At 36.9% G+C, this 144,179-nt stretch overlaps 4 long non-coding RNA genes across 6 annotated transcripts in view; all 4 read left to right on the forward strand.

The window, feature by feature from the left end:
- LOC113966321 overlaps positions 1-16,895 on the forward strand; it is a 68,411-nt gene extending 51,516 nt beyond the window's left edge. Inside the window, exons 3-6 of one of the 2 annotated variants that reach the window (XR_003533778.1) lie at positions 7,848-7,930; positions 12,530-14,510; positions 14,625-14,912; positions 16,817-16,895. This is a non-coding gene — a long non-coding RNA (uncharacterized LOC113966321). Of the gene's footprint in view, positions 1-7,847; positions 7,931-12,529; positions 14,913-16,816 lie in introns of both variants that reach the window. The other variant, XR_003533777.1, reaches the window with a different exon arrangement.
- Positions 16,896-21,033: 4,138 nt separating this feature from the next.
- LOC113966322 lies at positions 21,034-26,049 on the forward strand. The gene is made up of 4 exons (XR_003533779.1): positions 21,034-21,208; positions 22,964-23,065; positions 24,894-25,261; positions 25,982-26,049. It is a non-coding gene; the product is annotated as an uncharacterized LOC113966322 (long non-coding RNA).
- A 12,407-nt stretch (positions 26,050-38,456) lies between these two features.
- On the forward strand, positions 38,457-91,559 carry LOC113966324. 2 transcript variants are annotated; one of them, XR_003533781.1, is made up of 4 exons: positions 38,457-38,488; positions 39,409-39,544; positions 62,909-63,049; positions 91,349-91,559. It is a non-coding gene; the product is annotated as an uncharacterized LOC113966324 (long non-coding RNA). The 2 variants fall into 2 exon arrangements; XR_003533782.1 differs by lacking the exon at positions 91,349-91,559 and adding an exon at positions 64,757-64,776.
- An 845-nt stretch (positions 91,560-92,404) lies between these two features.
- LOC113966323 lies at positions 92,405-113,323 on the forward strand. The gene is made up of 5 exons (XR_003533780.1): positions 92,405-92,462; positions 93,817-94,000; positions 109,688-109,785; positions 112,765-112,920; positions 113,007-113,323. It is a non-coding gene; the product is annotated as an uncharacterized LOC113966323 (long non-coding RNA).
- Positions 113,324-144,179: the final 30,856 nt, after the last annotated feature.

A 144,179-nucleotide genomic window follows, 5' to 3' on the forward strand; every position in this document is an offset into this window, starting at 1 on the left:
ATAAAGAGAGACAAACTGATTAATTCTAATCTTGTCCAGTGTGAAAGACTTTATATATAGTCACTATGATCTCTACTCTGACTTTTTAATCCAGGGTCCTGGGAGCTGAATAGCAATTCTGATTGTTCCAGAATTCTTCTGCAAATCCATATTGATACATCTTTTGCAAAGGTTCCCTTAGATCCCCCTCCTGCCAGACTTCTGTAAGTCTCTGACTTGCACAGATATAATCTCTGAGCTATCTGTAGCGGATGCCAGCATTGTATGCGTTTATAATTGTGTAGTAAAAATGTAAGGAATGTGACTACAGACTTTCCTGATAGTGAGGGCATGTTTCCTATTTCACTGAGTTTTGCAGGCAAGGGTTGATCAATGTGGCTTTGTTGGATTTTAGATTTTTTGGTTTTGGTTTTGTTTGGTGTTTGATTTGATTTGCTGTATTTTTTTTAATTTTTTTTTGTTTAATAATGAAGAATTGAATGGCAGTATGGAAGTTAATAATTCTGTGAAGATCCTATAGTTTCCAAAGCTTATAACTTATCTAGGAACATCCAAATTTCCTCTCTTTATATTGACCTAGGACCTACTTGGATCCTTGTAAATGCTGTATCATTTCTATTGATACATGTCAGGGTTCTGTTTTTTGTACATCCATTATCACCTGTTACATAATTATTTAAGAAACTTTACCAGATGGGATGGAAGGAGGAAGAAAAATATGTAATGTGTTCCTAGGGGAAGTAGATTGTGGGTTTCATTTAGTTTCATCTGAATGCTAAAATCTGTGTCTTCATTTGATAGAGATAGTTAAGATATGTTAGCTCAGCTTCCCAGCTGAGTGAAGGGATACTTCTTCTTATACAGTGCAGGAAAACAATTTTGTTCTTTTTCTAGGACAGAGAAGGGAGATATAAACATTAGAAAGCCTGTGAAACAGATGGTGATTTAACTGGTAAAGTTATTACAGATAGGATGGTAGTCATTCAGGCAGAAGATGTGCAAATAATTATAGCTTCTCAGGTGCATATGCATGATACAAGCTGTGTTACAGAGCAGGTCAAGCAATCAGTTTTACATTCATATCCTGAGCCTCAGTCATTTTTGTCAGATCACTCTCCTGTGAGCTGCTTATTCCGTCAGGGCATGGAAATTATTCTCAAATGAAGAATGTTTGTTTGGCAAAAGAAGCAAGAAATTCAAACTGGTTTGACCTGTTTCTACATGACCAATGTAAAATTACTTTTATTCTAGTTGGGATATGGTGGTGACTTATTCTTTGAAATACAAATGCAATTTTTAACTTTAGTAAGGCAACAAAAATATTGCAGATATTTTTATGTGGAAAAGAATATACATAATATTTTTCACTGTTCTTTCATGTTTCTAAGGTGCTTTTCATTAGAAATATCCTAGTTTTCTTTTTAAGCTTTCATTTATAGGTATGGGCCTGCCTATTTTGTCATTCTCTGTAGAATCTATTCATTAGCACAGTGTCATGTAGATGAATCTTAAAGTTCTTTGGATAAAGAAAGAAAAAGAACATTTCCAAATATTGAACCAGGTATGAATTGATGTACCATAATCTCCTTGAAAGTGCAGAAAGCCCGAGACAGGAACTTTGATCTTTTGGACCATTCTTATTATTTCTTTGGAGTGTCAACGCTCAAACTGTGTGATAAAAATGTCAGTGACAATGTTATTCATTTTTGTGTTGATCGCGTTCACAGAAGTATTCATCAACTGAGCCTGTTTCTCAATCCCAGGTCATATATGAAGCACTGAGTTGTTCATCCTTTTTTTTCTGTGCAACTGCCAAAATTTCCTCTTGCTACAATGACATTGATCGTGCATTCTTAAAACTAAATTTACTTATTTACAACAAAATGTTAAGCAGGTGTGTTTATGCATTTGAATATGAAGTTCTACCTCATGTAAAAAGAAAAGAAGGAGATCAGCAGTGCCCTCTGTGATGGAAGAAAAGCAAATCGAATTTAATATCAGGGAATATTTTACTGTCTTGCCAACTCACATACAGTTCAGTGTAATTTGTCAGGAGCTGTGGAAGTACTTCCAATTGGTCTGGTAAAGTACCACAATTATAGAAGACTTTGACAAAAATCGAAGCAGAAACTATCTAGCCAGGTTCAGGGTTAGAACTGACAGGTGAGAGCTTTGTAGTTCCAATCTGTTTTAAAGTAGCTGATGATCTAGAAAACCTGAGCAAGATTTAGGTGGGGGAATATATGTGGGTGCCAGTAACATGAATATACTCCTTCTCAAAGACTCTGATAGTGTTTGGGTAGTGCTTCTAGGTTTGACATACTACAGATATGTGGGAGTAACATAACCAAGAACACCTTGCCTGTGAAATAACTCTGTAATGCTTCAATAGGAGATTGAATGGGTAGACTGTTCAGGAGCTCCAGCAGCCTTGCTTGTGCCCGGGTGCTCCTCTGGCTCCCAGAGGTAAATTGCCTGCAGGGAGTGGAAGAGGAAGATGCTCTGGAGGAGGTCTAGGGCAGTTAGCAAACTGCCTAGGACTGTAATCGCAAAAAAACCAGGTAACTGCAGAGGTGGCCATGATGAACAAAAGTGATAAAGGAAATGTGACTAGACTAGGCTTCCATTTAAATAAGTAGAATTCAGCAGACTAGACATGGAAGTAGAAGTCAGCAGAAACAAAGTGAAAATTACCTGCTTTTTTCCCCAAACACTGCAGAATTTTCATCCTGGACTTTGTAAAAGAACTAGTACATGTTATTGTAGGAGCAATAAAATAAGTAGATTTGGGCATATAGCAAATCTATTATGAATGTTCCAAAAAGAAAAATCTAAACAAAACCTAAGCAAGCCAATAGGAGACATTTTACAGAAAAGAATTGTTTAAGGCTTGAAAGTAGTGCGAAGTGGGATAAATGCTACAGGGGTTTACTAATGGTACATTGTGCCAGGTGGAAAGGATATCTTTGCTAAAATTAATGTATTTCTAGACCAAGGAGGTGTGGTTGACGTCATCTGCCTGTACTGGATATCTGGATATTAATAGTCAAAATTGGAAAACTGGGAATCTGTATAAGTAATATAAGTGATTAGCTAAATGACAGTGCCGAGTGAGAAAGTGCTGAGTTGTGTAGGTGCCACTACTGGAGTTCCCTAAGGATGAGTTTTGTGATCAGTCTTAACTTTTTCCTCAAGTGGCTTACTTGGACACTGAAAGTAAGAGAAAGTTGATGAAATTTGCTGATGAAGAGGAAGAGAGTTGAGTCAATTAGCTGATCGTTAAATAAGGCACTGTTATTATACATCAGTTGGAAAGAGAAATGAAAATCATATGATGCATTTGAATTTGTTTCTGTTCAGCTGTTTTGTACCAAATAATGCACATTTTTAGTTTGTCATGACCTTAGCTGCAGTTAGGCTCAGTGTCATAATAGATCCTTTTCTTTTGCCAGTAAGAACCTGGCAGGTATGCACAGGCATATCTTAACTTAATCTTTACGTGCAAGTGAACCCTGTAGTGCAGTAATATGAGGAAAAAAGGACAGGAAAGTGTTTTGGGAGACTTTACCCTGTGTGCCCGATGGTAGGAAACAAGAATTCTTTTGCAAATAAAGCTGACTACCATTAGATTTGACACAGTGCTGAATGGCTTGCAATGTGAGCTTGCACACAAGCAAGAGCAGAACATTTTTCCTGTAGAATCAATTTGTGAGAACAGATCAGAGAGAAGTAGAGAGAAATGGTACAAAGGGGAGACCGAGAGAAGGGTGATGCAGATAAGGAGAGTGAAGAAACCAGAATATCAAAGAGATGGAAGGGAGAAAAGTATAAAGATGAGCAGGGATAAGGGATGCTCAAAGAGAGGGATGAAAAAAGAGGAGAGGGCATGAGGGAAGACAGGCAGAGGAAGGTTTGCATGAATGCCAGTAGGAGTTGCTGAGAAAAGGCTTGTGTGCACTGCAGTGGCAGAGGAAGGTACAGGATGGATGCACGTACTGGGGGAGGGGGAGAGGCAGTGAATACACTCAGCAGGAGGGGGAGAGAGATAGATTGCAAACATGCATATAGGAGTGGTGGGGAGAAATAGTTGATGTACACAGCAGGGAGAGAGCAAGTGAGAGAGAGACACAGCAGATGCACACAGCAGGGGGGAGAAATGCATAGAGCGGGGAGGGGGAAGCAGCACAGGGAAAGTATCAAGAAGCCTCAACAAAATTTAACAATAAAAGAACAAGAAATAATAAAATTCATGATTTGGACATTTATCATTATTTAACACAGGAAATCAAGGGAATTTGAAGGGAATTTACATTACTAAAAATTTTAAGCACTTCAAATGTTAATAGTGTTTAGTTTGGAATAAGACTATGCTTGACTTAATGAATTCCTCTTTACATTTGTAGTGAAGCAGATGTCTGCTTTCTGTGTCTGACAGGGGACCCAATCCATTGGTTTTTGACGTCAGTAGGATTGGGGCTTTTTCAAGGGCATGCATTTATCTTGTCAATGTGGTCTAACCAACCAGCCTCACTTCTCTGCTCTGGTCTCACACAGGTGAGGAAGGTGGGTGGAGGCATTGTCACCTAAACTTTGTGAAATCTAACAGCTGTCAGATGCTTGTCAATCCTCTTAACCCATGTTTGGGCACCGATCCCTGTTACTCAGTGCAGCACACAGTTGAGGGGAGGTTGCAGTTATGTGCCTCTGTGTGTGGCTTGTAGAGGTATCTGGCACCAGACCAGTGGCACAGACAGGGTTTGACCACCCTGATGATAAGTATAAAGCAACATCAATAACAGAGCAGTCAAATCATAAAATAGGTTAAGAGACATTTTTTGGAGGATTTTTTTTTCTATTATTGTATTAGATGATGTGTATCTTTTCCCAGTTTCTGTGGAAAATATGCAAGATAGCTCCAGCAATTTTTATGAGCACTGGTATGCATATGGAAGGGACACTGCCATTGGAATGATTTCACTATTACATCTACACACGAAGTTGCTTCTCTGTGACTGAGCTGACAATTTAATATACAATCTATAAGGGAAAAAAAATAACATGGGAAAAGGAACTCAAAGGGAGACACTTACATGAGGAACTGAAGGTTGAAGAAACTGTTTCTCAACAAAGCAGGGTTTCCTCAGCAAAAGAGAGGGCTTCCCTGTGGAAGAAACAAGGTGTTGATGGAAAATTTGGCCTGTTTTTGTGAGTGGAATCACAAGAATATACTGAAGATGGGTATCAGTATGGGCTGTTAGGAAAGTCTCTTTCTCCTTCAAGTGGTTTATAGCTCCTAAACCAGTTTATTGCCATTGCTGTATGAAAGGCATAGTGCTGATAGCAGGCTTTTAAGGGAGAGTTACCAGTGTCCAAATTCATAGGACAAGGTGAGTACAGCCAGTGTATCCATGCAGGCCCACATCTTTGATCAGGGAACAGGAGTACGAGGCTTAAGTAACTTCAGTGAAAAGTAGAAGTATAATGGCTGGATTACTCTAAGGTGGAAATGTGATAGAAGACATGCTCAAAAAGCAATAAGTGCTTTTATTCATACCGCTGTTTTCCTCTCGTCTGAATTCTTTCTTCTTCTAAAAGCTCAGAGACAAAAGATTTATTCAAGTTTCATTTAACTTCTGCCATATGTTCTGTGCTTGCTGCTGCCCTCCTACAATGTAAGGAGCTTTATGGAATGCTGTGGTCTCCGGCCAAGTAGACGTGGCAAAAAGGGAGAGTAAGTGGGTGAAATATGTGGGTTTCAAGAGAGAAGATGTCAGAGACTGATATAAAAATGCCAGTACTGTAGATCATACTGAGAAATCAGGAAGTTCTAGAAGGGTCTGTTTGTCTTGTTCAGATTTGGAAGGAGCTCGCTACTGATTTCCTTCTGTGGTAGTGAAGCCTGTTGTGATTTGACAAGCAATGTGGAAAAGCAGGGAGGGAGAAACTCCTGCCAAAAAGACTCATCTTTTTGTATAACTGGAATCAGAAATAAATATGGAGTGGTGGGACTGATATATTCAATTAGATTTTAATGTGTCTGAAAATGTAGTTCAGAGACAAGCTGGCCCTTCTGCTTCTGTGTGCATTGGTACCTGCTCCAAGGGTCTATTAGTGACCTTAGTGTAAGTGTTGTATGCATAAATTGCCTGTAAACATACTTCCCTCAGTCTCCTCCTAGCTCAGCTTTGTGAGTTTGTGCTCCTTTTTCTGAACTGGATGGGTAGAAGAATTTTGCTTAGACACTGCTGGAGTGGGGAAAGGTTTGTCCTGAACTGCTGTCATGACCATCCTCAGAGGCTCTGTTCTCTGGTAGTGCCAAGCCCAGGCTTCTTTTATTCTATGCCCTCATGCTGTTTTGAATACATTAGGGCATTACTGAGTCACTTGAGTGACTAACACAAATGCTGACGAATAAGAGCTCTCTCTTCCACAGATGTGCAACATTTTCAGAGTGCTGCTGTGGCTGAGAAAGAGGGAGGACCTTGCACCACTCCTGGGAGCTCTGTACAAAGCTGTCTGAAGCTGATGGGAAGATGTGTCTTCATGCTGGGCCCAGTATACAAAAAAGACTAAATAATTGTTTTCGAAATGCTAGAAATAACTAGGATATTAATACTGTTTTTTTCCATGTTACTATAGTAAGTTCTGTCTGTCTTTGTAGGTGCTTTAAATTTCTATGTTCAAAAGCAAAAATCCTGCTAGTCCAGATTTTTGGATGGGACTTGGAAAAAATCTCCCTTTGCATTCTGATAATTCTGGTTCATAACCAATGTCATCCTGGGAAAGCAAGGGTTATCTTGGGCAATTCAAGTGTGACAAGACGAGCTGAATCTTATTATCAGAAATGAAAAAATAAAAAAAGAAAGACTAAAATACAGGAAATCAGTAAATGGTGGTAATTTGAAAAACCAGTAGATACAGCTTCAATGGGCCTGTTATAAAAGCAAAAGCTTAGCTGATAGTTTCAGATGGGTGAGAGGTGATAACCCTGTGAAGCAAACATTGCCACTAAATAGAACCAGTGTATGAATGTTGTGGAGATGGGAACTCCATTTGGTTTTGTGTACCACATTTGCTCTATAATTCTCTGATGAAATCTTTGCTTTTCAATAACTTAGTTTAGTTCCTTTAAGATATGCTTATATATCCACAGCACAACAAAGTGTTTTGTGAAATATATTCTACCGCATATGTAAGTAATGCCTCGAAAAACCCTGAATCTTGTTTATGAAGTGACTGCTGTGAGAATTTCATTCTGGAGGGACAAGCTTTAGAAATACCTATAAAATACTAAACCCTTTGTTCTTCATCAGCTGCTCTATTGAAATTAATTTTATAGAATATCAAATTAGGTGCTGTTTGTTTAACTACTTGAACTGTAGGTGTTACATGCCAGATAAAGAAAAGTGTTTTGAATACAAAATAGCTCAGAATTAAGTCATTTTAAAATGAGAATGAATACTGTGAGAAAAGCTCAGTCCCCTTCAGCTCTGATTAGTGACTGCGTGATACTTAAAGGGATAGATTTGAATATTAATATGGTTGATGTGTCCTATCTTAAATCTATTCTAGAAAAATTAGAATTAGGAGTACAGCATAAATCACATCTCATTCTGTCATTTCATAAAATGTTCTGGGCTTTTTTGGGTTTGGAGTTTTTGTTGAGGAATGTGTGTTGTTTCTTTTTAACTTCAGCATTAGCAGTGTTGTGATTTAAATTATGTTTCATATTCAGAATGAAATTAGAGAACCTTATCTGGATGTTGATTGCAGTTTTGCTGATTTTTGTTCAGGACCACGTAGTATGCAGACACTACAGTTTGTTTTTTTCTCCTGTCAACAAGCAGAAGAATAAACATTGAATTCTCGTATGTGGTGAAAGCCTGGAAGGAAGAAACAGGGAGGAAGAGAGCAGAAAGTAAAATGGCAGGTAACGTAAAGAGAGCAGTGAAATGCAGCTGAATTTCTGTGCATTTATGCAGCACAAACCGGGACTTAACACAATGACGTGACAAAAATGTCAATTATGACCATATCACTGCTATGTAACTAAAAGGAAAGGCCTGCTCAGCTCTTGATATATAGCAATATATTGTATGCCAATACCTTGATTTTGGTTACACTATTGAAGCTGAATTTAGGTAATGTCATAATTACAAATATATTACAAAGAAAGAAAAAATAAAAACTTTATACATGCCTTCACACATATCTCATCATCAACATCTCACTTGACAGTTGAAAACAGTTACAACATACCATGCAGTTTTTAGAGTAATTTTTATTACATTATTAGAAGGATTTTTTGATGTATATTTACATCAATTAATGATACAATATACACAAAAAGTATCTTAGTGACCTTATTTTGTAATACTGGTTTGGATGTGGTCCTTTACCCTTTCCCCCCTAATATTAGTATTGATTACAGATTCTGAGAATCTTTTTCTGTTCTATTTTTTTTCTCCACCTAGTCATTGTATTAAATCAGTAAGAACCTTCCTTTCTGATGTCTTTCTGTCTGGGGACTTGGCACATGAGGGCATGAAGACAAAATTCAGAGCATCATCTTTCTTTATTGTTTTTCTTGTGACAAGTCTTTAACAGACTCTAGAGAAAATCAGTATATTTAAAAAAAAAAATAGACCTCTCCCCCCACCCCAAGGATTTTTTTTAGAAGATGGCTACAATGTTGACTTCCTGATATATGCGAAATAGGAAAAAAAACATTTTTACACTTTAAGAAATGCATGTTCTGTCTGTAAGCTGCATTGGATTGGAGTAGGATGGTAGCAATAGATTCTATTTAATATTCCTCAATTAATTACTTACACCATATTAATATATCATATTCGGTTCTGATAAATTCAGCTTTTCTTGTTTCTTAAACGTATTTCCATTTAGGAAATGAGTTAAAAATAAATATGACAGTTATGGATAAGGTAAAAATCTGACATTGGGCACATTTGTGAGAGTATATGACAATGAAGTAGTATGTCTGTTGAGAGAAATTCTTCCTACCCAGTTAACGGATAACTACCTTGTTCCTCTCTTGAAGGATACTCATGAGGATCTGGGGAGAGAAGAAAAGGACTGGTGAAATTCATGGCTTTTGTGATATCTTGTGATAGTCAACTCTTTAAACTAAATTTGTATTGTAAAAGCAAGTGTTTCTTTTCAAGGGGCTAAAAATGCATTACTACATTCAAAAATTACTTTTTATGTGTGTGGTGAGAAGAATTAGCCACTCATGTTTACTCTTCAGGAGTAGGAAACCTATCCTGTCCTGTATTCTGTGTTGTTTTCTGTTTGTCATTAGTCAGAGCAGGTCAGTTTTCTAATCACAGGTTGAAATGTCGTAGAGCATAAGACATGAGGAACGGGAATAAAGAAATGAAAACCATTAGTGTGTCTTTCTAAATCAGTGATAGGAATTGCTTTTGAAATTCTCAGTGCAATATTGTATCAACATTACAAAAATGTTGGAGAAAATACAGAAAAATCTGAGCATGAAAAGCATTTTTAAAAGGCAAAATCAAAAAAGGCTGAAATTTCTTATCTCTAAACAGATGATTTTGGTAGTCATTGTTAGCCTTTTCTATTAATAAAACATTATTCAGTAAAACAGGAAGGTGAGGTGATAAATTCCAAATGTTTTAAAGAGTTCTTCCAGAAGGCTGCTGTGGTATAAGAAATTGAATTAATAAAATGTGGTATAGTAGGACATAGTTAACAGTTCTTCAGCTTCTGAAGAGGGAAGTAGAATTGTAATTTACTCTGGATTTCGAACTATTTATTTGTCCAGTTCTTTACCAAACAGTCTTCAGAAAAACCCAAAGACAATGTAGTGTACCTAGATGACTTTCTATAAAAGGGCAGGCAGAACATACTGGAGCTTTTAAGCACAGAAGAGGTACATATATGGGAAGTGCTGTGGTAGAGGTGGATACAAAGATGATTGCTGCAGAGGGGATAAGTGGGGACTTATGACCTGGTAGGTTTAGACAGGGGGAAAAAAATAAAGGCTTTTTTTTTTTTCCCTCTGAACCACAGAATTTAAACTGCAGAATGCGTCTCTCTGCTTTTTTTGGGAGGTCTGAAGTACAAACTGATTTAAAAAGAGACTGGAAAATCAACAGAGAACTGGATAATGAATAGTTATTGAAGACAATTGTGTGGACACAACCTGTGACTTGTGAGATACTATCCTCATTGATTAATGACGGGTATTTTGTGCATTCCTTGATGGTAACAGCTATGTAGATGCACTAATATTCTGATCTGCTGTTGCATTTTCTAGATTTCCAATTTGTATATGACTATATGTACAGAAATACTTGCTTTAATCTTTTTCCAGAGCCTAAGAAAGATTATGAGATCACTGGCTGTAGTGTATCCCTGTAAAACACTCTCCATAAAGTATGGGTTGCTGTGTGGTTCTTTGTTACCCGTTTTCTATTTGATCAAGGTTCATTGCAACATCAAGACCAAAGGCGATAGCGTTTTGCTAAACTGGGTGGACACAATAATATTAACAGTTGTTCTTGCTCTGAAAAATACTCTAGGATGTTATGAGTAGGAATGTTTTGAAAAGTCAGCATTGCCTATTTTAAGGGGCACTTTTATTAAATTTTCTAGTGGTAATTACATCCCTGTTATGTTCTGCCTGGTTCCTGTTGATTACATTACAGAATGACGATTGAACCTCTGGAAACTTTGTAACGTATATACTGTTGGTGCATGATGTGGTAGAAAAAGCAATATCTTTCTGTATCCCAGTTCAGGACTGAGGAAATAAATGCACTGTGCAGTTTTGAGTAATTACTTGCATTCTGATCGTGAATTTGTGTCTCTGCCATTTATTTAAACATAAACAATTCTCTGGATGTCTCCAACACTTGGCTTTTCTTTTCAAAATTCTTTGGCAGAAGAATGCTTTCTCCCCTCTTTCAAGAGTTTAGTTGTTTGTCAACCTATCCAACCTGTCATTTCCTGAGAGCACAGATGGGAGCAGTCAGAGCAGAAACCTGTTGATGGGAGCTTCCTGCACACTGGGCTACAAATGAAAGAAAGGTCCACTTTATATCCACTGTGTTATATTTTTAACTAATAGGGGTTTTGCCATATTTAAATAAAATTTTTTTAAAATTATTTAAAAATATATTTCTTTAAAAGTAAAATATAAAAATGTTAATCAGGCAACTAATATGTAGATCTAAGTGCAACAGTCTTTTAAAAAATATGTATTTTGTAGCATAAGTATTATCTAGTGTAGAAACAGTAAATAAAAAAATAATTCTTAGCATATAGGTCTGGCCCTTCAGAAAATATACCCAATTGTGAAATGTTGGTGGATTAATACTTTGGAAGAAGCTAAAAGCTTAAGGAGTCACCTACTTAATATGCGTAACAAATAATAACCTGTCTGCTACATACAACTTCTCTTTAGCAACGGAGCCAAAAATTGCGGTTTTGTGCAATTCTATCAGCACAACTTTCAGGCTTATACTCAATTTTCAGCATATTCTTATATTTCGTTGGCTTCTGAACTGAAACATATGCCCATGTGATTTGCTGAAGAGTGGTGGACCCCAGGACACTTGAATGTTTTTGTGTGCTTAGGCCTAATCAAGAAGTGTATCCGGAATGTAGGATGTTTCTCGCAGAGTCAAAAATGTTACTGGTTTGACAGATCTCAAATTCAATATTTTTTTAACATAGCAGTGTGCTTTCACCAGAGTGGTCTGCTTTTACTTGCAGAGTATTGTGCTTGTGTAAGAACTCTCTTAGATGTCTTTCCTTTTAAAAAGAAAAACAAAAAAAATCAAAAAAACCCGCCCCAAAACCCAAAAGAGAAAGAATAACTCTTGCACAACTCTTGACGGAAGAACTGTGCTTTGTTCTGAGGTCAAAAGGAAAACTGAAACAAAAGAAGGGCCAGTTAATAGAATGTAGGATGTTTAGGTAAAATAAAGTAATTTCTTCCATGATGAAGATGATGTCTACTGTCAAGCAAGCACAGTCTGAAGAAGATGTAATAACTTATCTCTACCTGGGTTATTAGGATAAATCTGCAGATGAGGATATGTGTATAATGGAAGCTTCAAAAGCTGCAAATCTGATGTGATTAATGATTCAAAGTACAACACATTAGCTTAGATTTTAATGTTTGTAAAATGAATGAAACAATACATCTACATGCCAAAGCCATATTATCATAAACGTATTTGCCAAACTATAAGACATAAATTGCACTTAAATTTAGTAATCTATGATAGTATGCTTGAATGTATCTTTGTGATTAAATGTGAACAATTGCTTCTTTAAGGTAAAGGTCTGTGTATGTGTGATTAATCAGACTGAAATGACAGGGCGGACAGCTCATGCCATGCCTGGTTATCAGAGTGATTGATTTTAGTCAATGCTGCGGGTGAAAAAATATCTGTTAATAACTACAGCTGCAAAACTCCTGATGTCAGTGATAGCACAAATCACTTCTCACACTCTGTATTATCTGGCTCATTTGCAGATATGGAACATTCCAACGATCCACTGGAACACAAAATTTTAACGTACAGATTTATGCAAGAGGGATGACTGCAAAGTGCATTGCATGAGTAGTGTAAGAAGCTGAAAATTGCTGCTGTTGTAGCTGTCATACGCACGTTATTTTCTTTGGTATGTGTGGAGATTTTGCTGTCAGGCTTTTATCCTCCAGATTGTTTGTGCTGTACCTCTCTTCCTGCTTAAAATAGAAAATCAGTCACTGAACCTGGATGCTATTAAGTAAGTGTTCTTAGAATAGTTCTTAACTAAGTTGGTTGATTTTCACTTTCTGATGAAAGAACATTTGGTTGTTTATTGCAGGCTCTAAATAAACATGTTTTTCCAAAATCAACAGATAAGATTACAAATTACATTCCATCAACAGAATTGTTTACCATAGGTATATTCCTTGCCATATAATATTTATCTTTTTAGTTGTTATGTTTTTTATTTTGAAAGATCTCGAGTTTATCTTCATCTAACATTGTGTCTTAACTACGTTTTGCAGGGGTTAACAGGGAATGTGGATGTTTTATGGACCTCAGAGGAGGAGGGGGGCAACAAATAATCTTATGTGTTTGGTAGGATTGTTATTTTAAATCCAGCCCGTTACCCAGCCTTTTTGCACCAGCTTTTTATCTGACATTCCCTACTGGCCCAAAACAATATATTTCATATACCTCCAAACATAAAAATCTTTTCAGGTTGTTATAGTCCCTTGTCCCCCTGGAATTTACAGATTCATCCTTTTTCAGGAAGCACATACGACTGTGGTCTGAAATGCTGGAGTACTTGATTTCTTGGAAAGATAAAGTTGTCCTTTGCTTTTTCAAGCTTTTCCTCTTTGCTCTGTAGATAAGTTCTTTAACTGCAAAAATATTTTTATGAAAAAAACCAGACTTGTTAATGTGTATGCTATTTCATCACACTGTTGTTTAGTTCTGGCTGGTATTTTGCAGAAGACCAGAGTGTGGTCATAGTGATATCAGTTAGCCTCAACATTTTATTTATGTAAATGATAAGGGAAAAAATGTCCAGTTCAAGAAAGCAGAGATGATTCTTGCTTAGTAGGATATTAAAGCATTACTGTCATTATTATTTGTTCTTATTTCTCCAGAGGATCTGGGTCTTGATTATGATTCCGTTGTGGTAAGTGCCTCTATCAATCACAGAGAGATCAAGTCCTTGCCTGAAGATGTGCATATAAAGATACTCCATACAGCAGCATGCCTTGAAGGAGCTTGATGGTAATTTCACAGATGCCAAATATATTAATGTGAGTTCAGGTAGACTGGCACGTTTCTGAAGTCTCAGGTATTTCAAAATAAAAACTTCTATTTATTTATTTATTTTAATTATTACTGTGATTCTCACAGGAATAACTGTGATGCAGAAACAAAAGACTTGCCTGACTTTTAGATCTGCAAATTTCTGAACTTTGAATAATGTCCTTTTATATGTTGAGTAGGGTTGTGTGGGAATTCTATGTTAGGTGCTTTCATCAAAGAAATGGAAAATTTATAATGAATCCTTGCCACTAGTGCAATTTACTTATTAATTTACTGAGGAATCATCCCTTAATCTGAAAGTCATAAAATTTAAATAAAAAAACTTTTAATATTGAGAATGGACCCAATTGCCCTATAAGCAGCTGATAATTTTGAAAGGCTGTTGGCCACATATACCCATGCACTACCTTCCCTCACTTTCCTTTCATAAAAATAATGAGCATTGCACTAAATTGCAAATATGCTTTTGTCTTTTGCTCAATCAAAAGAGTAAGAGTTGACTTTTAGCCTGCTCTCGTGTGTGATGTTCCTGAGTTCACTGCTTGATTATTTGCAGATATGGCAAACCGAGAAGATACTGCCGGTTGTTTTTATGTACAAGAATCCCAGCCATGAAGGAATCTGAACTAGGAGGAGGAGGCAGGAGTTCCTGGCCACACTCTTTTGTTAACATCAGTAAGCCATTGCCATAGGATTGAGTGAAGATGCACCACCTCAGGAATTTTAGATAAAAGGTCACAGCTTGACACCAAGTACAGGGCATTTATATGCATCCATTCCATTTCACAGGGCATCCACTCTGTCTCCAGGCACAGCTGCAGGACTCTTCATGTATAAATAAATAACTTGCTTTAAGACAGATTATGTTCCTTGGATATCAATCACTGGTAAATACCGTGTTACTACTTACGATGTAAGAATACTAAATGGAAACTCACGAAGATTTCAGATTGCCATTATATTTATAGTCCTGGGGCTTACTGCTGAGAGCTATTGGATGTGTTTGCCTCTGAATACAGGCTGAAAGCTGCACTGGGATACTCATTTCTAGCTTGCCTCTCAGATTTTCAAATCAAGGTTAGTCATACAATCCTACCTCTGAATTACTGTAAATATTGCAAAAAGATTCCAATCTTTGCCAGTTGGAATTAGTAAGGAAACAAAACTCCAGACTCCTCCTTTCCTAATTACATATCTGGAAATGTTTTGGACCAAAGTATTCTGTGTATTGTGTGGTTACAGGGGCTAAATGCACTGAGGGAGAAGGAGTTAAAAAAAAAGTAAAAAAAAACCCTGAAGTGTTGGAGTACCTTCTAGTAGCTGCACAATGAAAGCACAGTTATTTTATTCCCCTTTCTTCTACCCAGCCATCAGCTCTTTTTCTGTCAGCAGTCAGACATTCCCGAATTCCAGCTGCAAATAATACGTCCCTCCATGTGCTGGCATCAAAAAGCAGGGTTGGTTTAACCCTGAATTGTTGCCATCATTCCAAGACAGCGAGTCCAGTTTCTTTGCAGTGTGTTCAAATGCTTCCCTCACCAGCTGCTCTTCTCCACTGGTCAAAACAAAGGTGAGATATTGTTTACAAATTCAGGAACTCTGTTGGAGACTGTCAGTGTTTTGAAAGAAGCCACAGCTGTGCGTTCTTAGATGATTCTCATCTTTTTCAATGAGTGCACTTGCTTTTTAATTCCTTATTAATTTTGGCTTATTTATAACTAATTCCAGACAGGATTCTTTTTTTTTTTTTTAATATTCCATTCTGTTTATCTTACAGGGGAATATATAGTTAGAATATCCATTTCCCCCCTTCCTCCCCCTTATTTAATATAACAACAGATTAGCTTGGGATATTTTTTACTGAACTATGAAGATAAGGAAAAACTCAAAGCTTGCTGAATACTCTTTGGTTTTAATTATTGTTGGTCTTAGGGAATCTATAAAGGGATATTTGTTATCCTTTACCTTTTTGACATAATTGCTCTAATTTTAGGGTTGGATTATTTTAGATCTGTAGCATCCTCACTTAATAACAAAAGAATGATCACGAACAGTATCCCGGAAACAGTATCAGAAGAGCCAAAACCATTTTGACCAAAATGCCAGCTAAGAGGGGGACACAACACTTCGTTATCCTGTTTGTGTCCAGGTGCCCTGAAAAGTAGACCTGCAGAAGTAATCTAGCCCAATCAACCAAGCTGCTAAGAGAATCATTGGAACTTGATGCAGCCATCCTTTTCCTTAATGAGCTTTAACATAGAACAGTAGAATTCATGCTGACCAAAATTCAGACCTGTGTTGAGGGATGATTGTTTTTGACTGGAGTTTAACAAGTATGATTTTTTTCTAAAGTCTTTTTTAACTTCTGTTTTGATTGAGTTACAACCACAAAAAATTAATTTCAGTGTGCCTCTTCATTTGTGTTTTCTGTTGTAATATTCTACTTCATACAACATCACGGTTAGTACACCATGGGCTTCATAACAGTGAGCCTCCTGAATTTTCCAAGAAGATTGCTTCAGTATGAGGGAAAGATTACTATTTTGCTATTAGTTTTTATTACAGAGTAAATAATTTCCAGATAAGAATGATTTAGCTTACCATAGTAATGCACAACATTTTCAAATATAGAAATCAGAAGCTTATTTTTACTACTTCTATCAAACTGTCACATAGGAGAAAGCCATTTATGAATTGAGAAAGGAAGATGGAGACTTTTTAGAGGTGTATCAGCTGATTTTGATACTTTTGAATTATCTCAGCATTTTTTTCAGTGGATTCATATTACAGACAGTATTTCTGACAATCTATTATATGCTTCATTGACCACAAGGTTTGAAATTCTAGTTCATATTGGCACAGTAGTGTTATATTTGTAATGATAAAAGGATAATTTTTTTATTTTAAATAGGTCTCTGTTGTTTAATTTGAGATCTGTAATTTTTTTTGCAGTTCATTACTTCTGCTATTTTTCTGTCTAGGAAAAAATGATTAAAAGAGACAGAGGGATCAAGGTGCTTTAAACTTGTCCATATGAAGAGATGGACTGTCCAAGGAAGGGTAAATGTACTTATATTGTCTATTCATCTTGCTTTAAAAGAATTAATGTTATGGTTTTCTGACTTTATTTTTTTTAGAGAACCAACATTGCTACTCTTGTAAATCTGTTTAAAATGTGCAACCCATGATTCATAATTAGATAGTATGCTTGCTTAATGCTGTTTTCATAAGTAGAGATCTTTTACTTAGGCATAAATAAAATTTCAACAGAATAGTACTATTGCTAAATTATAACCTCCTTATACTAAAAGTAATAATACCTCATATCATTATTTAAGTATGTTGTACTATGCAATTATAAGGAGGAGGAAGCTGAAGAAGAGATTAAGCACTGAGAAAATGCTTCTGTTTTAGCATGTTCTCTATTATTCTTTATTTATTTACATCAAACCACATTCCTGAATCCAAAGCGTTGGTCATGTTGTTTGCCTAATTCTACAGAAATTTATATTTTTTATATGTAAAATAATCCTAATCTCAGTCCTTAAGATCATGTAGAATTTTTTTCATCTGTGTTTTCCTCAAATTGGTGGAAAATATTCTTAGATTTTCCTATGCTGTAATAGCTGTGAGAGTCCACCTTTTATATAGACTGCAATTAAATAGAGGACACAGAGTAGGATTATAGTATGTCAAGAGGACAAAGAAGGGAGTTGCTTACCTGTGGCCAATGAATAGCTTGCGTGAGCTGAACAGTTTTATGTTATATCTAAAGGCAATGCAGAAAAGTAACTGATCCTTAGACTGATAGTAAAGCACTTGTTTCTGAAACTGTCGAGTGACAATTTAAGGGCACAGTGTGATGAGGAATAGGACTAATTTTTTCCCCTTATTTGGGTCTGTGGCTTGTATGTACTTATATTTGCTGTTTTTCCAGGAACCCCTGATAGTGAATCATAGAATCATAGACTATTCAGAGTTTGAAGGGACTCAAGGATCATAAGAGTCCAACTCCTGGCTCCACATGGGGTAACCTCAAAGTTAAACCATATATCTAAGAGTTTTGTCAAACACTTCTTGAACACCATCAGGCTTGGGGCCATGACTTCACTGGGGAGCTTGTTTCAGTGCTTTGTCACTTCTTCAGTAAAGAAATTCCTCCTAATCACAGAGTCATAGAATACCAGGTTGGAAGGGATCTCAAGAATCACCTGGTCCAAACTTTCTTACCAAAAGCACCGTCTAGACAAGATGGCCCAGCACCCTGTCCAGTCACAGTGTCCAATGCTGGGAAATCCACCACTTCCCTGAGGAGGGTATTCCAATGGCTTATTGTTCTCATCATGAAAAATTTTGCTCTTGTGCCCAATCTCCTCAAGAGTAAGTTGTATGCATTACCCCTTGTCTTTTCCACTTGACTGCTTGTAAAAAGTGCTACATTTTTTGTTACATTTTAGCTTTCCTTCACAATGGTTTAAAAAATCTGATTGTTTCTAGAAATGCTAAACTCTTGCATTACAGCACAAACAGATCTTTCGCGTAAGAAAAGATGAAGAGTTTCACCTTCCATGTATTTATGTGCAAATGTGTGTGTATATATATATACATGTATAAGTATTCATATAAAACACAGTTTTATGTATATAATAATACTTATATCATGAATAACTGAAAAATATAATACTTACATCATGAGCTGTGATGATAAAAATGTGCTAAAACCGGAATGGAGATTCCAGAATAACCGGGTAACTTTTTGTCCTTCAAATTCTGGTGGAAAAGCTACTATTTTACCATTTTATTTACTGTTACAAATTCAGTAGAGCTGTTTTTCATTAAAAGAAAGAATAAGGAGGAAATAAAAGTAATTGAAGACAAACCCTTCTCTGTGGGATTTTTTTGACGGGCCTTACGGTTAGATTTCAGCAGGCACGTGCATTTGACATGTTGGTTTGTATTCCAAAGTGTGCTCTCTGTGCTTACAAACCACCACACCATAGTAAGCTATTGAAATAAAAAATTGTTTCTAATACTGTTTAGACATGAGATAATTATCCCACTCTCAGATTTGGCTGAATTTGGTCAACGAGTTAAAAAAGTCACTGTACCTAGAAAAAAAACATGATCTCATTAAGCCTAGTTTCCTCAGAAATCAGACCACAGTGTTAGTATAAGACAATATGGTGCTTTTAAGAAGGAAATGTAGTCATATGTTTAGCATTTAGATCAGTGTTTTCAAAAAGAACTAAGGATTTTTCTTGGGTGAGGATTGATTGCTGGTGGATCTCATCTATAATTTGTCAGTTGTCTTCATTTATTTTGATACTTGTGAATTTGTAACATAGGCAATGACACTTTAAAATAAAATGCTTCTCCTCCTTTTTCTCACTGATTTTGTTTAACTTCAGTTGTGTTGACAGAAAGGAGTTGAAAGGAAGGGAATTTGGACAAATTTATCTCTGTCATAATGGGAGAAGAAAGGCAAGGAAGAGCTTCTAATGTTTTAGCATGCATTAGAATGTTAATAGACAATTATCATAATTCATTGAAAACATTCTGGTTTCTAAGTAGTGTGCCAGTTTTCAAAAACCAAGTATTCCTTGTTGTCTCTTACTTGAAAGATATAAATCAATTTGTCTACTAAATCCAGGAGCTGCCAAAGCACATGTTTTATTTATCATGGTATGTCCATCTATTTGTCTTTTCTTTTATTGAAAATGTGGGTTGATTTGAGATTTAAAATTTTTAATTTTCTACTCTCTCTCTTCACTTGAATGTCCTTTATCTTCATGTGCAGTCAAAGAAGCATGAGTCTAAGCTTCCATGCTGTGCGTATAAATAACTCCTCTAGCAACTGGAAAGAATTAAAACATAGCATTAGCAGCAATAGCTGCATTAGCTGGAATAGTTTACCCAGGATATGTTAACTGATAAACTTGTATCTATTTAAGAAAGATCTAATTGGATATTTTTGTTACATAAACTAAACCATATTATTATAATAAACCATATATAAAATAATGAATAGAACATAATTTTTTATAATGTCATTCAAATGAGATGACTTGAAGGTAATTTCAACATTTTAAGCATTTAGTTTCATGAGATTTCCTAGCAATTCCCCAAACATAATGCCTCAAATGTTTGCCAGTATTAAGAAACATTTAATGTACGATTAGATCAGTCATAAATATTTTATACGGAGAAAATATATTATTTCAGGTACTTCCCAACATCTTTATGCCTGTAATTCTGTGCATCTGCATACAAATAAAAGGGATGCTCTATTAGTATATTGCACTCCTACTGCATCCTTCTGTTTTGGGTGAGTCAGTTTTGAAACAATCTGAAGATTGTTTCAATTTTGCTTCCAAAGTCAGCGAGATAAGTTTTGGGAGGACTTTTTTTCTCTTTAGCTGCTACTGTCATCTCAGCAGCCTTTAAAGTCAAGTTATGGCTGTTCCCAGGCACCTGAAGAGCTGCCCTTGACTGTTTGTAACATGGTTGTGTCTAGCACTGCAAAGGACAGGTTCTACAGCCTCCTTGTTGTTTTTCTAGGCAGCAGCCTGGAGACTGGGTTGACAGATATGGAGACCGGGTTGACAGATATGGAGACCGCTATGACAGATAGGTTTTGGATTCTTTTCTAATGAAAAAACCCAGTGTTAAGATGTCCTAAGTGATGGTGTGGGGTTCTGAGGGGTTGTGGTTTGGAGGTGCTTTTGCTCAGTACTTTAAATCACCTTTTGAACTGTATCACTGTTGATGTATTTGGTGTTCTTCCCAGGGAAGACAAGGTTTGCACCATGGCAGTCCCATATGTGTAAGGCAAATAAGTCTTCCTGAAGGGGAAAGTGGAGAGGAGAAAACTTCATTTCATCTCATATTTTACAGCCTATTATGGCAGAATTGCTACATACATAAATATTTTAATTTTTTGACACATGTTTTAAGGAAAAAAGAAGCAAACTTTCTGAGAAAATGAGACATGGGGTTTTTTTCCCCTTCATCGTCTTTGCCTTTTATAGTCAGGGAACTGCACACCACCTGCATTGTGCCCTCATCTCTCCTGACTACTACTTTCATTTTTTATGATCCAAGCAGCAGTTCCCAAAGTTTCTCTCCCAGGGGCTTATGACATGTATTTGAATTTTGATTCACTTGCAACAGTCCAGACATTCCATGGGTTAGTGACCACATTTGTAAATACACCCCATCTTACAGCACATGGACCTTAACAGAGGAACTACTGATATGAGCCCTGAGCAGGAGCTGGCCTTGGGCAGCCAGCAACACGAGCAGCCTGGTATGGAGCTTCCAAGAGAATGGTCACAGTTTTGCAAAGAAATAGCACACCTCAGAAGAGATGCTTGGTAAGATTGCTCTGCTGTGTGCTTTAGGGCTGTTCTTCACTGTAGAAGTTTAATAAACTTGAAGGAATCGTAGCGTCTGCTCTGTAGCCTGCCTCCTCCATTTATTCTCTTGTTATCTGAGAACAAAACAGTGCTGTGGGTATATTCTGTTGGGATCATATGTTAACTAAATTTTCTTCAATGACTTAAAACAGCAATAATGCTAGTTGTTAAATGGAGAGAAATAGTATTCCACAGAACCATTTAAAACTGTTTAACCAAATGGAATTAACAATAATTTTTTGAAGGTTGTTTTCTAGTTTAGTTCTGACCTCTGTTTTCTGCAGTTTTGTGCATCTATAAATTTTGCCAAGTCTATTTTTGTTGACAGGCAATATTGGTCTTCATTTGAAAGTGTGATTAGTTTCCTATGAGATTTTTTGATATATAGTAAAAGTGTAGTTATAGCTTCAGCTTGAAAAATCCCACCTTGACTGTTTCATTGCCTCTGTGATAACCTTAAATATCTGCGTGATCCACATGCTACCACATGAGTGTTGAAGCAACAGCACTTTTTAAAAAAATTAACAAAATTGTTAAGAAAGATAAGGGACTAAAATAATAAAAAATAAAAATATGTATCTTCTTATGCAGAACATGGGATTCTTATGTTTTTAAAATAGTTCTAGCTCTATACTTTGCAACAACTTCTTTTATGTTTTATTTTCATTGAGCTATGGATTCTCCTTAGTCGTCTATACTAAGACAAGCAGCAGTCCCCAGTCAGTGAATGCATAGGAGGCTATTATTAAGTTTAGGGGTATGAGTGGTGCCTTTGCTTTTTTATTCTCCTTTTTTTTTGGCAAACAGGAATTGGAAAGAGAGAGAGAGAATAGGCTGTCAATATCCTTTCTTGATGTTTAATGAAAAGCCGCTGAAAGTCCCCAGCATGACAGAATTTATTTTCTTCCAGCACCTACAAAAGAAACACAAAGTTGTTTACAATACCACCATTTTACCATTTACTTCCCTTTTTTCTCTACATGATAAACACAGTATTTCTTGTGTAAGAAGACAATTTCTCTTCTTCGTACACCCTGTAAAGTAATAACAGCCGTTAGTTCCACTGGTACCAGTTCCACTGGTACTAATGAGCTTCTACTGATTTCATCTTGTGGTTAATTTTACTTTGGAGCCTTGGAAAGACATAAAGTTTTCACAGGTTTTGTGCCTGAGCTCTTTCCCCATGTTGGCTTCTCTGGTGCATATGTTCATGCCACAGCCTGTCCTTCTTTAGGGATGTGTGCTTGAGGTCTCTCCCTTTCACCGGAAGTCTCTTTTGACAATACCTATGGAAACAGTGTGTTTAACCTCTCCACCCCAAAGTTAAATTTCTGCAAAACTAACAGTCCAGAAACTGATTAATGAGAGTATGCTAAAAGAGCTGATAGTATTGACTGCATTAACCTGTTCAGCTCAGAAATTGGGTTAAAAAAACCAATAAAAATTAAATTTAACCTCTAATGCTTCTTTGCTATGTCGTATAGGAAGTGGGAATCATTCACAGTAAATTATAGTTCTAAGGAAAATGTATACCATTATGATAAATGTGATATAAATAGGTAGATAAGCTGGCTTTCAGTGCTGCCTATTACTAAGTCATTGTCCAGCCCCAGATTGGCTGTACCGTAGTGAGTCACAAATGAGCAAAATTCTGGTGGAATTCAGAAATTGATGGTATAGTGTGTTTTTAAAACACTTATTTCTTTCTTTTAGTAAAACGGTAGAAGCTGAAACTAAAGCAAGAACAGAAGTTTCCTCCTTTTCTCCTTGAAATTCTTTCGGAAAGAACACTTTTGACTCTCTCATTTTATAAAGGTATGATGAGGCAGATGTTGCCTCTCTGGTTGCAGTCACCATCTTAATTAATTAGAAAAACTGGGGAACTATCTGGATTTGAATGTTGTTTGAGCCAGAAGTTGGAGATTAGCCGTCTCATCTGTGATGGTACTTGTCTGTATCTTGGAAGAGCTCATAACTTTTGGTTTAATTTTTCTAATAGAAGTACATTTTTTGTGAAACTGAAGTCAGGAAATGGAAAAGTGAATGTTCTCAGGGTAACACTAGCTCAGATTCTTTACACAAATAGATTTTTTTTCTGGTAGATTTCTAATGCTTATTATATTACCATTTGTTTTGCTCTGCATGGAAGAAATTTCCTTTTTGCAGGGTATACATTGCCTTCTGTACACTGTCAACAGCTAAACAGTACTAATAGCAACGATTAAAGGATCAGATGTACAGCTTGGCTAAGTTCAATTAGTAGAAGTAGGTTTTCATTTCCTGAGTCTTGATTGTGGATTATATTGATCTTAATTTTAACTGTGTATATTTTTTGAAATGTAAATATAAAACAACACATCCAGAAAATGTCATCAAGCGTGAGTGAAATGTGCTAGACTGTGTATCCCTCCAATGCAAAAACAAAAATCAAGGAAATAAGCAGCTAAGTTATTTGATACGCTGTGCTTCACTCAGGTCTGCATCTCAGCCTTATCTTCCTTCCTTCCATCATACAGAGCTCACACATCATTACCCCCCCAAGCAAGTACTTTTGTAATCACCTACAATTATTATTTGTCTGCATACTGAATAGAAATTATAGAACTGAAGTTTATAAATTAAAACTGTCACAGAGTTCAACTACATTCTGTGTAGTTCTGCTCATGAGTTGTGCTGGCTAGTGGAAGCTAGACTACGAGATCACGTAGCAGGGCTTTGAAGATTTGTCCTCAGCATTGAGTGTGCTGCCCTCTGCTGCTTGTTGTAACCTCTTCCCATGGGAAGCATTCCTCATTCGGGCCAGGAACCTCTTTGCAAGACCCGGGCTGATGGAAATGAGGTCAAGCCAGGACCAGTGGGTGAAGATCAGCAAGGCCCAGGTGTACCTAAAGCATAGCATAGGAACAGGCCAAGGGCTGAAGGTTAAATACAGCTCCTGAGCCGAGGGCAGAGGCAGGTTTCTTGCAGCTCTTTTCCCAGCAGCCAATCCAGTGGTGTTACTGGAGCTAACCTTAAGCACAGGTAGCTAAAGCCCAGAGCGGGTTGAAGGAAAGGCTGCAGGATGCCTCTGTGCCTCACTCAGGGCTCTGACATAACCTATCTCTGCAGAGGAGTGTATTGATGTAAATAGAGTTTAATGACTGTCTCTTCCTTCCCTGCTAAGAAATAGTGAGAGAACAGAACCAGGACACATGGAATTGGCACCAGTGGGAAATTCTCCCGAATAGCATTTGACTCTTATTGGTCACTTTTGCAACCTATACAGTGAGATTTCCTATCATCAGAAGAGCAAACATGGGTCTGAACATTGCAGATTTGATGACAATTCTGATCTTAGTGAACAATGTTGTCAGGGGAAAGGGAGGAGGTGATGTCTTGTGTGGAATGCTAGAAAACAGAGGTGAAAGGAAACTGAGCTGGAGAACAGTCAACTTTGAGAATGCTTTAACATTCTCAACTCTTGTAATATACTTATTATAACTCTGGAAATTCTGCATAGATTTCAAAAAATAACCTGCCATCCAGTATTTGGCACTTTTGCTGCTCCCTGAAATTGTAAATTTTCCCTTCCTGTCTTAAGCTTAATGAACTGCAATAAACAGCCTAAATATTTCACCTTTCTTTTGTCATCTGTTTTCTGTAGGAGTTGGGAAACTGTGTTGTTTAACAGAGGAAAAGTGAATGATTGAGAAACCTTGCTTCCTTTGCTTATGGATGTGAATGCCAACAGTAGCTAATCAATGAGGAGGAGACCAGGAGAACTGCATCTGTTGATTTTTGTTAAGCAATGGAAGAAAGAAAAGAGAAAAAAGTGGTTTTCTCCTTTGTTTCCATTGGAAATAGAACAGCAAGTAGACTGTGATGTAACATTATTAATATCAGTCATAGAAGAGAATATATTAAAACAACATAATTCCAGATGTTCAATGAAGATTGGCTAATTGAAGATCCAGTTGCTAAAAAATGTGCCCTCAGGACTCTTTTTGTCACTGTAGTTCATCATGTGGGGTGGTAACTCTTTTTTCTTTTCAATATTAATAAGGTGATCCATTTTATTTCCTAAAAATGAGTTAAAGGTGATGATTTTCTCTTTTTAAAGCAAGAAAGCAGAAAAAAAATATTAGAAAAGGACAAGTCTAGAACTGTTATTTGGGTGTCTTTCAGTCTGTGAGGAGGACCCCTGTGGTGTTATATTCAGAGACATTTTTTCACTGTCTCTAAGTGAATCTTTTCTCGAAGATCTAAATTTCAGTTGTCAAAACTTTCTCCTTTTAGACATAGCAACAGAAGATTTTAAAACCAGGGGAATAACCTTTGGCTTGAATTTAAATGCATATCTCCAGGGATCATAAACTCAAATCAGACTACTTTCTGCCCAACAGATTTTGCAGGTAATATAATATATTTTAGAAATTCTTTTCAGAGCCAGCTTTGCCTGATCCACCACCACACACACGCTGAGTAAGGTGAAAGAAGAAACCTCAGTACTTCAGAAGACCTCAGTACTCCAGACAGAAACTTACAGCATTCCCTTGCACTGATTCTTGTTTTTCACCCTACATCAGTTCTGCATGTCTTTGGCAACTGGTGTTTGTTTTCACCTCTCTTGTAAACTGAGTTACTTATAGCTGTCTGTCTTGGTTTCATGGTAAACAAAACTTTAGCTACAACTTTGCTTCTTTTGCTTTGGGTGGTTTGGTTTAGAATTCTTAAAGTATTTTTCTGTTTCAGAAGAGGAGGTCTCTGAAAACATAGGCAGGTCACCACAAATTGATGCTGCATGACACTTCAGTTGGCTGTGAGTATGCTGAGGAGCTGTAACATTAGGGTTGTATGTGTGTGTATATCTCTGTATAATATAGATCTATGTATAGAGTCCTGGTTATGGCTTGTGTGCGAGTGTGTGCATACACACATGCTCTCTGTGGGGATCTTTCTAATTCATGAAGTGTACAAGAGGCTTCAGGAACTGTGGTTGTTCATAAATATCATTATACATTAAGGAATGCTAACCAAATGTCCTTGTAGGCATTTATTATCATTTTGGTTTCAACTCTGTTGTGCATACATTGTGTTCATCTCAGTATAAGGACTTCTGTAGCATTGGCTGGTGTTAGATATCAGGCACAAGATGGCCTTCCCAGGTGATGTGCTTCTCTTTCTCAGAAAGCTAATGTTCTGAAAGAAGCTTTGCTCAGAGTTCCAGCTGCAGTGCCACAGCAGGCACATAATACCTTCAAGAAATGGAATACTATGGGGAGCACATGTTAAAATGCTTATAAGAAGGATGTGTAAGTGTCACTAACTGAAAGAAATGAATCAGTTCTTTTTACGTATATTGAAAAGGAGCAGGCTAAAACAGCAATTCATCCCATCATGGAGAGCACAACTGTGATGTACTGTTTTACCAGACTAGAGAACTACCCAAGTCTTTGCATGTGTCACACTGTGCAGTATTTTTTTTATTCAGCATACACATTAAAAAGGAAAAAAAAACAAAAAACCCAGAACACTCAAGGTCAGACAGACCAAATAATGACAGGCAATACAAATGCATTTTTATACATAAACAGAAAAGGAGTGGGGAAGGTCTTTCTCATTATGCCAAATAGCAGTCTGGCTATGATTTAATGCATTTGAAATTAAGTCTGTCTCTTCATCTGTACATTTTTACTAGTCTGCAGAACAGACTGGCAGGCAGTGTGAGCAGATGCTTCTGGTTGGATCAGGATAAAATTCTTTGTGCTGGCTTTTTGGTCTGATAAAATCTTTTGAATCTTTGTGCAGGATGACAGCAGCAGTGAGCTTTAGGTGTTTTCCAGAGGAAGCATTGGACCAAATAAGTCTACTGGTGTGTCATTGTAGGGAGTCTGTAAAGGCAGCTTCTGTTTAAACATCTCTGCTTACTGCATAGGTAAAGGACAATTATGGATTCATATGACTTTAATATCTTTCTCCTTCTTTCCATTTCCTCATGGCCCCTTAAAATATGTTTAGAGAATTCTTGTAGTTTTTTTATGCAGTCAGTACAACATCTGGTCCTCTGGGGATCTACAGTATGTGAAATCAACACCTTATTTCATAAGTAATCTGAAAAAGGGAGATTGTGGTTTGGTGTTTTTTTCTTTGGAATTAGAAGAAGTAGTGACCTACTTTCACCTCCTGCTGTCTTATATGTGTGGGTGTTCCTGGACAGTTCTAGTGGTAAGAAATTTATCAATAATCAGACTCATAAAGTCTCAGATCCCTGTTTCTATTCCACAAGGAGGCCCTGACTATAATGACCTTTTCCTGAAAAGTATAGAAAACGTCTTTTGCAACCAACTAGTATGAATTGGCATCTATCATGCTTCAATAGATAACAATAAACAAGTGCCTCCAGAATGACATGAGACACAGTATAAACAAAATATGTTTGGAATTATGGCTGGGTGTCATTGACTTAAAATATAAGAGGTGCAATTCATTATTGTTGATGGGAATAATTCAAAAGCTTAAATTTTTGCTTTAAACCAGAAAATAATTTACAATCCCTGAGAAGTGATTATGCTTACTTAAAAATCAAAATAAATTGAATTTGATGGAAAGGATCAAGGAGTTAAAAAACAAAAACAACAACAACAAAAAAGAGTTTAAAAATGCCCTTCTTGGTAATTCTCTATATGCGTGATTTTTCTTTGTTCCACTTTTTTTTGTTCCTTTTTCTTTTTCTTTGTACTTAGAAGCTTTGTTATCTGGATCTTTAGTTCTTCCTGCTCCTTTCATATCTTAGATGCTCTTTCAGCAAGAGTTTATGGCCTGTGAGCCAACTGCCTTTTTCTTCTTTAATTATGGAAGCTGAAGGCCACTTTGTCTGCCCTGAGTGCTTAATTGAAGGAGGACCATGCATGCTTTTTTGTTCCTGACTAGCCTGCCAAGAGTATGGTGCACTGCATAGAAGGGACAACAGCTTCTTTGGTGATTTCTTTTTAACTAGCATCCTGGAGTAAAGAGAGAGCCAATAAGGAGATTATAGTACTCTGTCCCTTATTTAGGAAGGATTGTGATGGCCTAGTCTAGGTTAAGTATATGTAGAACATTCTTCAGTTTTCCTTTTACATTTGCAGAAGATAGGGAAAGTACTTTTTTTTTAAAGAAGTTCATTTAACATCTCCTGTGTCTGTCTCTCCCATACCAAAAGGGGAAAGAGGTTTTATTCATGAAGAATTTCCCAATTTTCTACTCTTTCATCATTAAGTGATATTTTTCTCATTAATTTATTTTGAAAGCAGTGTGTGTGTGGTCACTGCAAGCTGGTTGTTTGACCTTTTATATACCATCCCTATGAATCAACCAGAATATGACTTTGAACAACAATTACCTCTATTCAAGTTATATTATTTATTTGCCTTTGTTTAGGATATTTGCCCAATTTGATATCTGAGTCATTGTTTTATAAAAAGCATGTCTTTAAATAAAACCATTAAATACAGTGATAAGAGTTCTAAGGAGAGAAATGTATTTGAATTATTCTTACAGTATTTATGCTAAAATGACTCTAGTTCCACCCTAAGATACTTGCTAAATTGTTAATGGGATTGAGCTTGGCTCTGACTTTTCAGAACATGTAGATCTTATGACTGAGTCATGAAGGGTGAACTGTCACATATCAAAGCTTAATTATTGCATTAGTTTATCCTTCAATCGTTCTCCTCTGATCTTCTCATACTAGAAGTCAGATATTTCCTGTTGTGATGCCTTTTATTTTCCCAGGAAAAAACCCAAGGATGCCAAAGGAAGCTGTGGTTGCAGTTTAGTGACAGAATACAAAAAAAAAAGGCGATAATTAAGTTATGTTATGAATATTGGTTATAAATTATGTTGTCTCATGTAAGCACTTGAGGTTTCTGTTGTCTTTTTCTTTCTATTGTATCATTTTTCACAATATTGGAAGCTTGGCCATGTGCAGAGATTTTCTTATCTGAGGATACCAGCTGTTTACTGGAGGTTGAAACTAGTTGTTCCTTTCTCAAGCAATGTCTGTCACAAGGAGACAAAAATGTGTGTATGACTAGATTTGTTTTCATAATGACAAATGTAGTTTAGTTAGGAAACTGATTATAATAATAGAAAATAGGCTTTGAAAAGCAACTTGAAGATGCGATGTAGATCCATTATGATCATTTTAAGGCTACTGAGAATATTTCACTTATGTAGATAATGTTTCAAGTATCTAGCAATAATGTTAATGTGGGAAGCCGATATTAAGAGTAGGATGCATGCTTTGCTGATATGCACCCAAATTATATGCTGACTATTTAATGTATTATTTCCATGGAATGAGTACATAGAATGCAAATGTAATATAAAGCTGAGACATTAATCTTCTTCAGAATACACAAGTATCAGCACAGAAGTGCAGTAATCTCATTAGGCTTTCTTCAAATAATGTTGAGAGAAGATTTTGAATTGTTGCTGGTTTAGAGGCATGATCAACAGTTTGAGAGTCAGCTTCTATCAGATTTGGGCTATGCTTGAACCGTGTTTCAAATCCCAGCCTTGAAATATGACAAAGTCTAGACTAGAAGAAATCTTCCTTGTATCAAGGGAGCACTGTCTTAGTATGACCTAGACAGGGAGTCTACTTTGTGTCATGCTATTCCTTCACTCCTTCAGGTGGTCAATGTTGCTTGCTGTTACTCTGTATTAACTCTGACCAAATTAAGGGAGCAATCTCATTGTAGCTATGAAAGAACTCTCTATCTCCTGAAATCAGCAAACTGCTTGGTGTTTATTTTACAAACTGTATGCATGGTGCCTGGGCAGGCCAGTTACTTCAAATTCCCTCAAGGCTTTGACTATGTTCTCAGTACACTGCTGCCTTTTTTGGTAGTCCTTCCACCAAATGAAGAAATGGAGCAGGTATCATTTAAGCAAAAAAACCCCTCAACACAAACAAACAAACAAACAAACCAAAAAGTATATGAGAAAAGTAAAATTACCTTGGTCTTAGATTATGTTAATTTGCATTTTAGCATGCTGGAATTGTAGACTTTCAAGTTCTCTTGATTCAGCGTGGCCTTTATACATTCACTTATGTGGTTATTTTGCTCTCCTGACAAGTGTAAGAGAGAGGCAAGAGAGGCAGTGACAGCAGCCCTGAGGAGGTGACAAGTATATTTTAGCATGAGGCTTGCTTTCTGTGATTTAGTTTAATCAAAATCAGTAAGGAAATCCCTGTTTCTGCTTGGACATTATTAGCCCATGCAAGACTTTGCCATTTCATCTCTTTGCTTTACCTGACATATTTAATGGATGTGGCCATAAATGAGTCCATATCTTTAGGAGAAGAAAGTGCTGTAGATTATTAGAAGATCCAATTTTCCTTAGAAAAAACCCAGACTCCTCCTTACGTGATCCTAAATCCTAAGTATGTGTGAATACATTGAAAGAAATACCACTTTACTTCAGATGAGAAGACCAACAGAATGTCTTCAGATTCTTTGCAGGTTGAGTCTCTCTCATTTTAAGAAGACCCCAAGACCTTTTCAGGTCTCTACACTTCTTAGGTACTGCAATATCAACTTTCAAGGCAATGTTTGGGATATTTGGATACACAGTCCTGGACATGTAAGACCTGAGATACCTTATCGGTTTTTTTGTTTGTTTGTTTCTAATGCTGTAGTCCTGTTTTGCCCCGCTGAGTATAAGGTTGCTTTGGAAGATTGAGGTGGCTGTAGGTAGAGTTATAGGTGATTGTCCGTGTTTTCTTAAACACTGATTCTTGCAATTCTTTTACACAATGATGCCTCCAAAACACATTGAAGAATTAAGGTAATATTACTATGTTTAGCTTTGCATGCAAGGGGAGATCTGGTTGTACATAAAAGAATTCAGAGTTGTCATACTAACATTTAAATCTTTTCTTTCCTGCACAGCACCACTGTGGGTGTGTTATATAAATTGTGACAATGGAGTGTATTTCAGATCCTTCATCTCAGAGACCATCTGTCATTGAAAGTGACACATTCACCTGCCCATCACTTCTGCAGCAGCATGTGTGCTAGACAGGGTACATCCCCATGAAGTTAACAACAGGAACAGCTCTTCATACAGCTGACTTTGGAAAGACTTAGTAATCAAGTCACTCTTTCAGATGTGAGCAAACACCAACAAATAGATCGTTCTTTCTGTCCAAGAGAACACCAAGTGCTTTCCGCTTTGCTTCAGAAAAGAGCAAACTAGTTCCCTGAGGGATATTTTTCTACTCAGTAGAATCCAGCATCGCCTCCATGGGCACTTCTCTGCTCTCCCTGAACCACAGGTAATCACAGAACTCTAACAATAAAAATTATCCTCAAGTCCTTGAATGGATCTAGACAGGATTCAGCATTTTTATGATTATCAATACTTACATATGTCTCTTCATTTCCCTTCCACCTCTGTATTTCTTTTAACTCTGAGGAAGTGGAAATAAGACAGGCATGCTGCTGACCATTTCTAATATTGTTTGTCTGGAGTGTTTTTTTGTTTTAAGCATATGTTCACATTTCTGTATTTGTTTAACTTTTCCTTATTCCAGTTTAATACAAACTGTGTAAGTTGTTGAAGGAGGAACTTGACAGTGTGGATATGTGCTCACAATTTGCTCAAAGAATTCTAACTATGGGTCAGAGACTTTTCTTTCTAATCAGTGACAATGTACACAACCCTCTGTCTGCTATAAATGTTCTTGTCTGTAAAATGAGGTTTTACTTGCCTCCCTCCCAGGCATGTTGAATCTTAATTATTGTAGGTAATAAATGCTAAGTATTATTTTAAGAGATCAATTGTTTTCTAAAATGATCAAGTTTGGATCTTAATTCACAGCTTTATGTGCTAAAGTTCAGTATTGACTACTTTAGATTTTCACGAAGCCTCTCCTGAATTTAATAAGGGATTTAACAAAATAACTCTTGAAATACTTTGGATTTGTCTTAATAAAAAAATAACTTATACTTGCATAAAACTCATAGAGCTGTGCACATTATCAGAGTTTTCTTGAATGACATAGTCTTTGAAATGCAAATGTTGTACAGGTCTTCCTCTTCCAAAGAATATATGGTTGTTATTTTATTACCATATGTAAAATGTTTTTCAGTAGATATTTTCTTAAATTATTTTCTTCACACTCCAGCATAAAGAAAGAACATCATTTAAAATTACACTCATGTGGCATTCTTTCAACATTTCATAAGTAAGAATAAATTATACAGTTGAAACGGGTTCTATTTTTTTAGGTTGGGAGTGCAAAAAGTAAAATGTTGGAGTTTTGGGGTGCCTGGCTTTGCCCCTCATCATGTTAGATCATATTTAATCCATTTCTCAGCATTCCTTGGAAGATAAGCATTGCATTTCTTTGTTTTTTTGTTTCAAACCTGCTGTAAAGCGATCACATTTTTTTAAAAATCAGAGGTATTACTGGAAAACTCTATCAATAAAATTAAAATATGGAGCATAAAAACAAGGAACAATATGTGTTCTGCAAAGTTAGAGGACTTTAGGAGGATCTTTCTGCAGATACTTTATATACGTATATTGTAAAGTTAGCCATGTTTGCGTGTGTGTGTTTTGAATATGATTTTCCTTTTTCTCTAAATACTGTTCTTGTACTTTTTCTGAAGGCCAGTTCTTGCTATTGTGATATCTAATTAAAATTAACCTTACTTCAGTCGGGGATTCTGAGAAAGTTCCTCCCATGAATTCTTCCAATCTAAAGGTTGTCTAAAGCTCCAAGATGAAAATGTGTTTGAAAGTGTCATTCTGTCATCTGCTATACTATAAGCTTCTTTGGTAGTGTTAGAGATCATCTCTGTAAGACATAGAACAATCTTGGAGTTCATGTCAATGTTCTGGAATTCTCCCAGGAGCTAAGAATCATCAGAAATCTTGTTTTAATGTCTGCTTTCATTGTTAGGAACATTTTTGACCTTGCCTGTGTAAATACACAACCATATATAGAAAACAATAAAATAAAACCCACCACAACAACCTTTATCTTAATCCTTTAAACACTCTTCTCAGGCATGAAAAAGGGCAGAGGACCAAAGAACATGATATGTTTGAATCATATTTCTGGATGCCCTTTTAGAAAATGCTCAGATGTTTTTAAGTCAAGAGTTTAATGTGTGGATACTTGTGCCAAAATTGGTGGTAGTGGTCGTTGTTTTTAATGCATGCATTGTAGTAACTTCAGATAGTTGCGTTCACAGCTGTTGTAGATGCAAGTACAGAAGTAGTCATACATAAGCACACACTCGTAATGTTCAAAGAGACATGTTTTAAAAAGGATTTATCTCTTGGTAGTTAGTTGTTGATTTCCAACAATGAGAAGGTGCCCTTGTACCTTGGTGCAGTTGTTAGGTACAACAGTAATGGAATTAAGGTTAGTTGTCTTCTAGCAAAAATTCACAATGTCTGAAAATAGTCTTTTTAAAATGAAAAATAAAACATGTTTGAGGATTTTCTGTGTAGCACAGTTCTGTCTCTCCATCTATCTGAAGGGGGAAATCTGTGTGCAAATTTTCTACTGAACTGGCATAGGCAGTTAGTTATGTCCTTGATTCTGAGCTGGCACTCTTCTAGATGCATCTGATGCTTATATTCATTAAGGAAGATTTTCAGCAAACAGTTTTATATCCACATATTTTAGCAAGTTGAGATGTCACTGAAAACAAAGCGGTGAAGGACTTCCATATTCTCTGACACTGACCCAAATAAAGTGAGTGTTTAACTCTAGGAGCTTCAGACTAGCTCTAAATGATTAGTCTGACACTTCATGCTGCACCTCCTGTACTTTGGTAATTTATTTTCTTCATAGGAAGCAAATGACTTCTTAGACTTCACTTACTGTACAAGAGAAACAACTTTGTGATCTTAAAGATAATCTAAAAGCATGCTTTATTTTTCTTTCCAAATATATATTTAAAGATCTCAGTGGAGAGCTTTGGTTGTTCTTTATCAAGAAATGATGGATACCTTAAATAGCAAATTCATGATGCTACTGGCTTTGATGCCGGTGGGTAGAAAATACCCTACTGGCTTCTAAAGCTGGTGGGTAAATAGATCAGGAGCTCATTTAGACATGAGAAAATGGAGTGAAGATGCATCAGGGGAAGTTCAGACTGGGCATTAGGAAAAGGTTCTTCACCAAGAAGGTGTTTGATCACGGGAATAGGCTTCCCTGGGAAGTTGTCACAGCACCAAACCTGTCAGAGTTGAAGGAACATCTTGATGAAGCTCTTAGTCATCTGATTTAGTTGTAGGTAGTCCTGTGAGGAGCAGTGAGTTGGAGTCAATGATCCTCATGGGTCCCTTCCAACCTGAGATATTCTGTGATTTAAGACTGCAGAGTTTTTGACTGATTGAACTAGAACTGTACATTTTAAAACATTTTATAGTTCATGTATCATGGTAGGTTGCAGATTTTCTGTCTTCAATTAAACACACTTTGTGTGGAGGATAGTCTTGGAAAATTACAGAAAGTAGCAAATTGTTTTCCCCAGAAGAAAAAATTAAGAAAGTATACATGAGTGAAACAAGGGATGTGTCTTTTATCTTGTAAAGGAGAATATGATCCCTCCCTATGTGTCCAGGAAAAATATTTTGTATTTCTTTTGGGGGGTAGTTTGCACACTGATACATGGAAACTAGTAATTACATCATCTGTTTCTTTGGCCACCTAGTCTGCTCCCCAGCCCCTTGCCACTCTAATCTGGAGGATGAGAAAAAGGGTCTCATTTATGAAGAACAGTTGAGGAAGAATTCCCTTTAGATTTTTTTTCCCTGTGTATTTTAATAAATAAATGTGAGATCTGAAAGTATTGGCATCTATGCCTAAGCTAAAAGACAAATAATGTCTGCATGATGTCTACCTGTGGCATGTGACAGGAGGAAGAATCGTCACACTCTGAGCTTGACTTACTCTTCTTGTTTGATGAAGAGAATGAGTGAATGTCCTGGATGCCCATCAGCTGCATGATGAAGAATCATTTACATTAAAAGAGATTTAACTAAAAGTGTACAGCAACAAATATTTACTTACTTAGGTAGCACATTCCTGCTGTATTTAAGAGTTCTCTCAAAGGAGAATATCCAGAGCTGTGTGCAAAGAACCATGAAATTCTTTTTTTAATGTACACTGTTAGTCAACTCTTCATTTCAAATGCTCTGTTTAGTCCCAGACAGTTTAAAAAAAATACTTAGTTTGTGTCTTACTTCTAAAAAAAATAATTTCATGAGGGTTCCTTGGCTCAGGGAAAGACTGTGGATAAATTCAATAGTTTTATACAATCCCCATAAAGTCAGCTGCCTTGTGAATCTTGCAGGAACCATTTGAACATCTCATATATGTGAAGTTTGAAAATAAAGTACTGTGAGAACATGATTGAGTGTTCTAGGTAGGATGAAACTTGACTTCAATGATTTTTGTTTCGCAAAAGACAGATTTCTCATCCTTACTCCTCCAAAAAGGAAAAAAACCTTTTTATATTTTTTTATTGATGAGTTATTTTTAAGGAACAGCATTTCCCCTTTGTTTTCTTCTAGATGATTCAAGGTTTGTGTTGAGGTATGTGTGCATGCGGGCTTTTAAAATAACTACAGTGTTTAAAGGGAGTGTGAAAAGTCATACTCCTATTGGAAAGTCAGGATTCTAGTCACTAATGTTTAGAATGTGTTATTTTTTCCCAATGCATGAAAAATCTGCACCAAGACAGTATTTCTAATTATAAGTCATATAATGTTGATTACTTGAACACAGTGCCTAATTCACCCATTAGATGACCCTTGAGATGGTTCTGATGGAAAATAAGTATGAAGTGTAGGTTCAGATTCTCTTGGGTTTGCTACAAGTGACAGTTTGGTGGCTGCTTGCCGAGGGGTAACAAGACCTTCGGGAGCTCAGCTAGCCCATCTTCTTGTCCCAGGGCAGCAACAGCTGTCTCTGCATCTTTCCAAAAACTGCTGCATCTGTCTGTATCAATTTTGGCCAGGACCACTTGTGCAGTATGTCAGTAATCCACATAATCTTAGTAACTGTCAGCTTTTTATTTTAAATTCCTATTGGTAATCAATTCACATTTAGTCCTCCACTTACACCATGCTGTAAACTCTTTCTTCCAATAAACTTTATTGAAAGTATTAATATACTTATGCTCACAGTGAGTGCCTGTTTAGTGGATGCAAATGCCTAATGGTGGATTTTAATATCCCAACAGCAAAAGTCAGTTGTATAATTCCCCATATAAATAGATGACAATAAAATAGTTTTCTGTAGATAATCTGTTTGGAAATAAATGATTAATTGCCATAAATACATCCAAAGGTAAGTTGCCTGATTTTTCTCCCATTTTTTCCCCCCTAAATTAAAATATCTGCTAAACTCTACTGTATTCTATAGGTTTTTAAGATATTTGTCCCCATAAGTTTTGCATTAACTTTGCCAATTTTATATGGAAGTAAGGAAACTCATTATTTTTAAGTCACCTGGAAAATTTCCAACTCAAAGAGTTTTTTAATATATTTATCTCTACATGGTAGGAATTCAGTATTTTGAATAAGTGAAACCGTTTCTGACTCACAATATAGAAAATCTCATGAGAGTGAAGCAAATGGCTAGGGTTAAACCACACACCCAGTTCCTATTAAGCTGGTTGAAAAAGGGGTAGGCAAATACTGTGCTTCAATCTAAAGACTACATTTTTAAAGGCATGATAACTGAATAGAGGTGTTTACTTAACTGAGTTCTGTTTTGTTGAGAAGATGATGGTCTCATTTGTTTAGCAAGGGGTTAGACAGAAACTAATCCTTTAGGCTTACTTTGAAAGGTGGTTATCTTTCCAGCAAGAGAAAGCATTGTTTGCTTTGCCAGAAACAGTGTAATTGTTCCTTAAACCATCATGCTCTCTAAATGGATAAACTTCTTAGAAAGAGGAAGAATATAATTGGCATAAGCAATGTCTTTAGAAGATTCCAAAAACTAATAAAAGTGCTTTCATTTATATCTAACAAACATAGGTATTTTGTGTGATGTAGGCTGTATTACAGCTGTTTGTGAAGAGATTATTTGTTGTGTGTGACAACTACTCTAATAGAAGTATCATAAGTTATGGGAAACGGAGCAGTAGTTTGGTTGGCTCAAGTTAATTACATTTATTCAGATGAAATGCTGTTCTACTGTACTCTTCAGGACAAGCAGAGAAAATACTGAAACCTTTTTTAGCCAGTATTTATTTACTTCAATTCTTTTTGACAGTTTGTGTTGCATGTGTGCTTTAGCTACAGTGCTTTTATATCGACAGTTGGTAGCACAAGCCTTTTAAAGCACAAAGGGTAGCAGTACTTCAGCCAATCTGTGATAAAAGGGAAAAAATGAAATCACTATGGAAACTGCAGGAAGAATCTAAAAGCTTTCTTTATAAAGTAAACGTCTGATGTTTGTGACTGCGGGGGCAAAAAATTCATAAATCTGTACGATGCTATCATCTCTGATTTGTTATCGCAGCAAATGCCAAGTCTAAGCAGTCTGACCTTAGCCTTATTAAGTGCTTTCTTTTCAGATACAGTTATTATTTGACAATAGAGAGACTGCAGTGCTGCAAGGGGGGAAAACTAATATATTTAAAATGTGTGTGTGTCTGTGTGTCTGTGTGTGTCTGTGTATGTGTATATATATAACTATCCATCTTTTTTACCCCGTGAAGCTTATAGAGTTGGGAGGGCTGAATGTGGGAACTCAGGGACTACTATTCTGAGCACAATTGAGAAAACTATGTTTCATCCCATTGCATGCACTTGTCTTTGATCTCAAATCGAAAATCTCCGAGCCTCTTCCTCCAATCCAAAAGCAAATAAATACTGAGAGAAAAAACCTCTCTCCTCTCAGCACATAGGGCCTTTACTACTGAAAAATGAAGGTGGGTGTAAGAGCTCTGATGAACCTGTTTGGACAACAGACAGCAAAAAAATACCTGTCTCGGTGGAGGAGTTTAAGAGCACTGCAGAGATCATCAGACAGTGCAGAATATCTTGGCTCACACAGGCCATTCTCTTTATCTCAAAACAATACCAGCCAAGCTCCTCTGTACCTAAAACTGAAGAGCTGCAGGAGCAGGAGGACAGTAACTAATTCAGCTTTTAAATTTGAATCTCCTTGTCTTTACTAAGAAAAAAAAAAGAAAAAAGATAAATACATTAAATCAAAGCAAGATAGGATATCTGGTAAGTATTTTTATTCCATTTGGTTTCTTTAGATGGAAGATTTTTCTTTTAGTCATATGTATCTGCTGTAAACAATATAAGGGCTTGATTGATTGTGAGGTTTTTGTGAAGTTTTTTAATTATGGAAAAATTTCATGCCTATTTTTGCATTTACAACTTTGATAGCTTTTGGATTTCTTTGTTTTGTTGTTGTGCTGTAATTAGTGTGCAAGCTTTGCAAGTTTGATGTTTCAAGATGTTCTAAAGAGCACTGTTGTTCCCAGGCTCTTGGAATATAAATATAACCATTGGTAATATGTATTATTGTATTTTATATATATACACACAATAACAGGTTTTAGTATCTGTTTTAGCGTGACAGTTTTAAAATATACTGATAATGACTGAAGCCAGGCAAGTACTTTCCGACTGTTTCAAGCTCTCTAAACAGTGTGAATATTTTAACTCTTGTTCAATAAGATTATATATGAAAATTTAATCTATGACAGATGACAGCATAAAGTTATTTGTCTATAAATGTAAGAGGCCAGAAGAATTCTTGATTATATTCTGATGTCATAGTACATTGGTGAATGCTACTATAGTGTGTGCTTATACTATTAACAGAAAGATTTCAGGTTAACAGTAGAAAAACACAGACAATACAATTCTGTCTAAAACAGGTCAATCTTTCAGTAATAGATATAAATCTAGAAAAAGATGTATTTTGACTTATTGGCTTCATTGCAGCTTTTTATGCGTACAATGAAAACCAATTATCTGGGGGGGAAATTTGACTTTGTGGAATGGAATTAAATTGCTTTTTAAAGGCTTCCTTAAGCAGCACTACCTGGAGGGAAGTCCAATAACATTTTTAGCTCTGAATTGTAATGACTTTGCTACATTAATAAATCAGGTTGTGTTCTGACTTTTATCAAAAGATTCCAAGGAAGAAAACTATACACAGCAGGTTGAAGCTACAGGGGCAGTCCTGACATGTTTTTCTCCATCAAGCTACTTTACTTCAAAAAGTGGACCTTCAGAAACAGCAATTCCCATGGATCAGTGCTTAAAACGGTAGGTCCAAATCCATCAAAGATGATTAAAACAATTGATAAATATTAATTCCTGCTAAAAAGTGAATTGTCAAACTGGAATATCTGTAATGTAGTCTAGTCATTTAAATCAGTGTTCTTAAGGAAGTAAGGGAAAAAATTCTATTCATGCTCATCACATTTGGGGTGGTGCTGGTGTTGTTTTGTGGGTTTGGGATATGTTTTGTGGGTTTTTTGTTTCTTTTTTTAAAAAGAAAATATTCTATTTATTCTGTTTATCTCTGGTCTTAAGATGGAACTGGGTACAAGATTGATCTAAAAAGTAAACTTTTTCAAAAGAGATGTTTTAATTCACTCTACAATGTGTGTATATGTCCTGTTGCTGCTATTCATGTACTACTAGTTAGCTAGGCAAGGGTTTGGGCTCAATGGAGTGAGGTTTTATAAAGTATGTATTTGGGACTCAGAATCTGAAACTTTACAAAAAGAAAAGCATTTGTTTGAACAGTGTTTTCGTCTGTTGATATTAGCTCTACAGTAATCGGGGAGGAAAAAAAAAGATACTGCCATCTACTCATTTTTCCCAACAGAACACATATCAGAAGTGTAATCTGTAGGAGGAATGTGAACTGGTGATGTTGGTTTCCTATGCTTTTATGCAGAACGTTTGTAATTATCTTGCTGAGTCGTAATCCCTGACATTTGCTTTCACAAAGCATCTAGTGGAGAATGCAATACTCTAATTATGTTTCTGTGAAAGAGTTGAGAGGAAAAAAAGTTGTGCTCTTTAGCACAGTATTTTAAATGAAAGCAATTTCATTAATAATAATATATACAAAATTTTTGGAAAGACTAAGGATACTTCATCAACTGTAATTCCAGGTTGTTTTATATTGCAGTGTACAAATATAGTTGAACATATGTTAATTGTAAGTTCTTTTCTGAACTGTGTGCTGTACTTGCCCACATCCAAAGCAAAACAGTCACTGGCTGCAGTCTAAATATTTTTATATCTTTGTGTTTTCTCTCTTACATTTTCCAGTATTTTCTGAGATGAATGAAAGATAGTTACCACATTTTAAATAAACTATCATGGTTAAAAAAAGTTTAAAAGTCAGTGCTTTATCATATGATGTTTTACAGTAGCTTTTATATTAAGAAAATGAAGATCAAGAATAACAATGAGTTAAATTTGAATTGCAGGTCATGAAGATCACCTCATGTTATGTTCTTTTATATAGGGAACTAGCCATAAACAATGTGAAGTTGTAAAACTGACTTTTGATCTTCGGGGAGCTCACTTTTTATAGATACGTTTGTCCACAAACTGAGGCAAAAGGTTAATTGAGGTTGCATATTTGAATACATTATGTGCATTTCACCTCTATTAGACAGTTAGTTACTGAATATCTGGTATGAATAATTTCTAAATACAAAGGTATTTACTACAGAACCATTAAAATGGAATCTCCAAAGGAAAATGGATATGTGATACTGGTATCCGGCTTTGTTCGCAAAGTGGGGCTGCGTGGGTTAGCTGAAAGAAGTGACTCCAGCAGTCTGTTCTCAAGCAAATTTCTCAGACACAGGATTGTTATACAAGACATACCTGGCTTTCTTTATGCTCTCCTTTTGGGAAATCCATTAAACTATTCATATATCCTATGGTACATGAGATTACTTATCCAATGTTGTGCCCATAATGCCTGCTTCTAATAGATGAGTAGTACAATAAAAAAAAAAATAGGAAAAAAACTCTTGCTTTTCCTTCCCCTTAAGCAGCCCACTTTTCCATTCCCCTCTGTGCTTGTGTGGGTTTTGTTGTTAAAAAAAAAAAAAAAGAGAGAAAAAAGTAGTGCCAATTAGTGCCGATCAGTGTAAACAAACATCACCCTTTACATAAATCCCATAAATATGTACTTTATAGCAAGACATCTGTTACTAGTGATTTGGCTGGGAAGAGTGGCCGTTGTCCCACTCAAAGGTGACCTCCAGAGATTGTGAAAGCCGTTGGGCAGAATACTTGTCTTCAGTCTTGCCTCAAAACCTGAAAAAAAGTTGTTTCCCTCATGGTGTAGCCTGGGGATTGCTTCAATAAAAGCAGAGAGGGTTTCTGAAGAGGAGGAGCAGGTCACACCTTCATAGCAAGTGCCAACTTCTCAAACTTCCCAAGAAGTGCCCAGCACTGACATGGGCTCCTTTCAGAAAGTTTTCCTTCTCATCCTCCCATAAAGTGGTATTTACTAATGCTGTGTTGTTTTTGAATGGTGTGCATATTCGTATAGATACCAAGCTCGCAGCAGATGAGGATGTACCAGGATAACATGGCGCTGGAAGACACGTGGGATCCTTGATTCAAGGAGAAATATCCCAAGGTTATTACATTTGTTATTACACTTAGCAAGGCCTAACCAGAGGTTTAAATCAAATATGACCACAAGCTTGTCACATGGTCCTTGGTGGGGCTTCGGACCAGGCTTTCCATGGGAGCGTTATTGGTGCTCTCCATTTTTCAGCGATATGTGCATGCTGGTAGGGTAGACGTTCTCAAGCAGTAACATGTACTCCACAGTCTTTCGTTATTGCAACTTCATGACCACATTCTCACCTGCAAGGGCTGGCACAGCTTTTTCATGCTGTACACTAGCAGCAGAGGATCTTCCTGGCATATATTTTCCCATCAATTTTTAATTCCATTCAGTGGCAATACTTTGTTACCAGTTTGCTCAAATAGGAGGGAAACTGGTGCACAATGCTTCAGAATTCGTAATAAATTAATATTTTTATCTAAGATAATTATTTTGTAAACATACTTATAATTGAAAGCTTTTTTTTTCCTACCCAACGCCAGGCATTTACATAAACTGATGAGTCCAATGAATATGTCTGTCGTTAAAGACTGATATTACAGTTGATATGAAAGAGATACTCTGGAATTAAACAGCAATGAAGTTTCTGAATGTAAAGTCCTGGTTCTTTAAAACGCCTTTAGTAGTTTAGAGGTATTCTGCCACACAGGGTGTGTTACACTGAGTAACACTGATTTCCTGTTTGTCTGCTTGTTTCCTCGCTGCACTGGAAGAATTTTGAAAGGCACTGGATGCCTGGCACTTTTGTAGGAATGTACTTAAATTCCCATACTTAGAGAAAAGATTGCTTTGAAATGCTCTAAAGTGACAATTGTCAACTTTCAAATTAAATCACATGTAGTTTCTTTAGCATATCAGTTGAAAGTTGCTGATAAAATGATTGTTTATTTGTAATGAGTGAGGAGGCTTCTCTGAGTTGATAGGGTCTGCCACATTAAAATACTGGTTTTGACATAATGTCTGTAATTTGCACTTGTGTTAGCAGTCTCAACTATTTTTTTTTTAACTGTGCTTTTTATAAATCTGATTTTATTGCCATGTGAAAATTTTGCTGGTAATCTTCAACATTTACACCTTAAAATTACCTTAAAACAATACAACTCACACACCTTAAGGCAAGTATAACCATGCATATACATATCCTACTGCAGCCTGCTTGAAATGAAGTCAAGACTGACTTACACAGAAGAAGGGAAAGAAGAAGGGAAAAAAGTATTTTAAAGCTGAAGTCTACACCTGGGCTGAACTTATATAATAGAATATATAATACAGAATGCAGAGTCATTAGCTTTTCATATAATAATGCTAGACTTCCTAAAAGTCAAGCCCAGAGTGTAAATGTCAGGATATTTTGTCTAACAGCTTCATTGACTCTGTCTTTGCAAATAAATACTTAAGCTCTGTGTCATATAAAATTAAGAAAAACCCACAACTTCTTGTGCAAGTAAAATCTCTGTATCAAAATATAAAACTGCTATGAGACGGAAATGAGTATCTCTCCTTCTTATGCCAACTAACCGGCCAACTATGTACTTGCTCCAGCACAGTTTTCTGCTGGAGATGCTACCTTCATTTTCAGTCAATGCTTAAAACTGATGTCTGGTGGAAAAACTGCTGAAGCCTTTGTGCTAAACTTCTCTGTGTCTTAATACCTAGAATATTTGAGCAAAGATATATGTTATCTATTCAAACTGTTTTATTTCCCTATGAATTATGAGAATTCAGAGGAAGGCAGAGCAGGAATTATTTCCCTTTCAGGATTAGAATCCTGTTTTACTGCTGAAGTGTGCTATTGCTGTGTTGTCCAACACCAGACTAGACAAGATTTCAAAATGAAAGTCAATACTCCTAAATTTGCATAGGATTACTGCCTATGTATGTGAAACAATTTTCTTAATAAAACCAGAACAATTTACTGATTTTTTTTCCTTCTCTTTCCCTCCCTCTCCAGGGCAAAAGGAGATCTTTGTAAAAAGTGAAGCGCTAGTAAATAAAGAGTTAAATTGAAGGCAGGCTCACTGGTTTGTTGAGATCTGTCAGAGTCTGAGTGGCTGGCTACATATCTGTCTCAGGAACAATAGCTACCTGTATTCTGCACGGGCTGCTGGGCAGGCACTAGCAGTCTGGAGAAGGTCTGCCTCTGTTAGAGGCTTTTTAGTGGGAATCCCTAATGACAGTCCGACTTCTCATTGGGAGGGGGTAGAGAAATCTTGTCTACTCTGTTGATGAGGGACAGAGCTTTGATCATTTTCATTCAGCCTTGACTTGGCCTGAGGTTTAAGATCCCAGTTGTGAAGTCAGCAGGCTCTCTTTTCTCACACACACACACACACACACACACTCTCACACTCACACAGACCCCTTTGCTGGTCTGTGCAGGCAGATTAGTGTCACGGCTGTAACTGAGGCACAGAGCAATAAACATAGCAGAACCAATCTCCATGGTGGCAAGAGGGGGCACTGGAGGTGACAACAATGGAGAAGGATCTTTCTTCTGACAAGTTTTAGGTAAGAGAGAATATTTATACCCTCCGCCAACTATTTTATAGCCTTCTAAATAAGTTAGAATTTGTTAGATTGCAAATGTGCCTTGTTATAGAAATATTCTAGTTTACTGCTGTATCCAGGGTGTTACTAGCGTTTAACCTGTAATTGCCATGCTTTGTGTTATGAGAACGTTTGCAGAAAGCAAGCAGGCTTTTTTTGTGGAAGTCGTGGCTAGTATAGTTACATTCTTGAAAATATAAGATCTCTAATATTTGCCTTTTTAAAATTAACCATGAAACTTCATTTTGGCTATGTTAAAATTATGCTTAGCTATCATAAATATCCATATCTGATAAAATGTTGTGTAGCTGATAGCACACATGCAATATTAAAACAGTGCTCCCTCAACCCTAATTTGTAATTATTTTTACACCCTTAACTGCACTGGGGTCAGAGAGTTTTAAAAATTAATGAGGTTCCCTGCTGAGTTCACATAGTATAATCTACATGAGTTGTTGCTGTAGAGGGCTGAAATTATTTCTGCATGTTTTTAATTAGGGTAGAATTTTTGTTTCAATATATTTCTTTCAAACACTTTCCTTTAAACATCAGTTTATGCAACCTGCAGTAAGAAGGGAAGGACAATCCATTTTTAATAATGACAAACTGAGTGTGGGAAATACATGACATGCACTGAAAATTTGCTGGTTGTGTTTTCTGATTTCGTATGTTAGATCCGTGTTATATTCCCGTAGCTGTGATCAGCTTCACCTATTTACAAATAACTACTGCTCTAGGGAGAGGAAAACGAACAATACTTAGTGCTTTGTGTGAGATTGGAGTAATAGGTTACTGATGCGTTTGGAACATTAAAAAGAATTGTTGGAGTACTTGAAAAGATATATAAAAGAGAAGAGGAACAGTGTGAAAAGAGGCAGTAAAAATGAAATAATGTACTTTCCCTTTTCCTAGAAATGCCGTACAGATAGTATCATCAGTGCTCCTGGAAAGGAGAATTTACTGAATATCCTCAAATAGAAGGACTGGAAAGGAAAGGGGGAGGGAGTTATTTATGATGAAATTTCCATATTGAAATAATGACAAAGTTTCATACCACAAGATTTAAGGTGTTGTTTATTATTTATTATAATCTACAATGCATTATGTTTCAATGGTGAGCATTTTAAAGCTGAGTATAGTGAAATCAGTGCTAAAGACACGTCTTCCATTTGCAAGACCCACTCTGAGCTTCCTGTGATATATTGTTATGTAAATACGGTGCAGCAAGGGAAAGCAGCACTATGGAGATTCAATTTACTTTGAAAGTTGTTCATTATGGAAGGGATGAATGTTATTTATTGGATGTGAATCAAAGGCTAGAAATGACTTTTTCACTGTGAAGTCTATTGTGATGGGTGCAGCATGATCTAATCTTTTTAATTTTGGCTTTCACACCAGTGGAGATGAAAAGACATCTGAGCTCATTTATTGGTTGCTAAGTCTTACTGAAGGCCTAAGTACCATTCTTGGTTGCTATGGCCAATCTGACCTCAATCTATGCAGTTTTAGGGACTTAAGCAATCCCTTTTTTATTTAGGAGCATGTACCTTGATTTATGTCCAAAATTGTGCCTGAATGTCTTTGTCTACAAGTGATAAATGGTGGTGTACAATTCATCAGTTCTTACAAGTAAACACTGCTGTCCCACTAAAAATATGTTTTGTTCTGAGTTAATGGTATGGAACAAGCCAGTCTCCACAAACAGCTATCTTTTATTGTAGAGAGCCACTGAAACTTGGAGCAAAGTGAAGGAAATTGGCATTCATCTTCTCTGCCATTAGCATTTTATTTGTGCTCTCTGGTGATGAGACTGTGTGTCAATGGACAATGAAATGCTAGCATTGTGTTTCCCTGCTTGAATATATAATTGATCAATTATGAATTTATTTATTCTTAAAGGATATTAAAAAGTCAGGAGTACGATTTCTTATGCTGTTTGCCTGCCACTTTCTTATTGCTACCTCTTAAAGTATTTGCATTCAAATAAACTGTGTCTTGGCTGTAGGAAATTTCAAGTTTCATGGGCAAGTTTCTTGTATTAAAGTAATAGCAGATATATGCTACTTCCAGACATGTACTTGTGTGGTTCTTAATGGTGCTTAGTCTTTCATCTATATTAGAAATCCTTTCAGTAGGAGCTGTCCTAAGTGGTAATTGAGAATATAGAGTGGGTTTTATATATCAGTAGTAATAATTTTGTTACAGTGAAATTGCTGGTAGTCATTCAGGTTGTATATACAATGGGCAAACATGATACAGAATACACAACAGAAGCAAAATATTATGCTAGTTTGTTTCGGTTTTTTAATTTGTGGGGTTTGGGGTTTTTTTAGATAGAGTAATGATAAATAAATAAAACTATGTGGAGCTGGATGTTAATGCAGCTCCTGCAAAATTTGCTACTCTAGCTTTACTGGTCCATAGAGGGAAAAATCAGAACAATTGTTGGTCTCAGTACTTGACAGTATTATAAATGTATTGCTTAAAAAACCCCAAACTTTTGCTTTTTAAAATATAAGGAATGGCTTGATATAATAGAGTTCAGTATAGCTTAGCACATGTGGAGAAAAAAAATTATTCTTCGATTGTATGCATTTTTGAACTAGTGTACTAGAAGTAAAAGTAGCATTTTCTGAAGCCCAATTTCTTTTCTAAGGTTATTTTTAATACCAGGTTATGTTGAGTGTTAATATTTTAATTGAGCCAATTTTTAGTCTTCCTGAGGTGAATGTTTAAAATTTGAATCTACAGTGGTAACAGATTTTCCCAGTATACTGAGTAGATGATAGCTGCTACCAGAATCAATTCTCAAAGAAATAGAATTTATGAAGGTTTCTGGAACTACTGAGCTTCTTTTCAGCGTCAGATTGATAGCAGAATTTGCAGAGGCAGTTCCTTGGGGTTAGTTCACAATAGTGCTAATGCTTCAGGGCTTTGAAGAGTAACAGTTATTAGCAGCTATTGCTAAAAATGGTCTGAGATACTAGTAACAGAACTAACCTGGATTTTCTTTTTGTAAGCATGCTTTTTAATAGTCCACTGTTCAGCTACTGTCTGCTTTGTACAATAAGAATCTCCTAAATCAGTCCTGCACACTTGGAAGAAGATTTATGGGACTACCAAACAAAAAGACTATGTTTTTTTAAATGCTTTTGAATGAGAAATATCTTAGAAAAACTTTTAAAAATACTAATCAGAAGTAATTTTTTGTGACCATGATGTATTTCATGTTTACTGTTTGTTTCTACAAATGTAAGGAAAAAATAGCTAGTTCGTTAATCTTACAAAAAATTTTCATTTGATAGCACAGCAATTAAGCTTTGTTGAAAGGTTTATATCTTTTGTCCTTTGCACATTTGTGTTTAAGTTAACTGGTTTCATCATACATAGGCAGAAATTGCTTTCGGAGTAAGGGTTTGTAGGATCAGGACACACAGTACCTCCTTATTCCTGTTCTTATTACTGTTTGGTCTTCTAAAATGCAAGTATAATATGAAATACTCTCTTCAGAGCTACAGAATTCTTCTTAAAGGAAGAGAATGCAGACATTCTATCTTTTATTTCAGTAGTATCTTTTATTTTCAGTAGTACTTTTATTCAGTAATACAATTATGTAATTTTGCATTAACTGGCAAAAATCTCACCACCACCCTGGTGTAGTACAAAAGAGAGAGAAAAATAAATCATTACTTTTTTTGGGAGTTCCTTCAGCTTATGAAACACGTTTCCTTTACTGGTAGTACAGTTTTAATTTTTGTAGCAGACTTTCCATTTATGAAAAAATGTAAATAAGATCCAGCAAATTGTTGCAAGAAAACAGGAAAATTTATAAGCTTATTTTAATCAGTGGTTATCTGTGAATAAAGTTATTATTCTTTCTTGTCAACAGCCACCTTATTGGCTAATTTATAGTCCAGGTTTTGAAATAAAGGTACAACAGTGGAAAAACCTGTATTTTTGCTCTCTAAAATGCATGATTTTGCATGTAATCTTGCCAAAAACGGGTGCATAATTTGGATATATTCACTGTGAACTCCATTAACTAATAGTCTGTTTTGAAAGAGAGGCAGAAGAATATATCATAATATTGTGTATAAATAAGTGCATAAATCGTGCTGGGTTTCTTTCTCTCTCTCATGTTTTCCATGAGATGTTTGCATATTCTCTCACATGTACCCACAGTGAACAAGCTGTGACATGTAAAATCAATTTCCATGATTTTTTTGCATTTTGGATGAAGCCAAAGCTGTATAAGAATAAATTTCTTGAAGATGCACTTAGTTTTGACTAAGGTGTTTTTTACACCGTACTGGGTGACAGTAGGTCATATACTAGTAAAACAGTGCAGAGGAATTACAACTAAATGTGGGGGTTTTTTTCCTTTGAATTTTCTGGCAGCTTTGGCACAGTTCACATGTTGGGGACACCAAATGAGGTAGCTTCCAGATAAGGTCTGGCTTACCCAGTCTGCTCTTGCCCCTGGCCACAAGTGATGAGCCCAGTATCAGTGGTTTATTGGTGTAAAAGCCCTTGACTCCTATTCCCTTCTCTTGGGACAACTAAGTCACCCACCTGAGCACAGACTGGGGGAAACCCTCTTGCTCTCACACAAGGAAACACCATGTATTTGTCTCTATCACTGTTAATGTTTGTTGTCACGCATGCATTTGTATTTACCTAATTGATCTAAGGCTACTAATGTATTCTTATTCTTAATTTCCTGGCACAATTTACCACACCTCAGTGTCTGACTCTCCACAGGACATTACATTCTTGTCTCTCTCTTGAGATATCTTATTGACTAAAGACTCGTAGAGAACGGAAGCAGTGTCTGGGTGGCTCATGTTATTTTGGTTGCAGAGGAGGACTTTTAAATTTGATGATGAACAGTAATAGCACAAACCCTTTTAACATTTGATGATTAACCCAGGTATCATCAGTGTGCCATTCCTCCTCCCCACTGGACATCTTTCCCATCTTGGCTGTTGTCTGTATTTCTCTCTGCAGACCAAAGATGCTTGAGAACAGAGTAATTTGGATTAAATACAGTCTTCCTGTACACTTAATGAGATAGGGGTCCTATCAAAAAGAGAAAAAAGATGGTTGTGTAATTAAGCATGGTATCATGACTTTCAGTTCTGAATTCAGCACCAGCCTTAATTTTGGTACCTCTCCTATTGTTTGTTTGATAATTTTGTACCCGCTGTCATAACCTTTAAAATTGATTTGTGTGTGTTTATTTATAAAGACTGTGTGTGTGGTCAATTTAAAGTTCATGAGCTTTAAATAGCATTCATTTTTTTGAAATGAAACAGCAACCAGAATAAAACTGTGAGGTTGTCTAAATATTGTTTACCACATTGTTTTGTTTGCTGTAAATCAATAGATTCTACCAGAGCCTGGGTGAGCAAGAGCAGTTCTCTTTGTCTCTCTCTATCAATTTCATCATCTTCAATCATCTTGATGATACTATTGACCAATTATATCTAATATTTTCAGGCTCCAACATCTCGTTCTCTCTGAATAATGCAAGAAAGAAGTAGTTACGCTTTTCTGGAGATCTTTTGGGCCAGTTGGTCAGTAATTTGAGTTTGCTCAAACTGAGGGCTAAGCTGTTCTCCACTAAACTATATACCTCTCTGATGGGAATCACCTGATGAAGGGTCACCTGCTTAGTAGTGGTGATTCTGCCCATGAAGGAGTGAGCAGGAGCCTTTGATTGCAGCAGCTTTGCTGACCTGGGCTAGCAATTCCAGAGAAAGCACCGGTCCTACCTCCTCTTTGTTGTAGAAAGGATTTATAAAGCTTTGCTGATCAACTGAAAAATAATCTTTCTTTTTTTTTCCCTGGTAGGGTTAGTTTTCAGACAGATCAGTCACCTGACCCAGCTGACTGCATGGCTGCTCACACTCTGGTGTCCACACTGTAGAGGCAGCTGTGATGCGGCACGAAGCTGGAGGGGACGTGTCAGCCCTTTGGGTAGGATCTGTCCTGGGGCTCCAGCAGGAGCTAAAGCAGTGTTTGTGAACAAGCAGCTCTGGCACATGAACCCTGTCCCTCTTGCTCCTGCACCTTCTGAAGCAAAAGCCACCTGCCTTAGTAATTTTGAGTGTCAAATAATGTGATTAGGATGCTTTTCTTCTCTGTGTTTGGCATCTTGAAAGCGATCTGATATGGTGTTTCTTGCTCCACAGTGTTAGCGTCATTTCTTGCAAAAAAACCTTTGGATTAGTCTGTTGGTCAATCTGTTTGGCAAAGATTTTATACTCTTAAACCTGAATGGGAATGAAGACTCCCTTGAATTCTAGTTTCAATTCTAGTAACGATGCTGTAAATGTGCAATCCTGTGATTATATCGCAAGTACATTACTAAAATTGCTAGGTTACGTTTTCCAGAGGAGTCTGTTACGTCTGTGGGTTTTTCGCTAGCCAATCAAGGTATTTCCTTTAGCTTCTCCTGCTTTTGTTCAGTTCACTGTTATTAATTACATGGGCTCCAGTCCTCTGCTTTAAAGAGGTAGGAGAAGTTTGCTTTTTCATTTCTTGCTAATAATTCCTCGAGCACTTGTGCAAAATCATCTTTATCTTCAATAACAGCTGTCATCTTCCTCTGGGCCTGTGGCATCAGAAAATGGTGGCAGTGCACTCATTGCTGATGGCATTGACTTGAATGAAGAAATTGATTTTTGTTGTGTTATTCTTAGCTTTCAGCATTAAATTTTTCAATTTTGCTACAGCAACTATACTATATAGGCAGCAACATGATCTCTACAAATAGCTTGTCTGGCTTATTTTCATTACTGTTTAATATTTTCTTACCTTCTTAAAAATTTGACTTCCTGTTATTGTGACAGGGCCTTTGCATCTAAGAATAGAGAACTAATGCCTCCAAGACTTTCACTTGGCCATCAGCTGGAAGCTTTAGATTTGAAAAATGATCTCATTGTTGGAAACTGAACCAGCCTTAATTTTGCTGTTTAACATTTGGTTTATGTCACTGATGACGTATGGCAAACTGAAAGAGAGTGAGTGTGATTAGGGCACTGTAAGATTCTCTGTCAAATAAAAATATGCACTTGGCACGTCTTGGTAGGATTGTTGCATTGACACAGATGGCAATTGTACTGTCCCACACCAGGAACACTGATTTGATAGGACTGCTCTTCTTTCTATGATGAGAAACCAAAGTCACACAACAGTCAGTGAAATGCAACAGACATTAAAACAAATCCATAATAATGAGTATTATTCCTCCATAAATTTTATCTTTGAAAAGTTTTATTGGAAAACAAATTATTTGTTAGTAGATTGCAATGCATGGTTTTAGAAAATTGCTTTCTGGAAGAAGGAACTATTAAGTGGTTTGTACACAGAATTTTGCCAGTGTAAGTATATGTGTACTGATATTGCAGAAATAATGATCTTCATGACAAGTAACTTGTGATTACTGCTATCTGTGTGCAGCAAATTGGTTCAAAACTGTTATTGCACAAAACTGAGATTTTTCCTTTAGTTCATCACCTTTCATGTCCATGAAATTGACTTAAAAACTAAAATTTGTCATTATACATTCTTTATATTTAGAAATTTTTCACAACTCTAGATATAATAAAAGCCAATTGTGCAAATACATTCTTGCACCATGATACACATTTGGATTGTCAGTATGCTTTAGCATTTGATTAAAAACAGTAGATAAGGAGTATCTATTACTTATTCATTGTGCTAATATATTAGCACACATATAGTCGTGTTAACTGTACAACCTCTAGATCTACCCACACCCACCAAAGCTCCAAATCTATTCTGTAATGCATGGTTTGATTTTTTCAGCAAGTGCATATTTCATATAGAGGTTAAGGCTTTAATACACTGGAAAAATAAAACAAAAAATCAGTTCTGTTGCTTCTAGATTGTTAGGAGATCTGGCACACTGTGCAAACATCTCTTGGACAGAAACGGTCTGCAGGGCCTAATAGCTACAAAGAGGAGGAATTGTGTTCATATATTATTGCAGTAGTTCTTAGACATGTGAGGATAGCCTCTTCTTTCTCTGGATTTTCATGGGATACATTTTACCACTTCTTACACAGCTCTAAGTGTTTCCCTAGGCTCCCTTGTTGTTAGCAAGTTTCTAGAAGTCTTTATTGTGTTTTTGTTTTCATAAGCCACTTCTACCTGTTAGTGTGTGCCTGAGAGAAGGGGAGATGTATTTTAAGATCAATTTACTCAAGCTGAATTGAGGTTAGCTGGGCTTGGCAGGGGAAACCATTCTGAGAGACTGTCTGCCTGAACATGCCCTCTCCTTTCGATGAGAGCAATTTCCCATCTTTGGGTTTTAGTAGTCCCCTTGGGCAGTCTTTAGTCAGTGGTAACTTCTTGTGCGTTGGATTACCCAGTTTTGGTCACCTGGTGACTCATAGCTCAAAATGTCACTTTTTTGGTATATTCCAGTTGGGATAATGGTGGTAGAAAAGTTGCAACAGGTGGAAAAAATAATAGCACATTATTCATATGCAGACCATTCAAATAAATCAATAAATCAATAAATACAAAATACTTTTCAGTACCCTCTCTCTCTAAAAGAAGTGATTGACACTAGAAAAAAAAGCAGTTTTGTTCCTAGATAAACTAATTGAAGTAGACGAATACCATGGACAAAAGACTTTCCAAGTGTGTTTTTCCACAGCACAGGTGGTGTTACAATGTGCCTCAGAATATTCAGACTGACTTTTTTTTAAAAAAATCCATTTACTGATGCTGTCCACTACACTTTTCTAGAAGCAGGGAAATAGGAAAAAGAGTTGGAGTAGTCCCCTGCTTAGCAGTCAGCCTGATTTTCCCTGTGCTGCTGATGTAGTCAATATCCCTCCATTTCACTTGTTTTCAAGCCTTTTTGGGGTTTAGTTTATGAAGACTGAGGTGTGTCCTTCTTCCCAGTCCCTGTATGCATCTATCCAAGGGTGATGGAGTAAAGGGAAGCAGCTAGGATATAGATGAACCTTCTCCCTCAGTCTGCGCAACATTGTAGAGGTGGCTTCTCTGTTTTATATATGTCATCTCCATGCAACAGGAGGCCAGCACTGAAGTGGTGCTGCCATTATCCTCCACCAGCTTGCCTGGCCAGGTTTGGGACCAGCCAAATCTGAAGACTTCAGGTTAGTGAGCCAAGTGATGCTGCTGCAAGGTTTCTATGGAGACAGAAGCGGAAGATGAGAGACAACTAGTAAGAACTCAACTGAGCCAGCTTCTGGATAGTGATTTAAAAATACGGATTCTTAAAAATAGCCCTTTACCTTATTTCCCCCCACCTAGTCTTTGTTTCTGAAGAAAGGAATCAGAAAGGCAGTGGCTTTGTAGCAGCAATGAATGAGAGCTCTCACTCACCACTTTCATCTGCTGGCTGTCATGCAAGAGCTGTAAGTAGCAGTTTACTAAAACTGGTTACAGGCTTATAAAGTGTGTAGTAATTGTAACTCTGGACTAGAAGAAAAAGTGAAATGCATTTTAAAGGTGTTCTTTCACTCCTGTTTTCATCCTTTTGAATGCAGTGACTTCAAGAATGGCACAAAGGCACTTTCTAAGCCATGAACTTGCACTAGATATTAACTGTGGCAGAATATATGTGTATTTTACTGCATGAAAAATACTCTTTGCTGTGTTGTACCCATATTGCAAACAAGATCTAGGTCTGTTATTCCTTTTAATCTATTTTGTTTCTCTTCATCCTTCCCAGCATTGTCCCTACACTGACAACTTCTAATGTAGACCCACAGTGTTTCAAGAAAAATTTTATGAAGTTTTTTCCGAGAAGGATCTTAGAAGAAGGTTATTATGTATCAGTGAAAAAGGGAATTCTTTGCCAAGCTTCTGTTTCACTTAAACTGCTTAGATTATTTTTTTTCTCCTCAAAGGGTTTAAGAGGTGGGAAATTATGATTGTATTAATTTCTTACATAAAATTGAAAAGTGATACAATAGGCCAAAGCTGGTGTTATGGCTGAATTTTGTGCTTTCGGTCTAATGCGGGATTGATTGTTGCTGCTGTTATGTTAATATGACGCTTAGATGCTTGTATGAACCTTAAGAATACAGGAACTAGATCAGATTGAGACTCAACTCCTTAATCCACTTTTAAAAGTCTGTTGAGAAATTAAAAAAAAAAAAAAGAAAGGGACAGTCAAGAGAGGTGGAAGCTCCACAACTCAGTATTATATGGCAGTTCCCATCCATGCAGACACTAAACCTGAATGAGAAAGCCAGTCAGTTGATACCCTTGTGCATCTGTATGCCTCTTCTCAGACTGAAACATCCTGTCCTGTCCCTCTGAATGATGTCTTAGGCATCCTAGGAAGCCCAGGACAGAGGTAGTGGGACTCTGCCTTCTCAGTCCTGTCACGTGTGCAGGAATATTCCCATGTGTGCAGGAATATTCCCACTTTTCACATTGTACCCAGAATCTGATTTGCTCCCCAAGGCCGCTTGTGTATCTGATGGGCATGTCTGTGAACATGTCTGTGATTGCATGATGCTGGTGAGAAAACACTCCAGAGAAATTAAGTGGTGGCAAAGATCAGAAATCAGCAGTTTGTGGAAACTGGGAGCTCTGTTGGGTGATCTAGGTAAAGTTCAGTTAGAATAAACTCCTGCACTTTATACCTCAGTTGAGAGGCACTTCCAGAATTTTAAAGAAAAAGTTATTTTGCTGGAAAAGGCCATATACACAAGGACGGCATCTAAACACTGTGCATTTAGTAAACATTTATTCTAAAGTGTCATACAGAAATTCAACCTTTACAAAAAGTTACTAAAACTGAAGCACCACTACAGGATAAACCAAGGAAATTTTAATTCACCTTTAAATGCAAATTGTTAGATGTTGAGTAAGTTTTCATTACACAGACATATCAATTTTTCTCAGTCTTATTTCAGGAGCAGAGAGAGGAAAAGGAGTAGGGAGATGAATAAGAAGTGGCTAAGGCTTATTTTAGTTAATAGTGATTTAAATATAAACAACTATCAGCATCTTAGTATTTTTTCCAGAAAATTCATCTACTATGAATTTTATTTTTCCCTTTTGATATACTCTGCATTCCTCCTGTTGATCATAACAGTTGTGCTTGCAGACTTGAAAATATAACACATGATGATTTGTCCTCCAAGAGGCAAGCTAGATTTGACATGCACTTTTTGAAATACTGTATTTGTCACTGTTGAAAAGCTTCTAAGACTATAAACATCACTAGTTCATAAAAAAACCTATCAACAATAACAACAAAAAAACCTGAAAAAACCAACAACCAAACAATAAAAGCCTGCAAAACACATCAATTGCTATGGCTTACTGTGTTTGTACATGTACGCAGGTGTAAGTTTAGAATACTCGTAAAAGTATTGTGTTGATATGGTGTAGATACCGTAATATGTAAAAGCAATTTTCAGTAGGTTTTTACCACTGTAAAGTAATCACTCTGTTCCTAGAAGCGTGTTGACACTGTGCTGACAAGGACTTGTTATTTTGAGTATCTCTTAGAGATGTCAGGGTAGAAGTAGGGTTTTATTGGTGGCAGTACAGAAAGCAGGTCACTTTCCAGGGATAGTTAATGAAATTTAGTCTTATAAGTGTGGAAGTTCCCCTTGGACTGTGATCTAGGCACTTAAGAACTTCCTAATTTTTATAGCAAATCACAGACTTTCCTAGATTGCCTTTTAAATCTTCCACCAATTGACAGCAGTGGAAATCTTGCCAGAAGGATTGATAAGTGTACCTATCCATTTGTGGAAAATAATTGAGACTGTATGTAAGTATTGGTGTTCTTGGGGTAGCACCTGTCACCACAGCCTGTGAACATAATTTATTGAAATATTATTTTTTCTTCTTGTTAACTAGCCATGCTGGCAGAAGTTAAGCTTAAATATAATATATTTAATGATGTTTAATAATATTTAGACTGGTCCATCTGGCATGAGTAACACTAAGGAAAAAAAAGATAACAGTTTTGATATAATTTGCTTAGATACTCATGCCATAGGTCCTAACACATCTGTGGAAATGGAACAGTGTTACCTTATGATAGTGCTATTGCAAGGCACTTTCAAGGTGTGGGGAGCAACTATTAGCATTTTCTCTTCTTTTGGAAGAGAGAGTTAGGAAGAAATTTTATAGCCTTGGTTCTGCTTCTGTTCAGGGCTTGGGGTTTTTCTAATCCATCCTTATATGTTTTCCTTCTGTTGCTTTATCAATTTCGTTGTTCTTCTGGAATGTTGCACTCATGTGAGATAGTGAAGGGAGGGAGAGAGAGAAAAAGGGGCTTTGAAGTAACTTCAACTAATCCCATTCATCCCTCAAATTATCCCTTCTCCACAGGGCTGTCTGCCCATTGAGTATATGATAGCCATCCATCAGGAATTGCAACTCTGTAGAAGTTGTTTCAGGCTGAGGTCAAATTTGTACAGCTTTTATTAAAGAATTCCTGATAATAAAGGGGGAAAGCAATGTGCTAGAAATCTGTTTAATTTTTATTTTTCCTCTCCATGTGGAATTATCTCCTCAAATGTTTTTTCTTTCTATCTTTTAGCTTTAAATATTCTCAGAAATGTTTAAATTGCATTAACAGAGGGGACCACCTCTTAGCTTAACAAATCTCACTAACTGATGGTGTTTTCTACTATTCAATCTTATTTTTTTCCCTTAATGTCATCACATTATAACTATCATATCTTCCATGTTACATTAGGTGATTTACTGAATCTGGCGAAATACAGACAAATGTGTTCCCTTGGTCATTGGTTCAGTCAGAGAAGTTCAGTTAGCATCAATTCTCTCTAATTGAAAGAAATTATGTCTTATTTTTGGACTTTATCATCCCCCATCAGTTTCCTTTCCCTCCATTTTATTCTTTTTGATAGGGCTCAGGGTAAATGCACTGTGCCTCAGAGGAGGTTTTTTTACCACTTCTGAGCAGGTCCCTGAGCCTCCAGCTTTCTTGGGATTGTATATAAAGTGATGGCTTTGGGCAGGTTTGTTAAGATAAGGGAATCAGCTAGCAGGTCAGAGGGCTTTCCTGCATAGTGATTTTAGTGCTCACAAATATTATGGCTAATTTAAATACAGCCGTAACTAGATATAGATGTCAGCTCAGGAAACACTCATGGAGCAAAATAACGCGTCAGGGTTGATTGCTAGAGCAGCCATAAGCCTCCTTGCTGCTGAGTTCCCAACAGGGTGAACTGGTTGAAATAAGAATTTGGGGGAAAAAGAAGAGTAGTCTCTTTCTCCTACGGTATGATTAGTTCAGAATTGGCTCTCCTTACAGCAGGACATGTGCAGAGAAGGCAACCAGAGAACAGCTAGATAATGTTTCTTATGCTGCCCAGGAAGAACAAGTTTTAAAACCCTTCCTGGCAGCGTGAAGCTGGGTTGTAGAACTCAGTGCCAGAGAAAATTAAGGAGGACAAAGATATAAATAAGTTCAAAATGGAATTAGGGAGATTCATGGAGGGTAGATGTCACGGTGACTATAAAATCTAACTGTCCTGATGTATTCTGCTCATTCAAGTTAAGTTTAAATCTCCAATTTAACCAGAAAGTAGGAGGAATATGTTGTAGAGTTATACTCTTCCTTAACTGTCTGCTCTGAGCCATGGTCAAGGACAGCATTCAGGGTACCTGCACGACTATTCTTGCAGGTTAGGGGCCTTGGATTTTTTTCCTCCTGAAATAGGAGATGCTTATTTCAGTGTATAGTTCTGCATTTTTTAAAGGTTGTACTGAAAATAAATTTTCAAACGATATCATCCAGGCTTTGCTCTGATTTGCGTAAGGAGGCAGTGCACAGGTGGTCATTGGGAACCTGTAGTGATCAGGGAAGTTGGATCTTTTGTAGTGTATTCTACATTTCGTGCAGCTCTAAGTCTTGTGTAGGAATGGAATTACATAATTATCATTGCACTCTGAGCTTACAGAATGGATCCAACTGAGGTTTCACATTCATATTTCTGAAACTCCATGCTGTAGTGTTCTCTATTTCTATTGTGATGGTTTGTGTTCCTTAAAACTATACCATAAGCAGCTTAATTTTGTGCTAAGACAAGCTAGATTTTTACACACATGTAATTTTGTGTCAAACAAGATAGATTTAGTAGATTCTGACTCTCTTTCTCTCCCTGCAAAGGATTTTTTTTCTGTTTTTAATTTCATATACTGGTTAAGATAGAGGACTTTGGTTGAATAAAATCTTTTTAATGTTTGATTTCAGATAAATAGGGAATTAAAAGTACTAGAGATCACTTCTTACACTAATGATTTTTTTCTGTAGCTTCTAGATAGATGGAAATCTTGAAAATTTTTGGAATCAGTTCGTTAAAGCATATTTGAGGCTTTCATTCCAGATTTATGGTAGTATGCTGATTATTTCTGAAAATGTGGCTGGCACGTAGAGAATTGTGCTATTGAGTTCTTCAGTACTAAAAGAAATATCTACAAGTGCATCTTGACCCATTCCCCACTGTTCTTCCATTTTTCTATTCTCTGTTCCTGGAAAAAGTAGAGATAAGACTGGGAGGCTGATGGGAATGGGCTGAGGTGAGTGGGAGAGAGATTAACAGTGCTAAAGGCTGATAACTACTTTAGATTCTTAAAATCCCTACTCGGGCTTTGAAATTTAGTATATGTAGTAAAGAAAAAAATGCTAATGTCATTAGCATTTTTGTGGATAATTCTGTTTTAAGTTGTCCTTTCCCAAGAGTAGTTTAAATATTGGTGTTATCTGTTCCAAGAGAAGAGAAAGCAAAGGTTGGTTTTAGACTGGGGGTTGGGAATCAACTTAAACATGAATCCCTGAAGAGGAGAATCACTTGAGTTCTGTTTAGCTCTACCTTAATTGTGTTGAAATGTTGCAGGAGATAGTTATAGGAAATATCATCCATCATTCAGAAATTTGTGGGAAATGATTTTAGAGTATGAATAGTAAGAGTCACTTGAGTTACTAGTTCACAATTCTGAATTGTGCAAAAAATAGTCCATACATTTTTGGATGAACATTAGTTCTCTCGGTAACTAACTGGATTATATTAAAACATATATATATAATTAATGCTGCATCTATGCAGTATAAGAACATTTTGGTGGAATTATACCACTTAGATATATATATCTCTTAGATACCTTGATCCTGAGCTCCTGGAAAATATTTTCTGGTTATATTAAAGGGTATAGTGATATAGATTTTATCTTTATTGCAAATCTTGTTGGCATGCAAATGCATATGATGCCATGTGCATCCTTTGTCTTCTAGAATTCCAAAAAGCAATGAACACTTATGAAATTTTGCTATTTTAATCCACATTTTATATCTGTTTGCATAGCAAAATTTAAATGATTGAAGCCTACAGATTCATAAGTTGTAAGCTTAAATTTCATATTTGTTTCCTGAAAATATCTCCTTTTCCTGTAAGAAGATCAGAGAGTATGTGCATTGGTCATAAATAACCACAAGTTCCCAAGCACCAGAGATCTTAGTATTTCACAGCTCTTCCCAGCTCGATTTCAACCTAATTTGGCACATAAATTGTAGTTGACCTCAGAGGGAATAATTCAGATGTTTGAACCTCTCAGATGTGTAGCCAAAAGTGAATTGTCTTGTTACATGTATTTTTAAACATCTGCAAGCTGAGCTGAGAAGCAGAATGCAAATTATAGGACCTGAAGATACCTGTGAGGTTCTGAAAATCCCTTTGGGACTGCAGGGAATCCTGGAGCCTATGAACAATTGTATTTTTTCTGGACATGCTGTATTTAGACATTTAGTATTTGCTTTAATTTCTGGTAACTGAAGTACAAATGCTGATAGAAGTAGCTCATCAATAATGCAATAGTAGAAGTACAATCTGAGGTAATAACTTTTGTTGAACCTTTTAATGCATATTCCATGACACTGGAGGAATTGTTTCCACAGTTTGTATTTCTTGTTTATTGGGATAGAAGAATAATTTGTTGTTCATGCATGACAAAAAAATTTTGTGTTGTAGCCAGTTAACACTAGCTGAATTGTTTCAATAGCTTTCTTTTACTCACATAGGTACCAGTACATAGACAAATGATATTTTCGATAAACTGCGGAGGAATTCCGATGCCTCTTAGTCAGGAGTAAGAAAAAGCTAACTGCTCAGCTCAGGATAAATAGGGTTTAGATGGGGAGTTTTGATCACTTTGAAACCCTTGGCTGATATAAAGATGTGGTGATTATTTTTCTTAATTAAATGTTGCATATATCTATATAAATGTCCTATTTTCATTATAGAGTAATTTTTGCTGGAGATATTCCATTTTCTGACCATGTTTTTTTAAAAGCACTGTGTGGAAGCCTGTGTTTCAGCAGGCTACATTCACAAGTTGACCTTTGAAGGAGAATTGCATCCAAGCATTGATTTTTGATATGTTTGTATAGTCTTCAACCATGGGTTTGATTCCAAGATGGGATTATTTGGTCTTTCACCATTATAAAGCCTATAACATGGGCTCTGGTGAGATTTTTTCTATGGAGGTTGTTATCATAAGCACCTGTAATCCAGGATTCTCTTGATTACAAAAGACACTGTGGCTCTTTTTGTAATGGTAAGGGGTTTTGACCAAACTCCTGTATAGTCGTAGGTCCATAACTTACACCCACCCTCTTCTATGAGCCATCCTGAGCAAAACTGCATGTCGGTGGTTGGTGGAAAGACTTGTCTGTGTGCTGATTCATAAGATACTCTCAAATCTTTGAAAAGTTGCAATCTGGTTTCAGAAACATCGCAAGCATTGGTTAAACCAGAAAAGATCTCACGTGATAAGGAAGTGGATGCATGGTATCATGTTTTAGATGACTTTGCATCATGTATTATGACTCAACACCACAAATTCGGTAGGTTCAAACCTTGCCTTAGGCTTTCTTAGTTTGTTTGTAGGGGTCTTGATTGTAAAAGCTGTTGTGTTATGAAACTGAAGGCAACAAGCTACATGGGCTCTCACAAGTTTGTGAATTCATTTGGCAACCCCATAGAGGATCTGCTGCCAGTATGCACTCACAGATGAGACCAAACATGCTGTCATCTTTCCACAGAGATTTCTTTTCTTCTGAAAATCTTGTTATAAAAAATAGACAAATATGTTGGTCCAGGATAATAACTTTTTTTGGCTTTGAGTTTTAGCAGTAAAGTGATGTGGATTTCTTGAAGAAGCAGTAGAAATTGCCACATGTCCTTCCCATGATACTGGGGTTGTGTTTGCCTCCTCATCTTCAGTAACGAGGTGTGCAGGAACTGCTTTTCTGAATAGTCCCCTCCCTGATCTTATTTGACTAGATAATGTCTAATATCCTGACAGTGATAACTGAATGTAGTATCTTTTCCAGACAGTAATGGTGAGGAGCTGTGGTTATGATCTTTTTCCCATCTGTGTCATGGAAATTAGCAGTGATTTTTTTCCATGGGCCTCAGCAAAATGCTTGCCTCGAGCTTTGGAATCTTGAGGGGAGAAAAAGGAAAGGAATAACTGAGCTCCATTCCATAAAGCAAAATATCCAGGAACAAGATCCAGATGGGAATTCAAGTGTATTTCTGAGCACTAGAATCACCATATTTGGGAGAACTGATTTGTTACATTAGCAACAAGGAGTAGATAGTGGCCTTAGCTGGTGTAATTTCAATTGAGGATGATCAACTGTTGTAGTTTTCTGACTATATACATATATACACATACTGACTATATACAGGTTTATGTACAAATACCTGATCCAGAAGAAATATGTTAGAACTGTGCCCTTATAACTCAAGTACCTTTTAATGTATATAGGAATCTTCTCAAATCTGGGTTTGAAAGGTGCTAATGACTCACAGGGATGCACATTGTCTGGGGAAATGAAGCTCCTCTGAGACTGGCAAGTTTGGGATGTTTAGCTGAGAAACAGCTGCCTGAGCAGTGTTCCATGAGAGTGTAAACAAGGAGGGAGATCTGCTACAGCCTGTTGGAAGAAAACAGTAGTGTGATGTGGTTTTCTGGGGTTTTCTTCCCTCGTAATTTTGATACTTTTGATTAACTCTGTTTTTTTGTGATGTCTCATTATGAGGTAAACTGAAGTGCAGAGCCTATTAAAGACCTAGTTTAGATCTAAAATGAAGAGAAACTTAATTTATAATGAGCTCAAAAGAGAACTATGTTTTTGGGGAAAAAATAAAATTTGGGATCTATCAAATCCAGCTTTTGTGTGAGTCTAAGTGTATTTGGCAGGATGGCTGTTCTTGTCAGTTTATTTCTGTCATGTCTTAAGACTGGGCTTGTCACAAAGCAACTCCAACAGTATCATTTCAAACAAGGATGTCATCTATATTGTGGAAAACAACCTTTATGCTTCCTATTTCTCAGGACTTGCTGACAGAGCAGCAAAGTTAGCAGAAATCATCTTTGTCTCACCTTGCACTTTCTGTCCACAGATGTCAGGGTCTTGCTGAGCCATTGTTGACCCCCTGGGCAGCAAGGTTGTGCGGAGCAGGAGGACTGCAGTGAACTCTTCCCGTGTCTCAGGGGAGCCCAGTGCTGAGTGTGGCAAAACCCTTCAGGGGGGCGTAACACAGGTGCGTGAAAAATGTTGGGAATGTGGCTCCATATTGATTTTATATTAATGTTTGACATGTTGAGTGGGGATAATATTCCAGTGGCAATTATTCTCAAGACATGCACCATTATACGAAATAAATGTCAATGCTTGCCGTCTGTAATGCATGCAGCCTTCTGATTCCCGTAGTTAATTTGAAGATTTTGGAATTTTAGGTTGTCTGCTTCTCACTCTTGGCAGAGCACGATTAATTAGTGTGTCTTGAAATAATTATTAAGACAATTACATCAGAGTTTTGGGGTTTTTTCTACTCTTTTTGCTCTTCTTTGGAGTCTTAAAGCAAGAGTAAATCTTCAGGGTCAGCAACAAAGATAAAGGTCTGATCTATCCTGCTTTCTCCGGCTTTCTACTGCATCTTCCTGTATCTCCCAGGATCAGCCTTTCTGATGACTTCTTAGTAAATGTCCCATTTCAGATAGTCAATACTGCAGAGCACAGAGAGAGAATGCTGATGTTAAGCATAAATATAATATGAAATCACACGTCAGTAATTGGTAAAAATAAAATTTTAGTAAAAAATTAGTCAAGTTCTCATAAAATATAAGCCAGGCTTCATAAGCACTTCTGATGTTTTTCTTGACTATGCTATTTTATAGTTTCTAAGCTATCACAATTATGCTCAGGTGCAAACTGAAGCTTTTAAAATTTTATTGTCAGTGGAAAGTGCATACTTTGGAGCTAGAGACTGAAATTCACTAGTCTTTTAGTCAAACAAATATGCACGAAAAGTGAAAAAAAAAAGATTTCCACATTATACAGTCAGAAAACAAAGGCTGATGTTGTGGGAACACCCTGAGCTTTGCACAGAAAGGTTGTTCATTTTTTTCAGTCCTCTGCTGAAAATGCCAACTGTTAACATCACAGTGGAGAAAACTATCTGCTGATACATGGAGAGAAACATCTAATTAACTTATTTTATTGCCTGAGAAATAATTTGAATAATGTCAAATAATTTGATTGTTGCTATTCTGAACTGAACACAGGACTGGAAAAGTCCAGCGTCTGAATCTTCCACGGTAACTGCAAGCAGCCAGATTGGTGGAACCTATGGGACTCTTCCTTCTTCCCTCTGGGATGAGGACTTGATTCCCATTGTAAATTTTCTGAAGCTGCCTGTTCCTTTCAGTGGACTTTAACTTCTTATAGATGGAGAAAAATTAAAATGTGTCAATTATCATGTTGGTAGGTTTTAGGAAAGGAAGCAGTGTTTTCATTAAACCAAACTTTCTCAGAAGAAATTCCTTTCCTTTGTTGGAGAAGGGATTATGTACTTCTCACTTTGAGTTTCCTCTGTGCCTTAAAAAACCAAACAAATAAAAAAGCATGTAGATAATGTTTGCCTGTTTTAACATTAAAGGAGTTACTTGGTCCAGTCACTATAAAGTGGTAAGAAACAGCAGATACCATTTTAGCTGCTTAAAAAAATTAATTTTTTTTAGAAAACACAGAAACACTGACTCGTTCACTTAAGCTTAAAAAGGAGTTACCTTGTGGTCTTTTTCCCAAGTTTTGGGCAGGTAACGCTTTCAAGGCTTAAAGAACAAAGAAGCTTAAGCTTCAAACATCTCCTTATATTCTTTTTAATTACTGTACCGTAATTTATGTAAGTGGCTTCTGTTGCTCCCTTAATGACTACCTAATGTTCTTGCTGTGTTTTCTTGCATAGGATCACAGGATGACTACACAGTTACTTCAGTGATATCAGTAATGGAGTAGATAATGCTAGATTTCTATACTGAAATATCTCCACCAAATGTGAAAAAGGGAAAAAAATATGTCATGGTTTGAGAGCCCCAAAATCCAATTCCCTAGTTCTAGCCCCCCTCCCACATCTCAACCCAGTGTGAGATGGGTTTTCCAGACACCACACAAGATAGGGGGAAAGGGATATATTACAATACACTGTACAAATAAATAGTATAATACATCATATACAATCTTAACTATCACTACTATGATAAAGCAGTATTTACAGTGGATCAAATCACTTCTCCCTTCCAAATAAAAGTCCAGGAGGGAAGAAGGAAGAGATCCCCTTCTCTCTTTGAGCAGCAAGTCTCTCTAGGGCAGCAGTGTCTCTTTCTCTCTTCCATGCAGCAGCTGTGGCTGGATCTCTGCTAGTACACATGAAAGGGTCTCCAAGCCCCTCGGCCCTTCGACACAGGCAAAGGGTCTTATCTTCTGTGGGCTGTGTTCACCAGGACAAAGGTCACATCACCACGGTCATATCACAAAGCGCAGGGGTCTTCGCAACAGTCCTTATCTTCAGGGGAGTCAAGCCCCTTGCAGAGCTCCCATGCTCTGAATCAAGACTGCCAGCTTGGCAGTACAGCGCAGGGGCCAAGATCACCCCCCTCCGCATTCCTTTGGCTGTCCTGGCTCAACTCTCAGGACGCCTGAGCTTCTTAGCTCCTCTCTGCAGTGCATACTGCACTCCAAGACTCTTTCAAGTAAGAATCCATCATCCTCCTCTCTCTCAGAGGGGTCTCCGGGGAGTTTTGGTTGCAGTTTCTTACCCCAAAAACTCTCTCTCTGTAGTGGCTTAGTCCTGCTCTCTGCTGCTCTTTCATCCTTCAGACAACTCTGTGTCACTCTGCTCGGCTGCATGTCGGCTCTGCAGCTTCTTCTTATCTCTTGGCTCTCTGCCCTCCATACGCTGCTGCTTCTGCTGCTGTCCATGGTGGAGGAAACTCCTCCAGCTCTCAGCTACGGAACTCGGCCCAGTTTAACACTGTTCCAAGTCCTTGCAGCCCCCAGCCAAGGGGCTGGGGGGGGGGGGCAGAGCCCCCAAGGGGCTCCTGCCCCTTCCTCGTGGCTTTCACAACATGGCCACCTCTTCTCCAACAACAACTCCAACTCCTTTCTTTTCCGGTCTAAGTGTGATATGTTTATATTTTGCAGGAGCACTCATTGGCTTGACCCCAAAGGGTCACCACCCCCTCGGGGGTTACCACTTTTATAACTCTAGGGGGGAAAACTGTTTCCCCCCACCACAAAATATTATACTTTTCATGCTTCAACAAGCATAATACTGATGAGAAACTAGTTCTTAAGATTAAGGCAGTGGAGAAGTATTGCTTGGAACCGTGATAGCTTTTCATGTCTTAATTTTAAAATGGTACCACAATACACTTAACAAAAAATATTAATAAAAATATGACTTTTGACTGGATAACATTTTCAGTGCTATTTGATTTACAAATATTTTCATTTCTTCCTTAGTAAGCTGCCAATTCTAGAAAAAAATAATTATTCAGAGTAAGTTTCTGTACATGCTTTTAACTGGATATTATGCCAGAAGTATTATTTCTTTGCTTACTGGCAATATACTTAAGCATAAATGGTATACCAAGTTAATTAAACAATATTTTCATATTACTTACCCTTTTGAGTACATAAGCTTTGTTCAACAAGATAGAAAATGTCTTTCAACTTTCATTTAGACAGAAAACCTCATACAAATTTTGTTTAGTGATACTCTTTCATTAAAATGGTTTCTAAGAAAAAAAAATGAGGACTATTTAATGTTTAGGTTTTTGTTTTCACCAAGGAAAACAATACTGAGAACAACAGAAATTGTTTATCTGGAGTATAAAATGCTTCTCTGCTCTTAGGAGATGTAAATGCCTTTTCTTTCATCATATCAACAAATTTCTCTTCTCGTGTTGTGAAGTATAGTTTGTTTATGGCTTCCGGTGCAGAAAATGATTTTGAGATGCCATTTAAGCAGTAAGCCTGTAATAGTTTATTATGTTGTGAATTTCCATTGCTCATTCCTCTTGTGCAGGTAATGACTTTGGGGGCAGAGAGTGAAATTAAATTCCCCATTGAGTAGATAAACACTCATTTATTACTGCTTCTCTGGGTGCCAAATTATAGGATAGTTGATAGTAAGAACCTCCATCAGTTTTTAGCCTTTCACTCCAGATGAGAGGTAATCACATGACTCATATTGCCTCAGAAGGAAAAGCTCCTCTTCTGAAAGAGTGGTTGAAAGACTGTTGCTGCATTATTAATAAAAAACAGAGGCAACACAGAATCCCTGATGTCTCAGGATGATGAGGTGAGATTTTGAATTGTCCTGCAGGAAATGGTTTTATTTTATTTATTTTCTTCCAACAAGTTTTGCATTTCCTTTGTTGCCACAGGCAGCTGTAAGGCTTTCCTGTATAGAGTACAAAATGCAAATAGCAGCTCTACAGTTGATAAGTGGTTGGAAATTAGTGCCACAGAATGACAAACCTACTTGGAATGTGTTGTCTCATACGTACATTTCTATTTTGTAGCATATCTGCTAAGGCTTCCTGGGTACCTTTGACTAGTAAGAGTGCTTGTGCTCTGCTAATGTCACAGTGATGGCAATATGGTATGGTAAAATACTTGGGAGAAGTATCAAAATAGGGTAGTATTGCTTCAGTGAGGAAAAAAACCCACTGTTGCTAATCACATAGGTAAAGGGTACGTAATCAGAGGCTCAGTGTTTCATTTAATGATGGATGACATAATTCAAAAATGTAGTTCAAAATTAACACTAAGGACTCACCTATGGTTAATGTGTAATCACTTTTATTTTGGTGATTTAGATTCAATACTCCAGCAGCCCTGCCTTAGGAACACTGGCTATCAAGTTTACCTGGTAATGTTTAACAAGAGCCAGGGGATTAATGACACCTAACCTGTGTGAGATATGAGAAGCAAGAGAATTCCTCCAATCTAGAACACTCCTGTTGCTTATAGCTCACTTATAGTCACCTCTTTGAAAAGGAACTAGTTATCTTCATAATATATTGCATTTATTTCTTGCTTAGTGGATTTACCTTTTTTTGAGTGTATGAACACATAATGTTTGGTTTTGTGCCACCTGATTTTGCATAGCAACTCAGAATGGGTGTATGTGAAATGTCTGTCAACCTACTAAGTACTTAGTTAATGAAATAATACCTTTTAGGAACAATATGCCTTGGATAGGTGATGTAACGGTGCAAGAGTAAGTCATACCGCAAAATAGAGTGCAAAATTTAAATTAATGAGATTTGGGTTTGGGGCTTTTTTTGATTCAAATGATTTTAAATTAGACAGATGTTTGTCTTTATTGCCCATTCAATAGTTTTATTAGAAAAAAGTGCTGAGGGACATTTTTAATTGAAGAACAGCAGCACTCAGCAAGTGTTAAATACAGTAAGCAAGTACCATTTATGTATGTTGGCAGTGGAGAGGATAGCTCTGTGGAAGTTAACAGTGTGTTTGTAGTTCCTTATTATACTTTAGGTGATCCATGACTTTCATGCAAGCCTGAAGTAAGATCAGCCAGGAGGACCATCATCCTAGAAAACTTTACCCAAACCCACAATTTTAAAGAATTAGTCTGTTGAAAAAAAGATCTGAGATTCATATACATGAGAGGTTGATGTGAAGAGGAAAGTAATAAACTGTCTTCTTTGTCTGTGGGGAACAGGAAAAGAATAATAATGCTTTTAAATGCTAGTGAGGGAGATTTAAATTAGACATTAGGGAAACCATTATAAATGTAAGGTTAGTGAAGGACAGCAGCTGATTGATTAGAGATGCTGCAGCATCCCTGTTGGTGATTCTGGGAATGAGTTAGGCAAAGTTCTGTCAGAGGCAGGTTAATGATCCTTGTTGGGAGCAGCGGGGTGGGGAAGATGGTTTGTGGCATGCCCACCCACCCTATCTAGGCCAGCTCCATTTTTATACTGTGCTTGGGATGCAGTAAGGTTAAAACTTTGAACTGCAGTGGCTTCTTTACCCTAATCTGTTTTATGATTGTATGTCTTATTTTACTCTTGTCTGGGTATAAGATAAAAATTAAATATACTTTTGATCAGCAAGTTTCCACGGCTTTCTTTTCCTGAGGAGGGTGTTAAAAGAAAATGCAGCATGTTATTTAATACTATATAAACTCTGGTTTTGTGTTATTTGGCAGTGTTCTTTGTTCATATGTTGTGAATGAGGTATTTTTCTAATACTTTGAAATAAAATTTGCATATTGTCATTGAGTAAAATCGTATGCCAGAAATTTATGGTTTAACTTCCATTTTTATTTAAGGAAGATTTGTGGAAATTAATTGAACAGGAGTTTGCAAAATGGCCTTCTGGGTTTTTTGGATATAGGAGCATAAACAAATAAAGTCTCTTTTATTCTGAGTCTACGCAGCATTACGTAATTTGCCACATCAATATAAACTTCTGATCTCTAGGGAAGGTGTTATTTACAGTAAAATCCTATGGTATTCAAAGTAATATAATGCGTCTGGTCACAGCTGATGAAGACATTGTTTTCTAGAATGGATGGTAAAGTTCATCAAAGCATTAAAGAGCGTATTCTTGGTATCTCACATGTAGATACAGTCTAGACGCTTAAATAATCAGCAGAGTCATTAGAATGTCTGCCTGTAAGAATACTAGTCTTGGTGGTGAGAAAATAGAGGTATTTCTTGCTCATCATTGTCTTTCTTCCCTATTTTTCTTAGTATCTGACCTTTCATGATTAATTACTAATTCACTTGACTTGTAGTTTGCCTTTCCATTTCTTCTTTTTGTTTCAGTTCAACAGCAGGAACAGGCAAATAGTTTTGGAGCCCCACTGATGTATTTTCACTGAATGATAATAGAATTTAACTGACTGATATTATGCAGTCCTAATGAATTTTCTTTACAGTATTGGAGATTAGAAAAGCACTTTCTAACAAAAATCAAATTATTGTTTTTCACAAGTACTTGTTCCAATGTGTTCTTAGATTTGGAAAAAGACCAGTGAGAAGTTCTATCAGCATTTTTTAATTAGGAAAAATTTTAATTGTGATCTTGGACTTCAGAAAGATCCATGATCTTATTGAGAGCTGAAACAGTGGCATATATGGCTTCTGCTTCTCTTCAGTCTCTTCTTTGAAAAGAACAATTAAAACTGTATTTTTGCTGCTACTGTCACAACACTGTAGTTCTACGACAATTTTAAAGGGGGAATTTGCTTTGAGTCCAACAGGATGGGGCTGAAGTGCTACACATGAGAGAGAATATATTCTAGTGGGTTTTTAATAGATTTAAAAAAAACCACTGTTTGTCTTACAGAAACAAGTAAAGGGCCTCCTGTGACACATAAGATTTTGTAAGCACACTGAACTGGCAATCAGCTAATCTCTAGTGTCAGAACGATATCAGTAATTGGATCCCCTATGAAACAACAGGAGTCAGTGGTGGGTGGATTGTTTCTTTGCAGTACAGTGCAGGCAGCTGAGTGCTCCCATGCTCAGCTGCGAGGTTGTGGGAGCATGATTGCCATAGTATCAGGAGAATTGAGACAGGTTTTTAATTACCGCTTTATTGAATTATTTGGTATTATTTCTTGAAAGTGCGCAATGAAGCACCATGTGAGAATACTAATTTCTACTAGGTTAATCATGGGTAGTAGCACTTCTGTTGCATACTTGTAGCCTGCTTGTGTCTTTTAGTTTTATAGTAATCATGAGAGATACCACTTCTGCATTTCTATACTTAACTAAGGTAAATCTTTGAGTCAGAAATATTATTATTAATGCTCTTGGGATAATATGATTGAAAGTCACAGGAGAGATTTCAGCTTTTCAGGGTACCACCATGGGAATGCCTTGTTATTTGAGAAAAAAAAAAAAAAAAAAAGCAGAATATAGAAGACAGAAGTAAGAAATAATCTTAGTTTCTGTTGTTTGTAATAAGTAGGCCTGTTTTGACTCAACTAATTATCAGAAGTCCCTGTTCTGCTGTGAGTATTTTCACCAAGAGCAATAACTCCTACAAGACAGATGTCCTGATATTTTGAAAGACTAGTTTAAATATGTATGTGTGTGGATTTTTGCATCTATTTGATGTTTAAATTCATTTGAGAGACAGCCATGATATAAGATGCTCTTTTTCTTTTTACTGCTGCAGTCTGTACTTTTGTGAAAGAGTATAGCATATTTTTCAAGCCATTTAGGGCCCTAAAAGGCTCATTTTTAATCACCAAAGAACCAAATAAAACAAAGCCTTTGAAACTGTATAAAACCAGTTACTATCATTATGTATTTAGCATACTTGAACAACAACTTCAAGTGTCTGAAGTTGATTTTTTTTTCCCCACCTTTGATATAATTTTCCTTCACCCATCACCTGCAACTGTTATTGATGCTTGAATGAGTCAAAATACTTGGAATCTGTTTTACTATTGTATGCTAAATCTGGAAGACCTCAAAGTCAGTCCCTATGCAAATTATTTCCATTGAGCGGAATTGGAAATGGAGAATGTCACTGTGGGGAATAGGGAATATGTAGGCAGGGGAATACATAGAGGGAGCATTTTAAGGAGGGTTTTATTTATAACTGATATTTGTGTGTTCTACATTTATATTCTATTTTTATAGCTTCTTCAGAAATGAGCTTAAGTTCAGCTTTTATCGTCCTTCCACAGTGTTAATTTGCAGATCAAAACCAGGCAAATAGCAGAAAAACAGCATTGTGCCTTTTCAGTCATGTGCCATTGCTATATGCACTGTAACAACAGTAAACTGTTGTTTTATGCAGTCAAAGCAGGATTATAACTGGCTTTGTAAAGAGATCAAGGTAGAATGTTTTAAGTCCAGTAAGTTCTAATAACTTTTCAGAGAAAGGCAACATTTGATCTGATGTGGCATAGAAAAGAAGTGTATGTTTTTTCTCTTTGAAATTAATTACTCCTGTTCCAAGAACTGTTTCATGGAAGCTAGTTCTTTAAATGAAAGCATTTACTACCGGTGAAATAAAAAAAACAAATCAAGTGTATTTGCCTCATTTTGTTATTTGCCTGAATGAATGTTACACACAGAAGTAAAGTCTCCTCTTGAAAGAAGTTCTTAAATACCTGAGTATGTCTTCACCCTAGATTCACTAGGTTACTGGCCCTGGAGCATTGGTTTAAAGGGGAATTTGGATTTTTCCCTCTTCCTTTTCAAAACTGCTTCTCTGGTAGACTCACACACACTGTTATGTTTTGGGGTTTTTTTTGATTGTTTCCCAACCACTACCTCCTGCCATAATTTTCCCAGCCTTAAAATGTTTTTCTTTGCTATTGTAGTTATTTGTGAGAAAGCATTATGTGCAGTATTTTGCTGCCACTTTTCACATTGAGAGTACTCCTTTTTCAATATATATGACTCCTTTTTCAGCTTATTTTGGCAGATTGAGAAAAGTGATAAGATCACTGCGTAGAAAATTTAGACAAATACATCAGTGCTGTCCTTGGCACTGATACTTTTCCAAATACCCTGTTTTCTTAGTTGTCTTTTTCAAATTCCCCACAATCTCAGTATCACAGTTTCAGGGTCTTAATCAGATCCCAACTTAGTGGTTAGCGCTTCTCTTTTTATATGTTTGTTTGTTGGTTTGTTTTTTTAACAACATACAAAAAAAGTTTCCTTACCTCTATTTTCTTTATGTGAGAAATGCCACTTAGGTTTTACTTTACTTGGCACAAGTATACATTTTTTTCACCTACTCTTTCTGTGGCTTGATGTGTGATGAGGCAGCTTCTTGGTTCCCAGTGCTGGGTTGCTGTAACAGGCTGTGTTGCCTAATTGGTCTCTGCCATTTTCTCTATCTTTATCTCCTTTCTCTCCTTTACCCAGTTAGAGCAGAGCCTCACTGAGAACAGCCCACAAGAAAGCACTCTCCTCAAGCTTCTGACAACCACCTCATCTGTCACCTCATGCTGTTACTAGCAAAACAAAAGCAAAAGTCCTAATGTGGGCTTCCTGCAAGTAGCGAGGAATCAAACTGTGAATTAAACCTATTTTGCCTACACTGCAGCTAGGAAAGAAACATATGAGTAATGTTTGAGGCACAGATCGGTAGGCTTTTTCAGAATACCTAAGAGACTGCAAGTTTTTGATACTATGTTCATGTTTATTCCTCTCAGAAGAAGTAGTAATCATATCATGTCACATTTAGTAGGGTAATAGATTTAAGAACTGAATCACAAGGTAGATATAGTGTAAGTACAGAACTCCATTCTAACACACTATATGTAAGCTTTGAGCATCCTTCTGCTCTTCAGATTGAATAAGCCCATACAGAAATGGATAGCTTTACAGTGTTCAGAACAATGAAGGAAGTTAATGCTGTGATTGAATATTATATTTATCTGCTTCCCTAGAATTTTAATTCAGTTTGAAAGTTATAGAGAAGCTTTCTATTCATGGTGTTTCATGACATCATTTTAACAACATTTTCTAGTAAACGGATGCCATCATAGAGTAGAACAGGCAACTTTTTAATGTGGAATTCAAGTTGGGAATTTAAACAGAACATCTGATGCATTCATATTTAAAGTTCTACTTTTAAAAAGTGTACTGAGCAGAATACAGGAGTTTACAATTACGGCATCTAAACTGTCATGATTCTGTCAAATCAAAATGCCCTGTAAGTGTAATATGATTTTGTTTAAAAAAATTCAGTATTCACGATGTGAAGAAATGAACAGCAAATCCATTTCTGTTTTTCCATATATTTTCTTTTTCTTTAAAACAGATAAAAAGTTAAAGTTTTTGGGGCATCTTAATTGCATATTTCCCTGCTTAACCTGCTCACAGATCTTTGTTTGTCTTGCTTTTTTTCTGAACATCTTAGGTCTATGGTTCTGGACTAAATAGTAGTCAATTAAAACCTATGTATATATTTTTATTTCTAATATAAAGTCAGCCTTAATTCCATGGCAAAGTATTTTGATCATTTTAGGATTAGATTGCTCTTTGCTGCTGTGCATTCCTGATGATCTGAAGGCAAGTACTATCATTAAAAATTAAATCTTACATCAACTATAACTTTCCATCCTAGGTTAACTCAAACTTCAGTTTACACCAGGGTAACACTGGTAGTATCTCAAACAAACACCTCTGTTAGAGTGGCACAGTTGTCCAAGTGCAGAATAAACCAACCTTGAGCTACAATTCTGCAATTGACTTGTTGGAGGATTTGCTTAGTAAAATCTGTGTCAGCATCCCTAGATATTAAGGTTTTCCCTCATACATCAGCTTCTTTTATGTACACAGTAGGTAGTCCAGCCGCTGCAGCTGCACAGTGTGTCAAACACCACCAGCCACTGTGGTAGATGGCCACCAAAGTTGTTGGCCTTCAGGCTAAATATTCAGTTAACTTTAATTTTTGACTCTTGAATCCATTCTACCTTATCCTACAGACTTATGAAAATCAATGGAAATCACATATAGAGGTTTCATTTAATCCTTTTTGACCTGATTTCAGGGAGCTCGCATGTGTATGTTACATATAGATAAAAAAAAAATTCCCAAGGTACGTAGATTAAATTTCATTGATAACTTGGTTTAATTGCAGCTTTTTCAAATTTAACTTTGCAAAAGATTTAGGTTGAAAAGTTTGGAAAATGTGCTTCATAATTCTCTCAGTAATATTTTGTCAAAGTTTACAAAGTTGTGGGTTTATTTAGCATCCCTGTGTTTAAGGAGTTGTTTAAGTTAAGATCTGAAATCACTTTCTTCAGAAAATGAGAGAGGTGACAAAGTGCAAAGTATTATCTCCAACCACCAGTGGCCACCTCCTCCACCTCTCTGTTCTCTAGGAGGAGCTGAGGTCGTACTGACAGATCCCTCTGGATGGACACAAGGCAGCAGCAGATGAGCCCTGTGAAGTCTGTCCCTCTTGTTCAGTCATGGTGGTTGAATGAATGCCTGAATTGGAGCCTCTTTGGAGGCTGGCGGGAGCAGAGCAAGACAGAGCATGATGAAAAGCAGGCCTGGACTTGGCAGCAACGATCCTTTGAAGGTTTTATGTCAAGTCAAAAAGAGAAGCTTAGGGAGAAGATGGGAGTGTTGCCTAGCCCATTTTGTCTGCTGACAAATGCCTTCCTGCATTTCTAACTAGTCAGTGCAGGTAGTTTCCTTAAAAATCAAAATGGGTAACATTCTGGTGTACATCATAGAATATGCAGCAGACAGACAACTTTCATGACCTTTTGACTTCAAATCTCTTAACCAAATGAGAAGTGCTAGCACACTTCATAGCAGGAAGAAAAACTAGGACAACTTATTCTTTGCTAGAGGTCATCACTGCTGCCTTTAATCACTCATAGCTGTGGGTACGTGTGATCACCTTTTCTTTGCTGTTATTCTGTAAGCAGATTTAAGATAATGTCCCTCACAAAAACCAGAATAGAAATAAATCCTGAATGAGGATCCATCCAAAGATTTCTCTCAAAACTAAATCATCTAGTTTTTAAAGGGCATGTTATGCAAAGTGGCTATCATAGTTGTTTTTGGAAATGAAGGTAAGATTTTGAGAAGAAATTAGAAGATTGTTTATATTGGTGATGAGTTTTTCGTCAATACTATATGAACCCTTATCTGCTGATCAGTTGGGTTCATTTGCAAATATGAAGGTAGGGGAAGAAGGTGATTCAGAAGAAAAGTTGTATGGTATAAAGCCTTCTGTTTTATACTAGAAACCAGATCCAAACTCGACTAGTAGTGATTCAGTAGTTAACACTTATTTTTGGGTCAATAGCAAAATGAGAAATCAAGATGATACCTATTTGGTATTTTTGAAAAACTCTTTTCCACCTGAAACAAAATGTATTTGCTGTTGCTAATGAACACTGGAGTTGCAAAGGAAGTGAAGCTGGAGGCATTTTGTAAGGCATTTGATTTGTCTCTATCTAATGGTCATGACTGGCACTTGTGGTAAATGAGGCCAGATGCTAGATGGAAAGTCCCCTGTTCAGGCTGCATTTAATTTTTATTTTTAACCTTTCTTCCTGTATTGTTTATGCCAGTGTACTCTTTTTATAACTTCAGTGGATGTAGGATCATGACCTTGCATCATAATTTTATTGAGTCCTATTGGAAAAAGACAAAAGACCCTGAAAATGTTTCATATGTCAGAGGAAACACATTACATTAAGATTGTGTTTAGAGAATGAGGAAGAAGATTTTAAAGTAGATCATAATTCCTACAGATGGTATTTGCATTAATAACAAGTGCTAGAAATGTTTACGTAATATAATTCTCTCTTGATGACTGGGGAGAATAGTAAAGATGGAAAGTGTTTCCTAGCCATCACTGTTACTTGTTAGTCCATTCTATGAGTACAGCAGAATTTGTGGCTGGCCATATGGAAATGATGTCTGTGAAATTAGGAAAAAAATCTGAAAATTTACCATGTTCAATAAAAGCTCATCTAATTTTAATGTATGCTGTGGGTTCAAATTTATGTCCCTTTGTCGGTAAGCTAATCTGAAAGAGTTTAATTGGGAAATACCTATTACCCTTTTCCTCAGTGGGACTGAGCTTTCAAACCTATTCAAATTCATCATCAGTCTTGTACATGTTATCTTAGAAAGCCCAAGGAAAAATCAATGGGATTATTTCCCTCAGGGTCCACCATACTGATTACAAAAATATCCATGCTTAATACTGAGTTTATGCTTATATCTTCACAACTGATCATGAAACAGATTCACTGTATACCTTAATGTAGAGCCAATGATATTGCAAGTGCTTACAGTGCTGATAAATTTTGTAATGACTTGCATTTACATCAAACTGTGCTTTGCACTTCTGACAAAAATACATATATAAATTCCAGGGCATAACATGTGCATTTATTTTTTCACCACATGTGCAAATCTGACCTATAAGACTTGATGGTGTATAACAGAACATCTCCCATTTTGAACTAGCTCTACTAACACTGTCATCTTCTGTGATAACCCTTTACCTTTCCTAGGGTGAATCACAAATGTTTGCAGTCATGCAAAGCATAAGTATAAATGTTGACAGTGTCATGCAACACTGATTTCTTGTCATTCCCACCAGCTGAATGATCCTATAATGTACAATAGCAGCTGGAACCCATACAGTTGGCTTTTGGGATCTCCTATGTTAGTGTTGCAAAATTCATATGGAGTATGACATCCCTTTTTTATTATTTTTTTTTTTAAGAATTCAAAACCTTCTTTCAGTGTTGCTGTTTGCCTTCCACTAGACTTGCAAAATTGTGAGTGATAATGTCTCAATAGAAGTTTATTTTCCTTTTCTGGTTTAACTTAATTTTTTCTGTGGTGGAAACTTGACCTGATTCTGAGGTTGAAGGTCAAATTCTTTTACAAATGAGGACAAAATTAGATTAAGTTCCCTATTTTTGGAGAACCTCGATAGTGTTAACAATTATTCATTTCCTATCTTAAATTTCTGATACCATCAGAAAGGAGTGCCATAGTCGCACAGGAGACTTTTAATTCACAAGGGTGCTTTTAAATCCGTAACAGAATGATGAAGACAGTAGGAGACACAGATTTTCCCCAATGTCCTCCTTATTGTAGACCTCTGTTGCCTGTTCTTATTTCGTTTTACAGGCAAGGAGGTGTTAAATTTTGTCACTTCTGTTCTCCTATGTTCGAACAAGGGTGTGTCTGTGTAAAATTACTGACATCTTTAGCATCTCGTTCTTTTGCCCAAGAATGGTATTTTGCATATGATAAAAAACTGTTCCTCTTACTGAGGCTCATATGCCAGGCTTGCTTGCAGTCTCTGGGATTAGAGCATGAACATATCACCACAAGCAATCAGCTGGTTGCCTTGAAGAGGGTGTCCCATTTATGTCCAACCCAGAATTATGAGGATTTCTTAGGAAGAATGGAATTCAAAAAGTGGTGCAACAGAAGTCCAAAGCTGGGTGCCCTGTGCTGCTTCCTGCTGTGGCCAACGTGTTGTCTCTGCAGTCAGTGGTGCTGATGCTCTCCTGGAAGGATGGATAACTACAGCTTGCTTGTTTTGGATGCTGGGTTTATCAAGCCGTGCTACTTAAAAGCATTGTTTATTAAACCAACCAAACAAGGGAATTAAACAGATTATAGGCTTATCGTAGAGCAAGTAGAAGACAGAAAGCGTGTAATTGGAAGGTGGAGTGTTTTGACAGCTTCTGCAGATGGCAGTAGACAGAAGGGAGGATTGCGTTTCTAAAGTGTAACTTTTTATTAATAAGGCTCAAATAATTCTAGCAGCTGTTTTGAGGGTATTGTATTCATCCCGAAAAGTATGACTGGATTTCTTTCTAGGCATTGATTATGAAAGTCTAACTTGGGCTTTTTTTTTTTATTCATGATGCAGAATGTTTTCTGAGCAGTACTATTGTACAGTTTATGTGATAATTTTTGAAGCAATGCTCTGATTTGTTTTTCCAATGCAGTGTTCTCCAGAAGGATCAGGAATTCAGTATTGCCTCAGAGACTTTGCACTATTTTATCACTTAGCAGTGTTTTCATATTCAGTATCATCTCTGAAGCAAAATATCTAAATAGATTGTTTCAGAATAGTTATTTTTCAGAAAGTTATATAAACATAAAAATATTACAGTGAAGGATTTATTTTTTACATGCTTTTGGCTTTTGCCTTTTAAAAACCAAAAGGATTTCCTTAGGGATTTGCTTGTCTAAATCTCTTTTCTCTCCAGCATATGAAATGACAGGCTATACAAAGTGCCCAAATATTAATTTTTGTGACATGTCTGTATATTCATCTGTCAACCTTCAGTGAATTTTCTGGTTTTCTATTAGCTTGTCCCAAACTGCTGGCAAGCTAAATTTCTCTAACAGACATCAATTCGCTGCATTAAATTCCTACTCTATCCTGCAAGACGTATTGATTATTTTTTTCTTAGCAAAGTGACAAATACCATTTTCATGACAATAATAGAGATTGATTACAATTTTATGGAACAGAGAAGGAGCTGATATTGCTGAGAGAACCCTGGGGCTTATAAAAAATTGGGGAAAAAATCGTTTGAATTAATAAAGAAATTAATTATTTTATCTGTTGCTGATAAAGCTGAAGCATTTTTCATATGATGCAAACTACAGTAAATGCATGATCATTGCTGAAGTGAGGCAAATTTAAATGTATTTATAACATCTGGTGCCTGAAATCACTTGCAGAAATACTAGTAATCCATTTTGAAGAGCTTTGACTATGAAATCTATAAGATTTCAATAAATTTTTCAATGCATTTAGGTATGCATGATCACATATGTGTGATCATGCTGTGCTGTCTTGATCAGTGGAAGCTGAACCTGGAAGACTGAGGAAATATTGTAGGGGTTTGTGTAGTTCTTTCTTTAGGTTCTTTTTTGGTTCATTTTCATTTGCATCTCACATTATCTCTTTGCTGGAGATATAAACTGCAGGTCGAGCTCCTTTACTCTTGTTCTCACATCTTATCCACTCTTTAAATGAAGCTGGATGGAGAGACAGTGAGGTTTCAAGATAAGACTTGAATATTTGAATTTGCCACAGAGTTTGTTTATTCATGACATTGTATCAAAACAAATTATAACAATGGAATTTATGCAGGGTAAAACAACATATACAATTTGCATTTTCTTTTATATATTTTTTATAATTAAAACAAAACCTCTTAATGGACACTTTCTTACAGGCAGGGTTTTCTCTGTGTGATATGACTGTAAAACTCACCTTACATTCAACAACCATATATCAATTTTAATACTTTTTTTTTTACTTCAGAATATATATTTTCCTGATTGATGTATAATTTAAAAACTAAGGTTAGAGTATGATGGATGTTAAACCTTCAAACAAACTGGAAGGTAGGACAGAGAAAAAAACCCATCACACTGATAATTGCAGTCCCTGAAATGACACTTGATTTTGCATTTAGTTTATTTTATGATTTTCTCATCAAGAAATATGAAGAACTACATTTTTAGTCTAGGAAGAGATATTCAGCAAAGTTGGCTTACAGAGATAAACCAGAGCAGTATGCAAAACTAACTAATTCTGTGGCTCCTGTACATGTAACATGTCAGTATGACTTGGAAAATTTTAGTCCTTCCTCCATAAAAAAAGTTGTAAATAATCACAGTTCTTATTTAGTGTTGAGCCAAACATAAGCCTGGTTTGAGGCCAGACACAACGAAGTGTTTCAGAATTAGGTATGAGGGCATTCTTTTTGCCCTGTTTAGCATACTTAAAAAAGCTTCAGATTTTTTTTGTTTCTTAAAATTCCAGGTTAACTATAAAGCTGAAAATGAATTTTTCTTGTGGTTTTTTTTTTTTAATTGAAAGAGTGAAATGATGTATTGTTTGCCTTCTGCTAATTCTGTATACACATATGTTGGAAAAAATGCAAAGCAACAGAGCTGGGGATATAGTATTAAAAAAAAAAAGCAAAACAAATAAATGAGTACTTACATCCCACTGTGAAACTTGCATAGGAGCTCAGTGGTTAAAGTAACAGTTTCTGCATTTGACTTATCATGAGCTTCCAAACTGTTCACATACTTCTCTAAAATTTTCAACTGTAAACTTTCAGTGCAAAACTTATTTCAAGAGTGTATGTAAAACTGTCCAGCAGGAGAAAGTAAAGTGATGCCCTCGTTACAAAAAAGAATGTCTATGACCTTTTAAATGAAAGCTGTAGGACCAAAACAGCTGGATAAACAGGTTGAAATTTTTCAAGGTGGCAGTTCTCTCTCAGGACACAAATCTTTGAAATGTCTCTATGAAAACAGTTGTGATTTGGTCTGAAGGTACTGTGATTTGCCCACAGGCGGTAAAATTTCAGTGATAGTATATCCACCGGGTTACTCGGAAGAGCAGTTGGCTCAGTCTCTGCTTACACATCTTACATTATTTTTCAGGATGTGCACCTGACATTTGCAGGAGTCCTGGTGTTGTTCACTGTTGGCTGTAAATTGTAAAACGTTGGGCTTCCTCTTGCCTTATTTACAGTGTGCTAACAAGCATATTTATGCCCCAAGAATTCAGGCAGTTGACATTGTTAGTGATTTAGGAGCAGTCTCACTTTTCCCTTTTTCTTCTTGGAAAGAAAGCTCTGTCCAAGTGGGATTGAGGAGTTGCAGTTAGACTTATGTGGAGCTGATGAGGATCCTATGATTCCTTAGAGCAGCCACAGTGCTGCACAGGTGTGGGTGCTCTGTCACTAGTGCCTCCTTTGGTTCTAAACAGGTGGAACTACATTTGCGGGAAGCTGCTGCTGTTCAGCCCTTAAGCACCCACATTACTTTTATATGGAAGCAGTGGAGAAGTCGTGGTGCAGCAGCCCCCCAGAGTAGCCTTGGAGCAGAGAATGATCAGGGATACTCCCATTTCCTGCTGCATACTTCAGCCTTGCTCCTTAAAGCATGGTGAATGTGGGCTCTGTGGTAGACATGGGCATGGTGAGCTCACTGTGGTACTACCTGGCTGGCCTCTCACAGTGTGCTTTAGCATCTGATTTAGACTACATCCATGATGGTGCTGTCTGGTACTGTATAATATATTCAGTGATGTATTTCACTGCTGTTTTCTGGTACAAAATGCTAAGTTCAGAGGAGTTCTGCCAACAAACGGTGTGCTCATAACAGTGTTGTGCTTCCACACCATTTTGTGAAGCAGTAAAGTTCAGTAGCCGTAAAATGGCATCAGAAAATAGTTAAAATGCTCTCTGTGACTTTTTGCTGGAACGGAAAATTAGCCTGATTTGTTTATAGCAAAGTAATTCTATTTGACTGCGCAAGGCTAGGCAAATGCTTAGAAAAGTTGTTTTAAATACTATCCACAGCTTGAACATATACAATCAGAAGTAATGTATTACCAATGAAACAACACATGAAATTCCTCATAGGAATACTGGCTAAATTTTATTATAGTGTTCTCATTTTGGTTTGGTGTTTTGAAAGCAGCACTGTAGAATTTCTGCTTAAGACTCTGCTACGCAAATTCATATTTGTAACTAATTTTGGAAATATAATGAGAGAGCATGCTTATTTCTTATTTTAATTTCTATTTTGAAATATAAATTGATCTGAAATCATTAAAACTGAATATAATGTTTGAATGTGATTGATGATTAAATTATCGTTGTATTTGCTAATTTTTTAATATCCTGTTTTTGTAGTGAAATCTTTAAGTATTTAGCCAGATTAGGGACTGTGGGATGAATACCTACTTTCATGCAGTCAGTGAAGGACTCTTAAATCAGTCTCTGGAGTTATTTAACGGTTACCAATTACTCCTGCATTGTAAACAATCAAAGTGCTTGTATCTGCAGGCAGTAGATAACCTGAAAATCAAATAGATCAGCTCTGCCCAGATGCTTGAGGAGATTGTCCTGTCAACTAAAACAAGAATAAAAGATGTGATTGTAAATAACATTTGTGGGACTAGCAGGTTAGTAACATTAATTTGAAAAATAAATAAAGAACCACCTGTAGCAGGCAGTTGACATTAGGTATACATCTCGCAGAAAGCAAAGCCTTAAAAAACTTGTGAGTATGTATATGGTCAATGGGCTTTGCTTCCTGATTGTGATGGCTTCCTCCATCTGATCCTTCCTTTCAGTGGTGTTGAAAACATTTGCAGTTTGGCTTCTTTGAGTAATGAAGTGACTGCTAGCACTACATTTTTCTTTCTTTTGAAAGGGTTGTTTTTATGGCTAAATGCATGTCATAGAGATTTTTCTTTAATATGAGAATTAATGAATTAATTAAATAGAATACTGTTTCTTATCTGTTATTAACAACTTTTTTCTAGTTTTGTTTCTTGTTACCAATGATAAGAGAAAAGAAACTAATCATTACCTAGAAATTTTGATTGAAATGTCTCCATCAGTATCTATGAAGTAGATGAGAAAAAGGAAGATTTATATAATGTTATATAAAATATGTTATATAAGATGGCCATCAGTATTAGGAATAATACAACTTTTAGTGACCATTACACTTATTCCCACAGCACTGAAGTTATTAGGCATTTGGCCATTTAACGTAAATGCTGGAATACCAAAAGAGCTTCCAAACCAGTAATATTGTGACAGATACTTTCACTGAGAATACTAGACTGACACCACTATATGTGGATGGTTGTGTTCATAGTCTAAATGCTAAGCTTTTTCTTTTATTTCAATGAAAAGGATGGTGATAACAATTTATTTATAGTAATTTGTGATGGAAATATTTGGTAAATAAAAGAAATGGAGGGAAAAGAGCAAATCTGTTAGCTGCTGTTTTCTTGTATCGACTCTTTTTTTTTCCTCTTAAAGATAGCTATTTAGTCCATTAGTGGGTTTCTTTCCCCTTCCAGGCTGGCTTCCTGTAGGTTTCACTATGGAGTAGCAGGTGTACAATTCCAAAGTGTCTTTACAAGTGGCTCAGCAGGGCTTCCTGTGCCATACATTCACTGGAGACAGCTCATCTGTTTAATCCTTATGTTTTAGTCAACCTTTCTTATTATGCGGACAGAGCTCCCATGCTCAGCTGGATTTTGACTCTCAGAACGAATTGATGGAGCTCTTTGATCTTTGCTGTGTATTGCATCTGTTTCATCTTTCATCTTAATGCGTGATCTTCCTAACTCCTAGCTAGCACTTTATTTTGTTTATTTTACTGTTTTCCACTTGAGTCCATCAATTTTATTTTCTCCTTTTTGGCATGCCTTTTTATTTTCAATGAACTTGATTGCACAGTTTTAACATTATGATAATTAAGTTGATATGGGTATTTAAAACACAGGCAAAGACTCAGGGAGCCGTGTTGTTTTTTTGGGTTTGCACTTTGCATTTTAGGGCCTTGATTAGAATCCATAAAAGCAATTAATGTGATTTCTTGCAAACTTATGGATTACTGCATTGAGTATTTGTGATAAAGAGTAGAAATGCCAAAGAATCATAGGATATGACAGCACATAGATTTGGAGTACTACTGGGTATCGACACCTGAACTACAGTGGCATTGAGCAGTAGTTTGCAGAGCTGGTATAATGCAGAATTTTCTTGAGGTATATCACCTTGACAACCTGACACATATTTAAGTTCATCTCTTCTAAATTCTTGTTCAAAATTAAGCAGCTCCTTTAGAACTCTTAAGCAGTAATACTTTTCCTTAACTATGAGTTTATTCTGCTCTAGGCAGTTTTGATTTAAAAACATTCAAAATTCCGTGTTCTAACTCAGTTAAATGCTGAGTTACGGTTACATTTTGGGTTATCTTTTGTTTGTTTGTTTGCTTTCTGGTTTTGTTGTTGTTTTTGTTTGGTTTGGGTTTTGTTTGGTTTTTTGGTTGGTTGGTTTTTGGGGTTTTTTGGTTTTTTTTTTTTGTTTTACCACCCCTAAGTTTTAGTATGACAACCAGCAAGGGATTACTCCTTTCCAAACAAAACCAGCAAATGAACAATTTTGGCTGTACTTTTTAGTTGAAACTATCAAAACAGCATTTTCTGGTGGTACAATTGATTCCTGTACTTATACAATAGAGTTTAAATTCTGTTCTCAAAAAGATTTAAGTCAGCGTTCAGTTTTAAGTGAGAGTAGCAATTTAATTTTTCTCATGATCAATAATGCTAGAGTGGCAAGACCATTTTCAAGAGAGCAAAGAGGTCTGCAACAGCTAAAGTCTTGAGTCTGCTCATAAGAGGTTTGATAGATTTCAGTGCAGTCTGGCACCTTCCATGTGTGGCATACTCAGAGCTATGCACTGTTTTGCTGCACATACTGGTCATATTTTTGTCTTAGAAACCCTTTGGGGGTACGCAACATTTGGACATAGAACATTTGAAAAAAAATTCTTTCTCTGGATAGGGCTTCTTATGCAGAACTTCCACCTCCCTGTTTGGTGTGGTAAAGCCTGGGGTAGTTGATTGTTATGTAATGGGGAAACATCCACTTAAAAATGGAGACACATCCTCCAGAGGTGCTTCACTCATCAACTACATATGACCCATTCAGTCACATTACAGGGGAATCTTTGAACAGCTTTTTGCAAATACCATCTTTATAAGTGGAAAAAAAAAAGCATAAACAACTAATTTTTGGGAAACAGCAACATTTTTACTTTTGAACTTGTTAGGCTTGATTTAAAAGGAACACAGCACCATTGCCTCACAAAATTACTTATGTTAGGCTTGATTTCACTGTGGCATAAGTAGATAACACTGTTCCTATTGATAATTTCTGTGATGAAAAAGGAAAAGTACCTCAAACTGATAGGATACAGTTACATCTGCTGCTGAAAAAACCACATTTGATAATTTTTGCATGGTATAATAAATATCTCTCCCCAAACAAACGAACAAACAAAAACCCCAAACCCCAAGCTATGGTTTACTTACTGTTAGATTTCTTCTTTTAGGTACTGCTTGATATAAGACTGTAAGAGATCCGTGTCCTCCGATATTGAAAATAATAGATAACAGCCATTGATGTGGAGGCCAGTTTTAAAATATATAAGAAAGAAATTTAGAATTTGAAAAAAAATTATTTCTGACCTGGTTTCCTTGGCCTCCTTGTTATCCTTTTTTTGTTTTTTTAGTTTGCCTTTGGAGCTATTGCCTTTTTACTGCTCTGAAATGAATCAGGTGTAAAATATTATCTGCCAGGAAATTAACTAATTGTATTGAAAGAAGCTCATTAAGTGAATTTATAAAATTATTAAAATCCTGGATGCATGTATTGGGTGGTTTCACAATTTGAGACCTATCTTCATAGAATCCAGACCCAAAATGTAACTACATTAACACTATACTTTTTTTTTTTTTAAAGGAATTATAAACAGACAATTTTAGTGTTTGATGTTGCTGGATTTTTTTTCCTGTCAGTTGGGTGTTTTGGGTTATGTCACTTTGATTGGATCACTGAAGTTGCAACCTTTCTAATTGATCACGTACCAGAGTTTGTTTCTGCCACATTATTGGTGTTTTACATGTTTCAATTTTATTCAGACAAAATGGATAATTTTATGAGACTACTTCAGGTGTAAGTGCAATTTTTATTTTGGGGAAAAATATAAAATGACACATTAAACATAAGTACCATATAATCTAAAGAGATTGTGTTGCTGTAACATGGCCGTATATTTTCTCCAATGTATTTTCTGTCTGTTATCTCCAGAACAAGCATTTGTTTAATTCAGTTGTTGTTTGTGTTCTATGTGTGTGTGTGTCTGCCATCTCAGTTTCAGTTTACTACAGGTGAGAACTTTTGCATAGGAAGTGCCTTCAGTCTGCAGAAAAGGCTTTTTAATCCCAAAATTGGAAAGAAGTTTACTGTAAAATAGTGCAAAGCTTGTCTTTAGAGAAGAACTATTGCTAGCTCCTGGAGCCATGATGCTCAGATGTCTCACTTGACCTAGTGAAGGGCTCTTTAGGAAGGTGCTTTATATATCAAAAATATCTTTCCATTAAGACAATGCAAGTTTTTTTATTGTCTTATGTTTACAGAATGATACAAATCCTGCACCCTCCCCAGTCCAGAATTGTTAGTCTTAATGTTAATGAATTACTTGACTTTTTAAAAAATAGGCAAACAAAAAATTAAGATAGAATTATTTTTTGTAGATTTCAGCTCAGTCTTAACTTTCTTATTCACACGAGCCTTCCTGTTTTACAGATATGTTGTCAGTTATTTAACTGTGCACCCTTGGTACTGATTTTTGACATTCTGTTACACAGCATAACTGTATTGAAATTCTTGTCATGTTTGTTAACTTCTGTGCCATGTGTGGGCAGAAGTTGGGAGCGTACATCAGGAAAGAAATTGCTCCTTGCTTGCCCTTACATTCTTCCTGGACACCTGCTACTGGCCATTGCCAAAGGCAGGGTGCTGGTGTCTGAGCCAGTGTATATGTTCTTCCTGGTCAGTTTAAGAAGAGGTGTGTCTGACTACTAGTGTAGGTAGCAGAATAGCAGAACTTTGGTGCAAGAAAAAAGGAGTAGCAAGGAAAAACAATTCACAGCTTTCAGGCTCATCTGCGTCTGGTCATAGCAGTCCTTTAGTTCATGTCTACTGACAATATTAAAGTGGGATAAAACTGGACCTGTTTATCATGATCTGGGTGGAGAAATGTCAAGTTTCCCCTTGTTTCTTTGTTGGTTCCTAGAATATAGGCAAGAATTTTTTTCTTGCAATGCGTTGATATTTCACCTCTGTTCATTCTATGCTAAGGATTGACACAACATGTGGCCTCTTCACATCTGCCTCATGGCGCTTCCCCCTCGAGAAGCTATGTGTGACCTTTGCAGTCATTGTTCTGCACTGTGAAATTTTATTATTTCATTCTTTTCAGTGGAATACACATGCAGTTTATTATGCAGGCTGTCTTGATTTGCACTGCTAAAAATAAAATTAAAAAGAAAAAAAATATCCATGACTATTTTAGATGCATACGATGTGCCAAAATAACAAACTATACCATAAGCTCTCTTTCTGTAGTTACATATGGTCTTTCTTGGAGCGAGGGAGGAATTGGTGAGTGAGAGGGTCAGTGTATCACCAAGCCTTCAAAGCTCCTGATTTCAGGAAGAGGTTCACTGCAGACAGATGACACTCCTTGGACCTGGGCTCTGCTGTGTGTTCCCCTAAACCTGAGGACTGGCATCTGTGCACCATCTAGCACTGGCTTTTTGCCCTTGTGTTGCACCTTTCCTTCTCCTAATTTGTGTGTTGTAGTACAGTCAAACATATAGGCTCCTAATTAATTAGCAGCTGCTGAGCATTAAAAGTTAATTTAAAACCCACTGGATTGCAATGTGAAGAGTGTTCCTTTCATTACATTGTTTGTTATTTTAAAGGTATAATTTACATATATTATTGTTTAATTTCACCTAATTTTTAGTAACAGGGTACTGAATAGAAGATTTACAGGATTTGTGAGAGTAGAAATGGAAGGTTTATTCAATGGGCATTTTTAAGGTTAAGCTTATGAATAGGTATACATTACTGAAACTAAATGTGTTTATGTCCGTCTGGGATTGTGAAATACTATTGTGACTATTGATCAAAATGTTTAAAAATATTTTTTTTTCTTAGATAATGGATCCTAGTCTTTTCTATACTTGCTTTTTTTTGTGTGTGTGATTTTTGTTTTTTGCTTTTCTTTGCAATTTTTTGTGTTCTAGGAATGTAGCACATAATGCGGAAATCCTGGAGTAATCTTGTCTTTACCAGAATAAATCTCTACTTTGAGCCTGTACCACCATTAGTAGGGTCATGGCTTGTGGTTTGTTTTTTTTTTTAAACTGGTTATACTCTTAGTTAAGCAGGGACTATCCTTTCTTTCATCTCTCTCCTTTCTAAGGAAATTTTTCTTTTACCTGACCCCGAGTTTACTCTTCCTTTACCACTCACTTTCCTTTTCTCATCCTATATCAGGTACGTTGTCTAGTTGCTTCTATGGAGGTCTTTGTGCACTTTCTTTGTGTATTCCCCTTGATATGTTTCCTTTTCTCTGAACCTCTTGTTTTGTAGAGGATTTGGTAATTCTAATATTTTTGTCTCAATGGACAGGAGAAAAAAGACTACCAAAAAAGGCTGCTTTTTCAAAAGGTTTGAGGAAGGTGGAGGCCAAAATACTCAGAGGAGGCACCCTGCCCTGCTGAAAAAATTACGTGTCTAATTGCTGTAATATGGATCATCTCATAAATGTTACTATTTATGCTGCTTTTGTCTTAGACAGTTCATGGATGAATAGAATAATTCAGCTTGGAAGAGACCTCCAGAGGTCGACTAGTCCAGCCTCCTGCTCCAACCAGGGTTAAAACTGAATTCAGATCAGCTAGTGGAGAGACAGTACATCCAGTATATGAGTCGTTCCACGAGCATCCAAGTATGGAAATAGGTATAATAATTCATGCTTAGCAGATGCCTGTTATGCTGTCCTTCATCCTAGTCACGACAGAGGAGAACATAGTGATCAGCTGAGGGTAGATGAAGTTAATTCTATATCTGTACACGGTGAACTCCGAAGTAACGAAAAAGAAAAAAGTGTAAATAAGAGAAAAACCTGATGTAATTATTGAAAATGGACAAAAGTAAGTGCTGCTGAGGTGCCAAGTTTGATCCTCCTTTCATGCTTCTCTTAAATAATCAGTCAGGTCAGTCTGTGTCTGTCAGAGACCATTCTTGTTTTCCAGTTTTGCCAGCTCAGATCTCTTCTGAGAGCTTAGAAACCTAGTCAGGTCTATGCTGGTGGCTGACTGGAGATACTGCTGTGGATAGCCTTATGTATCTGATGATTTTGGTTCACCTTCCAGAAAAATGAATCAGTAGCTATGGCAGCCTCCTATTTTTGTGCCTGTCCCAAGTCCCTCATTTATCTGCTGTGCTCAGTTATTTCCTCTTGCCTTAAAGCTCTGTGCTAGGATCAAGACTACTTCTTCATATTTAACAGCTGTCTAACAAAAGCAAGATTTGAGTGCAGCAATAGAATTGAGATCGAATAGTTCACAAAGGGCTTCCTTAACTTCTGAGTAAAATCCTCTTGGCGGTAGATATTTTAATAAAGTGAATTGATCATTTGAGTTGGGCTAGGACTGAGGTTTTTAACAGTGCATCTGACATTGCGTTGGTGACGATGTGTTGTGGAGGCACTTGAGCTAGATCTCAATTTGTTAATGATTTGGATATAGGTTGCAGAGTGGAACTGGTGTAGTCTTCAATATCTGCCTGAGAAACTTTCATCAGTCATCCAGAATGAATGAAATTATGACATTACATTTGAGGATGTGATTTATTTTCTTGTCCTCATCCTTTCCGATAAATATCAGAAAGCAATTAGTTGTGTTTAATAATGAATTATGAGTACCATAACCATTCCTATATACAATCATAAACTTTCCAAATGAGAAAGATATATAAGAAAATTTGACTTCTGAAAGGCAAAGCAGGCAAAGGCCACACTGTAATTTCAAGGTAGTGAGGTCAGGGTGTAACTGTTACTCCCTCAAGCTACTATTTTCTAATTGTCAATATTTTCTGTTTGGATTTCAAGAAAATGTGCAAATTTTAGCTGAATTACATGTGAAAACTTTCAAGAAAAAAATATTGTTTTGAATGGATTTACTAAAAACAACGATAATTTTATGCTGTTAAGTCCAGAACATCTTCTTCACAACTGAGATAGTATTGCTGGATACCACCTTAAATATTAAACTAGCTTTCAGTTAAGGTGAAATAAAAATAAGATCACATTTTCTGAAAATATATTGTTTTGGAAAAGCAGTCTTTGGTTGAAGTGCCAGGGCAGCTAATACGCCATGAATCCAAAACTGGTCATAAAAATTTTTGCGTGTCCTTATAAATTTTTATTAATTGATTAATATACTCATTCTATTTAGTTAAGTGGAAGGGTCAGCAGGCATTTTGAAATGCATCAAGTTAGTTGATGGGGGTTTTTGTATCAGAATGTATTGCTGTGATAGCTTTTATTCTATGGTACCCCTTGTTTCTACTTCATATGAACTACTGTACTTTGCAACATATTTGGGTTGTAAAAAAATATCTTAGAGTAAGAGCACATGATTGGCCAATGCTGTAAATGAAAAGCCCAAATATATTCTTATTTTCTAAAGCAATGCTGAAATTCACTATCAGCTCAAATTCTGTTAGGATTCTTTTATATTTTGGGCTTACAATATATTTGTGTGTTTAACCTTCTCAAAGTGTAGTCTTCACTAGTGGGGTTTTATGTACGATCAGACTAGTTGAGAGGAAGATGTATACAGAGAAGCCTTTAATGGGAGCTAACTGCTTCTGTGGGCCCAATTAAGACTATCCAACTGTGATACAGAGTCCCCTGAGAAATGGTGTGGTCTGCTTGCCTGGGTTTTCTGAGGTGGGGGGAAGGAGGCCTAGAATAAGAGAATATCCAGTGCAGCTGTGAAGAAAAAAAATATTTTAAGAGTTTTCTTAGAGAAAAAAACAAACCAAAATAAAACAAACAAACAAACAAACAAACAACCCCCCCCCCAAACAAAAGTAAAAAGCCCAACAAACTCAACCCAAAACAAAACAAAAAAAAGAGCAGCCCTCAAACTTTTGGTATGCAGTATTAACAAAGGTTGAGGTCAGCTTTACGTATGCACTGCATTGTAGACTTGATACTGTAGTAGCTGTGCCTGAGATCTGGATGCGTTGTTGGTCCAAAATCAATCTTGTTGCTCCTCAGAAGGCAATGAGAGATAATAAGTACTATTCACCTGATTGCCTTCCTGTTCTGAGACAGCTGGTGACGCTTGTCTTCCTGATAACCAGGAGTTTCAGATCTAAGGCAGGGATAAAGAAAAGCTGGGAGCTTGCTGAATCTAAATTTGACAGTCGATGGCTGTGTAGAGGGTCAGGAGGGATAGAATCTGTGACATGTATAAGAAAGGAACAAAATTTATCTCCTCTGGTTGCAATGATTAGATGTCTCTTTGTCTGGCTTTCTTACAGTGGATGATTGATTGTACCCGCCAGCTGGCTAATATCATAATTAACAAAGTTGCTACCATGTCTGAGAAGTTTAATCGAAAAAATTGCCGGCAGTATGATGCCATTGTCACAGAGATCAGAAGCACTGCAGTGTTGACTTTTGTACTGGTGGAGCCGCAGGACTATGTAGATGTGCTGAAAAGTCTTTCGCTGGGATAACTAAAGGTATGTTTCTTTCCCTATACATTTCTTCACTGTTAGTTCTCTTGAAAAATTAAATACATGGTCCTTTGATGATACCTTTCATTTCAGGGTGCCATGTGAAGCTATTCTGTTGTATTTTAAAGCAGTTGCAATGGCAATCTAGAATATGTTTTATCAATGTGTCAAAAGGTGAATAGTCAAAACTGTAGTTCAGTGCTATTCACCCTTTCTAAGTGGTCTTCAGTGTCTTGCCAGATGCTTTTTGCAAAAAATATGGATGGAGTTGTTTTCATAGCTAATTTTCTTAGTTGGAAGGACTACAAATGCTGTTGACAGTCTATGTTCTAGGAACTTGTAGTTGTTTGGGGTTACGTTTTGCAATATTTATTTTCAATCATTACTTCAAGTTAGAGTGTAATTTAAAAGGTATAAAAAAAAACAGCAATAGGGAAAATCCCACATTCTTGCATCCATAATTCAGTGTTAGGATCTCTCGGTAAAATGCTCTCTTTTGTATATGTGTATTTGTCTGTGTGTTTGTGCGTGTAAAAGGAGAGCAGCATCGGTGCTGATAGCTGGAGATTCACTTCACAGCACCTTTGTAAAATATTGGCTGAGAATCTCACTCCTTTTTCATGTTTACTTAGTTTTCCAAGTTAAAAATTATTCCACTGAGCTCTTTTTCTGTGCAATTGTATTTTTACATGTGTGTGTGTGCGCTCTGTGTGGTAGTTCAGTTATGCTCTGGAGTGTGTTGAAAATGCCAGCCTGACATATTGCTAATGAGTGTGCATATTGACAGTGACGGGGGCGTGTGTCTGTCTGTGTGCCATATATTAAAACAAAAAGAGGAGAGAGACGGAGACAGAGAGACACAGAGAGACACAGAAGGAAATATTGGGATGGGAAAGAACAGTTTATTTACATTACGGTATGTCAAAATGTTATTACGGCTAAAAAATCCATTTTAAATAGACATGAGATTTCTTCCTCACAGGAGCTGATATGGCCATGGTAGGAGGATAAGGGAGACCCATTTATTTTGGTGGTATTAGTATTTTTCTGCCAAATAATTTTGACTTTTTGGTACCAGTATCTAAAATTTGGGAAATGAATTGTTTGCACTGTATTTCAGTACTGTAATGAGCTCTTCCTGAGTTTTCTGTTGCTTTTCTCTATATCTTTACAGGTAAACTAGTTCTGAGCAGTCAGATGGAATTGTTACAGTAGAATTTTAAAGGAATGTATTGTTGTATAGCTGAAATAGCTGATGTTTACCTAAAATCAACTTTTTGTTGAGATGTGCTCATTTCCATTTGATAATTTTCTATTTCAAGTTAAATAATTTTCAAGTTTTGAGCTGATGTTATTGCAAATGTAATTTAAAACTAATTCTGACTTGAATTTTTCAGAGAGATTTTTCAGTTCTCAGTCAATTTAATAGCAGATAAATTGTTTTTAATTATTAGACCAAACTGAAAGGATCAAATATATATAATTTTTTAAAAATGTCTTTATTTGTTAATGGGCTATTCCCCAAAAGAGGCTTCTGTTTTGTGAGGAAATACTTCTTTGCAGGCCAGAAACATATTCCTATCATCATTATTATTCCTACCCTTGGTAATGGATTCTAGATTTTAACTTATCCTTGTCAATCTACTGCTTTTCAAAGATTTGCTAAGCAAAATTAAAAATCTATATTTCATTTTGAATAGAAAATGCTGTAAACAGTGGCAAAATAGATTAGTATTATGATTGCAATAGGGAAGATTAAGTTACTAAAACAGTATATTGTTGTTCTAAACTAAGCTCTGTAATATTTTGTGTAATTGAGACTTTGTGCATTGTTAGAACTCGGTTGGAATATCAAACGATTGTGAGGATTAGAGCAGACAACTAAAGCAATGTCACAGTAGATGTGGCTGGTTTTTAACAGGATTATCTTCTGAGATGTGTAGAAATGAGCTCTTGTAATAGTTTCATAGGAATTAATAATTTTAGTAAAATGTTAATGGCAAATGTGCTAATGTAAAGAATTAGAGGATTAGTGATGCATTCTTTTGCATGGAAATAAGAATATAATAAATGTCCTGCAGGTGACTGAAGCTACTGCAATTTTATTGGGGATTAAAGTTTGATTGACCTTTGCTGAGGTGATTAACCCTTCTGAAATTAAAAGCCAGCAGTAAATTATTCTGTCCAATTTAAATGCAAACACGAATGACACAGCATACTGTTCTAAGTGTAAGAGAAAAAAAATGTTTTAATTTTCCTTTTGCACTCAGTGAGATGTGATTGCAGACAGCGCACTGGGCTGTGGTAGAACTGACCAGTGGCACCTTGCCTTTGCTCTGCTCATTCCCGCCGGAGCAGCTGTGCCACGGGGACGCTGAACTTCGGAGCAGCTGCCTGCAATGAACCTTCACATGCAGGAATGTTGGCAGGAGTGCATGGAAGCACATCAGCAAGGTAAGCAGTACAAATCACTGTAGATATGTTTTATCTGCTCGTGTAGACCTCGAACCAGCTGATGCACACACAGGCAGGCAGCGTAACACAGGTGAGGGTCCCTGCCCGGCCTCACAAGGCAGCTTGTCGGAGCTGGGCTGCTTAGATGCAAGCCACTGCAGAATTAGAAATAAAGCTGCATGTATGTTGTTTAAGGTTTTTTTCCTTTTCCCTAATCCTTAAAAGTCAGATGGACGAGCTTGCAAAATGCACTTTTTGACTGACAGAGCAATTCCACAAGTGCAGGCTGAGTGCAAGTGTGCGAATTGCTGTGCTGTACAGGGTTGTGATTCCCATCCTTCCCACAAATATGAACAAGTGGTTTTTTTTAGATTGGAGCCAGTACATCATGCTGGATGTGTAGGATCAGGACACTATCTTAGCAGCTCTCTAAAGGCTGTGGGATTACTTGCACGTGTCAAGTCACGCAGATGGTCATCAGAGTCACAGTCGCTGTGCTACTGAACAACATTTGAACACCTAGAAAGTAAATTTCCAATAGATTTTATAATTCTGATTCACATCACAGTTGGTATGTTTGTGTGCTAACTTTATTATTATTACTTAATATTAAATTGGAAAGACCCCAGCAATACGCTTGTTGCATTTTTTATAGATCATCATTTAAAGTTGAACACTTAAAAATTCCTCCCAGAGTATCTGCCTTGCTCATTTGTGGTTTTTTTTAGCAGACAAATGAATGTTGGGGCAGTGATTTGTTTTATAGTGAATTACTCTTAATTTTCCCAGAGTAAGAGATCAGTGTGTTGCTACAAAACAGCGTACTGTCTAAAAGTAGTTCTGGAGGACTATAACTACTCTCTGAGGGCTTAAATTTACACTGACTAGAACCATTTTAAATGGATCCAGTTCACATATTTTTGTTGCTTTTTTAAAGAAATTTATGTGTTTGCTAAAAGCACCGAAATAGTGGTAAATTAGAAGCAGTTTAGTTACTTGAGGTTGGTTTAGTTTGCATAAACAAGCCCTTGAAGCATTATTGTCTCCTTCCTCCACTGGTCCAGGGGAGGGAGACAAGTGGGTCAGGTCTGCACCCAGGACTCTTCATGGTCCTTGGCACACACTTTACTGGATCTACCATGGATTTTTTTCTTTTTACTTTTTTTTCTTTCTTTTTCCTTCCTCTCCCTGAGTTTCCCTCTTCCTGCCCACCTGAGAAGAGATAAAATGGCTCTTTGAAGGCTTTTCCTTGCATGCCAGCAGCAGTAGTACTGGGAATTGGGCTGAAGGGCAGAAGGGCTACTGCAACTGTTTGGTCTCGAGTGGACTTTTTGCCTAGGAAAATTTCCTATCCTTTCATGCAGCTGTAAGGCATTAAAATGATAATGAGCATGCTGTGTGCATTCTGGATTCAGTTTTTCTCCTCACTTTTCATCATGGAAGATTTTGTATTGCATCTGTCAAGGTAGGGAAGTCCAAGGAATTGCAGTTCAGAAATTAAGGACCCTGAGGTAGCAGCTCACTTCTGTCTCATCTTTTCATTTACACTTTAAACAGCCTTCAGAGAGATGGGTTGCTGCTTCTGGGACCCAGTGAAGAAAGTGAGGAATAGATAAAAGCTAAACTTGTGGTGGAATGACCTAGATGGAACAGCTGGCAAAAGTATAGAAGGGATACTCCAGGGTACTGAATTATACCTTCAGGCTTGGGTTAGTGGGATGTTTAACAAAGAGATCCATTTGCCAAAAGGATCTCTGCCTGATTTTTAATTATGGAACTAGCACTTCCTTCAACATTTGTAAATTATTGAGGTTTTTTTCCTCATGTAAAGTTTAGAGTACTAATTGTTGGATTTTGGCTCTTTTTTTTCTTTTCTCAAACTAAACATTTTTGCCTGTCCTTGAATTAACCCTATGAATACCAGGGACATGAAACATTTCAACAATTTTTCTGTTATGAATAATGAGTTGCATGCTCTGTGGAGAAAGTAAATGTGAACTTTGAATATGTATTGGTTTGCTTATAATTCTGGAATGCTTTTGAGTGCTTGGAGTAGGATGAAACTTTTCTTTAAATTGAGGAAAACAATATTTATAGGTTCTTTGTAGTCATACATATCAATCTTACTTTAGTTAACAATAGTAGGTATATATCATCCAATGCTTTTTCTTTTTTTAGTAGCAAGGTGCCTCCATCCTTTTACATATTTTACCAGCCAACTTTTGTATATAGCATTTTCTTTTTTGAGATAGCCATTATGCCCGTCTGTTACCAGCTAATACTACCATACATTTATTAAACCTCAACATCAAAAATCCCTTTCAGATTGTGTGAAATAATAATACTCCAGCATGATACAAAATTTTCAAATGGGTGATGCATCAGGAAAATTCATAATAAAGTATAATGTATACTATATGCATGCATGGGTTCAGTGAAGAGATGCTCCTAACTGTGTCTGCTTGTACTTACCAATGTGGTCAGGCAGAACAGAGAGGGCAGCATAGTAAAATATTTCTGGAAAATCTGTTCGAATACTTGCTATATCTGACTACTTCAGGCAAAAAAGGTACTAGCAATGTGGGAGGTGGAGGAGGGGGGAGGCTAGGATGTTGTCACTATACTCCCTTTCTACGGACTATAACATTTAAAATAAACACTGTTAGTCATTACACCTTCTGTTTTGCTCTTTTGAAAAAGCATTTATCAAGCAGTCAGAGACAGGTCACGTAAGACTATTTCGATGATTTTCACTGTATTTCAATGTTAATAAGTCACATGAGAGATTGGACAGCTGCTTAGCGTGTGATATACATATAGGTGAGTGTTTCTCTCTTGCAAGGGAAGAATGGAAAAGAGGTGAAGTTATAATGTTGTTTCCCTTCACCAGTGCCCCTAGTGACAATGGCATAGGGAACTGCATATATTTTTAAGTTGGTCTGATAATTGTTTAGAAATTATCTCGTTCAGCATTCTAACATTAGCAGTAGTCATCGTGAGTATTTGAATAGGAAATACTTCAAAATTTTGCTCCTTCAGCAACTTTATTTTCCTTCTGAACTGTTTTGTCAATGTCCTTCAATATGCTACTCTACCAATAACTAAATGAAAATTGAAAGTTTAAGACCATTTTAACTGGAGCATATGTCAAGCATTTCTATAATGGAACAAAACAGTTTTCTATATAGAGAAAACTTTCTGAATAGTGATATTCACTGTACATAATACACTGTATTCTGTATGATTGCAAAACACACTTCAATTGCAATAGTTATATAGGGTAAAGGATTTTTTCCTTTACAATGATGTTTTTAGCAAAAGCTACATATTCCATATTGCAAATCTGCACATAATGAAAATTTATTATATATCCCTCACACAAAGTTAGCCTCAAATCAGGGAGAAGATACAAAAATAGTAGATTGATTTTAGACTTCTGTTAAAAATCAATAATTGCCTAGTTATTTCTTTTTATCATGGAAAATTAGCTGCAAGTTGATAATTGCATTTTTTGTCCATCGGACTTGTGTAGTTTTCTGAAAGAAACTACAGAGAATTGAATTTGAATAACTTGAATAGCTACATATGAAAACTCTTGGAACATAATGTTGCAATGAACATTCTTATTTCCGTTTCAATAGAAATGAAAATTCTCTTATGAATGTACAGTTTCTTATGCTGATTAAATGTTGGGGTTTGGGTTTTTTTAGCAGTGTTTAGAGGGTTTCAAATTTTGGTTTGGGTGAGGGAAAGAGAAGGAAAGGGTATGAAACTTTGTAGGTCAAGGCAGAATATTTTTGAAGTATTTCCTACTTTTCATTCTTGAAATGCACGGTGGTAGAAATGTCTAGAAGCTTTTCTTTCATGAAAAAATGTCTTCTTTGAAGAAATGAAATTGTAAATTGAGGGCATTTTCGTAAAAATTTGTCTGACTGAAAATGAGAACAAGTTGGACCATCATGTTCAACAGTTCAAAAACTGCTTGAGGAAACATTAACTTTTAAATACTTTAAAACTTTCATCAGAAATTAATTCACTCTTCCATGTAGAAACACTGAGGAAAACATTTATATGAAAAAGTTATTGTCCAATTGCTGAAAATACAGACCAATTAGTGAGATTTAATTTAGATATTTGTCACTGAGTATGCATCACGTATATGTTAGAGCTGATTTACCATTATTTCCTTGCCTTATTTGCAAAAAAGAGACTCCTACTTATTGAAATATTACTGAAGAATCTAGCTTTCCCCACAAATTACACACTTTTTGCATAAATGTGCCTAATTACCTGAATTCAGTTTTGATTAGCAGTGTTAATTGATGCAGCTGTGGATGGGCTCTGTTTACCTAAATTACCATGTGCAAACAGCAATATGTCTGAAAGTGAATATGCTAAACTGAAAATACTAATTAGCTAAGACAGATTGTTATTCAAGTCACATCTCAGAGCTTTTTAATGAAAGCCTGAATGTGTCAGGGCTTTATGATATTCAGACAGAAATGTCTATATTACATATGAATTCTAAATTTAATTCAAGCGAACAGATGGGATGTCGACCGCAGTTCTTCTCCATCGCTTCCAGTATTAATGTGAATATTTTACTCTACTGGATACATTTCTGAGTGTGTGTATGTGAGAGAGAAAGAAGTGTATGTGTGCATGTGCGTGTGTGTGTGAGAGAGAGAGGAGGGAGGAATTCATTGTGTGCTTTGACAATGTATCAGCCAAGAACAGCTAGCTGGTCTATTTTGGATCGACATATTTGCAAATTGTAGGCACCTTGTTTCCCAGAATGAAGATAAACAAACTATTTTGCAAATTTAATAAAGCTAAACTGTAAATGCAATGAAGCCAAATAACGGAAAGGTTAAGTAGATCTCCGTAACAGATCTATTACCACAACAGAGATTTCTCCTTTTGCAACAATAACAAAAATATATCAGTGTTTTTTATATAAGATGACAATTGGGGTACGTGTTTCAAATTGTCATGGAAAGGATTTTAATTACATTAATCTGTGGAGTGAAATGCAATGTATTTCCTTAATTTTATTTAGAACAGCTCAGCTTTAGGTATTCTATTAATGCAATTAATCCCTCTTAATAGTTCAATGGGATGCAAAACTGTAAATAAGTTTTAAAGTAGTACAAAAGAATATCTAGAGCATAAGTGTTCTTAATATAGATCAGCAGCCATACAGCATATGCCCAGTCTCCAAACCACTTATTCTTTTTCTCAGAGCTTAAATATTCAGAGGTCAGCTCCCATGTGAAACTCAGTAATTCCATCAGAAGCTTTTCCCACAATGTCTTGTCAAAATGAAAAGCAAGGGTTGTAAGTACTGTGCCTAACTATTTGTACCGAAATAATAATTAGAATTGTGATATTCTCATTTTCTTGTTTGGCCAGTTTTTGCATAAATGTTCTCAAGGTATCTGTAATGGACCTGGTTCAATGTAGGTAGCTATGGTTATAGTTACAAAAAGTGTCAGATTTTTGATCTAAATTGGTAAGAATCTATTTTCCTCTGTGTGTTGCAATGGGAGAGAGAACTCTTTTGACTCTGTTATTCCACAGTTATGGTGAACAGAATTTGGCATGGTTACTTTAGTTTTGTGAACACAATACTCCTTTTTCAAAAGGTTCAGTAGTTCTGTTTTTGTGTAAGTTGACATATTGAGCTGATAATATTTTCTGCAAGTAATTATCTAAGCTCCTAAACTTTATGCCTGGATCCTTTAGTCATGCTCTCTTGTACTCCATTAGTGTAGGCTTTACAGATGGAACATATTCCTAAATAAATTAGTCCCAGGTACCTTCATTGTTCAGCTGACAATTAGCTCAGGCTGAAGAGGAGAACAGTAGTGGTGCAAGTCAGATTTGGGCCACTATGATAAAAGAATCGCTTCATTCCTATTACAATTGCTAAATATGAGTGATACTCTGTAATGAAATGTCTCTTCAGTTCAGACATCTGACCTAGTAAAGAGCTTTTATCCCTAATAAATCACATTTATCAGGTGCTCTGAGTCATAAAATGTTATACTAGACCATTTAATGTCAAGTACTTCACCACCCTCAATAGAGCTTGACTTCCTTATGCAAGGTGTAGCTGAAAGAGAGAGAAGCGTTGCCTTCCAGACAGAGCACAGAAAGGGCAAGAGGCAGACACACAAATCCAAACCAGTTTTAAGATGGAGTTTTAAAAAATAATGAAAAATTGCATCCAATGATTGTTCTCACTAGCAAATTTCTGAAATAATGTTTCAGAGACAAGCTCTTCTAGACTGGTAGATGAAAGAAAGGACAGGTTAACCCATAGTTCAAAATAATCTGTCAAGGCCTTTTTTTCAAAGAAAATGAGATACCAACTTCCACATAAAGGCTTTAAGAAAGCCAGCACCTGATGCAGAAAATCTCTCCAAACTTTGACCTTTACTCAATCATCATTTGAGAGCAAAATCAGTGAGAGTCTGCAATATTTGCTTTTGGCCTTCAGAATAGGAGTTCAGGCCAGAATCTGTGACAGCAATAGCAGGTGAATTATTTGTGAGAACATACAGAACCTAAATGATATTTCTACCTCTCTGTAACCTTTAATTCAATTGGTTGATCAACTGCTACTCAGGGAGTCTACAAGATACAGCTGCAAAAATTAACTTAGCAGTACAACAGGTTTTTGTTTCCATCCAACAAACTAAACATGTGTTTGGTGTCTTCTGACATGGAACAGCTGTCACCTGCTATGTCAAAATTATACATTCTATCATATATGCACAAAACTGCTTAGTAAAGAGATACAATAACATTAATAAGATTATATCTTTCTTTAGGCTTTGCCTCTGATTCCAAAATTAACCAGTTTAACCATAAATTAATACTTATGAGGTGTGCAGTTAACCCTCAGATAAGAAGGACACAAAAAATCCTGCAGGAAAAAGTAAAGTAGTGTCATGACTAGTTGCCTGTTTTGTTATTATGCCTCAAAGAGAATCCGTGTCAATAAAAGTGAATGGTCAACAAATTCCTGTGGAAAACAAATCGTTTTCGGTCAATTGGAACTGAAATGCTTTAAAGCAGGAGACATGTGAAAGCTACGGATGTAAGCACCGTCATAAAAAGATCTGAATTATCCAGGAGATTTGGTTCAATGAAATGTACCTAAAATGAACTGCAGACATGAAGCAAGGAAGAAGAGGGAGAGGGAGAGGGAGAGGGAGAGGGAGAGGGAGAGGGAGAGGGAGAGGGAGGGGGAGGGGGGGGGGGAGGGGAGGAGAGGAGAGGAGAGGAGAGGAGAGGGAAAAGATCTTCTTCCTCTTCCCTCAGCACCAGCTTTACAGGTTTTACATCCGTTCATAATTTAGTGACATTACATCTCTGATAAGGGGAAAGCCCATCTAAGAATAGAAATGGTTTCTAGCACTGTTTATATGTATCTTTGATTTGAATTCAACTGTCTTGCTCTTTACTTGACCATTCACGTTGAATTTCCCTTCATTTTCCTGCAACAGAAAGACCAACCTGTTGTTAATGCAGAAAGTCTCTCTTCATCCCTTTCTTAAATGCTTATGCTTACTGTGTGCAGTCTGCATTATTGTAATTCTTGTCATACAAGGTTGACTTGGGAGGAAAGATGAGACACTGTGTTGTCTTGATTTCTTCTCTGTGAATGAGTTGAGTGACTATATATAGTCATCCCCTCTGTTCTGATATTTCCGCTTGATTCTAGCTCTTTTGTCTTGCAAAATCAGTGCAATGTTTCTGATCTTCCAAGCAATTAATGTGTCAGTATTGGCTCTGTGGGCTACCTCTTTGACTTGTCAATGTACTTCTCAAAACAAGGAGAATGCTATTGCTGTATTGGGAAGTCTTTTATAGAGTACAAGCAAAAAAGCATCTTCTGCTTTTATAGATAATTTTTTACATTTTCCATATCTATTCCGATTTGCAATGTTAAATTTTCAAGATCTAATGTGTTCTGAGCTAGTCTTTTTGTTATAAATTTTCAGGAACACCTTACAGTTTACTTACAGAAAAGAACTTACAGCTCAGTTACTCATCTGAACTTTTTTAAAGTCAGTTGAAATCTATTGCAAAATTGAATGTTTTCTATTTTTGAAGTTAATTGTATAACTTTATGCAATTAACGTTCCCCCCAAAAAATGGAAGCATATGTAACATGTTTATTCTCTTTCATGTTCCAGCTCAAGGTATCCATTGGTGTGAAGGGTCCTTCAGGACCCTGACAGAAGTGAAATCCTCTGTCTCTTCCAGGCTCTGTGTGTCCCCCTTCTTCAGGCTCATTTTCTCTTATAGTCCAGTTGCTATTTTTACTTTCACTCTGACTTCTGTTTCTGTACTGTGACTGAATCTTACATCATCATTAAACCTGATCCTCTTTCATCTCTGTCCCTTTCTCCTTATGCTTGGTACACAATTTGGGTAATTTTGATTTTTCTTATTGATCATATTTCCCTTCTACTTAAAGATCTTTAGGCTGACCATGAGTTTTTCTCTGATCTTTATTATATTACAGTTGTTGTTTCTTTCTAATAGACTATGAGTAAGGCTATGCACCTAAAAAGAAAGTTCTTTTACCTTTTAAAGGCAAAACCAGTCTTTTAATCTAGTAGGCTACTCTAGACATCTAGAAGTACTATCACCAATGGTGAATATTTTTTCTGTCTTGTGTCAGCATGGATTTCAAAAAGACTTGCAAACTCCTACTGGATCAACTATTTCTGTGCTGTAACAGAATCACACTCACTTTGTATGTGAAGTTTTCCATATGCTTTTCTCTGCTAGATACTGTCATCCCTCTTCTGCTCAGATGCAGCTTGAACCTACAGTTTTTCATTCATTAATTTACTTCATGTCTATATTACAAGCCACCGGTAGGTATGTCAAAAAGGCAAGAGCAATAACTGTGTGTTATCTGCAAATTTTCATCAAATCAAGACTCATAACCAAAAATTTCTTCTTTTTCTCATCACTGGTCTTTGCTAATTCTACTTCTAAATTAAATTTCTTAAATTTTCCCCTGTTCTTCAAGACAGACTAAATTGTTCCTGTTGTATTTCTGTACACAAATTACAAACAATCTGCTTTTAGTCTAAAGTTATTTTCAACTATATAAAACTACATAAGATAGTAAGAGAAGGAAAAATAGAGGAGGCCAGTACCATCTTCTCTGTCACATCAGAGGTACTCTGCTTTTTGTGTAGTTGTCTATAACAGTGCAGAAAAATGCCCAGAAAGGAAGACTCGAGCTATGTAGATAAATTCTTTTCTTAGATTACTGTATTAGCTCCTTTGTCAATCACATTATATAGAGAGTTCTTGTCTTCTTTTAGTCCTTGCATAGCTTCATTCTTACTACATCTCCTCCGATAGTCCCTCATTTATTTCCTCCATCTACACTGGCCGTTGATGGTAGTGATGCTCCAACTCTCTCTTCTAGTAGATATTGTGTATGTGTGTTTGTGTGAGTGTACACGTGTGTGAACCTATGATATGCATATTTTGTGCCTTTGTGATAGCTATGAACCAATCCATATGTGGCATTTTTATGTTGCCATAAACGTAGAACATTTCATTTGGGTGAATATCTACTATAAGATACACGCTTTTGAATAATAGCTTTTCCAAGCCTACAGATTCTCAGGAGGAAAATTGCATGACCACATAAAATATGCCTAAGTACATTCAAACTAGTGAAAAGGCCTCTCTGAATGTTGTGGTTTGCATAGTATAGCAAGTGTGTTTCTGTCTATATTTGGCATACTCATGTCTATGCATGTACAAAAACATAGTCCATCAAAATGGCTACAAATATCACACAGGAAATTTATCAAAACTCTCACAATCTCTCTCTTCTTTTTCTTGACAATTCTACTTTGGTTGACCATTGTTGGGGCATTTGGAGCATATTCCAACACTTACCGGTGTCCTTTTGCAAATAGCCTGGAAAAAAGTTCTCTTTCTCTTAGATGGAAATTATCTGTATGCTTATTAGTCTCCAGAGTAGTATCAGACCGTGTTTAAATCAGAGACTATTTTTAAGTTAATTTTCTCTCTGGGTATGAGAATAGAAATTGTGTTTTTGGAAAGAAGGAAGAAGACTCGGCCAAATTTGCAGTGGAACCAAGTATTTCCTTCCAAGCACATGAGCTCTCAGATGTCTAAAATCAAATCTTGGTATTATCATTACCTAGCCTTTTTTTTTTCTTTTTTTTTTTTCCAGTTAGATCATATAACTTTAAAATGCTTTTGCTTTGATTGTCATTTTCGATTTGTACCTGCACAACTTGAGTCTGCCTTCAACAATGTGAGCATGCTCTAAATGTTACGCACAATCATAGCGACAATCTTAATTCTTTCCCCATTTTCTCATTATAGTATGAACTTCGATTTCTTTACTTTTACAATTTATTTCTCTGTAAGCTGTCTTTAATCTCTTTAAAAAAATATATGTCCATGCATGTGTAGAGGAGGGATAAAAGGAAATTTTTAGGCAAGTCACTTTGTTTCTCTTTCATTTCCATCTTCTATTTCATCTGGATTGACTATAAGGCCTCTGAGGGAGGAAAGTGAAGAATGTGGTGGATTGTAGTCTAGGCTGCAATGAGCTGGGGGCTCCAGGTACTACTTTGATACAAATAAAGAAAAAAAGAATACATTCATATAAATAGCATGACATAGAGGGGAGACATAAATATGAACAGTACCATTTTAACTGTTGTGCTTGTTTGTCAAAGCCAAATATACTGTAAGTGAACAAATATTGAAATGTTGCAAGGCTGTCATGGACAGCTACAAAATAATCAAAACACCATAGTTTTTAACTCGATGAAAGACTCTTGGGCAGGTATGCATGTATACGTTTCTGTATGTGTGTGTATATATATATCTATTTATATATATATGATGTAATGGAAAGGTTGGTTTCACTTGACAAGAAAGGGAATTCAGCAAAAAGAAAGTGCATATTACTGCTGTCTAGCTTTCATATGGCTGGAGAGGGGTCAGTGCTCTGTCAGCGCAGAAAGCCAAAAGCAGTCCTCCAAAACTGTGTTAAATAAATTATCAACCCCCTAAATTAATGGTAGATGTTAAAGAAAACCTGACCTTAAAAATTTTTCTTACCAGAACTATTACTTTTAAATGATTTTAGAGTTAAATTTTTGGAGTAGAATCTACAGAGAGTGAACTTCACTCTGAGTGAAGTCTGAGGCCTAAAAAAAGACACTAATCTTTTAGGAATATAAAATTTCAAAAAGAAACCTATGGTGTCTGTATTGCATTATATCAACTCCACTTGATGACAAACAGCATGTGGAGAACCTTGGCTGCATCTTCTTTATTTTTGTAGGACAGCCAAGCAGTTTACTCTCCCATATGTTCTAGGTCCCACAATCAGTTCTAATAACAAAAAACAAATGTACAAAAATCAAGATTCAGTTTTGTTAAATAATTATTTATACTGACTACAACTGGAGAGGATTCAATAATACACTGATTAGAGATGCTTTTTGACTTTTGATTAAAATTTTACTCTTGAAAAATAAGTAAAAGGCTTAAAGGTCGAAGTATAATGCCCAAATCATTAAGGACTGCATTTCAGAGAATTCTTTTAAAACAAGCGCTGACTGGAAAGATGTATTCACTTTTCATCTTAGAAAGACAGAAGAATTCAAATGATAGCAACTGTTGATTATGCAAATGTTCAGGTTTGCATTCTCCCTGTGATCAACCAACATTGACTTTCTTATTGAAATGGTGAGAGAAAAAAATTGGTTATAAATTTTTTCTGTACCTATGTATATTTTTTGAGATCCTTTAATTAAGACTTTAATAACAAGGAATGATTTTCTCTTTCTTTCTTCCCACTAAACATACATAAAGTGTTATCTCATTCTGCTGCAGTGCATACAGTATTTTAATTGCATTGCATTGTTCCCAAACCTAATTTGTTGGAAGTTAAGTTTAACGACATTAGAGCTGGGAACTGAAACAGTGTTCAGATGAAAGAATTTGGCAAGATGGACTATTATGCATCATAAATCCACAAGTCCCTTTTATTTTCTTTTTGTCTTCAAGAAGGTCCAATTTATTTTAAGAATGAGTGAGTATTCATGACATAAACATCACATCTAATAGGTGTACTGCAGCCTTTTTTGAGAGTGCTCTAATTCTTCTGCATAACAAAAAAATCAAATTACACACATTACAGAGTGGTTTTAAGACCAAGAAAATGGTTACTAAATGTTTAACTGACAGAGAATCCTAGAATCACTTAGTTTGGAAAAGACCTTTAATACTGTCCATATCTGGACATTTTCCAAAGAATGAAGAACAAAAAAAAAGCAAAACCAAAAGAACCCAAACAAACAAACAAGCTCGCCAACCTTTTCCATTCATAAAGGAGAAGACCTGTTGTAGTACTTGGAAGTAGTAAAACTGGTAGCTGCCACCTAACTTTGCGTATTGGAGTTATCTTAGTAATGATACTCATATCCATCTCTCAAGCCTTTCCTCCTTATCTGTAAAACAGCTTTCTAATTCTTTTGTGTGAGCTATGTATGAGAACGACATGGCCTGCTGCTGGCTGAAGTGACACTGGAGCTCATTTAAAACTCGGATTGTGTCTGGGACATGCTCTGTAGTCAGCTTTTTGTGGTTTTTGGTTTTTGGGGGGTTTTTTGGTTAATTGGGATTTTTTCCTCTTAGGAAGAGCGATACAGTTAGGCATGTCTGTTGATCAGAACAAAATTGAAGAGTAGATGGGCAACATCTAGACATGGTAAAACAAGTATGAGAATCCTGCCCTCTCTCAAGTCGTAAGGGGACTTTGTTTGTTGATCAGGACAGACAAATGGCATTTCACTTTGCTGTCAGATGTGTGGGGAGGAGGGGCTTTTATCAGAAATGAAGGGGATGATACATTCAAGTCAGCTAATGAAACACATACATGGAATACCTGTCTTGTAGCTCTCCAGGGTACGCACTTCCAATAGAAAAAGAAATTACAGTGTGGATTCATGTTTTTTTAGTTGGCTAAAGTCACATGCTGAATGGGTTTCAGTAATCTAGTGTTCACAAGACAAAGGCAGCTACAATTTCTGTCATTGTTACAACACAGAATTTCGAGGTCTTTATTTTCAAATTTATTATATATAAAAGTTGCATTCTCCTGGTCACACCCAGAAAGACAAAAATAAAGAAATCCTACTGGTTTCTGGGGTTAAATCCTGTTACACCGTCATTCCACTTGGGTCACAACCCTGTAGATTTAAAGGTTGGAAAGAACAGAAGTGGATTTCTGCACCTAACCAAACAACTTGTGGTTGAACTGTGAGAATATTGTTTAAAATTAAATCCTGATTAGAAGAAACTGAAAACTTCTTGCCTTTCTGAGCAATCTGTTTCATTGGTTAACTAACCTTATTGTTACAGTGCAAGTTAGCAATAATTTGACCTTTTGTGCAGTTTTACCTTCAGCATGGCAAATAATCAGATAGGAAGCAAACAATATCATAAAGAGTATTACAAAAAGGGAGAGAGCGTTGTCATCTCTGTGTGGGGGTTAGACAGGATCAACTTCTCCCACGTTTGTTGGCTGAAATAGAGTGAGAAGGATGTCATATGGAACATCTTAAAGATCTATACTTTCTACATCTGGGATGATGAATCAGGACTTAAGTTACTTGTCTGTTAAAATGTGCTGCTCTTGAGGAGATGAGGTAAAAAAAAGAACAGAAATGAAGGGAGTGAGGGTCTTGCAAAGATGGAACAATGTGGCATCACGTTACTATGTTGCAAATAGCATTGAAATACATCGATGGAAGAATATTTTTTGAAAATTGAGTCTCTGACGTTAAATATTTGTGTTTTAAACATTCCCTTTTTTCATGACGAATAAGTGGGGGGGTTCATCTTTGAGCTTAGATCAGGAGGACGACAGAACTTAATTTCTCTGTCACTCCTCCTGTTGGAAAAAAACAAGAATAAAAATCATAATGTTGTCATGTTACCACAGAAACTGAAGTGTTCCTCTGTAGGTACACATCTGTGATCTTACAAAACTAAATTCCTATTTCAGTTTCAGTATCATCCTGAAGTTAACAGTGGGAGTCTGATTAAAAAAAATAAGAGTAGTAGAGTCTAAATCAATTGTTGTAAATCTAGTAGGTGATTACCTCTCCCCAGCCTCCTTTCTATATGTACAGCTGCACATGTTTTCTTTCAAGAGCTTCTTAAATTGTTGAAGAAGTGTTATGTTTAAATTGTCCATTCATCTTTTCTGTCTGGAGCAGTCCATTTCAATGGAAAGTATCAGCTTCCATTGGTGGAACGATTCCCAGTGCTTTTTGTTCCTCACTGCAGCTAAGCCTTTCTGATTTCCTTTCAGAGCTGTAAAGTTCTGGAGGAATGAATATATATGCAACTCTTTTGCTGCAATTTCATGTTACTCTCTGATGTGTGGGGCTTGAGGGGAGGGAACATAACCAGATGGAAATGGCTTTCTTATCCAAGTGGAAAAGGTTTAGTCAGCTTGCAGGCAGGCTCCATAAACATAACATAGTAGAGAAGCTCACAGAGCTGTACTTTAATGGCCATTAAAATTGCCTCTGCAGTGCATTCAGAGTCAGGATACAGGGAATACATATGCTTGTATTATGAATAGAAAACAAATGTCTTCTGAGCAAAAGAAAATCTAATGTTAATTAAACTTTTCCAGAGTTTGGGGTAGATAATTCTGCTTTTGTGTTGTTAAATCTCTTTTGATTTTAATTGCATGACAAAAAAATTGACTGTTAGTGTAATGTTAGCAAATATTCATATTTGATTGCAAGCATCTGTGAATGCTAAGTCGAAGAATTAAATGCTTTTAATGGGGGTGGGTTTTTTTGTTTTTTAATTGGTTTTTCCTTTTGTATGTTGGGTTTCTCTCCCCCAAGACAGCCACACTGATAGTAAAGCTTGTACTGTCAGTATGCTGAAGGTCATTCCTATAACCTGTTCAGTGAGATCTGTTCCCCTTTGGGTGAAAAAAAAATCAACAGAGCATATCTAAAAATGTCTAGAAAATCCTATTACCCTTACTGAATTTCAGTTATATATTTCAGATTCATGTGGAATTCAATGAATGCTCTGATCAAATATGAAAAATTGTAGCAAGTTTCCAATATTATGCACAGGCTTCCTCTCCCTCTCCCCCTTTTGTGGCTGTCTTAGAGAAACAAGGCACATTCTTCTCAGAGATGGCAAAGGATAAACTGAAATGATTAACATTAAAACATACTTAATATTGTGATATGTTTTAGAACTGGAAACAAAGGTAGGATATGTCTTATCTGTCCGTCTTGACTCCCTGTGCATCTGTCTGTCCCTCTAGAGCAAGTCAATAAAAATGATTAGAGCTGGCATCTCACAAAGGTACACCCTTAAACCATGAAGCAATAATACTGTGAAGGAAATTTTTTTCTGACCTTTTCAAATTACATCCAACTGTCTAGGGAATTTCTCAGTGACTAGAGGTAATAAAGTTCAATCCGTTTTGCTGGTTGGCTTCAAATTCAGCTCCTCAGAAGCCCTAACTTATCTTTTCTTTTTATCTTGGCCTTGGCACCTATTCAGTACAGTAATCCATGCATCTAATATTTTTTTTCTCTCCTTTCTCAGGTTTAGCTGGTGGATCATATTGTGAAATCTGCAGCCATAAAAGGCCCTCCATTTACTGCACCCTTCAAAACGAAATGTTAGCATGGGAGGCTAAGCTGGTATGTTGCCTTTGAGAGACTCTTGTTGAATTTAATTAGCTTTTAGATTTCATCTCCATCTCGCATCTCAGCTTTCACTATTGTGTGTGATTTAGGCTTCAGTGACTTTCATTATTTGAAACTTTTCCCAACTTGACTGCCACTTTAGAATACCAAGGGGGAAAGTAAAGTTTAAACTTCATTGTCTTAAATTGATTTCTACTTAGTTTTTATGACGTGAGCTCAGAAACAATAGAGACACAGCCTCCCAGTAAGTTAGTGAATCATTCAAGTGATAAACAGGCATTTCTATATGTCGTTTCTCATTGTACTACATAAGTACCAGGTAAAGAACACTTTTAGCAAAATATTTCTCAGATTATTTTGAAAGTCATAAAAACTTGGCTTTGCTACTGACACTTCCCTGAAATATTAAGTCTGTGTTTAGTTATATCTGATGTGCTACTGAATGACCTGTGGAATATTCAAAGTGCATGCATATCTAAAAGCACCTGTAAAACACTTGCTTTTAATCATGGAAGAAATACACTGGAAGACATATGCAGCCAACCTACATATAGTTATAAGGGAAAGGAGTATCTGCAAAATGGTTTGGTAAAGATGTGAAGCTGATTTTTTTTTTCTGAATTAATTTTTGTTTTGATTCTCCCTTCTGAAGTGTAGGGAAACATGGTCAGATAGATAAAGTACAAAACTGGGAGATTATAGATCTTGTCCTGTATGTAAATGGGCCTCTACTAGGGCTGTAATGTTTGTCAAGTCACTCAATAATTTTGCACCATAACCTCGACTTCTGTGAAAAACTGTCAGTCAGTGCTCAGCAGAGGATGAGCACGGGGTGGAATCTGGCTATTACATTGTCTTTAAGTGATTCAGCTAAAATGAAAAAGTTCATTTTTAATTAAAAGGTATTGTGCACCATTGATACTAGTGATGTTGATAGCGGGATGCTCAGTAATCTGAAGGCCTGTTGTGTGCCTGGAAGAATGGCATTCTCAACAAAATTATTAAGGATATCTTTGAAATTAATTTAGGAAAAACAGTAAGCCTTCTTGCATTCACAGTTATTTCTTTAGTGTCCTTACTATCATATTATGAAAAGAAATATTGCTAAATGGACAGATTCAGATAAATTTTTAATCAAACAGTAATAAGCATTTCAAAATTCCTTTATTATTTTAGTACAAAAGGTAACATACCTAAATTGGCAGTATGTGAGATCTTTGTTTCAGAGATAATATGAAAGGCCATACTTGAGTGTACATGAACACTGAGCGTGATACTAAAATAAAGTTAAATTAATGTTCATGTGGATGCGTTCATTTACTCTCCTGTCTTGAATGCTCCACAGATACATGTAGGGTTATTTCTTAGTAGAAACAACTGTTCTTCAGTCGACATGGATTAGGCTTCTCCTGATTCTCCAGGATTAAGGTTGGTCTCTAGATATGGAGACAAACAACCCAAAAGTGTTCATAGTTTGCCAAGGGTATTGGAGGACTGAGAAACACCTCATGGAAGTAGCAAGTTTTAGCATGTCAAAGCAGTGACGCTGTCGTTGGGTGTATGTATATATCTTCTTACAGTAGGTGCTTGAAAAATGTGCCATAAATATCCCCTATAATATTTCAGAAATACATAGGAATAGGATTATTTTGAATGCAAGTAGGATATTAGGATGATGGCAATGTGAGGGTTTTTTTTCCACTGAGCAAGTTCTTATCTCCAGGATTCTTTCTAATTCATAAGCTGGGCAGAAGCAGTTCTGCTGGCAGGTCTTTCTACCATACTGATGGTAGAAATAAGTATTGAAAATGAATTTTAAGGACAAAAGATTTTTCTTATTTATTTTAATTCCATTCAACCCAGTATATGTTACATAAAAGGAACTATGTAGCGATATCTAAATGCTTGCCTTCCATTTAGTGGAGTGTTTGTGTACCAGTAGTTATGAGCTGTGGACAACAGCTGAACTAAATGTGTTGTTGTCCACTTGGAAAGTAGTCGAGTATGTTTTACATTGTCAGAGCTAAGCATTATGGATCACTGAAGGCTTTGACATCTCAGAAGTATATTCTAGTTTTTGGTAATACTTAGAATATCAAATTCTTCTTTGCAAATTAATCCGTTCTTTAAAGTAACTAACTGGAAAAAAAAAAAGAGAACACAAGTATTTTTCAAATCAAACATGGGAAACAACAGAAGTCCTGATTTTTTTCTTTGATATCTTTATAACTTTGCCTTCTATTCCGTCATTCCTGGTTTTCATAAACTGGGAATCCAATAATAGGAAAACAAAATGGGTGCCAGATATAGGTATATGAAAAATGGTGTTTCAGCTTTGCTCTTTTTCCTCAGTTCTTTGAAAATATCTAGTTTAACAAATCTTCATGAGAAGAAAATTCTGTAGATTGAGTCAAAGTAACTCCCTCCCATGCATCAGTGGGGTTAAAATGGTAGATTGCATTGTACGTATCAAAGGGATTATGTGAATGTTATTGATACACCATTGTTCTGTGTTATTTATATTTTCATCATTAGTCTATAAAGTCTTAATAATTAGCTCTCTAATTTCCCAGAAATCCTGCTAATTTTTTGAACTGGTTGAAGAAAAAAAAAAAAGCTGACCATTCTGGCACTGTCAGTTAATAGTATAGAACAAAGTGTAGTCATAATTAGTTGAAAAAAGGACTTTCCTTGTTCATTCCAGTTCATAATAAAAAGTCCCTCACCAAAGTGACTTAGAAAATAATGCATTCAGACTGAGCAGAATTACCGCCTAGCAGATTCTATTTATCTGTAGCTTAAAAAGCAGCTGCGTTTTTGTAAAAAGCAATGAATGTGGCAGTCCTACTTAAAGGTAGAAGAAAAAGAACACCCCTTGTTTTGTAATAAGGGGATTTTCAATTTAAAAGAGAGAGTGAGCCTGTTGTGTGAAGTATGGTTATTACATTCACTGTATTCTATCTCACCCACCAGGAGGCTAATAACGAAGGAGTCAGTGAAGGAGACCGATGCCACAAGGGTTATCTCACAGCCCCAGATGCTGGATAAGTTGAAGCAGAATCACTTTTGGATGACATTCAGGAAGGCCTTGAATGATTATCTTGCGAAAAAAAGACTATTCTTTCCAAGGTAAACAGTCCATTTTGCCTGTATGATGTTGGTGTAAAATATGTTTATATAAATACCTCTAAAGTTCATTTTTTATAATTTTTCAGGGATTTTTTCCTCTCAATGCAGCAATAATCTCTCAGGAATCCTTTTTGAGACAAAGGATCACTCCACATCCAACCACACCTAAGGAAATGCTTTGAAGGAATTGAGCAGCTTGCTTTTAATCACAAGAGAGAAACTACCCACATGGAGTCAGCAGAAAATGAAAAAGTAGAGCTCGTGCTGCGAATAATTCCAGCAAGTGCCAAGGGGCTAGTTGAGAAATGACTTCATGAGGTGAATATCTTTAGCTCTTACTTAGGGTTTAGTTACTGTATGATCATTTTCTCTTTTAGGAGCAATGAATATCATAAGCGTATTTCCTAACTAAATAGCTCTCTGAATTTTTGTCAAGATGTTGACAGATTTCAGCCTTATTGTTGTTATTTATTGCAATGAATTTAGCACCTGCAAACCTACAGAAATCAATTCTAATAAAAAGCTCTCTGAGTGAGGCTGTCAGTAGAAGTCAGTCTGTGTCTGAAACCATATTTGTCAATATATGTTTGAGTCTACATGTATGTGTTTTCGTGCTTTCATGGTTTAATGTCTGTAGTTCAGGAGGATAACACGTAAAAATAACCAGATTTTTGAATGCTGCCCCCACCCTTCAGAAAGTGTTTCCCATTGTGTTGGAGGAGTTTAATATCCAATCATTATAACAAAAGGAAAGAGAAATTATGTCACTGATAACATCCTAACCTTTCCCCTTTGGGCCTCTCATCCAAATTCATTGGTTTCAGTACGAAATTAGTTTGGTGACCTTTTTGTTTGGTTTATTTAACCTTCCTCTCCCAGTGGATGGGAATGGGACCTTCCCTTCTTTTTTGTTTCTGGGCATTTTTCTTCCGTGCGCTTACCTTACTCCTGGGGTAGGATCACCCTTAGGAATGCCGCTTCCCCTTTGTTTGCTGTTGTGGGTACTGATCTTGTCCTTGGTGGCTTGTTCCTGGGTACCCCCTAGGCAAGGGCAGTGGCAGGGAGCATCACCCAGTTCCAATGGGAAAGGGAAAGGGAGGCTGCGGGCCTGCTACTTTTATATCTGGATAATTTGGCAGAGACTGTGGGGGAATCCCTGGGCAGTGAAACCCAGAGCAGTGGCAGGTCAAAGACATTTGCCCCTGTTATGTATTGTGTTTCTGCTGGACTGCTTAAGTCCGCTTGTGAATCCTGTTTCCCACCTAATGGAGCTGCATGGAAACAATGTACCAGTCTTGGACTGAGCCCCTTTTAGAAGTGTGACTGCACACAGTTTAAAATGGTCCATCTGCAGCATCATTCAGAGTAGGGAAGGAAGAAGAAGAGGGCAGGGTTAGGCAAGCCCAAACACTTCCCGTTCTGTTCTCCATGTCAAGTCACTAAGTTGGTTTTTGGAATAGTTTCCAGCATGAAGTTACCTCCCTTAAAAAAAACAAACAAAAAAAAAGAGTGACAGTGGGTAAGCATTAGTCTTGAGGTGCATAGGAAAAGCCCAGATTCTTAAGCCTGCAATATACTTTCTAGTTTTCACCTTCTTCCACAAATGAAACAGGGCTGGGGGAGGCGAGCAGCTATGTTTATTTTTATACGTCTATTTTAACCCTCACCTAAAAACAAATTGGAAGGTTTGGGAGTACATTAATCTGGATCCTATTAGTGTCTCTTTCTCCCTCAAAAGTGCAACCTGAGATTAATTAATGTAAACCAGAGTTTCATATGCAGTCTTTAAGTCATTTGCATGTTTTATGCATGATAATTGAATTTATTTATGCACTTCCTTTCATTTAATGATTTCTCGCTCTTTTCTATGCTATCAACATTATATTATGCAAGACATAGGATTTGGTAGGCAAGAAAGGATACAGTATATAAATCAAATCTGAGTTAATTTTTAGTTCTAGCGTCAACACTAGATCAGAATTAATATTGGTCCCATGTCAATGGGGTTACATGGCTGGGAAAATTTTAAGTATTTTTGGTAAAGCATAGACTCTTAGCTTAACGAAACATTTCTGATGCAGCCTAGTTTGCTTGCAAGTGTACAAGCAAAATTATTTTTGAATGGCAGTTAAATTATTGTATTGACTTTTCAATGACCCTAGAGACTTGTGTTTCTACTTGGCCAATTAGTAGTAATAAGAAGATGAATAGTAATTACATTAATAAATAACTGTGTTCAGACCAGGACCTTGGTATTCAGCTCTGGCTTAGAAAATAAGGGTATTTTACAATTTGTCTCATTTGGTCTTTCATCTGGAGAAATATGGACTTTGGAGTTATAGTAAATTTATCATAGCCAAGAAGGTAAAAGTCCTAGGGTTGAATGGGTCATATGAGATAGCTCTGTGGTAGTGGCTGTTTCAGTGCCATAAGCATGGAATCTTGCTTTGTTTCTGCAATTAAGCTCAGATGTCTTAAAGATGACTTAGTGATGGAGTCTGATATTTTTATAATGCATACCAGGAAGCTACTATGGAAAATAGTTTTAAAAAGATGCTGGTAGTGGTGCTTTCATAGCATTTATCAATGCCAGTTTCTTTCGTGTCTCTTGTCTTTCCTTATGTCTTGAAAGATGTATGTGGAAGTGATATTTTTCTGTGGTGTCCTGTCTTTTACCAGTGAATTAAATGGTTGTGTCTTGTGATTGTTTCTTGATTCTCGTAGGTAGGAATGTGTTTAAAGGCTGAAGTTCTTCTAATTTGTAGTGTAACCATTTCAGTGTCTTTCTTGTCATTGAAATGTAGTTTAAAATGTTTGGTAATGTAGCATGAAATCATTGGTTAGTTTTGGAATGGTGGTGAAATCATGTGAAGAAAATAAGTATTGCATCTGATCAAGATAAATTCACTCTAGTGTTTTATGGCTTTTTATTCCTATGTGATAGTAATAAAGTCTCATGTAGGGATGGAAGCCATGAAATACATTGTGAAAAATCATCAACTCAGATGGGGCCATCAGGATAGCATGCTGTAGTTGTAGAGTTATTGAGAATGATTGGAAGACGATTTAGTATGTCACCACTTTGACCATGTTTTTGCATTTCGTTTCTTCATCCTTCACCCATGTAGTTTGATGAGAGGAAATCAGTTTGTAATGAGCCGATCCAATTTTACATCAATGTTCAGTGTTTAAATTGTTCATACATCTTTCATTTTCTGCCAAAGATAACACTGTATATGAAACCCTAAGCTAAGAATTTAATATAGCTAATAAACACATGCCAAAATGAATACAAAGAAGAGTCAATGAATTTCTAAATGCTTGGAAACTAAGCAAGTTCTACCCTGTTAGCAACTGCTCCAGCTTCTTTATTTTCGTGTTTGAGAACAAATCTGAGAGATGATTCACAGATTTAATCCCTGTACTCTTTTACATGGGCTTCTGTACTTTTCTCCATTTCTCTGCTTGCATGTCCTTCTGAAAATGTGTGTTCTTTTGCCTCTCTGGAACTGAGATAAAGGCTGACAATGCTGGGGTCAGAAAACAATTTCTGACAATTTCTTTACAGTGCTGCTATTCCATATACTGCCTTACTGTTTTGTCTTCTTTTCTTTTGGATACCAATTTCCTTTGTGAATATTTTGGAGAATGTTATTTATTCTGATGCAACTATTTACAATTTTCCTGTTGTATTATTTCTCTGAAGCCTATGTTAATAAAACATTATGGATATTTTGCTACTTTGACTCCTTTATTATTTCTCTCAGGTGTGAATTTTTCTCTCTGCTAAAAGATATTTTCTCATTAATGTAACTAAGGGCATCTTCTGGTCAAAAGCCCCAGAGATAAGTAGGCAGGATATGTATTTCCCATTTTATTATAAATTTAAATTTCTTCTTTAGATCAAATAACACACAGAGAATTTAACCATGATAAAATTCACAGATGTGTGGCAATTATTTCAGTCTTACTTGGGCTGAAAAAGATGGCAGACATATGTTTGCTGCAATGTTGCCATGTGAAAAAGCTTATAAAAACGTAGAAAACATGTTACCTTCAGACTCCTATTAAAAGAAAAAGTATTTTCCTTCTTACGTATTAGAAAAATTGTTTTCAAGAGTGTCCAGGGGGTACAGCCAAGAGAATAAACTGGGCTTATTTTTCAACTTTTTATTTGGCTAAAATAGTTTTTATTGTCATGTTTTCAAATCTGCTTTGGTGGTTAGTTTACAGAGACCTGAGATGAAGTCCTTTAAATAGATTTATGTGAGCTCCTGTACTCTTTTACATGGGCTCCTGTACTTCTCTCCATTTCTCCCAGTTTAATGGTGAATTGCAGTTAAACTATTTTGTTGATAAATGACATACAATTCATCTTTACTGCAGACTATACTTTTAAAAGTAGTCTGCAGTCCCACCTGTAGAACATATTTTCCGTACTGTATTTTGTCTCCAAATTACTTCAAGAGTGAAATGTTCTCAAATTTGAAGTACTTCTTCTAAATGCCAAGCCAAATGGTTGAGTGTGGGATCTTAAAGGAAAGTGGAACTCTTTTCCTGTATGTTTGGAAGGGCCCTACTGACCAAAAATTAAGTCCTCAGTTTAAACTGTACCAACCTATTAATCTAGATTGCTTCCTTTGCAATGCTGTTATATTCAATAAATTTACATAGATGTAACTGGAACTTAATAAATATTGTATTATTTTTTAGCAGTTGAGGAGAATCCAACTCGTTGTCCTATAGCAGTTCTGGTGCTGCAATGGTCAAAGGAGTACTGTGTGTTTTAGTAGAATCTACTATGAAAATTCAATGTAAATATTTTCTGATTATATAATGCTGTTTTAAAACCCTCAGGTAACCAGGTATAAATAGGCTGGGGCACTTTGCTTTACTAGAACAGCATAAACTTCACTGTGCAAATGATTGCTTACACCTTAGCTAAAGATTTAGGGGGGGGACTCAATTTAATTTCCAAAAGCAGGTTTTGTCACTGGTACCTGCATTTTTTGTGGGGGGCACACACACAAACCGGTGTGATACATTCACTCCAAGAATGATGTACTTGCATGCTATGATATGAAAGTGATTTGGCCAGTAAAGAAAAAGTTATTCCCACCTCCCAGTAAATTATATGGAGTCCATGCCTGACATGGGCTTACTGTGACTGTGTTTCTATGGTGAGGTGCTAAAAATATTAGATTTGACTCTGTGTCATGCAAATACAGCTTCATGTCCTTGTGTCCACTGAGAGTAAACCTTTTCCTTGGAGTGAGAGCAGAACCAATTCATGTCTGCCATAACAAGGCCTGTCAGCATACTAGTAGGAGCTTTTGGCTTGCCAACTTTATTTATCCCATTTGCCTAGTGAAATACAGGATAAGAGTGTGTGTTTCTTTTTTTAGTGGAGCAGATAGTGTTACTGTGTTTGGTTTTTTTTTCTCATAGTAGTTCATCCATAGATATTGCAGATACCTCCCTTAGTCTATTCTTTCCTGAAAAAATGTTATTATTTCTATTCTAATTATTTTCTTTTCCCTCTGCCTCCAGGGTGGGGCTGATCTGTTTATTCCCTTTTTTTTTTTCTGAGCAAGAAAAATGCTCTCTTATAAATCCTGCAACATGACTTCAGATATACCTCTTTGAATTATGAGTTGTAAGAACTTGACAATCAGGTTTTAAGTGACACCTTGCCATGATGGCAAAAAGAGTATTTTTCTTGTCAGTGTCAAATTGAGTAAGAAGTGTTTGTTTAAAATGTAGTGTATGTTTAAAATGTAGTCACTTGTCAGAAAAGAAGCAAGATCTTGTCACAGAGATGAAATGTTAAAGTTACCACTTTTTTTAATATATTGTAAATATTTGTATTGCACGTGTTCTTAATTTATTAACAGCCTTAGTAAAAAGCAAGACAGTATTCTACTTATACCTTCAAAATACTGTCTGAGGTAGCGTACATACCAGCTTTCAGGAGAAGCAGTGTCTTGGCAACCTGAGATTCAAGCAGGATTTCCTAAGTCTTTCTAGGACAATGCAAACAGCTTGAGTGTCACCTGCAAAAGGGGTGAGTCTCTGAAAGCAAGTGTGATGTGTTTTCCATGGCCTGGAATATAAAAATAAGGGCAGTTGCCATTTTCTGCTGGAGTTAGTGCTTTAAAGCAGTCTTCAAGGGTAGCATCATGGAGAATAAATTACAGCAATTTGATCTGGATGTAAGAAAGGCTGTGTTAATTGTTAGGAGAGCTGTGCCACTGGAGGGAGAAGAGAGGTTTGGAATTGCTGTATTAATATAAAATTGGAAGGGCTATTTCTGGAGACTGCCACTTGCCTATTCTCCTAGGACTAAGATTGTCTTGCTGATGCCAGCATCAGTTCACTGTTCATCCACAACCCCATGTTGGGCTTTGCAAAAGTTGGGTATGACATTATGAGACAAAAAGTTGAGGTGCTATTTATTTTGTGGGGTCAGGGCATGGAAAGATTTACAGAGAAAGAGAGAGAAAATAAGTTTTTCTGATCAAAATTTTCTGTGTTATTTGAATTCCTAGGATTAGCTTGAAAAGTGCCTTGTCAACCTGCTGCTTTACTACCCTTTACATTATTGTCTTTTCTAATTGTCTTTGTTTTTCTTAATTTCTTAAAAAGTATTATACACAATTTGTTACTTTTCATCCCTCTTTCATACAAGCTTTTTAATTACAAACTATGACCCAGAACTTGGCTATCTGGCAAACATATGAGTTTCTTTATGGTTTTCTACTCTTCAACAGTTATTGCTAAAATAGAACTGGCATTTTCTTTCCGTGGAAAAAAGACACATAGGACCAGAATTGTGCCCATTTTTTTCCAGCTCAATCTGATTTACTTAAGGATATTACATATCCTTACAAATTTGCCTCTCATTATGTCATTACTCATATTTCTGAGAGGAACTCAGAGTCCTTGTTCCTAATTATCTGCTTGGGCAGCTGAATGTTTTGAGAGGGTTATTTTTTTCAACTTTGAAATCAAATATTTTGGCTGGACATAAGTTTTCAATAGATTTGGCGAACCTGAAATGTCATTTTGAATGAATTAACTTGGTTACCTTCAGAACCTCAGCAAGTAGGGAAATTCCAAGAATCATTACAGAAAAAATAAGCTAGCTCATAAACCTATTTGGAAGAAATAGGCTTTTATTGTTATATCACTTATGCTTCCTTGTGCTGAGGTTAATTATTCCTACCCCCCCACAAGAAAATACAACATGGAGGGTGTCTCATTGGTACTTCAGCCCTGGAAGCACTTGTGCATCTGAAGAACATTGGAAGGGGAAATGGGAGGAGATGCCCTGACTTGATAAAATCTGGAGACTAACAATGCTCAGAGGTGATACAAATTTTGTGCTTAATCTTTGACCAAAGTTCTTGCAGAATTTTCTGTGAGTGCAAGTCTGGTCATGCTGAGGAGCTCTTCACTTGTGGCCCATTTCAATACATTTCTGTAGGATATTTTTGCTGTCTTCATTGTAGTCTTTCTCCATAGGCAATAAGAGCAGACCAGGAAATAAGATGTAGCGGGACAGAGAGAGGTAGATAGGCAGTGGAGATGGGGAGCCAAAGAAAGGATCAGTGGGTTAGTGAAAGCTGCATGACTCTGGATTCATTCCAGCCCTCTTCTGCAGAGAAGCTTTTGTGAAACTCACTGTGGCCTCTGAAAGAAAGGTCCCTATTCATCCAGCCACTGAAGGAGATCATGCTAATAGGCTCCAGGATCACAAAGACACTCACCACCTGCTGTCATGAGCGCAGGTCAGGCTTTGTTTGCTGTGCTGAATGCTTTTTTCTTTATAAACTGAAGTGTAGGTATATATTTGACAGAGTTTATGATTCTTTCATGTCAGCATTTAAAATTTTAAAAGATAAGAAAGAAAAACAGATATTGTCCATATTGTTACAGGTAGACATGGGATGTTTCTCTTGCCACTGACACAAGGTAGAGTTCAGAAAAAATTTTGGAATATGCAAATATGTAGATAATAATCCCAAATCTAAAGTAGTTTGATTTAAAATTAAGACTTATTAAATTTCAGTTGAAATTCATTTTTATTGAGCAGTATTATTTTGGCAGACAATATTAGTATGCTCAATTTTCCTAAATTAACTTATTGTCTCTAAGTTCTTATTGAAATTTTACTTCGATAAAACATTGAAGTAAACATTAAATATGTATTTAATTTCATATTAACAAAATGGATCCATAAATTTATTAGGCTTTTTAGAAGCAGAAATCTGCATTTGTGGCCAGTCTGTCAAATTTGAGAGAAATAGTCTATAATAAAAAAGATGTTCAATGTAGCCTGTTTTACATTTCCAGTCTTTAATTCGTGATAATCCAAGATTCCCAAGACTGTTAAACTTTGTCCTGAAATAAATAACCAAATCTGAAATGTAAATATCATAAAGAATCTGTATTTGAAATTATAGGAGTTTTTCTAGTGGTGTCAGAGGCATGTAGTGAGTCTTGTATGTGAAGCAACAGATAGTGTCTCCGTTTTCTAACATGATCTTATGTACGCCCATTTTAAGAAATCAATTTCTTACTGTGTTGAGATAACAAGAACTTTTTAAAGGATATGTTGTGATAAAAATTGAATTAAAGCAGTGCTTGAAGCAACAAATGTAAACATCTGAGGTATTGCATGCTTGATCCAAGTAAGAACACAGCTGCAAATAATTTGAAAACTAAATTGCATTTTTATATCAACATGGTTAGACAAAAATGACTTATTAAGTAATTGCTATTGTGACAAAAACTTTATGCAGTAGCTGAATTACTTGGCAGAGCTAAAACGTCAAACTACCTTGGGAATCTACCACATTCTTTAATTTTCTGATTGATTAAATGGATTATTTGACATTTTGGGAGAGCTTTGAAATCATGGCATAACAATGACTCCTTTCATTGCTCGTTATTTGCTCTCTTCAGGCTTAGTGCAGATTCTTTGAAATGAAAGGTTTAAGGTGCTTTTTTCCTGGGTAATTTTTGTTCCAGTTCACGTTTTTGCTAGGAGTGTCATGTTTCCAATTTAAATTCCCTACTGTGTAAATACAGTTCCTTATAATGACAATATAACCTATGGAGATATGTAATCTTGAAAAACTCTTTTATATACCGCACAACAGTGGGACTGAAGAATTCAGCATGACTAGTCAGCTATCAGAGAGGCTCTTCCACCACTGGCATTTTCTGGAGTGTGGGAAGCTGGGCAAAGTGGTGAGTGTCTGTGTTCAGGTTGTGACAATGCTCAGTTTTCTGCTGCCCTGGGTGGAAGTAGATAATGTACTGCAGCAACTCTGGGGGACAGTTCAAAGATAACCAGGTAGATCGGAGGTCATTTACCATCATCACCTTGACACCAGTGCAGTGCCTAAATGCACTTAATGTCATTAATGAACAACTATTAACATAACTGCACAGTTCCCTGTATCAAAAAACATCTCAGTGAAGGTGTGGCTTTTTTTTCCTTTTCCCATTTCACGAGAAGAGCAAATACTAGTGTCCCGTTCAGTCTCCTGGCACTTACAGATGTGTCTGCAAGATACGAAGTTCTGCTTGCATGTCTAAGAATCCACATTTGCTTCCAGTCCTTATGACTGGTTCAGAGATGATGTTCTTACCTGCCATACTTCCCTTCCTGAGAGTGAAATCGGGATCACAGTAATTAACTATCTTTTTCTGAGGCTATAACTTGAATTGGAATTCGTATGGTAGCCATCTGTCCCAACTTTGACAATTTTTCTAGCTGAGATAAAACCAGTGTTTCTGATAGTTCTCTACTGTAAGGCAGTTTTAAATCTAAGGGTGAAAAACACTGTGTTTTATATATGATTATAATTGTATAAATCTGAAGTAGTGATTCTTGAAGTCAAAGTTGTGCAGTGCTTTATATTACAATATGTTGCTTTCAATTGTCAATACCTTGATGATAGTAAAATTTTCTGTGCCTGAAGTTTTCTTCAAGCAGATTACAAAAACAAAAAACAAAACCCAGCAAACCAAAACCCCAGCACACCAATTCACTTAGAAAAAACAGTTTCAGCATTGCTGTGATAGTTTGAGGTGAGGCTGTATGCACTGAGTAACTGAATATAACCTTTCCACCACTACTGATGAACTATGTTAGTACATTAGTTCATCAGTAGTATCTATGTTCATATGATAGAATTTGTGGTTTAAGAACTCAGGAAACAACATCCACAAAATCAGTGAAAAACGAGAAGATGCCCAGTTCTGTGTTTAGGAACATAGGAACCTTCTAATCTCAAAAGAAGGGAAATGCAATTTTACATGCATTTTTGACAGTCTTCTGTTACACATTAATAGTATGTCCCAGTCTGCAAAACAAACCCAGTGGAAATGGACACTCAGTTTTTAGCCTTCTTCATGGCTACAAAGACAGGTAGTGTTTCACCTGAAGTGGAACAACTTCAGTTGGAAAGGCTGAGGAGTTCCCACTCTAGATATCCCACCTCAGGTATCTTATGTGAGTTCAAGTTTTAGGCAAAGCCTAGAGCACCATAATAACACACCACCTAGATAAGAAAGTGTGAACACCATCAGTATCAGATCTGGCATAGGGTGTTTTTAGAAGTCAAAGGGTTTAGTATATCTAGAGTACGTTTACCAGTTGTGCAGCTGAGGTTGGGACATATCAGAAGTAAACAGTTAATATGTGAAGTTTAGGAATTGGTAGTCTCACAGGGCCAGAAAACCAAAGGTATTTCTGTTCCTAATTCCTGGCAAGCCATGCAAGCAGAAGTGAGATTTGCGGGGGGGGGGGAAATGTGATTGTGCAACTTATAAATGACAAGGGAGTCTATGCATAAAACATTGCATGTCTCTTCATGTGGTCTAGTGGTTAAGGTTTTAGACGTGCGCTTGAATTATGGCTGAGGTAGCTGCAGAATGGGTGTTTATAACATTATAAATGTCCATGAACTTGCTTTTAGTCTGCTGCAAATGGGAGGAAATATGACTATGCACCTCAGTCATTTCAATGTGCATTTGCTGAGGGCTGGCAGTAGTTCAGGTGATGTGTGGCGGCTGGGATTGAACCCAGGGCCACAGCAGAATATCAAATGCGTGCGTGAATCCTGCATGTGCAGCCGGATCTAGCAGTAACAAAGTCATTACTGACTTGATTTAAAATGAAAGAAACCAAATTCCCAAAGGTTTGACATCTTACCTATAATGAGATCATACAGCAGTTGTGTTTGGTGTAAGACTATTTAAGCCATGGCTCCAGAGATAAAGTCATCCCCTTCGGGTCACATATCTGCATCTGATACTCCTCAGCTCTAGAAAGAGCAATACCATCAGGTTTCATTTCCCTCAGAGCAGTGGCATGTGTGTGATCCGCTGTGCTATTTAGAAAGCCCTTGCTTAAGCACTGGTCCTAGTCCTTTGGGTAATGCCACCTTGTTGTCAAGTTTTAGTTTCCATGTTGTCCTTTTATCCCTGTATTAGGATAAAACTGTTTACCACCATGCAAGTAGCTTATAATAGGCTGTAAAGTTGCTGAAGAAAGGCTCTGATTTGAAATCAATATAGGCGCGCTGGTATGAAATTTTGCTTGAATGTGCCACTGATCAATTTTCTTCAGTTGCAACCCTGTATCTTAAGCCTTTAAGGTTCACCCTGGCTGGTTAGGATTTGGTAAAATTTCGGTTCCTTTCTTATGCTTTATATTGCAGCATCTGTCTCTAATTAGCTCAGTGTAGAAAAGCACCCTATGTAACAAAAATACAGTCTCAAAAAGAACTCCGCTCAGCATATAATTTAGGTTTTAATTTAAAATGGCTATAATGTTTGTGTTGTATTTTGCATTGTGGATATATTTCAGAGTGAAAGCTCAACGGGTTAGTTCTATCCAGAGTAAGTGGTAGTTAATGAAACCTTTTATTAATAAAGTTTAGATAATTATCTGGGTAATTGTAAAGGCAAATAATTCAGTAATTTGAAATGATTTATTCTGTGTAGAATGATACTTTACTCTGTTTAAGTGCAGCTTTACATGCTAATTACAGACTCAAGGGACTGGTGAAAAGTTATTCTAGTGATCATATTCTCCAGGGACACTGCTTTTTTGGAACAGCACCTACAGAAAGATACAAACCTCAAGCCAAAATACAATATTGGCATTTAAAGATTAAAAAAGCCAATAAAGCAAAACCTAATCTTCAAGGTGGTTGGTTTTTTGTTGGTTTGGTTTGGTTTTTTCTTTTTTTCCTTGTAGTGTTAAGGCCACTTGTGTTCTCTTGACAGTAATACTCTACCTGTAATCAAGGTAGATGAGTGTCTTTCTGGAGCACTTGTCAAGACATGGTAGTCCTGATACGAAAACACACCCCATCATTTTACCCTATTTTTCCAGGTAAGTTGCTAATCTTCATACCTCAGCTATGTCTTTTGCAAATGCAGAACACAAAAGCCTTGCAAGCACTTGTTCACTGAGAGTAATATCGTGCATCTGATCCTCAGGTGTGAGAACATCATCCCCTGTGACATTAGAACTCTTGCTGTCTGACAAAAACATCCATTTTTTTTAATGAAGAGGTTTGGTGGTTTTTTTACTTTTTGGTTTCTTTTGGGTTTTTTTTTGGTTGGTTGGTTTTTGTTGCTTCTTTTGTTGGATTAGAGTGGGGTTTTTTTACTTTTGGTTTTGTTTTGTTTGCTTCTTTTTGTTTTGTATTTTTGACAAATCTCTGATTAGTTCAAGGCAGAACTTCCCAAAAACCTGACTCATTCGTGATGGGTTGTAAGAGATGGCACAGTCAAGAGGTTTGTCATCTCTGGGCAATTTGAGTGTGTTGGAGCTCTTGCCATCCTTGTTTTCGTGTGGTGGTTTGAGTACAAGCTTCATGTCAGGCAGCTGACATGTCACCCCAGGATCTCAGAATTCCCAGATCTTTTCCATGTGGCTGGGAGCGTGGCTTCATGGGCATTGTTGTGATAGACATGTCAGAGACTTTGCTGGGGGCTTGCTGCTAAGTTGCTACTGGGCAGGAATAAGTCTTGAAGCCTGTGTGAATTAAAACTCTCAGTTGTGGTTCTATTCCATGTAAATGTGAAACCGAATAATACCAAAACAATCATGGTTGCTATTCATCATCTGTGCAACCTGTGATTCAGACAATTCTCCCAAGGAGTTATTTGTCAACAGTAGTATGTCCTGCCATGTCATATTCCACACACGTGAACTGTGTAAGTTTGAATGGAGGCAGATGGAGGGAAAACTGCAATGATTTATTAGTAACAGATATTGAAACTGTAGTCATGTACAACAGAAATTCAACTGGTGAGATTGCCACCTCAGTCCTGTCATATCTGCAAATCCCACTGATCTCTTTTCAGACCAAGTTATAGGTAGCAAGTTGTTGTTTAAATAGTTTGTATTACTTGGAATCCCCATGTGACCTTAAAATTGATAGGAATATAGATGCATTTGAGTAGAGGAGGCATCCTCTCCCTTTTACACACGAATTCTTCTTTTCATTCACTATGTTTAGACCTATCATATAGCTATCCAAAAGACACTGATGTTCAGAAACATTCAACACGCTTTGGAAAAAGTTCTTTTTCCCTTGTCAAATTATCATAATACGGGTCTGTCTGGTCCTAGGTTTCACTTTGGTGGAAATTCCAGCTCCTCTGGATAAAATATGCAGTTCTTAAATATGATGTATATTTTATAACTTCTAAGAATTCCTATTGTATGTTTTGCTCTTTACACAATTATAAACAATATTTAGCATTGTGTAGCAAAGATGAGGGATTCCAGATAGAGCAGAGGAGAAAGTGACATTAGAAGATATTTCAAAAGTACAGGAAGAAAAATGAAGTTCCATGAAGTAGCAGCATGAGGAATATATAACATGACATTTGTTTAGTAAATATGTAGGTCACCATTCAGTCAAAATGTACTAAAATGAGAATGAATGTAGTACTTATGTTATTAGAAAACCTTAGTAAATTTGTATGTGATGGTTTATTCAGGATTAAACCAGGCATATGTTTTATCCATATAGAAATATCCATATAAATGTGGATATTTTTCATGGTATTACTGCATATAATGCACTAAAGAGATGTATATCTCATTAAGTTAGGAAAAAACTTTAATAGCTGATATTTTATCTTTAGGGCAATATGTAAAGGAAGCCTCTCTAGCCAAGCATAAAAGTTCAGACATTATAACATGTGCAATGAAAATATTGATCACTCAAACTGATGCCAGGTGGGAACAGCTATGGCAAAGCAGGACATATCCTTCATGGCTAGGCTTCGCGAACAAAGATTTGGGGGTATCCAAAGGGATGGGAATTGTGGCAGTTTTCCAGATCTTGCTTACAGATATTCCCCAAATCTGTTGGCTACAGCTGCTAAAAGAGAGTAGAAATGTGGTATTAATTGGCACAGTGCAAATTCTTGAATCAAATCCGTCAACTTTCAGTTGGTTTGTGAAAGGATATGCCTAAAACTGACTGAAGAAAGAAGTAAAATATAATTTTTAATGTGTTTCAGTACAAGATCTTCCTCACAGGAATATGCTCGGAACTGTCAATGTGGGAGTGAGAAGCAGAGGTTGCCCAGAGGACAAACTGCTCCTAGACTATGTTTCCCTGTGATTCACTTGCTGTTTTTCCCCTACTGATGTGGGGAGTTCATGAGGATTCCCTTGGCATGGGGAATGGATACTGAGCATTTAAATAAAGAATAAATGAGTAATAAGGATTGCCATGAACTTATGTGAAAGCAGATAACAACATGAAAGGTGAAACTAATTGAAAGCTGATGTACAGAAGTACAGAGATAAAAAGTCTTAGAAGTAACTTGGAATGCAAAATAGCCAACACCGTCTAGGAGGATATCCATATGTGTAGCATGCTGGATTATGTGTTTGGGCACCGAACATTATAGTGTATTGCATTACTGAACTATGCTATTTTCTCATGAAACTCTTAGGCAATAGTAATGTAGTTGGATTTAAAAAAAAAAAAAAGAAAAAAGAAAAGAAAATAAAAGAAAAGCTTCTTGTGGCTATTTTTCACCTCAAGGCCTCACTTTGTCTCTCCCATTTTTTACAGTCTCCTCTTCCCCTGATTTTCTTTCAAATCAGGGACAACTTGGAGGAGATTGCTGAAAGCAGTAAAAGTACACAGCCAAATGAAAACTCTAAAGCAAGTGTTGTTTTCGAATATGTTATTCTCCTTGAAAGCCTCTCAGGATGCAAAATTAGATTTCTTTTTAAAATGTTTTTGAACATACACAAAAAATCACCTTTTTCTCTTGTGTTTGGCAAATTGCCTTCAGGCAGTCTAATAAACGGAAGAATTTTTTACTGAAAACTCAGGAGAGGAATTGCTTGTTGGCCAATTTACCTATAAAGCTATTAATTCTTCTGACCTTGGAGAAGAAAACTGGAAATAGATGTATGACATCTAAACACCATTTCAGCTTGGAAAGCTGAAAGGAAATTTAATTTCATATTGTGAAAATTGACATCCAACCACAACTTTCAGCCTAGTGTCTTACTGAGTGTGACATGTGCATTACAATGAATCAATGTGATAGGAAGATGTTCTCCTGATAGGCAGCTGCAGAGTCACTCCTTGTCTGCATTGTGTGAGGCACAGTAGCGCTCTCAGGGCTCCAAGAGCTACAAAACAAGTTCTTACAGAGCAGTTCCTTTGCATCATCCTGATAAGAATTTCTGCTACGACAACATGTTTCTTGGTCACTTTTATAACCAAATATTTGTGTGGTGAATATTATTTTTCCCATGGGTCTTATATATTTATAGTAGAGATAGAGAAAAAAGCCAGTGGCGCAGTTGGTTTAACACCTTCTGCAAATTTTATTAGAACTTGTCCATAACTTTTGCTCTTTCTGCTATTTTTTTTGGAACTTCAGTTGCTGGGTTTTTTTACTAAGACCTTTCCCCCTGCTTGCTCCCACCACCATGGGGTAGTGTGGCTGTTTTGGTGACCATTGCAGTCAAGTCCTAGGAAAATGTTAATAAAAGGAAAGTAGGTTTTCCATTTATGAGGCAAGAGACCCTTGCTTCTTATATTGGCTTTTTATACTGCTAAAAAGGCAGGAACTAAACACCTGAGGTTTATCTTCCAGGGATTTCTCAGTAAAGATTTCACCTGTGCCATGCAGAAAAGCTGCCACCCAAGGGATCCTTCTCAATACCTGTCAGGAGGAGGAAGCCTGGAGGAGGGACTGTGCTGGACAGAGGAGCAAACTGAGGCAAAACTTTAGCACACATCACACCTTTTGGCTGTTTAGGTTGCTTCAGGCTCCAAATCCAGTCCTTCTTTAGGATGGTACTAAGGTGGCTTAAACTGCATTAGCATCCATCTCAGGGCCTCAAGACCTGTGGCAATTGTTTGGGGGTGCATTACAAACCTGCCCGGTACAAACACACTGAACACAAAGAAAAAAGACTAATGTGTTTTTGAATGAAGTTTCAAATGGAAATCAAAGGAGAGGTGGCCTCTTGCTCTCACTCCTGCCCTTAGATAGTGCTGTGAAACAAGACTGGTCTACATGTTTTGTGTCAGAGCATGGGGAGAAGGAAATAAAGCCCTTCCCACATATATGTGAATCATTCTCTTCCCCAGCTTCCTGGTGACAATATTGTTTCATTTTGGTACTTCTCTTTGTAAAGGTACCCTGGTAACTTATGAACAGAATAACCCCAGAGTCAGGTATTGTGGCCCTTCCAGCCAGGCTTCTGTGCTTTCACAAAAAAAAATCTTCATGCTTTCTGAATTTATTAGGTTGTGAAAGAGGTAAAGAGAGATACTAGCATGTTTAGAGATTTTTTAGTTTGAAGTGGGGAAAAACTTGAAGTAGTGGGATTTCACAACCATGATGCAGGGACTGATCCTTCCAAGAAAGTGTGATGAAAGCACTCTGTTGGCCTTCAGTAAAAAATCCCCAGTGGTAAAAATTACCTACCCTAGCAAATACTGAATTTGAAGTTGTTCTTACAAAAGAAGTTAACTATATGACATTGTTATTACGAAAACACCTCCAAAATATTTTATTGAACAGGAATTTTACTTGAAGAAGGCTGCAGAGTTGAACAAAATACTGGTTTGCCTCTCTGCTGCAGAAATATAGATGAGATTTAAAAGCCACAGTAATTTATGAGCTGTACTTAGAACCCATGAAGGGATGTCTCGGATTCAGAATTGTTTTATTCCTGATGTGATTTAGAAGATTAAACTGTCATATTTTAGCACAGATAGATGGCCATGATTGCTATAATTAATCATGTACCATAAATTCTATTATTTAGAAGATACTCCATATAAAAGTTGGAAATACTTATTATACAATGCAAAATTAAGTAGCCTTATAATTATGTTTTATAGATATATGTTGATTTGTTTCATATGCAGAGGCTATTTACTTTACAAAGTAATCCAATACACTAAATGTATGTACAAAACAATACAATAATGGAGTGTTTGCTAATGGCTTCAGAGTAAGGACAGCCTGTCTAATAGGTGAGATAAGATGTTATCAAAACAGTGTGCTAATGATTTGAAAATTATTACCAAAATTGTGTTTGGTCTAGGAGGGGTTGCAGGCATAATTGTGCTAATAAATATCCAAGTCAGCTCTGATTTTCAAGCTTGTATCATGATTACTATAAGTTTTAGAAATCAGACAGAGCTAAATCATGCTGTTGTGCTCATATGAATAGGCTCTCTGGTGGCACTGCTCATTTGAGTAAGGAGAGCAAATACACCCTTGCTGGACAGAAGTGCATTAAACATTCATAAATGACTGGTCAAAATTGCTTAACTGTGCACGTTCCTTGAAATTCTCTCTCATGAAATTTGGTCTATATACAATCCTGCATATAAGTTCATATGTAGGTATATAGAATTTCAAAATGTGGCTAAGAAGGGATTTCATTTCTGTCTATACCTAAACATTGTGCGTATACCTAAACATTGTGCATATACCAGTGTCACTATAACCTTTTTATGCATTTCTTAGGTGTTCAAAGCACTCATCTAGGACAAGGTAGACCTGAGTTCAGTTTCATGCCTGCATGGCATGAAAACTAAATCTTCCAGCTTCTAAGAAAGTGGTCTAAAAAGAGGTAAAAATCGTAGCTCCTTGTGGGAGGGATGCTGTTTTGCTTGACCAGGGGCCCAAAGCATCTATTCGGTTTCTGGTCTCTATTGTGAGCTCCTTATGTAGTTTACCTTAGATAGGAAGAGAATAAAATACATTAAATAGATCTTGGGACAGAAACTGAACCATAATTCACTGTTTTCTGTGAGCCAGCTTCAAGTGAGGAGCCTTCAGGTGGGCAATTAGCATGTGAGAAGAGGGCTGCGTATTCGTGCCCTCTGACGAAGCATGAGCGTGAGATGGAGTTATAGCTGGACTGTCTTAGCAATACTCAGATATTTCTGGGAGTTGCTGGATGCAAAATTCTGCAATGCCAAAGCAGTTGTTTGGGTAGCTATGGTATTATTTCACAGCTGAATCAACAGTTTATAAATCAGAATTTGGTGTTTAAGTGAGAAAATCTCTGTGATTTGCAGCCCAAATCTTTTACACAACCTTGTATTTCAGTGCTGATAATATTTCAGCCCATGTTCTTTAAAAAAGCCCTAAGGTTTGGCACAGGAAATTTTGATTTTTTTTCCTCCATTCAAAAACAGAATGAAAACCTCTGCACAGCTGCTCATAAGGCACAAGACTTGAAAGTGTTAGTTCTAAAGTGAAGATGTGAAAAACAGTTTGTCCGCCATTTTTCTGACAAGGCACAGATTGTGTGTTCCTTCCACTCCCCACTGCCAGGTGAAGCAGTGAACCAGCTAACCTACTGGTATGTCAACCCCCTTGCGGTAGATTGATGGTTGAGGCTTACTCTTAACGTACTTTATTAGGAAACCTGCTTTAGGAGCAAGAAGTCCGTGGTGTGTGCTGGAGTGGCCTCAGAGGTAAGCCGGGAAGGATGCCAAGGAAGGCAGATGTGTCTTTGGAGGAGCAGGTAAAAGGGGCAGTACCATGATCTACCTGCCTTGGTACTGCAAATTCCCTACTATTGACCAGAGGAGTGTTAAAGGACTACTGGCAGCCTCAGAGCAGTGCAGCTGCAAGCCGTGAAGAGCAGTGGTAAAAGGTTGTATTCAGTTGTAGGTCAAAGAGAGAAAAGCAAGGCTAAGCAAGGAACACGGGAGGCTTCATTCACTTTGCCTCCCTTCCCATTGCAGCTGCTCTACTTCAGGTTATTTACCAGGCCTGAATTCTTTCTTTATTCATCATTGTTGACTGTAGCTAGCTTGCTTTGGGGTTGAAAGGAGCTGGAGAGTCAATTATGTGTCTGGGTGCTTTTGAATGTCTTAAGTGTGGTAGGTGGCTGTAACCCCTACCGCTCATGTCTAATGAGGCAAGGCACAGAGCTGCAAGCCTCTGGTCTGGCATGGGCCCACAGAAATGCTCCAAAGAGCCAAATAAAAGCAAACAGGAGGGAACCATGTCTGCATGGGTTTGCAGGGCATTTGCAGCTATAGCAGTGTTCACTCTGCCTCTCTGCTTGCTCTGGAAATGTCCCTGTGCTGTCAGGACAGGTGTGTTGCTCTATGTCATGTGTTCAGTGACACCTAATGCAGGTGGACTCTCTTCAGGTGGCTTCAAGGTTTTGGATAGGTAAGTGTAATATGTGGTGAATGAGGTGCTGGTCTGCAGATATGATACCATGTCAGAGCCCCAGCTAGTGCTCATAGTGTCTGCTTGCTACTTGCTCATTTGCTAGGTTCTATCTTGCCTCTGCTCACAAATGCTTGGGTTAACATAGTGGTGGTTACTGACATATACTTTACAGCGTCGTTTACCTCACCTCTGCTTGTAGTCCCCAATCTCTTGGATTTAGCCTGGAGAGTTCACTTTGCTGTTCACCTCCTCTGACTCCTCTGCCTTGTATCTTAGTTAATTATCTGTAGACAAAGCCACACTTGATGCCTTATCAACTAAAAAGACTCAACTAATCAGCTTTGTTAGGCAAAGGTTATAGCAAGGGGGTGACCATCCTATCCATCTGTTCACTTGTCTCCTGAAGAGTAACCATAACAAAACTCTAAAAAATCCTATTAATGGATTATAGGTCAATAGCCTAGACACTCTGATAGCTCTGCAAGGAACCATGAACAAAATATCTGGGATTAATGGATTTTCTGAATACTTTTATAAGGTCTTTAATAGAATTTTCCTTCTCAAATGCTAATATGTTCTGCTAGTAGAAAGAAAATGGCTTTTTACTACTGTATTCCCTTGATGTGGCTAGGCAAAGCTGGGAGGTACCTAAAACTATGTAAAAGGCACTGAGTTGATCAATTCATATGTAAAGTTCAAGGAGAAAACTTTGACCTTTTGCCTTCAGAAGTAATCATCCAAGTCACAGAATTATCTCATCCTGACGCATGAGGAGTCTCATGCATTGAAATCCAGAAGTTCACCCAATTTACTGCTGGTGATCAAATTGGCAAAATGTACTGGGGAAGAATCAGCCAATTCACTGTGCAGCATGCCATGCTGAGGCAAATCCAATCTCACTCAAATTCTGTGTTTTAAAGAAGTGTTATACAACTAGGCTAAGAAATTCTGTCACCTTCTTTATCTTTTAATTATGAAAACTTTCCTATGGAGGTGTATTGCAACCTATTCAAATGTTAGAGCTCTAAATATGGTGTTTGTGCTTAGTTTGCAGTAAGCACAGCTGTGCGGCAGGGTGACCATTTATCTCTGTTCTTTTTTGTCTTGACAGCTAGACTTGACATCTCCAATTGCTGCAGTGTAGGAGGTACTCACATCCAGAATAGGGCAGAAAGTGTGCAGAACTGTTTTGTCCTGATCGCATCTTTTGTCCTGATGTCCATTAATTGAACAAAAAATGACTAAATATGGGAAAATGTAGATTTATGCCATTGTGGGATTTGTTGCTCTTATCTCCAATGCTAAAATATTATTTAAAGTTTGCACCTTTCTGTGTTATTATTCCACAAGAAGGAAGGGATCTGCAAGGTCTGAGGATGACTGTGACTTGGGCTCAACCAAATACACAATCCACATCTTTTCTGGAACAATGAGTAATGGCAGGTGTTTAAAATATTATATTTATGCACTGGAAATAATAAAGGAGGTTTTATCCTGTCTAGAATTTTTTTTCATTTGGAGTGAGGGGAAGGGAGGAGGCATTTATTAAGATTTCTGATTTTAAGCAGAGCAAATTTTGCTGTTCACTATGTCTGCTAGTTTCCCAAGACCTCCTTGTTCTTCTTCCAGGCTTGCAAAAAAGGATGCAGAATCATGCCATGCTTTTCAGTCTCTCAGGATGAATGTTTGAGCTTTTGCAGAGAAATTTTTCTTCTTCCTTCCTGAAGCATATCCCAGAGAGTGATGATGTCAAGATCCCCTCCTCTCACAGGGCTAGTGTTCTACAAGGAGCTAGTCTGCCCAAGTTGCTGAGGTTTCTTCTGCCACCTGCAGAATAAAAAAGGTTTACAGAACAGCCCTCTCCCTATTCCTCAAGTGCAGAGAGTTCAAGAGAATCCTGGAAAGTTAACTAGGAAATGCCAGTTCCTCTTCCTCTCCCTGAAGGGACAGCATTGGAGAACTGATTTTCTTTATTTTCAGGAGCAACCCTGAAAAAAATTAGCAAGTAGAGCTGGAAGCAGGCTAAGAAAGTGGGGACACGTCTGAAGTAGTCAAGGTCCTTCTCAATAGCAGCAGCAGTACCAGCAAAACCAGGGCAGTCACCATCTCTCAGCAGCATGCTCCCAAGATGCTTCTGGATGTGTCTGGCCCAGGAACTGACCAAGACTGCTGAGATTTATCTTTAAGGTGTGAAAATCGATCAGCATAAGCACATCAGGCTGCTCTTTGGACAGGATTCAAACACAGAGCTGTACCGTGCTGGCAAGTTGTGTTTACTTATCACCCTGGCTTAAATGACTGCCCAGAGAGATAGGCACTTAATTCTCTTTATGTCACACCTTACTTTGAAAAAAAGAAAGAAAGAAAGAAAGAAAAGTAACTTGACAACATTTCTACTTCTTTATGATGTATATATTGCACACAAATTTTCTCTGAGTATCACTTATTCATTCCTGCCTTCTCATTTCTGGGAAAGCAGATGTAAGTCTAGGGATGAACAATATAGGTATTGTCTCAACAGTTCTCTGTAAGTAGTTCTGTGTAAATATTCCTTGACCAGTTCCTTAAAAATTGTATCAGCAAGATGGTTTGTTTTGTCAAAGTTTTGTTTTTAATATGAACCCACTGATCTGAAGTGATGTTTCTTTTTGCTGCTTTCACATCTTTGCTGTCGTCTGTCACACATTTCATCTGGAAGCATATAAGTAACAATTTAGCTAGAGAGTAGGACAAAAACAGAAACTGGTTTGTAAAGAAACATAATTGACACAGTAAGAGGTCAGGCCAAATCCCTTCCACAGCCCCACTGTAGTCACTGTGATTAGTTGTGTGAACAAGGCAAACAGGATTTGGCTTTTGCTGCAGTCGCAGCCACCTTTTATCATTGGAGAGAGAGGAAAAACACCATAAAATTAAATAGGTATCATCCTCCCTGCATTCTTAGTGTAACTATTTTAACTGGAATGCCTCATAAACAGATAAAGGCACTCCTGAGCTTTGGGATGATCATTTTTTAAATGACCATTTAGGACTGGATTATGGTTTTACATTTTCACCTTGGAGCTTTTAAGGGCTATTTGGGACATTAAGCGCTAACATATCAAAGCTTAAACTGAAAGGCAATGTTGCTTGCGGTTGTATTGCCCAGCAAAATAATATAGTTTTGCTGCTGTTAATAGGTAAATACTTTCATTTGTGGAAAGAAAATGGTGATTCAAAATTGTTTGATACCCCTTAAACTCTCACAGCAGCTGGATATTTTACATTGGTGTCTATATTATTCTTATGATAACATTCCTATCCTGCAGGGGTCTGCTTGAATATCGGAGTACTCATCTTTTTTAAGTTTTGCATAATGTGAGATATTAAAATTAAGGCTGGTGTTTACTGTTCAGCTCTTACACATATATTGCACATTCACAGCTAGATATTATTTCCCTTGGAAATGCTTTCTGTTCCTGCCAGTTACCGAATGCAATCAGATAGCTTTGCATGGGCCAGCATACCAATTAAGTACTGTGCCTAGGATGCGTGCTGCTTCCTCCGTCAGAAGCTCAATGGTTCATCAGCAAGTGGGCTGTGTATATATTGATAAGGAAAAAGCCCAGACCCACAATGGAGGCAGAATCTATTTCTTGAAAATGCTTTCAGAAAGCGGTTTGAGGAGAAAAGAGAAAAGGGGGTAGGAGACGTGAAATGTCTAGAACAGTGAAACAGGAGGAAAGATTAATGGAAGCAGGATCAGAAAAATATTCAATTAGAACTTGCAGACCTGGCCACATTACTCTGTGTTACTGTACATCTTGTCATTACCCAAATCTGTTGCTAAACTGTTGTCATTTGTCTTCATTATGCAGTAAAATGGTATAATGAATAGGTTACAAATATGATGGAGGAAATGCCTTGGAATTATCACAATGCCTGAGAATGAAAAATGCCTTAATTTAAATTATTGGTGTGTGGGATCTGCCAAGTGCACAGATAGATGTGAAGAGTGTAACGTGATTTTGTTCTGATGCTGCCTTCAAAGTTTCTGTTCCACTTCAAAGGGGTTTTCAGGCTGAATCCTTCTTTAAAAGCCAATGTCAGGGATGTGATACAACAGAGAGAGCAGCATTTGACATATTTCTTAGCTGCAAGGAACTGCACAGCCTGATGTCTTATGTCTGGTTTTGGACACTTCTGCAAGCAGCGCTTCCCCACATGTCAGGTGGAGAGCTGGTTACTGACTTTTAACAATGAACTTTAATTTGAGGTGGGAAAAAAACTACTATCTCAGCCAAGTTAATTAGACACAATTTAGTCTTCAAACTTGCACTGATCCATACAGACATTACCTTTCGAGTTCGATTTTGCATTTGACTGACTATTATCTTCTAGAAAGACATTTTCAAAATATTTAAACTTAACATTTGGCCTACTTTAAAACTGCAGGAGTCTGAAAATCAGTACCAGTACATAATAAAGAATTTTATGTTAGGACCAGGATAGGAATGAATATTTTACTAAAAGTTCAAATAAAATCCTAAGTAGTATTGAAGTACTAATTCAGTAGTAGGGATCATAGCCCTCCCTTTCTAGATGTGTATTAACTTTAATAAAGGATCCTAATGACTGCAAGGACTGTCCACCCAGGCTGACATGCATGCTTCCAAACTCATTAGGAGGTCTGTATCATAAAAGTAATGTGTACATTAGAGAAGGAGTATAAGAAGTCACACAGTCATTCAGCAAGGGTGCAAACCTGGAGCTGCAGGAAGTCTGTCATCTTAGTCCTCTGCTAGAGACTTTTTTTGTGATTTTCAACAGGTCTTGGTGGGTGCCTGGGCTTCATGTCCCCATCTGGAAAATAGGCATAAGAAAGAGTAAAGGAAAAGGAAGGAAGGTTTAAAGGGATAACCTAGCAGGAATTGCTCTGTCTAAACTGAAGTTTGTGGGACACTCAACAATTAGAGCAATGGGTTTGATGGAACCAAACTATTAAATTATTGGCTTCTGTTTTTGAAGGCTGTCACACACTGCTGCAGTTCGTGGCACTGCATGGAGGTAGTGCAATACACGAGAAGCTGTTTTCTACCTTGTGTATTAAGTACTCTGATGAAGATTTGTACAGTTTTTCATACTAAATTCTTGACCTTGTGTGGATATCTTTATCTTGATTAACATGTGTTACTTTGACATCAGATCAAATATTTGGGATATTTCATTTCTATATGAGCGTCATTTTATGTTGCACTGGTTTTAATGATATACAGCTCTTTGCTTCACTGTAAATGGTAGATGTTCTATAAATGTAATATGAAGAAGTTGAAATCATTTAATCTGTCTTTCAGAGGATCATTCTAATCTTAAACTTCATAAATGCTGCTAGACTCTTCATGGTAATGTTTCACTGTTAAGTTGCACATTTTGAACCAGATGGCTCAGAAAATTGATAAGATGATACCAAATCTCTCACCTCTCAGTCATTGTTGGTTTGAATCCAGCTTTGGTTCAGAGTAACCGAAAGTTGGTACTGTCTCACAGCTGTTTTGTGGCTGTGTCCACCATAGAAAAAAAAATAATTAAAAATCACCTGCACAAATAGAGGTTGCAACATAGGAGAGTTTAGGGCACTGAAAACAGACTAACTTCTCTGATTGCTGGATTAGGTGTGTTGCAAAGTGGAGTCTACACCTCTTTCTAGAAATACCCAAAATGTCTAAATTCTTCTGCACCCCTTCAGTGCATCAGTACCTGTCAGTAAGCTCCTTTTGTGATGTTACCTGTCAGTAACATCTTTCATGAAGTGCTGGTTGACAGCCAGCTGAACATGAGCCAGCCATGTACCCAGGTGGCCAAGAAGGCCAATGGCATCCTGGCCTGTATCAGGAATAGTGTGGCCAGCAGGACTAGGGAATTGATTGTCACCATGGGCTTGGCACTGGTGCAGCCCTTCCTGGAATCCTGCATTCAGTTTTGAACCCCTCACTACGAGAAATACAAGATGTGCTGGACTGGCCAGAGAAGGGCAAGGAAAGGGTCTGGAGCACAAGTCTTATGAGGAGCACTGGAGAGAGTTGGAGTGTTTAGTCTGGAGAAAAGGAGGTGCACTCTCTACAACCACCTGAAAGGAGGTTGTAACCAGGTGATGGTTGGTCTCTTCTCCCAAGTAACAAATGACAAAACAAGAGGAAATGGCCTCAAGTTGCACCAGGGGAGGTTTAGGTTGGATATTAGGGAAAGTTCCTTCAATTAAAGGGCTTCTCAGACATTGGAACAGGCTGCCCAGGGGGGTGTTGAAATCCCTAGATTCCAACACACCACCTCTGGAAGTGTTAAAAACAAATGTGGATGTGGCACTCAGAGAAATGGTTTGGGGTAAACACAGAAGTGCTGGATTAACAGTTGGACTCGATGATCTTAGAGGTATTTTCCAACCTTAATGATTCTATGATTGTATTCTATGAGTTATAGATTCACCTAAATGTTGTATTGGTTTTGGCTGGGATAAAATTAATTTTCTTCATAGTAGCTAATATGGGAATATGTTTTGTATTTGTGCTGAAAACAGTGTTAATAGATGTTTTCACTGTTGGATAGCAGTTTTACCTAGCCACATTCAAGATGTGTCTGCTCCAAAGCGATTGGAAGATCTGGACAGACAAATGCAGCTGACTTTAAAGATTTGACAATATGGTCAAAATCTTAGCTGAATGTGAAGTGTTGGGAGATAGTTACTGATTGTAGTTATAGCTTTGGTATATGGCCAAAAGTCTATGGTGCACTGCCTCCTGGTGTTGCATTGCATCATCTGGGTGGACTTGATGGCCTTAAAAGTCTTTTCCAACCACACATATTCTATGATTCTGTGATTACTGCTGAGCAGTGCTCACACGGTTTCAAGGCCTCTTCTGCTTCTCACACCAGCCTGCCAGTGAGGGGGCTGGCAGTGCACAAGACGCTGGGGAGGACAAAGCCAGGACAGCTCACCCCATCAACCAAAGGGATATTCCTTGCCATACGGCATCATGCTCAGCATATAAATCTGGGGGAAGAAGAAGGAAGACAGGGGGTAATTGGACTGATGACATTTGTCTTCCCAAGTAATCCTTGCACGTGATGAGTCCTGCTTTCCTGGAGATGGCTGAACACCTGCCTGTCCATGGGAAGTGGTGTATGAATTCCTTGTTTTGCTTTATCTGCATGCGCAACTTTACCTATTACTGTTATTAAACTGATTCTCTTCCCTAACCCACGGCGGGGGTGGGGAATGAGTGAGTGAACGGCTGTGTGGTGCTTCGTTGCTGTCTGGAGTTAAACCACGACAAATGCGCATAAGATGAAATGCTATAATGTTTTCCCTCCCTTTGAAATAAATCTTTGATCTTCACAGCTTACAAGTTAGCTCCCTGATGAACAAATAGTTCATTACAGAACTCATGTAATGGTAACAGTGTAGGAAAACATTTCTAATGATAGGGATGCCAAGACTAAAGTAGCAGGATGATTTCCATGGTTTTTTAACTATTATTCCTTTGCATGGTATACCTGGTACAAAAGGGAAAAAAATAATCCCCATTCTGAAGATAGGGCCAAAAGGAACATGTTGTTATTATTGACTGGAATTAAATGTATATTAACTAGAAGGATATATGGTACAAGGTCTAAACCTGTCATTCTGGCTACTTATCATTGATGCTGGAGGAAACTTGATGCAGTGATTCATGTGGTAGCCTGAAACATGGGAGTCCTATGTCCTTTTGCTGCTTTTGCCCACAGAATCTTTTTGTGTGTCTTTGAACTAATCCCTGTACTTTGCTTTTCTAAGTGTAGAGGAAGGGTATCACTCCTGTTCTTAAATGCAGTAGCGTGAGTTAAAAATATTCAGGTCTGTGTACCACACTGCAGAGTGACAGCCCAGGCAGAAGCTCCAGCTCAGCAGACAGAGCTCCTGTTAGACCTCTCAGGATAGAAAAGTTTAGTTAGCCTGGCTGGATTTGCTTTGCATTAGTATTTTTATTTCTTTTCTTTCTCACAAATTCATGTTGATCCTGTGCAGTGTGGTGATGCTATTCCCAACCTGCTGGCACAGCCTTGGCCAGAAATATCTCTGTCTGAGCTGGGGCTGTAAGTCTCCTCCAGGGGAAAGCCAGGAGCTGGGATGTGTTCTTTGGTGCCAGGTGTTGCCCCTCCACCATCTGGAGTCAGCAACACAGAGCTACCTACCTGGCATAGCCAGCACACAAGGTGCTGGTGCTGAGATGAGAGTGAGTGTCAGCAACAGCAGTCTGATCTGCAAATTCAAATCTCCAAATTCAACTTGGTGTCTCCTTTCAGAAGGAATGCATGACTTTTGCACTGGGCACTGCTGGTGGACTGATTTATCAAAGTGGTAAATGTGGCATAAAGGAAAAAGCTGTACTCTTTCCAGCCATTTGAGAATAATTATATCCCGATTAATTGAGGAAAATGACATCTGACACTGTCAGTGTTTTGAAGTGTCACATATTAGACCCCAAAAAGTAAATGAGACACATATTCATTTTAATTAAAATGTTACCAAGAAGTGCTGCTGACCAAGAAGACCATTAACAATAATCTGCTTTAGTAACAAGTGAGGTAGTCAATTTATTGAACTGAACTAAAAAGCAAACCCGGTAACAGCTGCCCACTGAGCAAGTATTTGATCTTTCAGCTTTCTCTGATTAGCAGGGGGAGGCGTTCCCTGAATATTACGGACTTTTGTCTACTTTCTCACTACTTTGTGGTTACTTGTAGAAACTGTCTCCATGGTGCAATCAGCATTTGCTCATCAAACTTAAAAGGGAGCTTTACTAGCAGATCCAACTTCAAAGAAGACATTTATAGAGAGAGCAGTTGCCAGGTACCATTATGTTCTTTTGTGCCTCAGCTGTTAAAATCTTTGCACAGGATGGAACATTTTCCTTGGAGATCAGGCTCTTTTACATAGAGAGGCGAGTGCGCAAGATTTGAAGGTTACAATAGAGGCTACTTGCAATGAAAAATGACATGGTTGCACAAATTTACCTTTTAAACCTAAATTCATTAACTTCACTCTTTTGGATTGATTACTGTGTGCTAAGGAGCATTAAACTGGCCAGAGATTTCCTGAACAGGTTTCTGCCGTTATAGGACATCTCAATATGATGACGACCAAGTTACTGCTTGCACCAGGGAACACCAGGAGTTTTGATGGGGCACACTTTGCTCTGCTGTCAGCACTGGAAAGAAGAGCAGCCATGCTGCAACCTTCTGCCTAGGCCATTTTGGGGAGCCACCACACCTGGCTGCTTCCTGTGGCCTCTCGTTGCTGTGCCTGTACAATGATGCCAATGGTTGTCTAGCCCAAGAAAATTTACAAAATCCTTCCTCGTGTTTCTTTTGCTTTTGGCTGGTGAAAAAGGCCAAACCCTTTGCTGTGTAGGCAATAGGCATGGGAATGTACATTATTCCAGAATCAGTCATTATTTCAGAATAAATTCAAATAGTATCATGCAAAAAACCCAAAGTAGACTTATATGTCCAATATAAAGTACAAACAACAATAAGTTAGTTCTCTTTTTCACAGAAAGGAGTTCAAAACTTTGGATTCTTCCTGAATCCATCAGCAAGCAATATGTATCAGTTTTCTTGGATGTGGGATAGCACACCAGGTCCAGAAGCCCTCCAGACACCTTTCTAAAAGCTCTGTTTTAATGGTTGTGATCCAAGAAGAAGGAATTTTTATAGCGATTCTGCTAACTTCTGTCTGACAGAACATTTTAGGTGGGAAAATGAATCCTGTCAAAAAAGCACTGATGCCTTTTGAGTCCTACTGTGGACAATAGACACATCTGTCACTTACTGTTCAGAGGGCATGCCATGTTGAGCAAAACTGAAAGTCAATGAAATTTCATGTACTTCAGTCATTTTGAAAACAATATCCAGCAACCACTGGTCCAGAAGTTCACTCGGGAATATATTTAAGGTAGAAAGAACAGCAGCAGTTACTGAAATGGAAAAGATTGATGCTAAAACTGAAATTAAAGTTTCTTATTTTTTTCATGTTTAATCAGTCAATGTTCTTCTTAGAAATCTAGACGTGTATGAAAGTAAACTTACGTATTAAAATCTGTAAGATTCTTATATTTTGTTGCAAAATGTTTTGGAACATTTTGGCAGGAAGTAAAGAAGTGAAAAACTAAAGGAATGAGTCCATAGAACTTTAAAGTATCTTTGAAAAAAATGAGCTTCAGCACAAAATTTTCATATCTTTTGACAATTTAAAAGTAACTGTTTTGGCACTAGAACATTTGCAACTATTTCCGATAGAAAAATTGGACTGAGGAATGAGTAGGTAGGGGAACTCTTGAAAGAATTAACATAATGTAATCCTATTATGTCTAATCTGCTGTCCATCAACAGGGAAGATTCTTGGCTCTACAAGACTACTTTTCTAGCTAAATGTAACAGTATATTCAAACTTTAAATGCTATGATAAAATAGCATCTAGAAATCTATGTTACTTCCTCCACCCATTATTGTTTAGTGAGACACTGGTGACTTTTCACTCATTTGCCCTGAAGTCTTTTGAAGGTCCTTTAAAAAATGTCAAGTTTTAGTGGCTTGTAAGCTGATGTGTTTTATATTATTTTGGAATTTATGTTTCTTCATGCCACTTTCCATGGATATCCCAATCCTAGTTCAGTGGCCAGTTTATTTCCCACATACATGCATTTTATTTTTAGGACCAATGTGTGGTTTCTCACCTGGAGTGCTGGAAGCACAGCAGTCCCGTGGGCCAGAAGCTCTTCTTCTGTTTGTGGGGGTGGGCAACCGGTCCAGAGCTAAGTGCCTTTAGCTTCACTAGAATAAGCAACAGGCATGAGCCACCATCAGTCCTGTCACAGATTCATCTCTGTTGCAGTAATGCCTACTTACCCAGCCTACACAGTGAGAAGTGGAAGAATGAGATGACTTAGGGGCTGTGGTCTGTGGTCCCAGTGATCACTCTTGGCACAGGAGAGCAGTTGGTTTGAACATGTTGCAGATGGTGTTTTCCTCCTGCAATCCTTTCCTCAAGAAAGGATTGCCTGCTTAAGCCTGCCTGGTTATAATTTGGAAATGATAAACAGAAGTAGAGCTCACTGAGGATCCAGTCCATTTACTATGTTTTTCTGGATTTTTGCGTGGTGACTCAGCTACCATTCAGCGAAAACTCATAGGAATTAATTAGGCCTGTTGCTGATAATCAATGGCTGGCAACAACTTATGTAAACTCTGCAAAATATGCTGGGCATGGGAGAAGTTACAGCCTATGATAGACTTAGCATTGAAAGGCTAGATTTTTAAATCTTAGTCGTTACTTAGTATTGCAAGACTAGGAAACTGGGGGGGTTCAGCCAGTCGTTCAGAGTGTAAGTGCTGTTCATGGTAAACACATAAATGGAGGTCCAGGCAAGGGTTCTGCCTTTAGAGGATCTTCGTTCTTTTCCATTTTTTGCATAATATGATTTTAATAACATGAATCATGTTTGGACTTT

This window comes from Neopelma chrysocephalum, unplaced genomic scaffold (assembly GCF_003984885.1).
Source record: "Neopelma chrysocephalum unplaced genomic scaffold, ASM398488v2 Primary Assembly neopelma1_59, whole genome shotgun sequence".
Taxonomy (NCBI): Eukaryota; Metazoa; Chordata; class Aves; order Passeriformes; family Pipridae; genus Neopelma; species Neopelma chrysocephalum.